At 44.3% G+C, this 127,843-nt stretch overlaps 1 protein-coding gene across 1 annotated transcript; it reads left to right on the plus strand.

Moving 5' to 3' along the window:
* The first annotated feature begins 22,687 nt into the window (after positions 1-22,687).
* shisa4 (shisa family member 4) lies at positions 22,688-98,994 on the plus strand. The gene is made up of 6 exons (XM_060845224.1): positions 22,688-22,768; positions 36,466-36,643; positions 54,997-55,130; positions 63,021-63,128; positions 87,875-87,970; positions 97,192-98,994. The coding sequence occupies exons 1-6, from the start codon at positions 22,696-22,698 to the stop codon at positions 97,215-97,217; spliced, it is 615 nt and encodes a 204-aa protein (XP_060701207.1). The 5' UTR covers positions 22,688-22,695; the 3' UTR covers positions 97,218-98,994.
* Positions 98,995-127,843: the final 28,849 nt, after the last annotated feature.

Raw genomic sequence — 127,843 nt, forward strand, 5'->3', positions numbered from 1 at the left:
ACTGAAGACAAGCGACTGGAGGGGGTGAGGGGAATGTTGAAGGAGAGACTGGAGGGGGAGAGGGGTACAGCAGAAGAGACTGGTGGAGGTATGGGGACAGAGCTCTGAATAGTCAAAGACCTGTGGACAGGGTAGTTTGATTATGTAGAGAGGTGGACGACAAAGGCTGAGGAGGGGACAGATGGAAGAGTGAGGATTATGGGGAAAAAAGGATGCTTTGTATAGTGGTCTGGCTTTTTATGTAACTTTATATGGGAGATCTAAGAGTTCTTCAGTTTATGGTTGGGGATCTGTTGGAATTTTTCATGTATAATGTAATCACTTGTGTATGATGTGAATATCCACCTCCTAGCTACTGACTAACAGGACTGTGTTCAGACAGATGTGATCTCAGTCCATGATAAATTTATTCAACAGGAATTTGCATCTAATGAGACAAAAACACAATGTTTCAGCTGTTGAACTAGTCTCTGCGATCCCTGAAGACTGTTTTCTTCCAATCACTGACTAAATCATGTTGAAATTCACTCCATGCATTTTGACATTTCACCTCTTGAAAATGTTGAAGACATTTTGCACAAATGTGATTAGACTGTCTGTAATTGCTCTCTGGACAACTGAGACATCAGGTTGCCTTTATTTCTCGGAGCTGAAGCTCCCTAATGGCATGTCATTTGGAAAACCTCCCCCACTGATGATGTAGTGATGGAATTGCTTAGAAAATAAGGATTATTCCTTTTAACATGATATTAAACCATTTTAATTTAAAACAAATCAAACATTAATTCTATTCACCCTTTTCTCTTCTATTCAGTTTTGTCACCTGGCTGGTGTTCTTTTATTTGAGATGACCAGAATAACTGCTGTGCAAAGTAGAAAGTGCCACCAGTGCCATTGTAGCCATTTGAGATTTGAAATCGTCTTGCTAGCTGTTGCTGTAATGAGCTCAGGCTGTGATCCCATTCATGGTGATCTGTCATTCTTGTTTGTTTTCTTTCCTTTCCTCGTTTCAATGCAAATAGAAATTACTTTCATTTTCTCTTCAGAACTGATAATCTTACAAACTGAAGTACCACTCGTGTAGATTTCCAATGTCTGCGTTACCCCACGTTCCATAGTTCAGAGATTGGTGAGATGAATGCTGAAGTATTCAGTGTTTAGGGCTACACCAGCAATTCCCAATATTTAACTATGCAATACGTGTTATTGCATAGTCTTATTGCATGTAAGCTATTTCAAATCTCGGGCTGCTCTCTCGTTAGAGAGGCAACTAACTGGTGGTGAGTTTAACCGGAGGTCAAACACTCCTAATGCAAGGAGTGAGATTGAGAAGGCGTGATCTTCACAGTAACCTTAGCCAGTACAGGAATTGAATTTGTGCTATTGGTGTTCCTCTGCATCTCAGCCTTGTCGTCCAGCCAACTGAGCTAACTGACCCCCTGGGAATTTGACTGATTTTCGATGCAGTGTGATGTCAGCGGGGTGGGTTCAAATTCATCACCCCTCTGATGAGAGAGTAATGCTCTGGTCCTTTGGAACATTTTTCTTCAAATACTTGATGAGATGAATCAGATATAAATGGTAAGATGCTATCCCTTCACTGAGCAGATTTATCAGTATACTTTTAGTATTAATATAAAATAATGATCACATTACTCTATCCCTCATCAGTGGGACATCTATCTTGATTTCTAAAGGCTCCCCTGTGAGTTAACCATATTACAGCCTTTTCTTGGTCTGACTGCATTAAAAGAAATGTGAATGATTGCCTGGGTCTGTCTGTTTTTTCCTGTGTCCTTATTTTTGTGAGCCAAGGCAATCAAATGGACAAGATTGACTGAAATTATCACCATGTGACTCGCCGTTTTAAAACCTAAACATGGTAATCATCAAGTCTGACAAATCTGCTCCACTATTCAGTTAATACAGGTCCATGACTGACCTAATCCACCTTCCTGCCATATCCCTGCATCCCTTAATTTCTGTTAGTGTCTAAAATTCCATCAATCTTGTATTAACTCAACAACACAGCATCTGAAGTTTCCAATAATTTGCTCTGAGATGATTTTTTTTGCAGCTGTCTTAAGTGGCTGACCTTTGCCCTAAGACTTGTGACCCTCAGTTCTAACTCTGCAGTCATTTTAAATACTGACAGATTCTACTGTCAATTGCTCCTTTTTTAGAATCATCCTGGAGTACAAAAAGCTGGCTTATTTTTGCAACTTAAATCCTTCTCTCCAGTCCCTCCAAGTAATGTCAGAAGCTTATGAATATCTTTGACATTAAAATTGAAACTCTCCAAACAGCTGTTTCTGCCACATCATTTTCCACTTTCCTACATCTGAAGTGGGTCTGTGCCCTCATCTGAACTCCACCTTTCTCTAGTTTCTCACCTTGCTCTCTTCATACCCTCCCAGAACTCATCTCGTCCATGAGGCCCGGTTCTGTTGTATTGATTCTATTCTCAATAAGCTGCTGATTATTTAACTCTTTCCTCCTTGTACCTGTGTTGGCCTATATTATAGGCTGTTCTCCTTGTTTTATTCACCCCATCAAATCTTCCATTGTCACCTTCCTCAAACAAGTTAATCCCTCACCCCTCTCTCCTTACAAATTAATGTGTCACCTCTAATCTCCCTTTCTTCTCCCAAGTCGTTTAAATGTGTTGTGTTGTAATCTGCCAAATCCATTTCCATCTTCACTTGAACTCCACGTGTGAATCCCTCCGGAGTTTCTGCTACAGCCACAAACTGTGTTGTCCTTCCCTGCTGGTTAGATTAGATTCCCTACACTCTGGAAAAAGGGAATCTAATCTAATCTAAAATGTAGGGGGTGATCGATTCCTAGGGGGACGTAGCACGAACAGCCAAGTTTCTGGTGTTGTGATTGGTGCTAATGCAATGAGGGGTACACCGCGTTCCAAGAGATCAATTGTGTTATGGGATTCTCTAATCCGAGGTACAGACAGATGTTTCTGTGGCCAGCAGCGAAAAATCAGAATGGTGCATTGCTTCCCTGGTGCCAGGATCAAGGATGCCTCGGTGGGACCCAGAGAGATGGTGAGAGATTGATCTTTTTCTATCTGAGACTGGTACAGTTGAGAACAAAGGTGAGTCAAACAGGGCAGGCAGAGACAAGGTAGGACTAATAAATTTAAACTGCATTTATTTCAATGCAAGGGACCTAACAAGGAAGGCAGATGAATTCAGGGCATGGTTAGGAACATGGGACTGGGATATCATAGCAATTACAGAAAAAATGGCTCAGGGATGGGCAGGACTGGCAGCTTAATATTCCAGGATACAAATGCTACAGGAAGGATAGAAAGGGAGGCCAGAGAGGAGGGGGGAGTAGTATTTTTGATAAGGAATAGCATTACAGCTGTGCTGAGGGAGGATATTCCTGGAAATACATCCAGGGAAGTTATTTGGGTAGAACGGAGAAATAAGAAAGGGATGATCACCTTATTGAAATGTATTATAGACCCCCTAATAGTAAAAGGGAAATTGAGAAACAAACTTGTAAGGAGATCTCAGCTATCTGTAAGAATATAAGGGTTTTTATGGGAGGGGATTTTAACTTTCCAAACATCGATTGGGATTTCCATAGTGTTAAGTGTGTACAAGACAATTTTCGATTCAGTATGTGGATGTACCTACTAGAGAGAGTGCAAAACTTGACCTCCTCTTGGGAAATAAGGCAGGGCAGGTGACTGAGGTGTCAATGGGGGAGCACTTTGGGGTCAGCGACCATAATTCTATTACCCTTAAAATAATGATGGAAAAGGATAGACCAGATCTAAAAGTTGAAGTTCTAAATTGGAGAGGCCAATTTTGACGCTATTAGGCAAGAACTTTTAAAAGCTGATTGGGGGCAGATGTTCGCAGGTAAAGGGACGGCTGGAAAATGGGAAGCCTTCAGAAATGAGATAATGAGAATCCAGCCAAAGGAAATTCCTGTCAGGGTGAAAGGGAAGGCTGGTAGGTATAGGGAATGTTGGATGAGTGAAAAATGGAGGGTTTGGTTAAGAAAAAGAAGGAAACGTATAAGGTATAGACAGGATAGATTAAGTGAATCCTTAAAGTATAAAGGCAGTAGGAGTATACTTGAGGGCAAAAAGGGGACATGAGATAGCTTTGGCAAATAGAATTAATGTATTTGTAAAAACTCTTTGGATTCTCCTTAAGGACAAAAGGGTAACTCCAGAGAGAATAGGGCTCCTCAAAGATCAGCAAGGCAGTCTTTGTGTGGGCTGCAGAAAATGGGGGAGATACTAAATGAGTATTTTGCAACAGTATTTACTGTGGAAAGGGATATCGAAGATATAGAATGTAGGGAAATAGGTGGTGACATCTTGAAAAGTGTCCATATTACAGAGAAGGAAGTGCTGGATTTCTTAAAACGCATAAAGATGGATAAATCCTCAGGACCTGATCAGGTGTACCCTAGAACTTTGCAGGAAGCTTGGGAAGTGATTGCTGGGCCTCTTACTGAGACATTTGGATCATCGATAGTCACAGGTGAGGTGCCAGAGACTGGAGGTTGTCTAACGTGGTTCCACTGTTTAAGAACAGTGGTAAGGACAAGCCAGGGAACTATAGACCAATGAGCCTGACGGTGGTGGTGGGCAAATTGTTGGAGGGAATCCTGAGGGACAGAATGTACATGTATTTGGAAAGGCAGGGACTGATTAGGGATTGTCAACATGGCTTTGTGCATGGGAAATCATGTCTCACAAACTTGATTGAGTTTTTTGAACGAGTAACAAAGAGGATTGTTGAGGACAGAGCGGTAGATGTGTTCTATATGGACTTCAGTAAGGCGTTTGACAAGGTTCCCTATGGGAGATTGGTTAGCAAGGTTAGATCTCATAGAATACAGGGAGAACTAGCCATTTGGATACAGAACTGGCTCAAAGGTAGAAGACAGAGGGTGGTGGTGGAGGGTTGTTTATCAGACTGGAGGCCTGTGACCAGTGGAGTGCCACAAGGATCGGTGCTTGGTCCTCTACTTTTCTTCATTTATATAAATGATTTGGATGTGAGCATAAGAAGGTTCAATTAGTAAGTTTGCAGATGACACCAAAATTGGAGATGTAGTGGACAGTGAAGAGGGTTACCTCAGATTACAACAGGATCTTGGTCAGATGGGCTAATGGGCTGGGAAATGGCAGATGGTGTTTAATTCAGACAAATGTGAGGTGCCACATTTTGGGAAAGAAAATCTTAGCAGGACTTATACACTTAATGGTAAGGAGTGTTGCTGAACAAAGAGATTTTGGAGTGCAGATTCATAGCTCCTTGAAAGTAGAGTCTTGGGTAGATAGGATAGTGAAGAAGGTGTTTGGAATGTTTTCCTTTATTGGTTAGAGTATTGAGTACAGGAGTTGGGAGGTCATGTTGCGGCTGTACAGGACATTGGTTAGGCCACTATTGGAATATTGCGTGCAATTCTGGTCTCCTTCCTATCGGAAAGATGTTGTGAAACTTGAAAGGGTTCAGAAAAGATTTACATGGATGTTGCCAGGGTTGGAGGATTTGAGCTACAGGGAGATGCTGAACAGGCCAGGGTATTTTTCTCTGGAGCGTAGGAGGCTGAGGAGTGATCCTATAGAGGTTTACAAAATTGAGGGGCATGGATAGGGTAAATATTTTTTTCCTTGGGGTCAGGGAGTCCAGAGGGCATAGGGGTGGGGTGGGGGGGGGGGGGGTGGAGGGAGAGGAGATATAAAGGAGACCTGCGGGGCAACTTTTTCACATAGAGGGTGGTACGTGTATGGAATAAGCTGCCAGAGGAAGTGGTGGAGGCTGGTACAATTGCAACATTTAAAAGGCATCTGGCTGGGTATATGAATAGGAAGGGTTTGGAGGGATATGGGCTGGGTGCTGGCAGGTGGAACTAGATTGGGTTAGGATATATGGTCAGCATGGATGGGTTGGACCAAAGGGTCTATTTCCATGCTGTACATCTCTAGGACTCTAAGTCCACACTAACCCTCCAGAGAGTGACCCAATCCAGATCCATTTTCCTCTGACTAATGCACCTAACACTATAGGCAAGTTAGCATGACCAATTCACCTAACCTGCACATTTTTGGACTATGTGAGGAAACTGGAGCATCCAGAGGAAAACCATGGGAAGAATGTGCAAACTCCACACAGTCAGTTCCCTGAGGCTGGAATTGAACCTGGGTCCCTGGCACTGAGATGCAGCAAAGCTAACCACTGAGCCACCGTGATGCTGTTGATATTTTGACATTGTCAGACCACACCTTTCTCCTCCAGCACTCTCCACTATCAGTTATCAAGGAAAGATTGCTCTCTCCTGTTCCTGTTTTTGAGGCCACAGCCAGAGTACTGTGTGTAATTTTGATCTCCTTATTTAAGAATGGAGGGCCTCGAGAAGCCATATGTGCATCAAAGGCAGTTCAGGGAATCTGATTCTTAGGACAAAGGGTCTGTCATTTGAAGTTATGTTAAACACTTGGAATGGGCCTGTGTTCATTGAAGTTTAGATAAATGACATTCTTACTAAAATAAGATTTTGAAGGCAAATTTAGAACTAGGGTGGGGAGCAGGATACAGTTTCAGGATGAAAGGTTTTCCATTTTAGTCAGAAATTAGGAATTTCTTCCAGGTGATATTAATTTTTTCGTTTACTGCTGCAGAGCAATAGAGCTGGGCCATTGAATATATTCAAGGCTGAGTTACATTTCTGATTGACAAGGGAGTTATGGGTAGGAATGAATATGAAGATCCCAACGAGGGCAGCCATATTGATTGAAGTGGTATTGCCCTGTGGTGTATACCTATCCCTTTCCAACGCTAAAGTAAACATAACTGAATTGTGATCACTATCACCAAAGTGCTCACCTACCTCCAAATCTAACACCTGGCCAGGTTCTTTGCCCAAATCCAATGTGGCCTCTCCTTTTGTTGACCTGTCTACATACTATCAGAAAACCCTCCTGCACGCATTGGATAAAAACTGACTCTAAAGTACTCAAACTATAGTATTCCCAGTCAATATTTGGAAAGTTTAAGTCCCCCTTAACAACTTCCCTGCCATGTTTGCTCCTATCATCTTTGCTATTCTTTCCTCTATATCACTGGAACTATTTGGAGGCCTATAGAAAACTCCCAACAGAATGACTGCTCCTTTCTTGTTTCTCACCTCAGCCCATACTACCTCAGTAGATGAAAACCTCAAATGTCCTTGATTAACAATGCCACACCTCATTTTCCCATCTTCTCTGTTCTTACTAAAACATCTAAATCCCAGAACCTGCAACAACCATTCCTGCCCCTGTTCTATCCATGTCTCTGAAATGGCCACAACATCGAAGTCCCAGGTACCAACCCATGCTACAAGTTTACTCACCTTATGCTCCTGGCATTGAAGTACACACTTCAAACCGACTTCTTGCTTGCCAGTGCCCTCTTGTGATTTTGAAACCTTATTTCTGACCTCACTACTCTCAACCTCTGTATACTGGAACTATAATTTAGGCTTCCATTCCCTGTTGAATTAGTTTAAACCCTCCCAAAGAGCATTAGCAAATGTCTGCGACCCCACCCCCCTCCTCCCAACCAGGCTATTGGTATCCCTCTGGTTCAAGTGTTTGTTGAGCTCCCACCTACCCCAGAATGATCTCCAATTATCCAGGAATCCAAAACCCTCCATCCTGTGCCATCCCTGTAGCCATGTGTTCAACTCCTCTCCCTTCCTATTCCTCGCCTCGATAGCATGTGGCACCGGCAGCAAAGAGAGATAACAACTCTTCAGGGCGGCACGGTGGCACAGTGGTTAGCACTGCTGCCTCACAGCGCCAGAGACCCGGGTTCAATTCCCGACTCAGGCGACTGACTGTGTGGAGTTTGCACGTTCTCCCCGTGTCTGCGTGGGTTTCCTCCAGGTGCTCCGGTTTCCTCCCACAGTCCAAAGATGTGCAGGTCAGGTGAATTGGCCATGCTAAATTGCCCGCAGTGTTCGGTAAGGGGTAAGTGTAGGGGTATGGGTGGGTTGCGCTTCGGCGGGTCGGTGTGGACTTGTTGGGCCGAAGGGCCTGTTTCCACACTGTAAGTAATCTAATCTAATCTAATCTAACTCTTTGTCCTAACTCCCTATCTTTACAACATGAAGTCTGCCTGCTGGTCTACATTAAAAACCTGTTCAACTACGCTTTAATTTTAAAATTTTCAGCTTCGTTTACAAATCCTTCCAAGCCTTGCCGCCTCCCGATACTGAATTTCCTCCAGTCCCACCCCCACTGAAATATCTGTACTCCTGTAATATTGGTCTCTATTATGTCCCTAATTTAAATCACTCTCATTGGTCTTCAGTTGCCTGGGCCCAAATTCTGGAATACTATCCCTCCACTTCCATTCCTTACTCTCCTCTTAAGACACACCTACTTCTTTAACCAAATTGTGGTCATCTGTAGGTTTTTTCTAACATCAACTCATACGGCTGGGTATCATACATTGCTTAATAATGCTCTTGTGAAATACCTTGAGATATTTAACTAAATTATAAATGCAAGTTATTGATGAAACTGCCTTAGGCTTCACCCTTGTATTGAGTCCATGCTGGCTGTACAGAACCAACCACATCCCAGACGCTTTGCAAAATGCTTTGTCATGAAACCTTCTCTCTTACTGCACACGCTTTATTACAAACCCCCTGAGTTTATATTGTCTCCTGATCACTATGCCAAAACATATCAGCCCACACAGTTCTTTAACTTCTGTCTGTTTATTCTGCTGTTCTGTCCATATCCTGTTCCAATTGATGGTTACCATCCCTATCTCAGCTGCAAATCCAAGTTGTGAACTTGTGATAGGGAGAAATTGAAGTTAATTTGTATTAGTAAAGAAATGGTGTTTGAGAAAAATTGATGGGTTGAAAGACTGATAAATCCCCAGTAAAAAATGAGGTCTGCAGATGCTGGAGATCACAGCTGCAAATGTGTTGCTGGTCAAAGCACAGCAGGTTAGGCAGCATCTCAGGAATAGAGAATTCGACGTTTCAAGCATAAGCCCTTCACCAGGGCCAGATCATCTACACACCAGAATGCTAAAGGAAATCATCGTAGGTCATTTTCTAAGATTCTTTACAGACTGGAAACGGTTCCTGCAGTTTGGAGGGTAGCTAATGTAATGCCACTATTTAAAAAGAGAATTGGAAGGAAGTCAGGGAATTGTGGACTAAAGAGTCTGACATCAGTAGTGGGAAAGATGACAATCAATTTATAGCAGAGCATAGAACAACAACATAGGAATGGGCCCTGCATCCCACAGTGTGCTGAACATAATGCCAAATTAAGATAATCTCTTCTGTTTACCTTTAGTCCGTATCCTTCCATTTCTTGCGTATTAATGTTTTTATCTAAAAATCTCTTAAACACCCCTATTGTGTCTGCCTCCACCTTGTATAAAAAAGGAAAACTTGCCCTTCACATCTCCTTTGAACGTTCCCCTTCTCACCTTAAATGCATGCCCCCTACTTTTAGACATTTCAGCTCTGGGGGAAAAGATTCTGACTGTATGCATCCCTATGTAAGCATCTCATAATTTTATGGAATTCTATCAAGTCTCTCCTTGGCCTTTACTATTAGAGAAAATAACCTGAGTTTTTCTAATCTCTCCTGCAGTTTACACCCTCTAATCCGGACAGCATCCTGGTAAACCTCTTCTGTACCAAAACCTCCATATCCTTCATCTAATTAGATTACTTACAGTGTGGAAACAGGCCCTTCGGCCCAACAAGTCCACACCGACCTGCTGAAGCGCAACCCACCCATACCCCTACATTTACCCCTTACCTAACACTACGGGCAATTTAGCATGAAAATGTGTTGCTGGTTAAAGCACAGCAGGTCAGGCAGCATCCAAGGAACAGGAAATTTGACGTTTCAGGCCAGAGCCCTTCATCAGGAATGAGGAGAGTGTGTCCAGCAGGCTAAGATAAAAGGTAGGGAGGAGGGACTTGGGGGAGGGGCAATGGAAATGCGATAGGTGGAAGGAGGTCAAGGTGAGGGTGATAGGCTGGAGTGGGGTGGGGGCGGAGAGGTCAGGAAGAAGATTGCAGGTTAGGAGGGCGGTGCTGAGTTCGAGGGAACCGACTGAGACAAGATGGGGGGAGGGGAAATGAGGAAACTGGAGAAATCTGAGTTCATCCATTGTGGTTGGAGGGTTCCCAGGCGGAAGTTGAGGCGCTCTTCCTCCAACCATCGTGTTGTTATGTTCTGCTGATGGAGGAGTCCAAGGACCTGAATGTCCTCGGTAGAGTGGGAGGGAGAGTTAGTGTTGAGCCACGGGGTGGTTGGGTTGGTTGGTCCGGGCGTCCCAGAGGTGTTCCCTGAAGCGTTCCGCAAGTAGGCGGCCCGTCTCCCCAATATAGAGGAGGCCACATCGGGTGCAGCGGATGAAATAGATGATGTGTGTGGAGGTGCAGGTGAATTTGTGGTGGATATGGAAGGATCCCTTGGGGCCTTGGAGAGAAGTAAGGGAGGAGGTGTGGGCGCAAGTTTTACATTTCCTGTGGTTGCAGGGGAAGGTGCCAGGAGTAGAAGTTGGGTTGGTGGGGGGTGTGGACCTGACGAGGGAGTCACGAAGGGAGTGGTGCTTTAACCAGCAACACATTTTCAGCTCTGATCTCCAGCATCAGTAGACCTCACTTTTTACTCGGGCAATTTAGCTTGGCCAATTCACCTGACCTGCACATCTTTGTGGGAGGAAACCGGAGCACCCGGAGGAAACCCACGCAGACACGGGGAGAACGTGCAAACTCCACACAGTCTGTCGCCTGAGTCGGGAATTGAACCCGGGTCTCAGGCGCTGTGAGGCAGCAGTGCTGACCACCGTGCCACCCCCAATGTGAAATAGAAAACTGGGACAATCAGGCACAGCATGGATTTACAAAAAGGAAATCATACTCGACAAATCTACTGGAGTTCATCGACAATGTGTTTTGTAGAGTTGATCGGGGAGACAGTGGATGTAGTTTACTAGTGCTACAGTGCCACAAAAGTTTAATGCAAAACCAAAGTACATGGGCTTGGGGATAATATATTGATGTGGATAGAAAACTGGTTAGCAGACAGGAAACAAGGAGTTGGAAAATAGGTCTTTTTCTGAATTAGAGGCATTGATTAGTACTAAGACTCCAGCTTTTCTCAATACATGTTAAATGTTTGAGTCATACAGCATGAAAACAGACCCTTTGGTCCAACTTGTCTGCACTGACTAGACATCCCAATCTGGTCTAATCACATTTGCCAGCATTTGTTACACATCCTTGTAAATCCTTCCTATTCATTCATCCATCCAGATGCCTATTAAATATTGTAATTGTACCAACCTCCAGCACAATCTCTGGCAGTTTATTCTATACACACACCACTCTCTGCATGAAAAAAGTTGCCCCATAGGCGTCTCTTAAATCTTGCCCCGCTCACCTTCAACCTATGCCCTCCAGTTTTGGATTCCCTCACCCTATGAAAAAAACCTTGACTATTCATCCTATCCATACTCCTCATGATTTTATAAACATCTATAAGGTCCTCCTCAGTCTCCAAAGCTTCAGGGGGTAAAGGTCCCAGCCTATCCAGCTTCTCTCTATAACTCAGACCCTCTAGTCCCAGCAACCTCCTTGTAAATCTTTTCTGCACCCCTCAGGTTTAACAATTTCCTTCTTATAGAAGGGTGACCAGAAATGTATGCTGTATTCTAAAAGTGGTCTCACCAATGTCCTGTACGCAACATGATGTTACAGCTGCTCATATGTTGAGACTGATACAGGCAAGCATGCCAAGTCTTTGTTTCATTTTAGTAGATAAAATCTTGTTAAGCTCAGGGGTGGAAGGTTATGTGGGGTGGCCAGGAATGTGGATTCAAGGTGATAATCAGATCAGCCATCATCTCATTGAATGGCGGAGCAGGTGTGAGGGGCTGAATGGCCTATTCCTGTTCCTAATTCATACATTCGTAGATAGATTCACATATAGTGCAACTGTTATAAAAATCCAGGTTATATCTTGATTCTTTGTTTTGCCTCTGTGTAATCTTATAAATAAATTGGGCTAGCTTATGCCCGAAACGTCAATTCTCCTGCTCCTTGGATGCTGCCTGACCTGCTGCGCTTTTCCAGCAACACATTTTTCAGCTCTGATCTCCAGCATCTGCAGGTCCTCACTTTCTCCTAGTTGATTTAGTGTCAAAGTGTAGCACTGGAAAAGCACAGCCGATCATGCAGCATCTGAAGTACAGGAGAGCCACATTAGATTGGGTACTGGGTAATGAGCCCGACCAGGTGTTAGACTTGGAAGTAGGTGAGCACTTTGGTGATAGCGATCACAATTCTGTTATGTTTACTTTAGTGATAGAAAGGGATAAGTGTATGCCACTGGGTAAGAGTTACAGCTGGGGGAAAGGCAATCATGATGTGATTAGGCAAGATTTAGGAAGCATGGGATGGGGAAGGAAACTGCAGGGGATGGGCACCTTAGAAATGTAGAGCTTATTCAAGGAAAAGCTCCTGAGTGTCCTAGATAAGTATGTACCTGTCAGTCGGGGGGAAGCTGCAGAGCGCAGGAGCCGTGGTTTACAAAGGAAGTGGAATCTCTTGTCAAGCGGAAGAAGAAGGCTTATGTTAGGATGAGATGTGAAGGCTCAGTTTGGGCGCTTGAGGGTTACAAGGTAGCCAGGAAAGACCTAAAGAGAGAGCTCAGAAGAGCCAGGAGGAGACATGAGAAGTTGTTGGCAGATAAGATCAGGGTAAACCCTAAGGCTTTCTACAGGTATTTAAGGAATAAAAGAATGATGAGAGTAAGATTAGAGCCAATCAAGGATAGTAGTGGGAAGTTGTGTGTGGAGCCAGAGGAGATAGGGAAGCACTAAATGAATATTTTTTGACAGTATTCACTCTAGAAAACAACAATGTTGTCAAGGAGAATACTGATATACTAGACTAGGTGTGAATGCTTTGCCTGCAACTGTAGTGGATTTGCCAACTTTAAGTACATTTAAGTCATCATTGAGGTTCACAAGGAAGAGGTATTAGAAATCCTGCAGAGTGTGAAAATTGATAAGTCCCCTGGGCCAGATGGGATTTATCCTAGGATCCTCTGGGAAGCCAGGGAGGAGATTGCTCAGCATTGATCTTGAAATCATTGTTTTCTACAGGAATAGTGCCAGAAGACTGGAGGATAGCAAATGTGGTTCCCATGTTCAAGAAGGGGAGTAGAGACAACCCTGGTAATTATAGACCAGTGAGCTTTACTTCAGTTGTTGGTAAAATGTTGGAAAAGGTTATAAGAGATAGGATTTATAATCATCTAGAAAAGAATAATTTGATTAGGGATAGTCAGCACAGTTTTGTGAAGAGTAGGTCATGCCTCACAAACCTTAGTGAGTTCTTTAAGAAGGTGACCAAACAGGTAGATGAGAGTAAACCAGTTGATGTGGTGTATACGGATTTCAGCAAGGCGTTCAGTAAGGTTCCCCACAGTAGGCTATTGTACAGAATGTGGAAGAGTGGGATTTGGGAGATTTGGCAGTTTGGATCAGTAATTGGCTTGCTGAAAGAAGACAGAGGGTGGTGGTTGATGGGAAATGTTCATCCTGGAGTCCAGTTACCAGTGGTGTACCACAAGGGTCGGTGTTGGGACCACTATTGTTCGTCATTTTTATAAACGACCTGGATGAGGGCGTAGAAGGTTGGGTTAATAAATTTGCAGACAGCGCTAAGGTCAGTGGAGTTGTGGATAGTGATGAAGGATGTTGTAGGTTACAGAGAGAGATAGATAAGCTGCAGAGCTGGGCTGAGAGGTGGCAGGTGGAGTTTAATGCGGTCAAGTGTGAGGTGATTCACTTTGGTCAGAGTAACCGGAATGCAAAGTACTGGGCTAATGGTAAGATTCTTGGTAGTGTAGATGAGCAGAGAGATCTCGGTGTCCAGGTACACAGATCCTTGAAAGTTGCCACCCAGGTTGACAGGGTTGATAAGAAGGCATACAGTGTTTTAGCTTTTATTAATAGAGGGATCGAGTTCCAGAACCATGAGGTCATGCTGCAGCTGTACAAAACTCTGGTGTGGCCGCACTTGGAGTATTGTGTACAGTTCTGGTCACCGCATTATAAGAAGGATGTGGAAGCTTTGGAAAGGGTGCAGAGGAGATTTACTAGGATGTTGCCTGGTATGGACGAAAGGTCTTACAAGGAAAGGCTGAGGGACTTGAGGCTGTTTTTGTTAAAGAGAAGAAGGTTGAGAGATGACTTAATAGAGACATATAAGATAATCAGAGGGTTAGATAGGGTGGACAGGGAGAGCCTTTTTCCAAGGGCAGCACGGTGGCACAGTGGTTAGCACCACTGCCTCACAGCGCCAGGGACCTGGGTTCAATTCCCGCCTCAGGTGACTGACTGTATGGAGTTTGCACGTTCTCCCCGTGTCTGCGTGGGTTTCCTCCGGGTGCTCCGGTTTCCTCCCACAGTCCAAAGATGTGTGGGTCAGGTGAATTGGCCATGCTAAATTGCCAGTAGTGTTCGGTAAGGGGTATATGTAGGGGTGTGGGTGGGTTGCGCTTCGGCGGGTCGGTGTGAACTTGTTGGGCCGAAGGGCCCGTTTCCACACTGTAAGTAATCTAATCTAAACTATGGTGACGGTGAGCATGAGGGGGCAGTGCTTTAAATTGAGGGGTGATAGATATAGGACAGATGTCAGAGGTAGTTTCTTTACTCAGAGAATGCTTTGCCTGCAACTGTAGTAGATTTGCCAACTTTAAGTACATTTAAGTCGTCATTGGACAAGCATATGGACGAACATGGAATAGTATAGGTTAGATGGGCTTCAGATTGGTATGACAGGTCGGCACAACATCGAGGGCCGAAGGGCCTGTACTGCGCTGCAATGTTCTATGTCTCGAGTGCAAAACAGAACAGGATGAAGGCCTTATGCCTGAAATGTCGACTCTCCTGCTTTTCGAATGCTGCCTGTTCTGTGCTTTTCCAGGGCCACATTTTTCGACTTTGACTCTCCAGCATCTGCAGCCCTCACTTTCTCTGAGCTGTTTTAGTCTCAAGTACATATGGTGCTGAAGCACCTCAGGAATAGATAAGGATTTACATCAGCGAATCCAGAAGGATCTTGTGGAAAGGGGAAAATACCCTGCACCATACACATCAGGTACAAATGATCAGAGTGTGAGAGATGTGAATCTGGGTATGGAAGTCTGGTTGTTTTACATTGAATAAGAATAAAGGGCGTCAGTGCAAATTGTAGCTCAGTGTAATCAACTTGAGGAAGGAAGTCAGGGTACAGTCAATTCCTGAAATCTAGGGATGATGGAACTCAATTTAATATCTCAATTGTTAATGACACAAAGCTGGGTGGGAGGGCAAGATGTTGCAGTGTGATTTGGACAAGCTGAGTATGGAAATGCATGGCAGATGCAGTACAATATGAAGATAAGAGAATGTGAGGTTATACACTTTGGTAGCAAAAACAGGAAGGCAGATTATATTTACATGATTAAATTGAGAGATAGGAATGTGCAATGATACCTGGGTGTCCTCATGCAATGGGCAGTAAAGAAGGGAAACTGTATGCGCGTTTTGGGAAGATTTGTAGCTCAGGTTGAGGTTCTGGATGTAGGTTTGCTCGCTGAGTTGGAAGGTTCATTTTCAGACTTTTCGTCACCATACTAGGTAACATCTTCAGTGAGCCTCCAGATGAAGCACTGGTAGTGTAACCCACTTTCTATTTATGTGTTTGTGTTTCCTTGGGTTGGTGACATTATTCTATGGTGATGTGATTTCCTGTTTTTCTCAGGGGTTGGTAAATGGGATCCAGGTCAATGTGTTTATTGATAGAGTTCTGGTTGGAATGTCATGCTTCTAGGAATTCTTGTGCGTGTCTCTGTTTGGCTTGTCTTAGGATGGATGTGTTGTCCCAGTCGAAGTGATGTCCTTCCTCATATGTTTATAAAGATACTAGTGAGAGTGGATCATGTCTTTTTGTAGCTAGTTGATGTTCATGTATCCTGGTGGCTAGTTTTGTCTGTATCTTGGCCTTCATACTGAGAGGATTCGAATACAGGAACAAGTATATCTTGCTGCAATTACATAGGACATTGGTGAGGTTACACCTGGAATATTGTGTGCAGTTTCGATCTCCTTATCTGAGGAAGAATGTGCTTGATATAGGGGGATTACTGCAAAGGTTTACCAGATTAATTCCTGGGGTGGTAGGACTGATGTATGAGGAGAGATTGAGTCAGTTAGCATTATATTCATTGGAGATCAGAAAACAAGGAGGGATGTTATAGAAACCAACAAAACTCCAACAGGACTAAACAGGTTATATGTTCCCGGGTGGGTGGGTTGGGGGGGGGGGGGTCATGGTTTAAGGATCAGGTGTAAAACTTTTAAGACTACAATGAGAAATTTCTTCACCCAGAGAGTGGTGAGCCTGTAGAATTCACTCCTACAGAAGGTGGTTAAGGCCAAAACATTGTGTTTTCAAGCAAGAGGTAGATATGGCTCTTGTGGTGAAGGGAATCAGCAGAAATCAGGGTGTGGCATTAGGGTTGAGCTCAATTGTCATGATTATGTGAATGGCAGAGCAAACTTGAGGGGTTGAATGGCCTCTCCTGCCTCTATCTTCAATGTTTTTATGATATAAATATTTTAGAAGCCATTCAGAGAAGGTTGACTTGACTGATCTGGGATGAAGGTATTATCTTATGAGGAATGGTTGGACAGGCAAGGCTTTTATCCATTGGTGTTTGCAAGAATCTTATTGAAGCCTATAAGATTCTGAGTGGTCTTGACAGGGTTACTTTAAAGAGGATGTTATCCCCTTGTGGGAGAGTCTAGAATATAGAGGTACACTTTAAAAATAAATTGTTTCTCATTTAAGTTAGAGATTAGGAGAAATGTTTTCTCTTGAGGGTTGTGATACTTCAGAATGCTGCCTCAAAGAACAGCAGAGATGGTGTCATTGAATATTTTTCAGGCAAAGAGAGATTCTTGACTGACAAGAGGCACAGGTTATTGCGTCAGAACAAATATGAAATTGAGGCCGCAGTCAGATCAGCCATGGTCTTGTTGAATGGCCTAACCCTGTTTCCGAATTGTCTGTAAGTATGGCATTGCGCAAATTTTTAAATTTTACTTTGGTAGACTTGAACATTGGAATACAATTTCAAAACAAGTTTCAGTACTGAACCTTGGGGAACACTATTTCCCATCTGAAAAAAATCATCCTCAACTATGACTTGTTATATTTTACCTTTTGAGCTAATTTTCATATCTAAGCTCATGCTGACCCTCCTACTTCATGAGTCTCAATCTTCCTAATCAGTGCCAAACACTTTCTTAATATCCATATGGACAACATCCACTGCATTCCCTTCATTAACCTTCTCTGTTAGTTCCAAAAAAAATCCAATTAGGCTAGTCTGGAACAAATTTGGAAATCAATGCTGACTCTCCTTGAATAACTTTGCTGATTTTATTTTCGCTTGATATTGTTTCTCAAACTTTACCCACCATTCATGTCAAATGGACCATTCCTGGAATGGATCCCAAGGTCAACGCCATGCACCGTCATATGCATACATTCAACTCTATTCTGCAGCAACATTGACTCTCCCTCTCTCAAACCTGTACTGTTCCCCAGTTTCACTTCACCCCTCGCCTCAACAGAAGACTTTTTCTTTTGGACATAAAAGTGCACAAGCTCCAGCAACATAGGGATTCTCACATCTGTCCTGTGGACTGTCTCTTAGCAACCATCCCTTTCCAGCCCTCAGATGCTATCATGTTTTGTCCCCCTGAGGTCAGTCCCCCAATTACACAGCCCTTACTGTGTTTTCACTCTACCTTGTGACCTTCCCCTCTCTGAGGCTGAACATACTGTCCTCAGCAAAGGACTCAGCTTCATATCCTTATGCCCCCACCTTAATGAATTTTGTACTCGCTATGACATTGAAGTGTTTTTCTGCCCCCTCTGTCTCCATGCTCACCTCTTCTGTCAGGAATCCCTCCACACCCTATTCCACTGATCTCTTTACCTACCTCCTGTATTCACCCTTCACTTGGATCCCTTCCCCGGCATCTTACCTGCACTCGATCTCTTCATTGAAAACTGCCGACATGAAATCGGCTGTCTCAGCTTCTCTGCTTCTCTCACTCACTCTAACTTGACCCCTTCAAAATTTCCTCACTTCGCACTCTCAGGTCCAAGCCTAATTTTGTTATCAAACCCACCGACAAAGGTAGTGCTGTTGTACTCTGGTTTCCTGGTCTTTACCTAGTGGAGGCTCAATGCCAACTCTCAGACATTTCTTGTGACTGCCCTCTGGACCATGATCCCACATCCAAACATCAAGCCATTGTTGCTTGGACTGTCACCAACTTTGGAGATCTTCCCCCACCCCACTCCACCGTCTCAAATCTTATAGTCTCTCAACCACTGCCAGCTCACTTCTACCTCCTTCCCAAAATCCACAAACAAGACTGCCCCAATAGGCCCATCATATCAGCCTGTTCCTGCCCTACTGGACTCATTTTCTCCTACCTAGAATCCACCTCTCCACTTGTCCAGATGCTGCCCTCCTACATCCGTGATTCCTTTGATGTCCTCAACCATATTGACAATTTCCAATTCCATGAACCTAACTACATCCTGTTCACTATGGATAGCCAATCCCTCTATGCTTCAGTTCCTTACGAGGACGGTCTGCAAACTCTCTGCTTCTTCCTTGACCAGAGACCTGTACCTTCCCCATCCAGCACCACTCTCCTCTGCCTGGCTGAACTTGTTCTCTCACTGATCAATTTCTCCTTTAATTCATCTCACTTCTGCCAAGTGGAAGTAGTGGCTGTGGGCACCTGCATTGGTCCCAGTTGTGTCTGCCTTTTTATGGGGTATGTGGAACAATCTTTGCTTAAGTCCCACACTGGCGCCCTCCCACAACTCCCAATCCTTGATCCCCTTCACCGTCAAGACCGACCACCTGAAGGTGCTGGGTATTTGGTATGGGGGGGGGGGGGGGGGGTGGGCTGGACGTGCGCCAAGTCTTGGGAGGAGCATATCAGCAAAGTGAGGCAGAAACTGGGCAGATGGAAGCTACGGTGGCTCTCCATCGCGGGAAAAAACCTGGTCATCAGGTGTGAATCACTGTCATTGCTATTATACGTGGCACAGGTCTGGCCTATTTCCAGAACCTGTGCTGCTGCAGTCACCCGGGCCATCTTCCAATTTATATGGAGATCAAAGATGGACTGTGTCCGAAGGGGCTCGATGTATCAAGATCTGGGCAATGGGGGAGAAAACACACCCAATGCCACCTTCACCCTGATGGCCACCTTTGTGTGTGGCTGCATCAAGCTGTGCGTGGATCCCCGGTACACAAACACAAAGTGTCACTACGTACTGAGGTTCTACCTATCCCCGGTGTTGCAAAGGATGGGCCTGGCCTCGCTGCCGCGGAACGCTCCGAGTAGTTGGACCATTCCGTATCACCTGTCCTTCGTAGAGAAATTTATGAAGAAAACCACCTTTGACCACAAGGCCATCAGGAAGTGGTCAGCGTGTAGTGTCCTCGAAACCCTTCGGGAAAAGGAGAGGGCGGATCCTATCGAGTGGTTCCCTGAGCAGACTGTCAAAGTCATCGCCAGAACTTTCCAACAAACACAAAGACATGGCTTGGCTGGTGGTGAGAAGGGCTCTGCCTGTGAGATCCTTTATGCACGCCCGGACTCTCAGCCGCACCGCACGCTGCCCTCAAAGCAGCTGCGGGGGGGAAGAGACTGTCACACATCTCCTTCTGGAATGTGCCTATGCAGAGGAAGTCTGGAGAGGAATGCAGTGGTGTTTGTCGAGGTTCATCCTGAGCAGCTCCGTGACACGGGACTCCATGCTCTACGGCCTGTTCCCCAGGATACACACCGAGACAAACATTAACTGTGCCTGGAGGATCATCAACTCGGTGAAGGACGCTCTCTGGGCGGTCCGAAACCTGTTGATCTTCCAGCTGAAGGCGTTGACCCCGACTGAGTGTTGCAGACTGGCACATTCCAAGGTCGAGGACTATGTGTTGAGGGACGTGCTGAAGCTTAGGGCAGCTGCCTTCAAGGCGCGGTGGGGAAAGACCACCGTGTAACATCCGCCTGCCAAAGAAGAACAGGGGGCCCACCCAGTCATTTGGGCTGCCCTGACACCTCAGCAGAAGAGCTGGATAGTAAATGTACAAGACTTGTATATAGGAAAATAAATTTCAATGTCTGTATGTAAAGAAATGTAATGTGTGCACAAGAATGGCATGACCTTTTGTATAGAGCTCCAAATAATTTTATGAATAAAGTATATGTTTGAAATTTAAAAAAAACTGTTTCTGGTACGTCGATGACTGCTTCGGTGCCACATCATGCTCCTGCCATGAGCTAGAAAAATCTGTTCATTTGCCTCCAATTTCCACCCCTCTATAACTTTCATACCATCCCTTCCTTCCCTTGACCTCTTGGTCTCCATTTGGGGGAATAAACCGTCCACTACCACCCACTATAAAGCCACTGACCCCTGTACTGACCTTCACTGCAGTTCTTCACACCCATGGCCTGCAAGGAATCCATCCCGTTCTCCTAGTTCCTTTGCCTACATTGCATCTATTTGGATGATCCCACCTTTGAAAACAGCACTGATGACATAGCTTGCTTCTTCCATAACCATGGGTTCCTGCCCACTGTGGTTGACAGGGCTCTCAACTGCATCTGAACCATCACAGTGCTTCTGCCCTTGCCGCTTCCCATCACTCACAACTGTGAGATCGGGTCCCCCATGTCCTCTCTCTTCATCCTACAAGCCTTCGTATTCAAAAGATCATTCTCTGCCATTTCAGATAACTTCAGCAGAATGCCACACTTAACATATCTTCCCTTCACTCCCCTGTCTGTATTTCACAGGGATTGTTCCCTTGTCCATTCATTGATGACCAACACCATGCTCCCTTCTCATGAACTACAGAAGGTGCAATACCTGGCCCTTCACCAACTCCCTGCTCACCATCTATACAGTCTTTCCAGGACCTCCTCCAATCTTGTGTATTGTATTTGCGGCACCTAATGTGGCCTACTCTCGATTGAAGAAACCAAATGCAGACTGGGTGGCTGCTTTGTGGAACACCTCTGGTTTGCGTGCAAGTATGACCCCAATTTTCCCGTAGCCAGTCATTCTAACATGGCATGTCCGGCTGGTATGCCCACCTGGCTGCCCTAGGCATGCTGCAGTACTCCAGTGAATCACAGTACAAACTGGAGGAACATCTTATGTGCAGATTAGGCATATGTCATCATAGCCCGCCCAGCCTCTCCAGTACCCCTGCGCAGTAATTTTCATACTGTCCATTCCTTCAACCAACATCACCCCACAACCTCTTCCCCCCCCCCCCATGTAAAATATTTTGTCAGCAAGAACTCACTTGACATTATAGCCATGATTTGGAGATGCCAGATGCCAAACAACACCAGGTTTGATTGGAAGCACTAGCTTTCGGAGCGATGCTCCTTCATCAGGTGATCACCGAAAGCTAGTGATTCCAATTAAACCTGTTGGACTATAACCTGATGCTGTGAGATTTTCAACTCTTTACATTATAGCCCTTTTTTTTCACCTTCTCTACAATTGGACCTATCATTAATATGGATTATTAACTCATTTACTCTTTTGATCCCAGTTAAAATTTTAAATCATTCCCCCTGTTTAGACAAAAAGAAACAGAAGAACAAATGCCAATCTTATTCCTGGAGTTTCCCAAACGTTTATACACAGCAACTCCCATTTAATTCTTGAAAGCTGTGTGACCCCTCTGAGGGGATGGAGATCTGAGGGAGGACAGATGTTCTGAACTTGAAATATGTTTAACTTTAAAATAATATATATTTGTGGTGCTTGTGTGGGCACTGTACAGGGGCAGATGTTTTATGTCTTTTGTGGCTCAGTGCTGCATAACTTCAAACAGACCGGGTTCACTTTCATATGTTCTCTAGACATGGCCTTCATCTCTCATTTACCTGAAACTTGGATATTTTTATCTTGACATCTGTAGGTGACAATTATCAAGGACAGAGACAAGAGAGAAAACTGATAAAGAGACAGAGAGAGGGACAGAGACAGAGGTTCAGAGGAAGCGGGATAGAGGGAAAGGGAGAGTGATAGAGGGAGCGGGATAAAGGGAAAGGGAGAGGGATAGAGGGAAAGGGAGAGTGACAGAGGGAGAGGGATAGAGGGAAAGGGAAAGGGAGAGGGATAGAGGGAAAGGGAGAGTGACAGAGGGAGAGGGATAGAGGGAAAGGGAGAGGGATAGAGGGAAAAGGAGAGTGACAGAGGGAGAGGGATAGAGGGAAAGGGAGAGGGATAGAGGGAAAGGGAGAGTGACAGAGGGAGAGGGATAGAGGGAAAGGGAAAGGGAGAGGGATAGAGGGAAAGGGAGAGTGACAGAGGGAGAGGGATAGAGGGAAAGGGAGAGGGACAGGGACAGGGATAGAGACTTCTGGAACTGAGGCGAGTTTCAGTGATAGCGCCAAGTGCGTGTGCGCGCGCGCGCGCGCTCACGGGGCGGGATCTCGAGGAAGCCTTGCGCGCGCTCTGGAGTGCAGTGCGCGCTCCTGTGTGCGTGTGTCCGGCTGCTCCATGGCGATGGGCCCGGCTCTGGGTCCGGGCGGAGCGGGGCCGCTTTTGGCGACTCTCCTCATCCTCGGGACCGGTAAGAGAGCGGGGGCCTGGGGAGGGGGTTACACCCGATAATACACCCCCCGAAAATATCCCCACTCCCCCCAAAATATACCCCCCGAAAATATCCCCACTCCCCCCAAAATATCCCAATTCCCCCGAAAATATCCCCACTCCCCCCAAAATATCCCAATTCCCCCGAAAATATCCCCACTCCCCCCAAAATATCCCAATTCCCCCGAAAATATCCCCACTCCCCCCAAAATATCCCAATTCCCCCGAAAATATCCCCACTCCCCCCGAAAATATCCCCACTCCCCCTGAAACCTGAAAATATCCCCACTCACCCTAATACCCGAATATATCCCTCAAATAACCTGAATGCTCTCAAAAATACTCCAAAATCACCCAAAATACCCTATGTACATGAAAGTACCCCAACTGAGCACCACATAATTTGAAAATATACTGAATATACACTTGTTCTAAATACCCTGGAAAACCCCTACATATCCCAAAAAAAACCCAAGAAATGCTCCACTAATCCCTTCCTGTTTGGTTATACTCCAATAACTCCCCTCCAAATTAATTTACTAATAGCCCCCTTAATGTGATAGTAACTCCAAATGTACTCAATTCTGGATTAGAGTAGTGCTGGAAAAGCACAACAGTTCAGGCTGCATCCGAGAAACAGGGAAATTGATGTTCCGGGCAAAAGCCCTTCCTCTATAATGCTGCAACAAACTCATGTTACAATAACCCCCGCAAAATACCTTAATAATGTAAATGCTCAAGTAGCCTCAATTGAAGATACACCAGTAACCCCCTGAAAATACTGCAGTAACCTCCAAAGTATTCCAAAGGTATGCTAAAAACCATCCCTTTGTAAATAATGCAATCTTGAATTGATGTCCAGTAATATCCCCCCCAAAAAACCCAAATTTCCAATCCTCCCCACCCCAACAATAATCTTCCAACAAGCTACTGCAAAAGAAAACCCTGATTCTCTCAAAAAAAACCCCAAAACTATAAAGCCTCCAACTTTGTCCTATTGCCATATGCCAGCTTATACAGAAATAGGAGAATATGTGGCTCAAGACTTGGTGCAGGATGGAGGCTTTTAGATTCCTGGATCATTGGGGCTGGGATTTTGTTGCCATCACGGAGACCTGGTTGAAGAAGGGGGTAGGACTAGTAACTCAGCATTCTGGAGTATAGGATCTTCAGGCGAGAAAGGGGAGGGTGTCAAAGGTTAGTATTTAGGTAGTCAGTTACTGTCGAAAGGAAGGGTGATATCAACAGATGAGCTATTGTGGATAGAATTTAGGACTAAAACAGGGGCAGTTACACTGCTAGGATTGCATTATAAGCCCCAAACAGTCAGTGGATGACAAGGGAACAGATATGTAGGCAATTCACTAAGGTGTGTAAAAATAATAATTGGGTAATTACATTATGGGATTTCAACTTCCCCAACAATAATTGGCCATGATATGGAGGTGCCAGTGTTGGACTAGGATGGACAAAGTCAGAAGTCAAGACGATAACAATCTCAAGCTTTCGGAGCGGTGCCCCTTTGTCTTGTCAGGTGAAGGAGCAGTGCTCCAAAAGGTTGTGATTTCAAATAAACCTGTTGGACTGTAATCTGGTGTTTGTGTGTCTTGTAACATTAATCGGGATATTCATTAGAGTAAAGGGTTTAGAGGGGGAAGATTTCTTGAAATGTATTCAGGAGAGGATTTGGTTGAAATCCCCTAGGATACTTCATGTCTGGATTGAATTCCATCTGCCATTAATCTATTCATCTCACTAATCTGTCAATAGTGATGGAGTTACAGGGGGTCTGACCCAATTTTTAAAAATTGCCTCTTGCCACAGGGAAAGTGCCAGAGATAGACCAGTGAATGATAGAGCAGTGAGTCTGACATCAGTGGTATGAAAACTGTTGGAGAAGATCAGTCTCCATTTAGAGAGGCAAAATTTGACCAGGGATAGTCAGTGTGACTTTGTCAAAGAGAGGTCATGTCTGACAAATCTGGTGGAGTTTTTCAAGGAGCTGACCAAGTGTTTGGATGAGGGTCATGAGCAGTTGATGAATTTTAGCAAGGCCTTTGATAAAGCTCATGGGATCCAGGTTAACTTGGTAAGTTGGATCCAAATTGCCATAGTGACAGAAGACAGAGGGCAGTCGTTGCAGGCTGTTTGTGTGACTGTGTCCAGTGGCACACTATAGGAATCAGAGCTGGTGTCTCTTATTGTTTGTGATTTTCATAAATGATGTAAATGAGAATGTGAGAGAGCTGATAAGTAAGTTTGCAGATGACACAAAGATTACCCAGGTTGTTGACAGTGAGGAGGAACGTGTTAGATTTCGGGGGGATAATGACAGATTAGTGAGATGGATAGATTAATGGCAGATGGAATTTAATACCAACAAGCACTTTGGAAGAAGGAACAAGACAAGGGAGTACTGAATGAATAGCAGGACAGGAAAGTAGGATAGTTAGGGAGACTTATGGAACACATGCCTTTACTAGTCGCAGCATTGATGATAAGAGTAGAGCAGTCATGTTGGAGCTGTATAGAACTGCTAGGGCACAGCTGGAGGACTGTGTGCAGTAGTCGTCACCACACCATAAGGAGGATGTGATACACTGGAGGGGCTGCAGTGTAAATTCACCACCATGTTTCCTGGAATGGAACATTTCACCAATGAAGAGAGACTAGATAAGCTTAGGTTGCTATCTTTGGAACAGAGAATGACAAGTAGGGGGACCTGATAGAGGTATATAAGACTATGAGGGGTGTGCACAGAAAACTGCTTTTCCCCCTCAGTTAAAGAGTCAATAACAAGGAGATATAAATTTAAGCTGAAAGGCAGAAGGTTTAGAGGAGATTTGAGGAAAAACCTCTTCATCCAGAAGGGGGATAGGGGTCTGAAATTAGATTAGATTAGATTACCTACAGTGTGGAAACAGGCCCTTCGGCCCAGCAAGTCCACGCCGACCCGCCGAAGCGCAACCCACCCATACCCCTACACTTACCCCTTCACCTAACACTACGGGCAGTTTAGCTTGGCCAATTCACCTGACCTGCACATCTTTGTGACTGTGGGAGGAAACCGGAGCACCCGGAGGAAACCCACGCAGACACGGGGAGAATGTGCAAACTCCACACAGTTCGTCGCCTGAGGTGGGAATTGAACCCAGGTGGCACAGTGAGGCAGCAGTGCTAACCACTGTGCCACCGTGCCGCCCACTCAATGCACTACCTGGGAGGGTAGTTGAGGTGGGAGACCTCACAACCTTTAAAAAAATGTGGATGAGCACTTGAAATGCCATAACATTCAAGGCTATGGGCCTAGTATGGGAAACTGGGACTAGTGTAAGATTAGTGTATTTTGGGCAGTACAGACTCAATGGGCTGAAGGGCCTTTTCTGTACTCTATAATTCTGGTGCCCCAAAATCCAACACCATGGTTAACTATCCAACGCTATATCTACCAAGAACCTAAAGCCCTGCTCTGTCAACTCAATCTTACTTCCAGAACCTTAAACCGACTTCCTAACTGCGAATTCAACCACACCCAACTGCCCTCAACCTAGAAACGCACTCCCAAATTGACCACCTTGCCCAAATCTAACCCAAAAGCAGATGGAGAATAAAGTAAGGAATATAAGATTGTTAACTTTGGAATAAATAGATAATATCTGATCGAAATGGAGACAGTCTATAGAATATTGTGGTACCTAGTATATGTACCTTGTGTTTCATTGGAAATGATTCACAAAACTGTAGTATGCAGATCCGGGAAGCACTTTGGAGGCAAATAGACTTTATTGAAAGAGCGATGGAGTATAAAAGTATTTCTGTCTTGTTATAGCTTTTCAAGGCGTGGGCAGGACTAGGAGAATAGATATGCATTAAAAGCAGATGGGAAAATGTTCACACAGTTAATTCCTAGAACAAGGGGTGATGTAATCGGGAAAGTTTTAGCAGGTTAGGCCTATACTCATTGGAATTTCGATGCATCAGAAACAGTCTTCTGAAACAGTTGTCTCACAGAAATGCCAGGCAATGCTCATTTCCAATGAGAGAAATTTAGAAGTTGTCCCTTGACAATGGCATCAGCCATTACTGAATTCCCCCACTATTAATGTTGACCAGAAACTAACCGGACTAGCCATATAAATATAGTGGCTACAACAGCAGGTCAGAGGCTAGGAATCCTGCAGAGAGTAACTCAGCAACGTAAATTTCCAAAGCCTGTTCATCATCTGTCAGGCACAAGTCAGGAGTGTGATGAAATACTCCCCATTCGCCTGGATAGGCGCATCTCCAAGAAGCTCAGCACTATCCAGGACAAAGCAGCCCACCTGTTTCATAGCTCTGGAATCCACATTACTGGAGGGATGTGACAGCATTGGAAAGAGTGCAGAGGTTTGCAGCACAGAAAAGGCCCTTTGACCCATTTAGTCTGTGCTAGCCAAAAACAATTTTCTAAGTATTCTAATCACATTTTCCAGCACTAGGCTCATAATGCTGTATGCCTTGGCATTTGAAATGCACATTTAAATTCCACTTAAAGGATATGTGGGTTTCTGCCTCTCCCACCCTTACAGGCAACGAGTTCCAGATTCCCAGACCCATCTGGGTAAAAAGGGTTTTCCTCACATTCCTTCTTCCACTTACCTTTAAATCCAAACACTTTCTATTGATCCCTTCACCAAGGGCAAAGATTTCTTCCCATCTCCCCTATCTGGGCTTGTTATAATTTCATATACCTCAATCATGTCCCTACTCAATCTCTCCTCCACAGAAAACAACCCCCAGTACATCCAATCTCTCTTTATAACTAAAACTCTCCAGTCCAGGCAACATCCACCTCTGATAAAGAGTCATATATACTTGAAAAATTAGCTTGTTCTCTCTCCAGCGATGCTGCCTGACTTGCTGTGATTTCCAACATTTCTTTGTTTTCATTAACATCCTGGTAAATCTTCTCTGTACCTGATCCAGTGTTATCTTATCTGTCCTTTAATGTGGATTCTAGAACTACATGCAATACTTTAGCTGTGGCCAAACCATCAATTTATACAGTTCCAGCATCACCTCCCTGTTCTTAAACTCTATGCCTTGACTAATAAGCGCAAATATCTCATATGCCTTCTTAACCACTTTATCTACCTGTTCTGATAACCCAAGGGTCCAGTGACATGCACACCAAGGTACCTTTGATCCTCGGTGTTCCCCAGAATTCTACCATTCATTGTATATTCTCTTGTCCTGTTGGTCCTGCCCAAGCACTTCACCCAACACATCTGACCAGCGTATCTATATCCTCCTGTAATTTAAAGCTTTCCTTCTCACTGTTCATTACTCCAAAGTCTGGGGAGAAGTGCAGTGCCTTTTATCGAGTTTTGTCCTGAGCAGCTCCGAGGGGCAGGACTCTGCTCTATGGGCTGGCTGTTCCTGGTGACACATACCAAAACAAACATCAAGTGGATTTGAAGGATCCTGAATTCGGTGCAAGATCTGCTGGTTTTTCAGTTCAGAGTTGTGTTTGACCAGGTGCCTTGACAGACACATTCCAAGGTTCAGGACCAGGTGCTGAGGGATGTACTGAAGGTTGGTGCATTCAGCACAAATATGCAGTGGGGAAAGGTCACTGCGTTTCAGCCATAGTACACCCAGGGTCTGGGAATTTTAGAACACCTAGTACCATGTTGCTGACAAAAAATGTACTTTGTGAATTATATGTATGGAACATGGTATTTAGAGGAAAACTTATATCAATTTCACTCTCGGTAATATTAGATTTGATATCTTGCATCCTCGGGCTATATACCTGATATGGGTTGTCCCTTGTAAATATTAAGATTATTGCAGTTGTCTTGATTGGATCATGTTGTATAAAGACAAGTTGAATTTTATTGCAAATTATGTAGTACATCAGATGAAATGTTTTGTAAGGGATTTTTAACAAATTTTATGAATAAAGTGAATGTTTTTAAAAAAACCTGGAGACCTGAAGAACCATTTAATTGCTTGTTTATTTATGTCAGTTATCCTGTTAATTCTCCTTATCATTAGCTTGTTCATTTACATTGTTACAGTCAATCCTGTCTGAATCCTGTTGATCAGTGAATCTATCCAGGGAAAGCTCTTTAACCCATGTAATTATTTCAGTAGATCTTTAATGAAATTACTATAGTCTAGAGGATATTGGCAGGAATAAGCCATTCTGATCATGTGGCTGATTTGTAATTTACATTTCTTGGTCATCCATTTTCTTAGCAAAATAACAAAAAAACCTTTGCTGCAACTAGAAGCTGTTTGTCTCATTCCTCTTTGTGTCACGTGCTAAAGAGCTACCCAGCTTAATTCCACCACTCACTTCTTTGTCTGCAGCCCTGCACACTGCAGCAATTCAAATGTAAATCCGCACATTTTTCTACTGTGATTAGCACTTCTGCCTGTACCACCCTTTCAGACAATGCATTCCAGACTGCTCCCCCGTGTCCAATTAGCTTCTCCTCAGCTCCTCTCCAATCTTGCAACCAGTTAGTTCCAATCTGTGTTCCCTAGTTATTTTACTGCGGGAATTGGGTCCTTCTTATTCATTCTCTGTTTTACTTCAAGCAATTCAGTTACTTTAATTAATGATGACCCTCCTTTAATAAATGAATGTTGCCCATTAGTCTGAGCCTTTCCAAATGATGATACTGTTATACCATGTCTGAGAGCATTTTCGAATAATCTGCACATTATTAGACCAACTGTCCTGTAATTACTCAGGTTGGAGGAAGAGCGCCTCATCTTCTGCCTGGGAACCCTCCAACCACAAGAATGAACTCAGATTTCTCCAGTTTCCTCATTTCCCCTCCCCCTACCTTGTCTCAGTCGATTCCCTCGAACTCAGCACCGCCCTCCTAACCTGCAATCTTCTTCCTGACCTCTCCGCCCCCACCCCACTCGGCCTATCACCCTCACCTTGACCTCCTTCCACCAATCGCTCTTCCAGCGCCCCTCCCCCAAGTCCCTCCTCCCTACCTTTTATCTTAGCCTGCTGGACACACTTTCCTCATTCCTGATGAAGGGCTTTTGCCCGAAACGTCGAATTTCCTGTTCCTTGGATGCTGCCTGACCTGCTGCGCTTTAACCAGCAACACATTTTCAACTCATTACTCAGGCTATGCCTTCTTGTCTTTTTATACTTTGTTAACTGTTCTCCAGTTTTCCAATTGCCAGACCAACCCAGAGACTTTTGGAAAACAATGGTCAGAGCCTCTGCAAATTATTTCCTTACTCCTTGGGCACCATGGTGGCTCAGTGGTTAGCACTGCTGCCTCACAGCACCAGGGACCCAGGTTCAGTTCCCGCCTTGTGATGTTTGCACATTCTCCCCATGTTTGCATGGATTTCCTCCGGGTGCTCCGGTTTCCTCCCACAATCCAAACATGTGCAGGTTAGGTGAATTGGCCATGCTAAATTGCCCATAGTCTTTAGGGATGTGTAGGTTAGGTCCATTAGTCAGGGGTAACTGCAGACTAATATGTCAGGGGAATGGGTTTGGCTGGGTTACTCTTCGGAGGGTGGTGGGGGACTTGGTGGGCTGAAGGGCCTGTTTCCACACTGTAGGGATTCTATGATTGTATGAAGCATCTTGGTATATATTTCTTGTGACATATCGACTTTCAAACGTGTTAGACACCTTAATGCTTCTTGTCTAATTACAGCCACATGCTTGTGCCATCCAAAGGCAGGGTGTGGGTAGGTGTCTCCTACAGTATACATTGTTGAGGTAGTTTGAAATATGGTATTCTTGCATTTGCCCTGACAATTACGAGATGACAAGCGTAAGGAACGATATAAAAAAAACGAAAGAACTGTGGATGCTGGAAATCAGGACCAAAAACCAAAATTGCTGGAAAAGTTCAGGTCTGGCAGGATCTGTGGAGAGAAATCAGAGTTAATGTTTCGGATCTAGTGACCATTCTCCAGGAGGGAAGGAACAATATCTCTTTCTTCAGCATGACTCAAGTTCTGTACGACCAGGTGTCTGTTTGAAAAATTTTAGTGAGGTTGTTATGCAAAATTAGCAATCTTTAGACTGGAGTTGATATGTTAATATGGACTGATCATTGGTTAATGGACAGCACAGAGAGATGGAATAAATCCTAAATAGATAATTTCCATTGTATCAGGTTGTTAGTAATGAACCACAGCAAGGAACAATGCTGAAGCCTCATTTTACAGTCCGTATTAGATGAAACTGAGTGTAATGTATCCAAGTTTACTGATGATAGGAGGTTTGGTCAGGCTGGAAACTGTGGGAGACACAGATGAAGACAGGGTTACATGAATGGCAAAGAACATTGCAAATGGGTGGAGTGTAAAGTTATCTAGCTTTAATGAAAAGATAGAAAAGCACAGCATGTTTAAAATGGTGCAAGGCTAGAAGTGATGGGTGCCTTCTGAAAATCACAGAGTTAATATGCAGCTACTGCAAATAATTCAGAAAGCAGATTAACGTTTACTCCAAAGGGTGGAAAGTTCTGGCTCCGACAGCTTTTCAAGTCATCGTGAAACAATGCTCCATCCCACCACTCCAATCTGAATTATAATACTGTAAAATGTGCTCAGTTTAAAAGGGTCAGTATTTTAAGCAGGTACCAGTGAGATGGCTGGTTGATTATGTTTGAGAATCAGACTATAAATCATTCTCCACTTCCACGTGGGACCCTTCCTGGTCAGTGGCCTCTTGTCAAAGGCTGTTCCCTTTACAGAAGACAGTAGTTTCACATTTCACACTGAAGTACCCGGTAATAACTCTCAGCGTGCTGTCTAAATCCAGACACTGGCTGACTTCTTTCAATGCTTTATCATTCAAAGCAGGCCTTTCCAGTGTCTCAGTTGCTGATGTCAACTGTTTATATTACAGAAAGAAAGCTAATAAAAAATAACTATTTATCTTATATTGCTGGTCAGAGAGATGTCTTACTGAAGCTTTTCAGCTTGCACTCATCAGAGCAAACCTATGAATGACAAATTTCAAACTATCAGAACAAGAACAATCTATACTTCCAAAGAAAAATGTACTCATTTTTTAATTCATTGATGTGGGTGTCACTGGCTGTGGGCTGCATGGACTTTAATTGCCATAATTCCTAGTTGCCCTTGAGAAGGTGGTGGTGAGGTACCTCTCTTGAGCCACTGTAGGTGGACCCACAATGCCAATATGAGAGGGAGTTTCATGATTTGGCCCAGTGACACTGAAGGAACGACAATGTATTCCCAGGTCAGGTTGGTGAATGGTCTATAGACTCAAAGCATTAACAACACAGAAGGTTGCCATTTGCCTATTGTATCCATGCCTGTAAACAAAGATCTGATCACTTGAAACCCGTTTTCTAGCTCTTGATCCATAGTGCTGGAGGCTATGGCAATGCCAGTGAATATCTAAACATTGATTAGACTTACAGTGTGGAAACAGGCCCTTCGGCCCAACAAGTCCACACCGACCCGCCGAAGCGCAACCCACCCATACCCCTACATATTACCCCTTACCTAACACTACGGGCAATTTAGCTTGGCCAATTCACCTGACCCGCACATCTTTGGACTGTGGGAGGAAACCGGAGCACCCAGAGGAAACCCACGCAGACACGGGGAGAACGTGCAAACTCCACACAGTCAGTCGCCTGAGTCGGGAATTGAACCCGGGTCTACAGGCGCTGTGAGGCAGCAGTGCTAACCACTGTGCCACCGTGCCGCCCAAAATGAAGACATTGCTTCAATGTCTTGAGAGTTTTTGTCTTCACCAGCCTTTCAGGCAGTGAATTTGACTGCCACCACCCTCTGAGCGAATATTCTCCTCAACTCCCATCTTGGTCTTCTACTACTTGCCTTACATCTATGCCCCCGATTATTGGCCCCTCTACTAATGGAAAAGGCATGTGCACCATGTTGATGCCCCTCATAATCTTATGCACCTCTATCAGGTCCCTTTTACCCTTTGCTGCTCCAAAAAAAACTAACCCCAACCTATCCAATCCTTATTCATGGCTGATACCCTCCACTCCAGGCAGCATCTTGCTGAATCTCCTCCATAGCTGCAAATGTGTTGCTGGTCAAAGCACAGCAGGTTAGGCAGCATCTCAGGAATAGAGAATTCGACGTTTCGAGCATAAGCCCTTCATCAGGAATTATTCCTGATGAAGGGCTTATGCTCGAAACGTCGAATTCTCTATTCCTGAGATGCTGCCTAACCTGCTGTGCTTTGACCAGCAACACATTTGCAGCTGTGATCTCCAGCATCTGCAGACCTCATTTTTTACTCGAATCTCCTCCATACCCTATCTAGTGCAGTCATACCTTTCCTATGGTGTAGTTACCAGAATTACACTCTGTACTCTGGTTGTGGCCTTGCAAGTATTTTATATAGTTCCAGTATATCATTTTTTATGTTGTAATCTATTCATCATCGAATAAACTATCCCATTTGGCTTTTTAACCAGCTCTGCTACGTTCAGGGATCTGTGGATATAGACACGAAGGTTCCTCTGATCTTCAGTATTTTGCAGGGCCTGACTATTCGTAATTCATATTCATAACACCTTGCCCTGTTAGCCTTCCCTGAGTGCATTACCTCACTTCTCTGGCTTGAGTTCCATTTGCCATTGCTCTGCTTGCGTGACTAGTCTGTCCATATCCTCCTGCTGATTATGACTGTCCTCCTGATTACTTATCAACCTACCATATTTCATGTCACCTATGAACCTCCTGATCGCATCCCTTACATTTAAGTCTAAATCTTTAATGTACCGCACAGACAACAAGGTGCCCCAGGACCAAGCTGCACAGAATACCATTTAGAAACAGATTTCCAATCACAGAACTATCCCTTTACCATTACCTTCTGCTTTCAGCCAATTTCAGATCCAATGTACCATTTTGCCTTGGATCCCATAGACTCTTACTTTCTTGACCAGTCCACCATGAGGTACTTCACAAAACCCCTTGCTAAAGTCCATGCAGACTACGTACTGCCTTCATCAATGCTCTTGGTTATCTCCAAAATAACATCAAATTTGTCAAGCACATGCTTCTTTTAACAAATCCACACATACCATCACTGATTAATCCATGTCTCTTCAAATATATTTTGTCCCTCAGACCTCTTTAACCTCTCCATCACTGAGGTTGGATTGACTGGCTTACAGTTTTTTTGCTCTAACCCTTCCACCCTTTTTAAATAATAAGATAATGTTAGCAGTCATTCAACTGTGGCCAAAGATTCAAACAATCATACAGTACAGAAGAGGCCTTTTGGCCCACTGAATCTGCACTGACAAACATCTCTAATTTCACATTAATCTCACTTCCCAGCACTCGGTCCATAACCTTGACTGCAAGTTTGCATCCATGTACTTTGTAAAGATTATGAGGCTTCCAGCCTCAACTACTCTCCCCAAGGCAGTGCACTCCAGAACACACCACCCTCTGGGTGAAAATGATTTTCCTCAGGTCCCCTCTAAATAGTCTGCCTTTTGATAAGATATAAGCTGCTTATATCTTATCTAAGGTGCTATTTAAAGATCTTTAGTAAATTTCTGCAGTGTTTCTTGTAGCTAGTATACACACTGCTGCTACTGATATGTCAGTGGTGGAGGAAATGGACGTTTGTGGATATGGTGCCAATATAGTGGGTTGCTTTTTTCTTGATAGTTCAAACTTTGTGAGTGTTGTTGGAGCTGCACCCATCGAGACAAGTGGACAGCATTCCATAACACTCCTGATTTGTGCCTTGTAGATGGTGGACAGGCTTTGGGGAGAAAGGACTTGCGTTACTCATTGCAATATTCCTATTCTCTGACATGCTGTTGTATCCATTGTTTTTATATGGCATGCCCAGTATACTGTTTAGTCAATGGTAAGCACCCTCCCCTCCAGTATTTCATAATGGCGGATACAGCGACGATGACACCATTGAATGTCAAGTGATATTGGTTAGATTCTCTTTTGTTGGAGTTGGTCATTGTTTGGCACAAATACTGCTTGCCACTTGTCAGCATAATGGGTATTGTTAAGGCTTTGCTGTATTTGGACATGGACTGCTTCAGTATCTAAGGAGTCACAAATGAATCATAAGTGAAAGTTTAATGATACAAATTAGGAGAAGAGGTATGCTCCACCATTCAATAAGATTATTGCTGATTTGTCAGTGTTCCTAAATCCATGACCCTATCTATCCTGATTACTTTTGATTCCTTGTCTAACTGGAATCTATCTTTCCCACTTCTGAACTCATGATGAAGGGAAGGTCACTGATGAAGCAGCTGAAGATGGGTCTGGGACAATACCCTTAGCACCTGAGAGCTCTCATGGTGCAGTGGCAATGTCCTGATCTCTGGATTAGGTTATAGAGGTTCAAGTTCCACCAGTTCTAGAAGTAATTCAGAACGGGTTGATTAAAAGTAGTTACACTGAGCAGTTAGGGCTCTTGTGGCACAGTGGTAGTGTCTTTGTCTGTGGACCAGGAGACAAGGCTTCAAGTGCTACCTGCTCCAGAGGTGTGTTATAACATCTCTGAACAGATTGATAAGGAAAATATCTACCCTGAGCATCTCCTGTAGAGATGTCCTGGAGTGACCTCCTTGAATCAGTTCTCCCAAGTTTGGCACAGCTCCAGATGTTAGTGGGAAGCAATGTGCAGGGTCAACTGAACTGATAGTGTGTTTGTTGTTTCTAGTATCTTGGTCGATGCTGGGTGTTACATCTGGTTTAACACATATTTGAGTTGTGGAGTAACATGGGCAAAGAATAGTTTATTTAGCCATTTCAGAGAGCAGTCAGGAGTTATCAAGATTGTCATCGGTCTGAAATCATGAAAAGGGAGGTTGGGGAAGGATGACTAATTTCCTGCTATCTCTAAATCATTCTGGCAAACTTTCCAATGAATAAATTAGTAATATAACCATTTTATTACTGTACCTGTTCAAAAAATTATGAAATGTTAATTATTATTCATTATGAAATGTTAACTACAGTTTTCCAATGATGAGCATTGACATAAACATTTTTAAACGGTCAGATTCGAATATGAAGACCGTGCCATTGATGGCTTTTGAATGATGAATAGGTGGATAGTTGATTGGTGGCTAGGTGATGATAGGTGATTAGCTCAGCGCCTGGTTCCTTTTTGTAATCCCTTGCTAGCTTCGATCAGTATGCATCACCACTCTAATGTAAATGGCTGTTATCATTCATCAGTCTGTACATTCTTGAACCTTGATAAACTTCTCGTATTTTGCATTTTACAGCCTTGTTCAGTTCTCTCATTGTGATATTCCTCTTTAATGCCATTGTTAAAGTATTTCCAACATCTGGAATGTCTGAGCACCTATCTGATCTTTACTGCCCGATTAGAAGCGCAGATTGATATTATCCTGTAACTCACTGTTCATTTTGGAGCTCACAAGTTGTACTTTCATTACAATTTGGCTTCAAGAGATCTAGTAAATAATTTCTGAAATTTAAGATGTTTGAAATCATTCTCTTGTTTTCCTTCAATAGGCAATATTCAATTTGAAGTAAAGAAAATGTTTACACGTTTTGTAACCCTCAAGCCTATTCCTAGGATTTGTCTGATATGAAGAATACTGAAAAAAATTGATCCAATTCTTTTTTATATTTCTCTGTCGTCTTGTTCTTTGCTTTCTCATGCAGTGTCTGCAGACAATGACTGTTTGTGGTACACAGATAAACTTGGAAACTGGCACATTGGCTTTGACTGCTCATTCTTTTACTTCTGCTGTGGAAACTGCACTTACCGCTATTGTTGCCTGGATCCAATGCAGCTCATCACTGAGAAACAACAGAAGTATTGTATGTCCATGCACCTCAGGTCAGTCTCTGTGGTCTCAGCATCCCCAGTTATACAAAGTGGCTGCTTAACCTTAAAGTGAGATGTAGGCTAGGATAGATAGCTGAGCGAAAGTATTCTAACTCTTTATACCTGATATTTTGCAAATATTGATTTGTGTATAAAAGAGAAATCAGGTTGGGGAGACTTTGAGTCTCACTGTATTAACCAGTCTGTATGTCTGATATCTGGGTTATTTCTACTACTTAGTTTGAGTCTCCTGCTGACCAGTACCTCGTCCTTTCACTGCTAGCTGTATAGAGTGGACCCTGTATATGGCAGCTCACTGGTCAAGCCAGAAGATATTTCTGTTCCTGGTCTTGTGTCTGGTTTATCCATAGAAAAATGCTGGAAATACTCAGAAGGTCTGGCAGCATCTCTGCAAAGTTAATGTTTCAGATTGATGATCTTTCTATAGAATGCTTTTATCTCTGGATTGTTTATATAAAAAAAATATACATTTTGCTGTCTCTCCTCTCCTTCCAGCAAGACCCGTCTGCCTATGCCACCCTCCTGCCTGTGCAGTTTAGTTGATCCCACCCATGAACTTTACTCTCAGCGATGTAGTAATCACACACACCCCTGCTCCCTATTCCCCAGGGTGCAGAGAGAGGTGGCATTGGCAATGAGATGGGTGTGGAATTTAACCACTAGAATCATAGAATCCTATAGTGTGCAAGCAGGCCATTCAGCCAGTCTAGTCCACACTGTCCCTCTGAAGAGCATCCCACACAGACCCACCTCCCCTTATCCTAAACATATAACCTCCATTCCTCATGGAAAATCTGCCTAATCTTGACATCCCTGGACTCTATGGCAATATCGCATGGTCAATCCACCTAAGCTGCACACCTTTGGACTGTGGGAGGAAACTGGAATGCCCGGAGGAAATCTGTGCAGATGAGGAAGAATCTGCAAACTCACTAACCTACAAGTAAAGAGCTAGTGAGAATATCTCTGCAGTAGACTAGAGAAAGACTTATATTTTTATATCACATTTCAGCACAGACTATTTGAAAACACTTTATTGCAAATGAGCTGCTTTTCAAATCTATTGCATTGTCAGAAATATAGAAGATAATGTGCATTCAGCAAGCTCCAACACACAGCAATGTGACAGTGACAAAGTAATATGTTTTTGTGATGTTGACTGAGGGATAATACACCAGGAATAATTCCTGTGCTCTTAAAAATACTGGCATCGTTTCTTTAACATCCATAAATGGGACTTCAGCCTAATAACTCAACTAAGAGATGGCTTCTCCAACAATGCAGCACTCTGGGTATTGCACTAGCTCTATCAACTTATCTCTAGAGTGTACATTTCACCAGTTTAGCCAAAAAGACTAGTACAACTGGAGTACTTAGTCACCAAAATCAACTAATGTCTTGGTAGAATCTGTGTGACTAGACCTTCAAAAGATTTGGAGGACAGTGGTGATGATCAAATTTCTTATTTTATTTATAAATAAAATACTGCAGATGTTGGAAACCTGAAATTAAAACAGAAAGTGCTGGGGAAACTCAGCTGATATGGCTGCCGTTATAAAGAAAGCAGAATTAATGCTTTGAGACCGATATGTCTCTTCTGAACACGTATGAAGTCAGTGAGTTTTGTGAAGATTTGTCGTGCAGGTTGATGATAAGTCTGTAAGTTAGCTCGCTGAGCTTGAAGGTTTGTTTTCAGACGTTTCGTCACCATACTAGGTAACATCATCTGTGAGAGTCTGTGATAAAGCACTTCACTGGAGACTCAGTGATATTCCCTAGTATGGTGATGAAGCATCTGAAAACAGACCTTCAAGCTCAGCGAGCTAACTTACAGACATATGAGGTCATTTTGGACTTAAAGTGTGAACTCTGTTCCTCTCAATACTGATACTGCCAGACCTGCTGAGTCTCTCCAGCATTTTCTGTTTTTATTTCTTTTGTGAGTTAATTCTTTCCAAGCTGCTGGAGAGAATTGACACATTGTTCTTTGTTGCATCATGTAGTTGACAGGTTATGTATTTCATTACTAAACAGTTGAAAAAACTAAAGCACTTTAACTATATATGCATTCGTCAAGTTGTAGCAAGTTATTGAAGGCCCACTTGTGGAGATATGGATCTGAATCACAAAGCCTTCCAACATCCCAATTCCATCACTTCAGTTTGGACATATATCAGGTCTTCCTTCTCTGCAACTGGGTCAATGTCCTGGAAATGCCTACCTAACATCACAGTGGGAACATTTTCTCCTCAGGGAATAGAGTGTTTCAAGAAGATGTCTCCCCATCACCTTCTTGTAGGAATCAATGACAGGCTATATATACTGGGAATTAATGGGTCAGGATTTTACACAAAAGCGGAAGAAGTGGTTAGCATTGCTGCCTCACAGTGCCAGAGACCCGGGTTCGATTCCACCCTTGGGCAACTGTCTATGTGGAATTTTCATATTCTCCCCGTGTTTGTGTGGGTTTCCTCTGGGTGCTCCAGTTTCCTCCCACGGTCCAAAGATGTGCGGGTTCAGCAGATTGGTCATGCTAAATTGCCGGCAGTTTTCAGGGATGTGCAGGCTCGGTGGGTTAGCCATGGGAGATACAGGATAGGGGTTGGGTCTGGGTGGGATTTTGTTCAGTGTGGATCCACTGGGCCACATGGGGCCTGTTTCCACACTGTGCGGATTCACTGATTCTATATGACTCTGAGGAGTAGCCATTCGCCCCCTTTTAAAACCTGCTGTATCACTTAATAACATCAATGCTGCTGATATATTCCCCTAATCCCACGTGTCTTAATTTTGTGTAGTAACCATTTATGTGGTACTGAATGCTATTTGAAAACCTTCATATGTTGTAACTACTGCTGTCCTTAATCTACCCTGCAGGTAGTGTCCTCAGAACATCATTTGATTTACTTTTTGTAAAAGCATGTTGACTTTGCCTAATCCTTCCTCCTTGTATTACAGTCTTCTATTTCCTGCAATAAAAGCAATCAGGCTATTCCAGAATCTAACAAAGTTTGAATGATCACATACACACTATCTCTCACACTCACTCATTATCTGTTACACATACATACTGCCTGTCACTCACTCCCTGTCTCTCACTCACTCAGTTTCTCTCAGGTTCACTCACTCACTATTACATATTCTCACTGGCTCACACATTCACTGTGTCTCACAATCATTGTCACACATACTGCGTTTCACACTCACTCACTGTCACACATCCTCATTGCCTTTCACACTCACTCACTGACACACATCCTCACTGCCTTTCACACTTACTCACTGTCTGACACACATCCTCACTGCCTTTCACACACTCTCACTCACTACACACACCCTCACTGCCTTTCACACACACACACACACACACTCACTCGCTGCCTTTCACACTCACTCACTGACACACATCCTCACTGCCTTTCACACACTCTCACTCACTACACACACCCTCACTGCCTTTCTCTCTCTCTCTCTCACACACGCACACTCGCTGCCTTTCACACTCACTGACTGACACACATCCTCACTGCCTTTCACATACTCTCACTCACTACGCACACCCTCACTGCCTCTCTCTCTCTCTCACTCACACACACACACACACACACACACACACACACACACTCACTCACTCACTGCCTTTCGCACTCACTCACTGACACACATCCTCACTGCCTTTCACACTCAGTCACTGACTGACCCACATCCTCACTACCTTTCACATACTCTCACTCACTACGCACACCCTCACTGCCCCTCTCTCTCTCTCTCTCACACACACACACACACACACACACACACACACACACACACGCTCACTCACTCACTGCCTTTCGCACTCACTCACTGACACACATCCTCACTGCCTTTCACACTCACTGACTGTCTGACACACATCCTCACTGCCTTTCACACATGCACACACCTCAGTCACTCCCTGATACACATCCTCACTCCCTTTCACACTCACTCATTGACACACATCCTCACTGCCTTTCACACACGCACACACACCTCAGTCACTCGCTGGTACACATTCTCACTCCCTTTTGCACTCACTTCTGGCGCGCACACTGCCTCACAGTAACTCATTCAATGTCTCTCTCTGTCTTACACAAACACACTCACTCTTTCTCACACTGTCTCTCATTGTCATACATATACATCTCTCGTGTTACTGTGTCTTGCATACTCATTTGCTCTTTTTGACTGTCTATCACTGCTTGTCATTCATATGCACTGACACACACACTCTTGACTCACATTTCCTTTCATTCTCTCACTCTCGCACTTTCTTACACATTCACACTCTTTCATATACTTGCACTCTCTCTCACATTTGCTTCTGCTCTTTCTCTCATTCATGCACAGTGGGTAGAAAGCTTTTGAAGCCATGGTAAGCTCACTGGGTAGAGCAGACAGCTTACAAAATTTATTGGTAACCAAGTTGGCAAACCATAACATCATTTCTGGAAATATAAAAAGAGTAATGTTGTGAGAAAGTAGGTGACCAGTTATAAGATTCTGAATCTTCACCAGATTTATTGAAACCAGAACAGAAGTTGCTGGAAAAGCTCACCTGGTCTGGCACATCTGTGGAGAGAAATCAGAGATAACTTTTCAGGTCAAGTGACCCCTCCTCAGAATTGGTTTATTGAAGTCATGTGAACATGCCCCATCCTGAAAGGTCACAATGGAAGGATCCCTGGCCAATGTGTCTCAGATTGCAATCTGTCAAGACATGGATGTAACCAAACAGCTGATATTAAAACATGTAAGTAAAACCTGACAAGCTTTGGTTTATTTTAGACTTCATTTATAAAGCGATATATAAAACAACAAATAGTGTGAAAACATGGTCACAGGAACTGAGACCAAAGCCTTCACAGTATTCTTTTGTTGCTGGTAGTTTGGCAGGCTGGATGTTAGATCATTGACATCCAGGCAAAACCCAGACACATTATACACGAAGCTTCCTGTTTCTATGACACCTCATCTTGTCATGTATAAGTTCGTGGCAGTTCTCCCCCTTAACAAATACGCTTAATCCATCGCTTTATGAGCTCAACCAAGCAACCAGCTTTTCTGGACATGTATTAAACCACCTTACCACCACTAGTAGCTTCCTGGTGATGTTCACATTCTCTACAGTGTAATTGTGTCATGAGTCACGTTTTGCATATATTTAATTTGCTAAGAATTTAATTTTTAATTCAAGGCTTATGCTGCCTCACAGCGCCTGAAGACCCGGGTTCAATTCCCGACTCAGGCGACTGACTGTGTGGAGTTTGCACGTTCTCCCTGTGTCTGCGTGGGTTTCCTCCGGGTGCTCCGGTTTCCTCCCACAGTCCAAAGATGTGCGGGTCAGGTGAATTGGCCATGCTAAATTGCCCGTAGTGTTAGGTAAGTGGTAATGTAGGGGTATGGGTGGGTTTCGCTTCGGCGGGTCGGTGTGGACTTGTTGGGCCGAAGGGCCTGTTTCCACACTGTAAGTCTAAGTCTAAGTCTAATTCCTTTAATACTGTAGCCAAAATATTTGTCTAGTGGACAAATACCTTACAAACAATGTCCCCGATACCATCATTACCATCCCTGGAACTGTTCTGTCCCATAGGCAGGACAAACCCAGCAGAGGGGGAGGCACAGATGTATACAGTCAGGGGCGAGACGCTCTGGGAGTCCTCAACATTGACTCTGGACCCCATGAAGTCTCTTAGCTTCAGGTTAAACAGGAAATCCTGCTGATTATCACAAGCTGTTTTCCCTCAGGTGATGAATCAGTAGTACTCCATATTGAATAACACTAGGAGGAAGCACTGAAGGGGGGAGGGGAAGGTTGGGAATGTACTCTGGATGGAGGATTCCAATCTCCACCAACCAGTAGTGGCTCTGCAGCAACACTACTGATTGAGCTGGTCGGTTCATAAAGGACAGAGCTGCTGGACTGAGTCTACAGCAGGTGATAAGGGAACCAACAAGAGGGAGAAACATACTTGACCTTATCCTTAACAATCTGCAGACTGCAACTGCATCTGTCCATGACAGTATCGGTAAAAGTGTCAACTGGACAGTCCTTGTAAAGATGAAGTTTTGTTTTCACATTAAGAATACCTACCATCATATTATATGACATTATCAGCATGGCAGATGGGACAGACTTTGCACAGATCTAATAACTCACGATTTGACATCCACGAGGTGCTCTGGGCCAACAAGAGCAGCAGAACTGTACTCGAGCACAATCTGCAACCACATGACTTGGCACTCCACCATTACCATCAAACCAGGGAATCGACCCTTTTTCAATGGAGAGTGCAGGAGGGCAAGCCAAGAGCAGCACCAGGTACGTCTGAAAATGAGGTGTCAACCTGATAAAGTTACAAAACAGGACTACTTGTGTGCCAAACCGCATAATCAGTATGTGACAAACAGAGCTAAGCAATCAGATGTAAACTTTGCAGTCCTGCCACATCCAGTCGTGAATAGTGGTGGACAGTGAAATAAATCACTTGAAGAGGAGGCTGCATAAATCTCCCTACTGTCAATGACGGGAGAGCCCAAAACATCAGGGCATAAGATAATGCTAAGGCATTCACAGCAATCTTCATCCAAAAATGACGAATGGATGATCCATCTCATGATTTGGAGACGCCAGTGTTGGACTGGGGTGTACAGAGTTAGGAAGGACAAAATACCAGGTTATAGTCCAATAGGTTTATTTGGAAGCACTAGCTTTCTGAGCGCTGCTTCTTCATCAGATGGTTGTGGTGATTACTCTCACCTGTTCCAGTGCAGTTACATCATTGGATACTACCTGATGATGTGGAAATTTCCCGAAAAGCACGACAGATCCCACCTGGTCAATTACCACCCTCCGTCATCTACACTCGATCTTTTCACTGTGCCTCGGTACACAGGACAATAAATTCAATTCAATTCAATCATCAATAAAGTGATGGAAGGTATCATCAACAGTGTTATCAGATGTTATGGACCAGACCAGACTCCCTCAGTTTATTTTAAGAAGATAGCCTAGATCTTAACTTTTTCTTATTTTAAAGGTAGATGTGAAGTGTCATGTTCCAGATGCGATGAGACCAATCAAACCGCTCATTTTAACTATAATGTTTAAATAAAATCAAGGAAAGAGGAATTTAGGATAACTTAATTATTGGAAAATTTAACTGAATAATAAATATAGTACCTATTACTAATTAACTGTTCCAATATAGTAACATCCCATAAGCACACCTCTTGCCAAAAAGGCAAATTCAGACGTCGAAGCTCGCATGCAGTTCTCCAATCCAGGAGGAAAAAACATCAAGAGAAAATTCAGAGGAAGTAGCAGCTAGTAGACATTCACTGAAGCTTTCAACTCTGTTGAGACCCCAAACACTTCAACTTAAAATTAAATCTAAAACCTAAAGCAAATCTGACGACACCCAGGCCGCTTCCAGTGTTCTAACTGTAAAAAAGAAAATGCTAAGGCCTCACAAGTTGTTTACTTTCTTAGAGACAGTTTGTTATCTCAGCCGTACCTCATTGCAGCCTTAGTTCAAACATGGACAAAATAGCTGAATTCCAGAGGTGAGGTAAGAGTGATGGCCCTTGATATCAAGTTCACCTTCGACTGAGTGTAGCATTAAGAAGCCTGAGCAAAACTGGGATTCAAGGGTGTCAGATGGCAAATTCTCCAATTTTTCCTCCTGGATTGGAGAACTGCACATAGGAAGATAGTTGTGGTTCTTAGAGGTCAGTTGTCTCAGCTTCAGGATATCTCTGCAGGAGTTCCTCAGGGTAGTGTCCTAGGCGTGACCGTTTTCAGCTGCTTCATTATTAACCTTCCCTCCATCATAAGGTCAGAAGAGGGAATGTTCACTGATGATTGCACAATGTTCAGCTCCATTTACAACTCCAAAGCCAGTGAAGCAATCTATGTTGAAATATAACAAAACCTGGACAGTATCAGGGCTTGGGCAGACAAGTGGCAAATAGCATTGATGCCACACAAATGCCAGTCAGTGACCATTTCCAACGAAAGAAGATCTAACCACACTCCATGGCATTCACTGGTGTTACTATCACTCAATTCCTCCACTATTAACATCCTGGCTGTTCGCATAAATACAATGGCTATAAGAGCAGATCAGAGGCAAGAAGTACAGTTTCGAGAAACTCATCTTCTGATTCCCCAAAGCCTGCCCGCCATCTACAAGGCATAAGTCAGGAATGTGATGGAATACTCCCCACTTGTCTAGATGCAGCTCCAATAACATGCAGGAAACCCAACACCATCCAGAACAAAGCAGCCTACTTGATTGGCACTGCATCCACAAGCATTCACTCCCTCCCTCACTCAGTAGGAAGGAGGTGTACTCTAGAGATATAGAGAAATTCACCAAAGATTCTTGCAAAGCATCTTCCAAACCCACGACATCTCCATCCAGAAGAACAAGGGCAGTAAATCCATGGGAACACCACCACCTGCAAGTTTCCTCTAAGCCACGCACCATCTTGACTTGGAAGTATATTGCTGTTCCTTCACTGGTGTTGGATCAAAATCCTGGAACTCTCTCCCCAAGGACATTGTGGGTCTAACCTACAGCCTAGAGAGTGCAGTGGTTCAAGAAGGCAGCTCACCACCACCACCTCAGGGAAAAGTAGAGAGCTGCAATAAATATCGAAGAGCCAACAATGTGTACATCTCTTGAATGAATTAAGAAAAATAATTCTTCAATATGAATAAAAGCAGGAAATCATTGGAGTGGATGCGTATCATGGAAGATGATGGCATGTATAGTAATATCCAGCTTCATCATGGAGATCAATTTTGTTTCAATCATGGCTTTTCCATCTCAAGTTTTGATTCTGGGTAATCCAAGATGGAGGACGGGAGAAAATTGTAGCTGTACAAGCTGCTCTTTGAAGTTTTTTTTCAGTGTTGGATCTGACTTCTTCAAATTCTTGGCACATAAATTGATTTATCAATTTATGAATTGATTTAAGTTTTGGTACTTAGGGGGAGAAAATATCAAAACAATGGTACTTTTTAAATGGGAGGAATTGAGAATGCAGGTATCATGAGGGAGGTGCTAAAAGAAGCAGTGAACCTGCATAACTGACTGCCTTTGCTGTTTAGTTACAAGTATCTCTTCCTTTGAAGAAAAATAAACAGTGCAATTCACTGCTGACCTTGGACGGACCTCTGAGGAACTGCTCACAGTAGAGGAAGAGCTTACTTTTTAAAAACAGGCAACTTTAAAAGGGCAACATTTTCATGCAGAGGGTGGTGCCTGTGTGAAAAGAGCTGTCAGTGGAGGTGGTGGAAGCTGGTACAGTTGCAACATTTAAAAGGTGTCTGGATGGGTACATCAATGAGAAGGATTTAGAGGGATCTTGGTCAAATGCTGGCAAATGGGAGTAGATTAATTGAGGATGTCTACTGATGGACGAATTGGACCAAATGGTCTGTTTCCATGCTGTACAGCTCAAGGAATGATTGGGAGTGATCCACATTTCCCTGATGTGATTACACCTCACTGCAGGGCAGAGGTGAAATTCAGAAGTAGAAATAAAGCAGAGAGACCAGAAATTGCTTCCTGCGTTAATGAGATGGAAGGAAGGAAGGTCTATTCCTGGGAATGCAAAGAAGAGAACAGAATCAGAGGTGACTGAAGAGGAATGTAGTGTTCCTACCTGGATTGAATGCAGGAAGCCAGTTAATGACCTGACAGGGGAAGAGGGGTGAGCACAATTACCGATTCATGTATATCCAGTTGTTTACACCCCACATCATTATTCTACTGGGCACCAAATTCCATCACATCGTTGCTCACCACCATTTTGATTCCAGCAACACCCCTAGTTCTGCTTCAACATGTACTTTCACCACCTCTCTCTTCATTCATTATTATGCATCACAATGCTAATGTAATCTGCAAACAAGTCAATCAGTTCCTTCAATTCTAAACATCATTCACACATACATCCCTATAACATAAGAGGTAGAGTTAGTAAGTTTGCAGATGACGCCAAAATTGGAGATTTAGTGGATAGCGAAGAGGGTTACCTCAGACTACAACAGGATCTGGACCAGATGGGCCAATGGGCTGAGAAGTGGCACTTGGAGTTTAATTCTGATAAATATGAGGTGCTGTATTTTGGGAAAGTAAATCTTAGCAGGACTTATACACTTAATGGTAAGGTCCTAGGGAGTGTTGCTGAACAAAGAGTCCTTGGAGTGCAGGTTAATAGCTTCTTGAAAGTGGAGTCGCAGGTAGGTAGGATAGTGAAGAAGACGTTTGGTATGCTTTCCTTTATCAGTCAGAGTATTGAGTACAGGAGTTGGGAGGTCATGTTGCGGCTGTACAGGACATTGGTTAGGCCACTGTTGGAATATTGCGTGCAATTCTGGTCTCCTTCCTATCGGAAAGATGTTGTGAAATTTGAAAGGGTTCAGAAAAGATTTACAAGAACGTTGCCAGGGTTGGAGGATTTGAGCTATAGGGAGAGGCTGAACAGGCTGGGGCTGTTTTCCCTGGATCGTCGGAGGCTGAGGGGTGACCTTATAAAGGTTTACAAAATTATGAGGGGCATTGATAGGATAAATAGACAAAGTCTTTTCCCTGGGATTGGAGAGTCCAGAACTAGAGGGCATAGGTTTAGGGTGAGAGGAGAAAGATATGAAAGAGACCTAAGGGGCAACTTTTTCACGCAGAGGGTGGTACTTGTATGGAATGACCTGCCAGAGGATGTGGTGGAGGCTGGTACAATTACACATTTAAGAGGCATTTGGATGGGTATTTGAATAGGAAGGGTTTGGAGGGATATGGGCCGGGTGCTGGCAGATGGGACTAGATTGGGTTGGGATATCTGGTCGGCGTGGACAGAAGGGTCTGTTTATGCCTTCCTGATTGTTATCCTCATGAAGACATTCACTTAACATATGCACACGTGGATTGTGGAGATTTGTTAGTCTGTTGTGAACCTGGCAGGAGCAAAGAAGGAAAGCACAAGGCCCTTTTAAAAATGATTCCAGGGAGTTATCTCAGAATCCCTGCAGTATGGAAGCAGACCATTCAGCCCATCGAGTCCACACCAACACTCTGAAAGCATGCCACTCAGGCCCACCCTATTCCTGTAACTCTATTTTCCATTCTTAATAAGCATGTCCCTGGTATTATGGGCAATTTAGCATGGCCATTCCCCCTAACCTGCACATCCTTGGTCTGTGGGAGGAAACCACCTGGAGGAAACCTACAAAGATGTGGATCCCTGACCACTGAACCACCATGCCACCTGAAGTCAGACTAAAAGTCACGACAATTGCTGTACATTGGCATAGACTCTTAAGAAGATATTGAATTTCGCCTGACTAAAAATATATTCCAGAGGAGGAGAAAGATTATAAAAGGGGCAGAAAGCATCCAGAGATAAGTATGGAAGTCAAAGGCAAAAACAGCAAAAAAAAGAGTTTGATCTGACCAGACATAAGTACCCCAAGGGTCACCTGGCCAAATCTCTGATGCCAACAGTCCCTACTTGTATGTAAGCTCTCTCCACCTCAGCTGTGGAACCCAGCAGTACATGAAGACATAATTGGTGGGAGTGGAAGAAGAACATTTATTGAGTGCACTTTGGTGGCTTGGGTGACAAATGTATAACCATCACTGATTTACCCTTTCATTTGCTGAGTTTTTCTGTTTAGGTTCACGTTGTTTGGTGACAGGATCAGATATCATTTCATGGCCACAGACAAAGTTCTATGGATAAACGTCTGTGCTGAGAGCCTGTTGCATCATCTGGAAACAAGAGAAACAAGCCATTTACAGGACTTTGAGTGCTGCTGACACTTTTTTCCCTAACCATCCCTATTCTTTTGTGACCCCCATGTCTAGATGTGGAGCTGTCACTTAGTTATTCAGAAATGTATATGTCCGGGAGGGCCAACACAGACGTGGCAATGTGTTAGAATGGTCATTGAATACGGACCTGCATGTCTGTGTGCTGTTCATTGCAAGGGTCTGTGTGCAATGTCCTTTCATAGAACATAGGACAGTATAGCACAGAACAGGCTTTTCAGCTCACGTTGTGCCGACCACTGATCCTCATGTATGCACCCTCAAATTTCTGTGACCATACGCATGTCCAATAGACTCTTAAATGTCCCCAATGACCTTGTTTCCACAACTGCTGCTGGCAACGCATTCCATGCTCTCACAACTCTCTGTGTAAAGAAGCCGCCTCTGGCATCCCCTCTATACTTTCCTCCAACCAGCTTAAAACTATGACCCCGTTAGTAATTTCTGCCCTGGGAAATGGTTTCTGGCTATCGACTCTATCTATGCCTCTCATTATCTTGTATACCTCAATTAGGTCCACTCTCCTCCTTTTCTCCAATAAAAAAAGTCTGAGCTCAGTTAACCTCTCTTCATAAGATAAGCCCTCCAGTCCAGGCAGCATCCTGGTAAACCTCCTCTGAACCCTCTCCAAAGCATCCACATCTTTCCTATAATAAGGCGACCAGAACTGGACGCAGTATTCCAAGTGAGGTCTAACCAAAGTTTTATAGAGCTGCAACAAGATCTCACGACTCTTAAATTCGATCCCCCTGTTAATGAAAGCCAAAACACCATATGCTTTCTTAACAACCCTGTCCACTTGGGTGGCCATTTTAAGGGATCTATGTACCTGCACACCAAGATCCCTCTGTTCCTCCACACTGCCAAGAATCCTATTCTTAATTCTGTACTCAGCTTTCAAATTCAACCATCAGTGGGCATTATATCCCCCTCCCTCACAGGTTGGTCATTGAGCCTCCCCACTCTGCATGTGCTCACAGTCATTTCTTCCCAATGTACATTTTCAATTTCCAGCACTGTGGAAGGTGAAACTGAGTCCTCTCCCAGCGCTGTGCAAGGTGACAGTGGGTCCTGTCCCAGCGCTGTGGAAGGTGACAGTGGGTCCTCTCCCAGCACTGTGGAAGGTGACAGTGGGTCCTCTCCCAGCGCTGTGGAAGGTGACAGTGGGTCCTCTCCCAGCGCTGTGGAAGGTGACAGTGGGTCCTCTCCCAGCGCTGTGGAAGGTGACAGTGGGTCCTCCCCCAGTGCTGTGGAAGGTGACAGTGGGTCCTCTCCCAGTGCTGTGGAAGGTGCCAGTGAGTCCTCTCACAGCGCTGTGGAAGGAGACAGTGGGTCCTCTCCCAGTGCTCTGAAAGGTGCCAGTGAGTCCTCTCCCAGGTCTGGAGGGTGACAGTGAGTCCTCCCCCAGCTGTGTGCAAGGTGACAGTGGGCCCTCTCCCAGCGCTGTGGAAGGTGACAGTGGGTCCTCTCCCAGCGCTGTGGAAGGTGACAGTGGGTCCTCTCCCAGCGCTGTGGAAGGTGACAGTGAGTCCTCTCCCAGCGCTGTGGAAGGTGACAGTGAGTCCTCTCCCAGCGCTGTGGAAGGTGACAGTGAGTCCTCTCCCAGCGCTGTGGAAGGTGACAGTGGGTCCTCTCCCAGCGCTGTGGAAGGTGACAGTGAGTCCTCTCCCAGTGCTGTGGAAGGTGACAGTGGGTCCTCTCCCAACGCTGTGGAAGGTGACAGTGGGTCCTCTCCCAGCGCTGTGCAAGGTGACAGTGGGTCCTCTCCCAGCGCTGTGCAAGGTGACAGTGGGTCCTCTCCCAGCGCTGTGCAAGGTGACAGTGGGTCCTCTCCCAGCGCTGTGCAAGGTGACAGTGGGTCCTCTCCCAGCGCTGTGGAAGGTGACAGTGGGTCCTCTCCAACCAGTGGCTTACAATCTCAGCTTGAAGGTTTTGGGGGCGCTCGCAGACATCCAGATCTCCTCCTGGTAGCTCCAGCTTTATGCCCATGGGCTTCGTACCTCCTCAGGTCCCCACATGACCTGTCTACATGTACCTGTGTCTCTCCCTCTTCTGCACCTAGCCCCTGGTAAATGAGATGACCTTATCAGCTGTGAGCATACATTATCTGCCTCTTGAAGTGAGGATACTTTTCAGTATGGATGTAGCCTTCTCCCACATGGTCCTCTTCCCAGTTGTGCTTTACTATACCCTCCCTTTGCAGAAACTGTTGGCCTCCATTCACGATTGTTACCTCCTTTCCACTACCCAACCCAAGCCTGTAGCTCTCTGAATCTCAGATGTCCACCCCCTGGATGGAGGACTGCTGAGCAGAAAGGCCAGCTGTCTGGTTTTGTGACTGTTGTAATTGCTATGGGGAACAAGAAAATGGCAGACAAGTTATACAGATATTTTGCAACAGTCCTTTTTGTGGAAAATACTACGCTCATCTCATTTATGATCAAGAGTATGGAGAGGAATTAAGTACCATACCGATCACAAGACTAATAGTATCAGACAAACTAATGGGGCTAAAGGCAGTTAAATCCTCTAGCCCTGATGGCTTGAACCATAGAGATAGTGGATGTATTGTGTGTAAGTTTCCAAAATGATTGGATTCTGGATAAGTACCAGAGGATTGGTAAACTGCTAAGATACCTTTTCAAAAAGAGAGAAAAGCAAAAGGAGGGTAATTACAGGCCAATACACCTAACATCTATTGTTGGAAAAATATTGGAATCAATTAAAGGAAGTAAAAGCAGAACATTTTGAAAACCATAATCTAATCAAGCAAAGTCAGGTGACTTTGAGAAACAGCAATTCTGTCTGACTAATTTATTTCTGTTTTTGAATAAGTCTCAACCAAAATGGATAGAGTGGAACCAGTAGATGTCCTGTATTTGGACTTCCAGAATGAGTTTAACATGGTACCTCACAAAAGTCATCAGCTAACAGCCCATGGTGCTGGAAGTAGATATTGCTGTGTATATGAATTGGCTCATAGGCAGGAAGCAGCAAGTGGCGATAAGGGAGTTTAGTTCAGGATATTTGACCTGAGACCAGTCGGGTTTCGCAGGGATCAGTGCTGTCAAATGTTTACAATATACATTAATGACTGGGAGGAAGAACGTGAATACACTGTAGCCAAATTTACAGATAGCACAAAAGTAGGTGGAAAGGCAGGATGCAAGCTGGATGCAAACAGTTTACAGAAATATTAATACATTAAACCGGCAAAAAATGTAAGCAAATGCTGTATATTAGATTACTTACAGTGTGGAAACAGGCCCTTCGGCCCAACAAGTCCACACCAACCTGCCGAAGCGCAACCCACCCATGCCCCTACATTTACCCCTTTACCTAACACTACGGGCAATTTATCCTGGCCAATTCACCTGACCTGCACATCTTTGGACTGTGGGAGGAAACCGGAGCACCCGGAGGAAACCCACACAGACACGGGAAGAATGTGCAAACTCCACACAGTCAGTCGCCTGAGTCGGGAATTGAACCCGGGTCTCAGGTGCTGTGACCCACTGTGCCACCGTGCCGCCCACAAATGAGAAGTTGTTCATTTTAGAAGGGACAACAAACAGCAGAAAATTATTCAAGTAGAGAATAATTGCAAAAAGCTGCAACACAAAGGAACTTGGGGGTATTTGTGCACTGAAATGCAGAAAGCTAACACACAAGTGCAGCAGGAATGCTGATGAAATATTCATCCTTATTTCAGGGGGTTGGAATACAAGAGTGGGGAAGTCTTACTGCAACTGTACAAGGTTCTAGTGAGACTACATATGGAGTACTGTGAGCACTTTTGGTCCCCTTATCATTTATGTTATTATATTATTATTGAAAGACATTATTTCATTGAATGTGGTTCAGAGAAAATTCCTAAGATGATCCTCAATATGGATGGATTATTTTATGAGCAAAGGTTAAACCGGTTGGGATTGTACTTATTGAAATTTGAAAGAATGAGAGGTGGTCTCAATGAAACAGATAGGATTCTTAAAGGGCTTGATGGGGTAAATGTTGAAAAGATGTTTTCCGTCATGAGAGAGTCGAAGATCAGAGGGCATAGTCTCAGAATAAAGACGCACCCATTTAAGACTGAAATGAATAAAAATTTCTTCAGAGGGTTGAGAGTCTTTGGAGCTCATTGCCACAGACCGTGTATATTTAAGGCTGTGATAGTTTGATTCTTAATCAGTAGGGGAGTCAAAGGTTTGGAGAAATGACAGCAAAGTGCTCATGAGGAATGTTGGATCAGCCATGGTCCCATTGAATGGTGGAGCCTGGCTTGAGGGGACAAATGGTCTACTCCTGTTCCTATTTAGATTAGATGAGATTCCCTACAGTATGGAAGCAGGCCATTCGGCCCAACAAATCCACACTGACGCTCTGAAGAGTAACCCACCCTGACCTATTGCCCTACCCTATATTTACCCCTGACTAAAGCACATAACACTACGGGCAATTTAGCATGGTTAATTCACCTGACCTGCACATCTTTGGATTGTGGGAGGAAACTGGAACACCCAGAGGAAAACCACGCAGACCCAGGTCCCTGGCATTTTGAGCCAACAGTGCTAATCACTGAGCCACCATGCCGCCTCTCTTATGGTTTAGAGGAAGAGAGAGAACTGGAGCTGTGTTATCCAGAGCATCTAGTTTAAAAAATGCAGAGCAAAGTGCTCTGAACATCAGAGATGGTGAAACTTGAACTTACTTTGCTGACAAATACTTTGGATTTACTGACCAACAAGGTTCTATAAAACAGTGGGCCACAGAGATAGTGAATGCACTGATTGTGATTTACAAAAATTCTAGATTCTGGAATGGTCCTAGCAGATTGGAAGTAAGCAAATAAGACACTTATTCAAGAAAGGGGAGAGTGAGAGGTTAACACTCTCGACTGGTTTACCATTCAGGGATATGCTAGAATCTATTATTAAGAAAGTGGTTTCAAGGCATTTAGGAAATCATATGATTAGGGAGCGTCGCCGTGGATTTATGTAAGGAAAATCCATTTTTTTTGCGGATATAACTAATACATGAGATAAATGGGAACCAATGGATGTAATATATTTGGATTTTTAGAAATTATTTGACAAGGTACAGCTCAAAAATAGTTTGCGAAAGATAAGCATTTTTGAAGATGGGGATAATATCTTAAATTAGATACAGGATTGACTAAAGAATAGAAAACAATTGAAATAGTCATGGTTATTTCAGGTTGGCACATTGTTAATATGGGGAACACTAGGATCAGTGCTGGAATCTCAGCAATTTATATTTCATATTAATAACTCTCATGAAGCAATCAAATATAACATACTCAAGTTTGCTTCTGAGTGCTAGGCTGTTATATGAATCTGCAAAGATCTATAGATGGGCATTTGGAAGGCAAATAGAGTGTAATGCTTGGACTGGAAGGATATTTGTTTTGGTAAGATGAATAGAAAAGCAGAATAATTTTAAATTGTGACAAAGTATTATATGTTGGTGTACAGAGGGATTTGCGTGAATTTATACATGAAACACAATATTAGCATAAAGGAACGGCAAGTAATTAGGAAGGCCAGTGGTATATTGGCCTTTATTGTAGGGGGTATGGAGTCCAAAATTGAGGAAATCTTGAAGTTATTGTGATTGCACACTGGACTACTGTGTACGACATTACTCCTTTTACCGAAGAAAAGATACCCAGTGTAAGTCTGTTGGACAGAGATGTTGGGATGTAAAGAGTGTAATAGCATTGTAGCTGGATGGCATTAATAGGAAAACTCTTCTTTTCTATATATCTGATCGCACAATGAAGTTTTAAGACAGATTTACCTCTTTCGGAGCAATGAGATCTCCATGCTATAGGTGAAGTGGAGATATATTGAAATGCGTGTTCACCCAGAGTGGGGTGCAATAAAATTTCACTTGATTGATTTCTGGAATGAAAGAGGGCTGCCATATGAGAAGTGCTCGAGTACAGTAGGCTGATACTTGCTTTGGTTTAGAACAATGGGAGATAAATCATACTGGATTCCAACATCTTTGAATGGTGTAATTTCTAAGAGGCTAGAGAGTCAAGAAGAAAGGTGCTTTATTTCAAGATAAGGGATCAATTAGGACTGAAAAGAGAAATTTCTGCACTCTGGTTTGTGAATCTTTGGAATTTGCTGCTGTGGAGAGTTATGAATACTCGTGGTTGGAAAAAATTAAAGAGTATGCTTTTGGACATTAAAGGACCTCTGGGATTATAGGGTAAGAAAAAGTGATGGTGAGGTGAAAGGACATGTATGATCTCATTGAGCAAGCTCAACAGGTGAATGGCCTATTCATGGTCCTGTCTTTTGTGTTACTTTCTTCTCTTGCGTGGAGAAGAGTATGTTAGGAAAATAACAAAATAACTTGTAAAGTGTAAAACCCCAGCGTAATATGCTCGGTTCTGTGAGTTATACACTGTCAGTGCTTAACAGGAGAATTGCTGCTTTTGTTTTTAATCAGCTCCACCACGATTGCTGGAATTGCCTCTGCTGTCCTCCTGTTCATCGTTATCGTTGGGATTCTGGTTTGTTGTTTCTTGTGTTCCTGCTGTTACCTGTACCGTCGGCGACAACAGATGAGGCTCCCCTTCACAGGTCAGTGAGCCAACCCGGATATAACCTCACAGTTCAATCAATCAGTCAGACAGACACCGAATGAACACAGAAAGGTCTGGTAACCTCTGTGGAGAAAGAAACAGCAGTTCATTGCTTCAATCTTCTGATTATGTAAAGGGGATAGGCTGCCAGGTGAGTGAAAAGATAATTTGCCAGGAGGGTGAAGGGTACAGGTGTCAGATGAGTGAAGTGGTAGGATGCCAGGTGGTTGATGTTGAAAGGCTTCAGGCAAATGGGAATGGGGGGTGGGGTTACACTTGTTGACAGTGGGTGCAGAGTAAGCTGCCAGCTGAATATGGGATAAGGGTACTGGAGCACGGTGGGACCAAGGGGTTGGTTGGAACATTGGACTGTGTGTGAGAGAGTCTGTGAGGACCAGGAGTTTGTGATGGGGAGGGGTGTTAGTCAGGGGAGTTACTGGTGACTCCAGGGGTGGGGAATGTGTCAACTCTTAAGTCACTCAGGAGCTTAAGCAGGTTTTTATCCTCTAACCTGCCTTGGAGACTGGTCAGTGCAAACCTTCTAAACTCTCCAACTAACTGTTCCAGAAGGTTCCATAGTTCAGCTAATCCCAACTGGATATCTCAACTGACTGACAATTTCCATGGAGTCAGCTGCATGAGGAACATCCTTATGATCCTAATGCACAACTCAATCTTCTACTCTGTTGCTAGACCCAACGTACCCTCCCCTTCCACAACAAACCACCCTGATTCCCCATACATGACCCAACTCCACCTACCACAACTCAACCTGAATTCTGCCAACCTCAGACTGCAGCACCCCATTGTCAACCCAACCCGAATCTCTACCCTGCCAACATCCCAACTGGATGCCACTCCCTCCCCACTCACCAGAACACAACCAGATTGCACCCACATAACATAGTGCAACTCAATCTCCCTTCTCCACAACCCAACCCGACCTCCTCCCCTCAAAACGCACCCTGACCTGTCTCATCACAACCTAACCGAACACCCAGCTCACCCTCCTGACAACCCCCATGACATGATTACTCCTCCAACAAACCCCCAAAACTAATTTGGCTACCCCTGATAGTGACTGAACCTATACAGACTTCCAATCCCTGACTGTCTTCTTAGCCTACCCAAAAACACACTTTGACCTAGCTTGACCCCTATCTCTGGCCTGACCTCTCTCCCTGGCTTGATTCCCCTCCCTCGCCTGATTCCTGTCCCCAGCCTTACTCCCTCCCAGCCTCTCCCCTTTCCTTACTCCTCTCCCAAACCTAACCCTTGCCCACAGCCTAGCCCCTCTTCAGCGTGTCTGCGCCCTTTCCTGATGTGATTCTTCCCCCCCTTCCTGAGCTGAATAACCTCACGAGAAAACTTGCCCCCTCCCAAGCTAACTGCCATCTCCCTCCACAAGTTAACTGCTTCCCTCCCCGAGCTAACAAGGCTCTCCTTGAGCTGAATATCTCCCTCCACAAGTTAACTACTTCCCTTCCAAGATCTAACTACTCCTCCTTGAGCTGACCAACTCCCTCCATGTGCTAACTACCCTTGCCCAAACTAACTGCCCCCTCCCTGACTTGACTACCCTCCTGCCTGAGCTAAGTACCGTCTTCCTGAATACTGGGTGGCAGTGTGAACTGTGAGGAGGATGCAGAGATGCTTCAATGTAATTTGGACAAATTGAGTGAATGGGCAAATGCATGACAACTGCAGATAAATGTGAGATTATCCAGCTTGGATGCAAAAAAACGAAGGGAGATTATTTTCTGAATGGTAGTAAGTTGGAAAAGGAGTGATGCAAGATGACTTAGGTGTCCTTGTACACCAGTCACTTAAGTAAGCATACAGGAGCAGCAGGTGATGAAAAAGGCAAACAGTGAGAGGATTCGATTACGGAGCAGGGATATCTGATGACAGTTATACTGGGCCTCGGTAAGTGTACACCTGCAATATTGTGTGCAGTTCTGGTCTGCGTATTTGAAGAAAGATTTTCTCACTGTACAGTCAAGGTTTACCAGATAGATACACGTGATGGCAGGACTTATGGCTGAATCTGTTCAATCTGTTCAAATGCAGCCTGCCTCTTCGTAGGCTGTGTGGAACAGTCCATCTTCCGCAACTACACTGGCACCACCACCCACCTTTTCCTCCGCTACATCGATGACTGTATCGGCGCTGCCTCGTGCTCCCACGAGGAGGTTGAACAGTTCATCCACTTTACCAATACCTTCCACCCTGACCTCAAATTCACCTGGACCGTCTCAGACTCCTCCCTCCCCTTCCTAGACCTTTCCATTTCTATCTCAGGCAACTGAATCAACACGGACATCTACTATAAACCGACTGACTCCCACAGCTACCTAGACGACACCTCCTCCCACCCTGCCCACTGTAAAAATGCCATCCCATATTCCCAATTCCTTCGTCTCTGCCGCATCTGCTCCCAGGAGGACTAGTTCCAATACCGTACAGCTCAGATGGCCTCCTTCTTCAAGGACCGCAGATTCCCCCCCAGACGTGATCGACGATGCCCTCCACCGCATCTCCTCTACTTCCTGCTCCTCTGCCCTTGAGCCCCGCCCCTCCAACTGCCACCAGGACAGAACCCCACTGGTTCTCACCTACCACCCCACCAACCTCCATATACATCGTATCATCCGCCGTCATTTCCGCCACCTCCAAACGGACCCCACCACCAGGGATATATTTCCCTCCCCTCCCCTATCAGCGTTCCGAAAGACCACTCCCTCTGTGACTCCCTCGTCAGGTCCACACCCCCCACCAACCCAACCTCCACTCCCGGCACCTTCCCCTGCAACCACAAGAAATGCAAAACTTGTGCCCACACCTCCTCCCTTACATCTCTCCAAGGTCCCAAGGGATCCTTCCATATCCACCACAAATTCACCTGCACCTCCACACACATCATCTATTGCATCCGCTGCAAGAGATGTGGCCTCCTCTATATTGGGGAGACAGGCTGCCTACTTGCGCAACGTTTCAGAGAACACCTCTGGGACTCCCGGACCAACCAACCCAACCCCCCATGGCTCAACACTTTAACTCTCCCTCCCACTCCACCAAGGACATGCAGGTCCTTGGACTCCTCCATCGCCAGACCATAACAACATGGCGGTTGGAGGAAGAGCGCCTCATCTTCCGCCTGGGAACCCTCCAACCACAAGGGATGAACTCAGATTTCTCCAGTTTCCTCATTTCCCCTCCCCCCACCTTTGTCTCAGTCGAATCCCTCGAACTCAGCACTGCCTTCCTAACCTGCAACCTTCTTCCTGACCTCTCCGCCCCTACCCCACTCTGGCCTATCACCCTCACCTTGACCTCCTTCCACCTATCACATCTCCATTACCCCTCCCCCAAGTCCCTCCTCCCTACCTTTTATCTTAGCCTGCTGGACACACTCTCCTCATTCCTGAAGAAGGGCTTATGCCCAAAACGTCGAATCTCCTGTTCCTTGGATGCTGTCTGACCTGCTGCGCTTTTCCAGCAACACATTTTCAGCTCTGATCTCCAGCATCTGCAGTCCTCACTTTCTCCACTTACATATATACCCATTTACCAATGCAGATAATATCCCCTCAAACATTTAAAGGCTGGATCTTTAAGCTTAACATTCAGCAGCTAGCCATTAACAGGTCTTCCTGACCCTACTCCATTCTGGAAGAGTTCTCATGCTGCATGTTTCTGTCACAGCTGGGATTGGAAGTTACCAGGAAAATGTGCAGCATCATTGGCTCAGGAAACTTCTGACCACAATGTCAATCTGACCATCATTGGCATTACTCAGACAATTTTGGTCAATCACTCGTCATCCTTTCAGATGCTGCCAGACCTGGCAGCTGCATAAGATTTCCCTTGAAGCCATTCAGAGCCAACCTTGTCAGGTCAGTGAGCCAATCAGAACCATTCTTCCCAGATCAATGAGCCAATCAGAATCAAATTCCCAGGTCAGTGAGCAATCAGCGCTGAAAACAATAAACGCTGGAGGTCACAGCAGGTCAGGCAGCATCCATGGAGAGAGAGAGAGTAAGCTAACACCATCCTTCCAGATCAGTGAGCAATCAGAACCATCCTACACAGGTCAGTGAACCAATCAGAACCATCTTTCCCAGGTTTGTGAACCAACCCGAATGTTGAATCTGCTAGTGTATTCAGTCCAGAGATTGGAAGAAAGAGCAAGTTGATGTATGGCTGCAAAGTTAGAACAGGATGGAGGGTTTTAGATTCTGGTAACATTGGGACCAGTTCTTGGGAAGGTGGGTCCTGCCAAGCTTCATGGCCAGGACAGTATTGCAGTGGGAGCTTTGTTAGTGCTGCTTGGAAGGGTGATCAGCAGCTGAGCTCAAATGCAAAAGAGAATCGAAGCTGAAATGTAAGTCAAGAATGAATGAACAAGTGTAGAAGAGAAAGCAAAGATTAAAAAAAGGACAACAAAGGGATTGTTCAGTAATCAATGCAGTGAGTCTCATGAATCTGCCAGTTTGATTCAATAGCACATACTTCATCATGCTGTAGAAAAGGGCTGGGATGGCAGCTCAATGTTCCTGGTTACCTTGTTTTCAGACAAGTTAGAGAGGGGGATGAGAAGGAGGGGGGAGGTTTGCAATATTGGCAAAACCGACAGGTGTAAATTGAGGAAGAATGATAGCTCAAAGGAGCATTAAGTGAGGCCACAAGGGTTTGAACTGAGGATTAGAAAAGGGGCAGTTGCACTGTTGAGCGTTTACTATCAAGTCCCAAACAGTCAAAGGGAGACAAAAGAGCAAATGTGTATACACTTGTTCATTCATTTCTTAACTTACATTTCCAGCTTCTATTCTCTTTTACATTTGAGCTCAGCTTCTATTATTTCTATATTTCACATGTGCTAATATTAACTGAAATAAATTCAGTGTTACAAATACTTGATTTCATAAGTCATATGTTTTAGAGGATAACTTTCAGTTTTCAGAGTAGAATTTAAAGGCAAGATAAGTAGAAAACTCTGGATTTGCTCCATATTTTGAAACTGTCAATTGTTTCCTCAATACAGGTAAGATCCTCTTAGCATCCACTCTGTTAATTGCACTCAAAATCCTATTTGTTTCATTACAATCACCACTTACTCTACCTAACTCCAGTAAGCATTGTCCCAACCTCATCAGCTTTTCCTCATAAGACAAAACCTTCATCCCAGGAATCAGCTGAGTGAACTTTTCTGATCTGCTCCCAAAGCTTGTCTATCCCTTCTTAATAAGTAAGGTGACCAGAACTGTACATAGTACTCTAAGTGCAGTCTCAACAATGCCTTGTACAGTTGTTGCATACAACCTCACCATAAGACCATAAGATTTAGGAAAAGAATTAGATCATTTGGTCCATTGAGTCTGCTCCACTATTTGATCACAGCTGATATGTTTCTTAACACAATTCTCCTGCCTTCTCTCCATAACCCTTGACCCCCTTATTAATTAAGAACCTATCTATCTCTGTCTTAATGCAATCAATAGCTTGGCCTTCACAGCCCTCTGCAGCAATGAGTTCCATAGATTAACCATCCTCTGGCTGAAGAAATTCCTTCTCATCTCAGTTCTAAAGGGTTGTCCCTTCACTCTCAGGCTGTGCCTTTGGGTCCTAGTCTCTCCCTCTAGTGGAAACATCTTCTCCATGTCCACTCTCTCTAGGCCTCTCAGCATTCTGTAGTTTCAGTCAGTCCCACCCTCATCCTTCTAAACTCCATTGACTACAGACCCAGAGCATTATGAACCACACCTCACCTTCCGCATCCTCCATCTCTGGGATCATTCTTGTAAATCTCCTCTTGACCCCTCCAAAACCAGCGCATCTTTTCTTAGATATGTGGCCCAAAACTGCTCGCAAGTTAGGAGCAGGAGTAGGTGATTCGATCCCTTGAGATTGTCCCACTATTCATTACAATCATGACTGATCTGATTGTGGCCTTAACTCCACTTTCCTACCTTCCCTCAGTACTGTTAGATTCCCTGTAATTGAAGAACATATCTACCTCCTACTTAAAAGTATTCAATGATCTCTCTACCGCTGTCTGGAAAAGTGAGTTCCACAGACTTTTCTTCCTCTGAGAAGAAGCTTATCATCTTCATCTTAAATGGGTGACACCATATTTTTAAATTGTGCCCTCTAGTTCTAGCCTCTACAACTAGAGAAATATCCTTTCAGCATCCAGACTATAAAATCCCCCTCACAAACATAAATAAGATCACCTCTTTATGCTTCTAAACTGCAAACGATACAACGCCAGTCTGTTCAAGGCCATTAGATCTGGGGATCTCGTCAGCCTTTAGTCTATTAGTTCTTGTAGTGCCTAGGCTCTAACAATTCTTGGGATGGTTAGTTCTCTACCACAGTGAAGACAGATATAGAATATTTGACTGTGCCATTTTTTTGTTTCCTTTTATCAATTCCAAAGTCCCATCCTCTACTGGACTAATGCTGACTTAAAATTCGTTTTGAATCTTGTACTGTCTGTTTTTGTACCTCTTGGCAGTTTTCTCTCATCATCACATTTCTCCCATTTTACTTATCTTTTAGTCACTCTTTTCTGTTGCTAAAATGTGTCCAATGTTCTGGCCTAATACCACTAACCTTTGTAGCTTTGTACACCTTTTCTTTCAGTTTGATATCACTCTTAGCTTTCTTAGATAGCTACAGATGGGCAATCCTTCTGCTAGATTTTTTTCTTTCTCAGTGGGATACATGTTTGTTGAGAGTAAGGAATTGTGTCCTTAAATGTCTGTCACAGCTTCTCTATCATCCTCCATTTTAACCTATTCTTCAATTCCACTTTAGCCAACTCTATCTTTGCACATTTTTAGTTAACTTTTGTTAAGTTATTGATGCTGTCTCAAACTGGATATAAAACTTCACTATGTTATATTCATTGTTCCCTCGAGGACCCATTATTGCAAGGTCTAGAATTAATTCTGTCCCATTACATATTACATCTTCACTCCCATTTAAGATGAAGATGATAAGTTTTTTAATTGAGGAAGGAAATTCTGCGGAACTCACTTTTCCAGACATTGATAAAGATGGGACATTGAATTCTTTTAAGTTGGAGGTAGATAGATTCTTCATTTACAGTTCATCACTATAAGCTATTAGGTTCCAGAATGGTCTAAGAAATTGTCCTTAACATACACAATGAGTCCATTGTCCAAGTCTTGATTTGTCTAATTGATATGAAGATTAAAGTTACCCACAATTATTGCACTATTTGAAGTGACCATCAGGTTAAACCATCACGAGTCATCTCTGTCTAATGAGAGATGTTGCCCAGGTTGGAGGGTTTGAGCTACAGGCAGAAGTTGAATAGGCTGGGGCTATTTTCTCCAGAGTGTCAGAGGGGGAGGGGTGACATTAATGAGGTTTATAAAATCAAGAGGGGCATGGGTAGGGTGAATAGTCAAGATTTTTTTCCCCAGGATAGGGGAGTCCAAAACTAGAGGGCACAAGTTTAAGGTGAGAGGGCAATGATGTAAAAGGGCCATAAAGGGCAGTGATTTCACCCAGAGGGTGGTGTGTGTATGAAACAAGCTGCCAGAGGGGATGGTGGAGACGGGTACAATTATAACATTCAAAAGGCATCTGTATGGGTATAGGAATAGGAAGGGTTTGGCGGGGTTATGGTCCAAATGCTGACAAATGGGATGGATTAATTTTGAATATCTGCTCAGCATATATAAATTGGACTGAAGGGTCTGTTCTCATGCTGTCACATTGCTGAGATTGTGTGTGTGTGTGTGTGTGTGTGTGTGTGTATATATGAGTGATTGTCAGTTATATGTGAGTAATATGTATGAGAAAATACAATTGTGTGTTGTGTAATTGTCAGTATAATTGTGATTATTTGTTCTAGGTCAAAGGGAGGTGACACACAGTTTCCCAATGCAGCCAGCCAATCCATCCAACATGCCCTCAGGTGCATACCCTCCATATCCAACAGCTCCTACCTACGGTGTTCCAGGTATTTTGTATTCTAATTTTTGTAATATCAGGTTCAACTTTTTTCATTTTGTCAAGAAAAAATATACTGTGGATGCTGGACAAAAGCAAAACAGAGAATGCTGGAGAAACTCAGGAGCATCTGTGGAGAGCAAAACGAAATTAATGTTTCAGATCAATGACTTTTCATCAGAACTGGGAAAACTCAGAGATATCCTAGTGTGAAAACCAGAACAGGTTAAATAAGTGGAAACTAGACAGATGAGAAATGTAAAAGAACTAGGGTTTGAATCTTAAGATGTTCTGGCGAAGTGCGAGATGCATCGAGTTTTTTCGAGGGATTCTCGCTGCAGGCACGATAAAATTTTAGAATCATAGAATCATACACCGTAGAAATAGGCCCTTCAGCCAGCCACCATGGCTGTGCCAATCAACGAGAATCAACCTATACTAACCCACCTTACCTGCACTTCACCCATAGTCAGCAATACCCTGGCATTTTAAGTGCTCATCCAATACTACTTAAATGTTATGGGAATACCTGCCTTAACTACCCTCTCAGGCAGCACATTCCATATTTCCCGCACCCTCTGAGTGAAAACTTTTTATTCTCAGATCTTCTGTAAGCCATTTACTCCCCACCTTAAACTTATGCAATCTGGTCTTCGTCATGTCTGCCATGGGGAAAAGATTCTCACAATCTACTCTGTCTGTTATAATTTTGTATACCTCAGTTAGATCATAGAATCCCTGCAGTATGGAAAGAAGCCATTCAGCCCATTAGGTTAGCAGTGGTCCCACCCAAACCAGTCCTCTACCCTTTCCCTGTAACCCTGTATTTAGCATGGCTAACCCACCTATCTTTTACATCCCTAGTCACTATGGACGATTCAGCACCTAACCTGCACATCTTCAGACTGTGGAAGGAAACTGTAGCACCTGGCAGAAACCATGCAGACACAGGGAGAACATACAAACGTTCCAAATTCTGCTAACCTTTTTAAAGTTGCTACAAACTAAGTGATGGATTCACCATTGTGCTGATTGTGTTTATGGAATCTGAGCATTTCAGCAGTCACAGTTTTGGTGAAAAATGATTCTGTAGGATTCACTCTATTTTTGAAGTTTTAGAACTTGGCTTCTCTGGCTATAATAGTCTCCCCAAAAGGTTAAACATCATTCCCTTCAGAATGCACAGGAACACAGGGACAACTATATCAGCTTCAGTTTTGCTAGCTTTCACAAGATAATGGAATCTCTCTGTGTTGGGGTTCCAGCTCTGTATTTCCAGTAAATAGTCCAACAGTGCCAAAATTTCTCACCATTTCTGTTTTTTATAAAAATGACAAGAACGTGTATAGCACTATGTACAACAAAAATGTTATGTTGGTAAAATATTTCTGGGTCAACATCTCTAGCTGAAGACTTTGTGTAGGGTACTTATTATTCACATGTTTCTTCAGGACAGAGCATGTGGTAAGCTTCTGCACGGGTTAATCTCTTTCCTGGGGTGATTTTTTTTCCCCTCACTATCTGCGTCTGATGTCTTTTGATAGCTTTTCTCCTTTTAATCAAAGTGTCTGTGCAGATTTTCAATGCTAGTTGCCAATATACTCTGTAGTGTAAGTCCTGTATGGCTGCACGTGGATACCAGTATGATCATGAGGAGATGGCAACTATCAGATGCTAATGTTTGTGGACAAGGGATGTGTGTGGTTGATGCCCAAGGATCATGCCCTGAGATGTTGGTTGTTTTGAGCAACTCATGGCGAGCTGAATTCGCCAGGTACCCGTTCTGACTTGCAGCTCAGGAATTCTTGATGTCTGGCTTGTTTGGCATGATAGAAAACTGAATAATAATTGGGTGGATTAAGAGTGGCTCAGTGGTTAGCACTGCTGTCTCATATGCCAGGGGACCCAGGTTTGATTCCAGTCTTGGGTGATTGTCTGTGGGGAGTTTGCACACCCTCCTTGTGTCTGTGGGGTTTTCTCTGAGTGCTCCAATTTCCTCCCACAGTCAAAGGATGTGCAGGTTAGGTGAATTGACCATGCCAAATTCCCCAAAGTATCCAGGGATGTGGTAGGTGAGGTGGATTAGCCATGGGATATGCAAGATTACAGGGATAGGGTGGAGGGTCTGGGTGATTTGTTCTTTAAAGGGTCGGTGTGGACTTGATGGACCAAATGGTCTGCTGCCACACTGTAGGGATTCTATAATTCAATAATTCTACAAATCGCAGCTTTAACAAGGTGTTTAAGATGTTACAGTTCCCCTTAATTGACAATTTTCTGCCTAGAAAGAACCTCACCTCACTGTTTGGTCCAAATATAAAATGTCCGGCGAGTTTCTCCTGCCATTGCAGCTGTGCAGACTCCTCGCACGATTTTGCTACAAATCTCACATAGCCCAAATCCCAAAAAATTCCATCAAAGATGTGTATTTAGAAAAGATGTGAATGCAGAACGGAGAATAGCTGAAAAAGAGAGAAAAATAAAAACTGACAAATAGAGAGAAATCAAATAAGGGTAGGTGTTCTAGTCTGAAAATGTTGAACTCAAATCTGGGAGTTTGAAAAATGTCAAATCAGAACACAAAGTGCAGTTCCTCGAACCTCTCAGAAGTTTCCCTGGAACCTTGCCACAGGGCCCAGGACAGAGACAGAGATCTCAGAATGAGAGCAAGTTGGAGTTTAAAATGAGCAGCAACTTGAAAGTGTAAAATCATACTTGCAGACTGAATAGAGCTGTCTGGAGCCTTAACCACCCTACCCTCTCACATGCCTGGCATCTACCACCCTCAGCCCTCAACTACTAATCTTATACACTTCTCTCCTTGTCAAAAAGGCTTTGGACATCTAAACCCCTGGATATTGCAGTCAGTGTGGTATAAAGGGGCATGGTTTGTCCTCCAGTGTTATTCCTACACTGGATGTGCTGGAAGGCTTCTTGAATAGTACTCGACGTTTGATGAAATCAGATTTGGAATTTCAGGGAATAATAGATAAAAATAAATGCAGCGACAGTCCTGAGTGTGAGCTTGGAAAGTTGGTGAGTGAGGGAATGCAATGCAGTGAGGGAGAAAGTCAATTCTAAGTAACTGGCAGGTTAAACACTAAAAACATTAGCACCACCATGTAGCAGAGTGGTGAGCGAGGCAAAAAATACAGAGATTTTGAAAAGCTTCAGAGGAGAGACAACGTGATGACGGGAGAGAGAGATGGCTGAGATGACAGAGAGCGCAACAAGAAGGGAGTCAGGATGTGAGCTAAAAAGGAGCAGGAGCAGTGTAGTGAGACAGGATGCGAAGAAACCAACAAGACTGGCAGAGGTGAGTGGCAAGTGGAGAGCTAGAGGGAAGGGATAGAGTGGTGAGACAGAATAGAGAGAGAACAACAAGATGGAAGAGAGCAGCAAGTGGAAAGAAGGAGAGAATAGCAAGATGGTAGAAATGGAGAGAGTGGTGAGAGGGTAGAGATCTATGAGAGAGGAAACAGAGTGGCAAGAGGGGTGAGAGAAAAGACTTAAAGTGTAGCAAATGGCTGGGGCAAAGGGATTCTGGACACAAGTGAGTGTGGTGAAGGGTGGGGGGAGTGGTGAGAGGGAAGGTGACGGAAAGGGGACAGAATCATTGACAAACTGGGATAGAGAGAAAGGGGAGGCAGAAAGAATGATGAAAGCAGAAAGAGAGGAGAAAGATGGCAACAGAAAGGGAGAGGACAGTGAGGGGAGGAAATGGAAGAGTGCACTGAGAAGGGAAAGTTCGCTTGTGAGAACATGAGAAAGAGAGGAGTACGGGAGATTTATGAGGTGGATGGAGCTATCCACTTAAAAATTTAGACATTGCAGCAAATGGGTAGATGATTGGTCGCTGAATATTTTGTAATTTTGTCACTTCTGTAATTTATTATTAATTCCGAGGAAGGAATGTGACATCACTCTCTAAAGTTATAAGTTGAGTATTTATTGTAAGGGTTGTGTACAAATAGCTAGATTGAATTACTGCTTCTTAAAGAAGGAGTATGAACAGAAATCTCTTAATTATTAAGTTTATAGCAGATGGAAAGGAACTGATTGATGAGAATGGTTGAGTAATTCCACGTTCCAATCTCCAGTTCTCAGGTTCGGTTAGCTCAGTTGGTTGGATGGTTGGTTTGCAAAGCAGTGTGATGCCAACAACATGGATTCAATTCCCATCATTGGCTGAGGTTATCAGAAAGGACTGTCATTCTGAACCACTCCCTTCACTTGAGGAAAGGTGGGTCTCAGGTTAAATCACCACCAGTTGTCTCTCTCTAATGAGAGAGCAGCCCTATGGGCTGGTAATTCTATGGTGACACACAAAAAAGTAAATAATCCAAAAGGAAGCTTAAGGCCTGGCAGGAAAGCTTGGCTGCATGGAACACCTATAACCACTCGATTGATTTATTTATTGTCATGTGTACCTAGGTACATTGAAAAACTGTGTTTATGAGTAGTGCAGTCAGATCATAAGCAAGGACATACAGATCATAGGGTGAAAAAAGACTAGACAGAAGCACACAAGTTACCTTGCCCAGGGCTTGTGCTAGAAAAGATCAACATTAACAAGGTCAGCATTATTTGAAGTTAGAGAATACATGGTTCTGTTCTCCGAGCTGGGAATTTTTGTTGCAAACGTCCCCTTTCTAGGTGACATCTTCAGTGCTTGGGAGCCTCCTGTGAAGTGCTTCTGTGCTGATTCCTCTGGCATTTATAGTGGTTTGAATCTGCCGCTTCCGGTTGTCAGTTGCTGTCCGCTGCAGTGGCCGGTATGTAGGGTCTAGGTCAATGTGTATGTTGATAGAATTTGTGGATGAGTGCCATGCCTCTAGGAATTCTCTGGCTGTTCTCTGTTTGGCCTGCCCTATAATAGTGGTGTTGTCCCAATCGAATTCATGTTATTTGTCATCTGAGTGTATGGCTACTAGGGATAGCTGGTCGTGTCGTTTCGTGGCTAGTTGGTGTCCATGGATGCGGGTTGTTAGCTGTCTTCCTGTTTGTCCTATGTATTGTTTTGTGCAGTCCTTGCATGGGATTTTGTACACTACGTTGGTTTTGCTCATGCTGGGTATCGGGTCCTTTGTCCTGGTGAGTTGTTGAACACCAACTAGCCACGAAACGACACGACCAGCTATCCCTAGTAGCCATACACACAGATGACAAACAACATGAATTCGATTGGGACAACACCACTATTATAGGGTAGGCCAAACAGAGAACAGCCAGGGAATTCCTAGAGACATGGCACTCATCCACAAATTCTATCAACAGACACATCGACCTAGACCCTATATACCGGCCACTGCAACGGACAGCAACTGACAACCAGAAGCGGCAGATTCAAACCACTATAAATGCCGGAGGAATCAGCTCAGAAGCGGCTTCACAGGAGGCTCCCAAGCACTGAAGATGTCACCTAGAAAGGGGACGAAATGTTTGCAACAAAAACTCCCAGCTCGGCGAACAGAACCACAACAATGAGCACCCGAGCTACAAATCTTCTCACAAACTTTGAAGAGAATACAGTGTGTGTGTGTCCAAACTTGTGCACCTTCTGCCTTATGGAAGAAGTTGTAGCAGAGCACTGCCGGGCTGCAATGGGTCGTTGATAATGTTCACAACCTTAGAAATGGAGTCCCTGTTTGGCAGGTTGGTTTCCATGATGATCTGGGCCGTACACACGACCTTGTGCAGTTTTTTTACCGTCCTGGGCACAGCAATTGCCATACCAGGCTGTTTCCAGACAGTATGCTTTCAATGGTGCAGTTGGAATCGTTGGTGAGGGACCTTGTGGATGATGTTGGCATTGTAAATGGAATCCATGGGTGGAAGGCTGGCTTCCGTGATGGTGTTGGGCTGTGTGGGCCGTTGTGGACAAACCTGAGGGAAAGAAAACAAGTCGACTAACAAAGGTTGATGTACTAAAGAAAACCTAAAAACAGATGGTGGGCAGAAAGAGAGCAGGAAATCCAGTAACTTATCAACAGCCACAATGTGTGTAGATTGTTTAGTGCAGTCGGAGAGTCATAAAGTTGTATAGCAAGAAAACAAGCTCTTTGGTCCAACTCGTCCATGCCGACCAAATATCTTATATCAATCTGGTCCCATTTTCCAGCATTTGGCCAATACCTGTCTAAATCCTTCCTATTCATATACCCGTCCAAATGCTTTTTAAATGTTGTAATTGTATCAGCCTCCACCAGTTCCTCTGGAAGCTCATTTCAAAAGTGTACCACGTTCTGTGTGAAAAAGTTGTTCCGTGAAGTCCCTTTTAAATTCTTCACCTCTCCCCTTAAATTTAAGTCCTCCAGTTTTGGACTCCACTACCCTGGGAAGAAAACCTTGGCTATTCACTGTATCCATGCCCCTCATGATTTTATGGCCACCCCCTCAGCCTCTGACACTCCAGGGAAAGTAGCCCCAGCCTATTCAGCCTCTCCCTATAAGCTCAAGCCCTCCACCCTGGCAACATCCTTGTAAATTTTTTCTGAACCCTTTCAAGTTTCACAACATCTTTCCTATAGTAGGGAGACCAGTATTCCAGTAATTGCCTGTACAGCCGTAACATGACCTCCCAACTCCTATACTCATTGCACTTACCAATAAAGACAAGCATATCAAATGCCTCCTTCACCACCCTGTCTACCTGTGACACCACTTTCAAGGAACTATGAACCTGCACTCCAAGGTCTCTTTCTTTGGGAACACTCCTCAGGGTCTTACCAGTAAGTGTATAAGTACTGCCCTGATTTGCCATACCAAAATGTAGCACTTCACATTTGTCTAGATTAAATTCCAACTGGTACTCGTTGTCCATTGGCCCATCTGATCAAGATCCTATTGTAATCTGAGGGAACCTTTTTCGCTGTCCATTATACCACCAATTTTGGTATCATCTGCAAATTACTTAACATACTTCCTATATTCACATCCAAATGATTTATATCAATGACAAAAAGCAGTAGACCAAGCACCGATCCTGCAGCACACCGCTGGTCACAAGCCTCCAGTCCGAAGAGCAATCCTTCACCACCACTCTCTGTCTCCTACCTTTTAGCCAATTTTGTATCCAAATGGCTAGTTCTCCCTATATTGCTTATGATCTAACCTATTAACCATTCTACCATGTGGAATCTTATCAGATGCCTTACTGAAGTCCATATACACAACGTCCACCACTCTGTCTTCGTCAATCCTGATCATCACTTCTTCTTCAAATAAAACTCAATCAGGTTAGTGAGACATAATTTCCCACAGACAAAGCACTGTTGACTATCCCTAATTCAGACCATCCATGGCCCAAGCATCTCAGGAATTACCTGCCAACAGCTGAGAACCGAGTAGGGCTCATCAAGGACAGAGAGCTGTCAGTGTTAATTGAGCATTGAGAATCTCCTCGAACAAACCTCAGTCCTCAATGTGAGTGTCCTTGACCATATCCTATAGCATGCTTCCTGCCTCCATCTCAGCATAATCCCAGCCCCATCCGCGATTGAAAAGGCCATTCAGCAGCTGAGAATCAACAAAGCCACCAGAACAGGCAGACTAAGCAAAGACACGCCAGAGAATTCCTAGAGGCCTGGCACTCCAACCACAACGCCATAAGCAAACACATAGATCTAGATGCCATCTATCAACCTCTCAGAAAACGAACAGGAAATGACATCAGCACAAACCCCAGGAACCCCCATCCAGGAGAAAGATATAAATGGAAAGCAGGAGACAACAGCTTCGCTTCACTTGGAGGTCGCCACTGATGATGTTACCTAGCCAGGTAATGAAACGTCTGGATATCAAACCTACAGCTCAGCGAGCAAACCTACACCCTAAACCTCAACCTGAGCTGCAAACCTTCACAAACCTTGCAGAACAGACAGACTCCCTGCTGAGTTACTGAAATACAGTAGAACAGCTCTCTTGGCATATGACCTCATCTGGAAGAAGGAGAACAGACCAGCAGTTCTTCAATGTCCTGTTATTGTGACAATCTTCGAGAAAGGAGAGAAGGCTGATTATGGGAACACCCGAGGAGTCTCTCTGCTTTCAACCTCAGGGAAGGTCATTGCAAAAATCTTCCTCAGACGCTGAAGTGCTGCTCCCAGAGTCTCAATGTAGATTCCATCCATCCAGAGACTCAATGGACATGCTCTTCACAGCAAGCCAAGTACTAGAAAAGTGCAGAGAGCAGCAGCAACCTCTACGCATGGCCTTATTCGACTTCATAGATGTCTGTGACCCTATCAGCTGGGGTGGATTATGAAATGTCCTCCTCAGATTTAGCTGGCCACTGAAATTCATTACCAGTCTCTGCTTACTGCTGGACAACGTGTGAGCTGTGATCCAGACCAGTGGACCCACCACTGACCCAACCTGAGTGCATATGGTGTCAAGCGAGTTATGTCGTCACTCCACCATTTTTCTTGATTTTCCTTGCTGCAACCATACACCCAATATCCATGAAATTTCCCACTGGAATGGAGCATATCAACAGAATGACCAAGATCACGCCTAAACTCTGCCTCAAGCTGCAATATGCCGATTGTGCACACTTAACTGTGCACAAACTCAGAACTCTAGCTGCAGTACATCATCAATGCATGCATGGAGGCAAATAAGAGAATGAAGACAAAGCTCATCTTATCAACCTAACAATGCAAGACTAGCATCCCTACAGTCAAGATTCACAAAGAGGTACTGGACAAATGTGGATTAATTCCCACACTTGGGGAACATCCTCTCAATGAGGGTAAATGTCAACAATGAAGTTCAGCATTGACTCCTTTAGTCCTTAGCAAAATAGAGGTCAAACAAACAGCAAAAAGTGTGTGCAAAAATCCAAGCATTCCACCTTCCCACCACTTCAAGCAACCTCTGGCCAGGATGTGTGGATTCAGGACCGGACTGTTTAGTTACAGTAGGATCCCAAACTCCAGAGTGGAGAAAATCATCCTCAACCCAGGGGGACTGCCCAAGAGCCATTGGTGCACACTGCCAACAACTCCATCCATCACTTTGCTGTGATTAGTCTGATGGGGTGATCACATTGGATTTTTCTGCTTTTTGTGAAGATAGAGCGAAGCAGTAGCCACCCCAATCATTACCATAGAATATTATGCTATAGATAGATCTGCTCCAACAGAATCTGGTAAAGTATGTTTTTCCCTTGTTTTCCTCACAACCTCTCACAGACTGAGTCTCGAAGCTACGTTCTTTTGGACTCAGCCAGTTCAGACAGAAGTGGTGCTTTTTGTGATGGAAGTTGAAGCCCCCCCCGCCATGTTCTGTGCTCTTGCTCCTCTTCAGGCATCCTCCAGTGCTTATTAATAAAGGGATGGGATTGGTACATTACTGAGAAAGGATCTTAGATAGGAAGAACTACGTGCAGAGTAGAATCTGGTTGGTGAAGGAAAGAAACAGCAGGGGGCAGCAAACATTGGTAGAAGACATTTTTAGGCCACAAAACTTTACTAGCATTGTAGGACATGCTATAAATATAATTATAGATGCAGGTAGCAGAGTAATGAAGTAAATATGAGTGACTTCAATCTCTATATAGAATTGATAGATCTAATGAACACCACTGCAGTGGAGGATGAATTCCTGGAGTATGTACAAAATGGTTTTCTGGAACAGTTGGTTGTGGAACTTTTTAGATGTAGCATTATATATTTAGAAGGGGTTATTTAATAATTATATTATGTTATGATGCGGAGGTCGAACCCCTCTGCTAATTAAAACTAAACCACCCAGATAAGCTCGCCTCACCTGTAATCTGATTAAAAATGTGAGTGAGTGAAAGAAAACCCTAATTTCCAGCGTTTAAAGAGAGAATAACAACTTATTTTCCTCACTCCTAACAGTGAACAATAAGCAAAAACTGTGAATAATCCTGAGTCCCTTTTTCTTAACTAATCACTATCTAACTCTAACCCTATTAAAATGCTGCTCCAATAACACGATTATTAAACGTTATGGGCGGCACGGTGGCACAGTGGTTAGCACTGCTGCCTCACAGCGCCAGAGACCCGGGTTCATTTCCCGCCCCAGGCAACTGTCTGTGTGGAGTTTGCACATACTCCTCGTGTCTGCGTGGGTTTCCTCTGGGTGCTCCGGTTTCCTCCTACAGTCCAAAAATGTTCAGGTTAGGTGAATTGGCCAAGCTAATTGGCCCGTAATGTTAGATGAAGGGATAAATATAGGGGAATGGGTCTGGGTTGCTCTTCGGCGGGTCGGTGTGGACTAGTGGGCCAAAGGGCCTGTTTCCACACTAAGTAATCTAATCTAAAAATTAACTTAATCTCTCAATCTCCATATCTCTCAGTCTCTTATGCCTTCTTTCTTCTGGTCTTCCAAATCTCCTACTTCCTTCTGATTCTGTTGTCTTCTCCCTGGGTCATCTCCTGTGATTTTCTTCTTTTTTACTGTGAGTGTCTTTGTATAAAATTTCTTGGTGTCTTTAATAGATTATGCCTTATGCGAGATTTCTTTGAGAGTATTGAGACGTTTATTGCTTCAGATGGCAGTTGGCTCTGACTAATTTTCAAACTGCCCTTTTTTATCCTTCCAAGACTCGTACCCTCTCATTGGTCCAATGTTGTCAATACATCAAATTCAAAGTAATTTGGTTTTTGGTATCCTGGGCATAATTTAAATTAATCGGTTAAATTCAAATCCAGTTGCCTTAACATCAAACACAACCCCAAGCTGATTGTTATATATTATCAGTTCCCAGCACACACTGAACCTGTCAGCTAGTCATAGACACATGTGCTGTCACAATCTCTCAGCTCTGAAAAGACACCTCTCTCTTAAAGTGACCCTACACACTTTTGACTTCATAACACCTCCCCTCTTAAGAAAGAAATAAACCATAATAATGAAACCTCCCTCCCCTTTGTGGACCTCTGTCTCTGGCAACTGATTTAACACTGGCATCTACTTTCAGCCCAGCAATTCCCACAGCTACCTTCACTACATTCCCACACCCCCCCCACCCCACACCACGGTAAAAGCACAATCCCTTACTCCCAAGTCCTCCACCTCCGCCATATCTGCTCCCAAGATGAACAATATTACTCCAGGACATTCCAGATGTCTCCTACTTCCAGGACCGGAATTTCCCCTCCCCTGTAATTAACAATGCTCTCTCAATCACAACTCCTCCATTTCCTGCACCTCCAGCCTTGAACCCCAAGCCCCTGCCCGTCGCAACAAGGATAGAATCTCCCTAGTCCTCACATTCCACCACACTAATCTCCCAATCCAGTGTATCTTCCGCTGCCATTTTTGCCACCTACAATCAGACCACACTACCCTTCCCAACCCTATCTGCATTCCGTAGGAACCGTTCCTTCTGTGACTCCCTTGTTAGGTCCATCCTCACCACTCATCCCTCTCCACAGTTGGCCCCTTCTCCTACTGCCATAAGAGGTGCAAAATCTGCCTGTACCACCTCCTCCCCCAACCTCACCTCTGTCCAAGGCCCCAAAGGATCATTCCAGATCCGGCAGAAATTTACTTGCATATTCTCAAACTTTATTAACATGCATCCGTTGCACTCTACATCAGAGAGACTGAGTGAAAACTCACTGAATGATTCAGGGAACATCTCTGGTCCACATGCATCAAACGATCCCACCTTCCTGTAGCCATCCGTTTCAACTCCCCCCGATGACGTCCATTCTGGGCCTCCACCGTCTAAGCAAGACCGCCCACAAACTGGAGGAGGAACACCTCATCTCCCACCTCGGGAGCCTACAACCACACAACCTCAACGTTGAATTCAAAGTTTACAAATCTCCCTTCCCCCCCCCCCCCCCCACCCCAACCCCCACCCCATTCCAGATCCAACCCTTCACTCAGCTCCACCCTCGACCTGACCTACCTATCCCATCTATCCATCTCCCTTCCCACCTATCTGCTCCACATTTTCCACTGACCTATCACAATCATCTCCTACTTTCGCCCATCTATCGACATCCCAGCTACCTTTCCCTAAGCCCTGTGCCCCTCCCCCTATTTATTTCTCAGCCCCCTTCCCCCTCCCCAGTCCTGATGAAGGGTTAAGTCTGAAACGTTGACTCTCTTGCTCGTCAGATGCTGCCTGACCTGCATTGCTTTTTCCAGCACCACACTTTATCAACAGGGACTTAGGAGAGCAAGAATAGGCCATGGAATGACTTTGGCAAGTAGGGTTAAAGAGAGTCCCAAGGCATTCTATGCAGACATTAAAAACAAGAGGATAACTAGGGAGAAGTAGGATCACTCAAAGATAAAGGAGGGAACTTGTGCTTGGAGGCAGGCAATGTGATCAAGATTCTAAATGAGTATATTACATTAATATTCGCCCAGGAGAAGAACATGGTGAATAGTGCGATTAGTGTGGAGCACGATAATATACTAGATCATTTTGACATCAAGAAAGAATCACAGCTACAGAAACGAATGATGTTGAGGAAGGGTTGTCTACTGAGTCAGTATGGGTGGAAGTTAGGAACAGCAAGGGAACAGCCACCACATTGGGACTTTTCTACAGACCACCTAATAGCAGTTGAGAGATTGAAGATCTCAGAGACGGGCAGATTCTGGAAAAATGCAGAAGTAGCAGGGTGTTGTTATGGGTGATTTCAACTTTCCCAATATCAACTGGAATCTCCTAAGTGCAGATGGTTTGGATGGAGCCATTTTTGTCCGATGTGTTCAGGAGGGTTTCCTTACTCAGTATGTAGACAGACAGACAGACGATGGGAGAGGCCATTTTGGATTTGGTGCTCAGCAACGAGCCAGGACAGGGGTCAGATCTCGCAGTGGGAGAGCACTTTGGTATCAGTGATCACAATTGCCTCACATTTAGCATAGCCTTGGAGAATGAAAGGTTGCTAAGGGAAGATCTTTAATTGGGGAAAAGGAAAGATAGGAGTTGGGAAGTACAGACTGGGCACAATTGTTCCACAGAAAGTGCACAGCAGACATGTGGAGACTATTTAAGAAGCAGTTGTTGCAAGTGATGCACAAATTTGTTCCTCAGAGACAGGTAAGAAGGGGTAAGATTAAGGAACCTTGAATGATGAGAACAGAGGAGCTTCTCATCAAAAGGAAGAAGGCAGCTTATGTAAGGTGGAGGAAGCAAGGATCTAGCACAGCTTTAGAGGATTACAGGCTTACTAGAAAGGAGCTCAGCAATGGACTGAGGAGAGCCAGGAGGGAGCACGAGAAAAGTTTAGAAGGAAGGATTGGGGAGAACACAAAGGCGTTTTACTCATACGTGAGGAATAAGAGAATGATCAGGGAGAAGGTAGGGCCGATCAGGGATAGCGGAGGGAACTTGTGCATGGAGTCTGAGCAGATAGGGGAAGCTCTAAATGAGTTTTTTGCTTCGGTTTTCACCAAAGAAAGGGAACTTGTTGTAAATGAAAATTTAGAGGAGCTGGGATACAGTCTTGACCAGATCAAGATTGATGAAGATGATGTGCTAGAAATTTTGGAAAACATTAAGATTGATAGGTCTCCAGGGCCAGACCAGATTTATCCAAGGCTGCTCCGGGAAGCGAGAAAGGAGGTTGCTAAGCCGCTGGCGAAGATATTTGCCTCCTCACTCTCCATGGGAGTCGTACTGGAGGATTGGAAGGAGGTGAATGTTGTTCCACTCTTCAAGAAGAGTAATAGGGAAATCCCTGGCAATTACAGACCAGTCAGTTTCACGTCTGTTGTCAGCAAAGTTTTGGAAAGAATTCTGAGGATAAGATTTATGACTATTTGGCAACGCATAGTGTGATCAAAGGCAGTCAGCATGGCTTTGTGAGGGGCAGGTCATGCCGCACAAATCTTATTGAGTTCTTTGAGGAGGTGTCAAGACAGGTTGACGACAGTTGAGCAGTGGATCTGGTGTATATGGACTTCAGCAAGGCATTTGATAGGGCTCCCCATGGTAGGCTCATTCATAAAGTCAGGAAGTATGGGATACAGGGAGATTTGGCTATCTGGATTCAGAATTGGCTGGCTGACAGAAGGCAGAGAGTGGTTGTAGATGGAAAGTATTCTTCCTGGAAGACAGTGTTGAGTGGGGTCCCGCAGGGCTCTGTTCTTGTGCCTCTGCTCTTTATAGTTTTTATAAGTGATTTGGATGAGGAGGTTGAGGGGTGGGTTAGTAAATTTGCAGATGACAGAAAGGTTGGAGGTGTGGTTGATAGAGGGCTGCTGCAGTGCGACACAGACAGGATGCAGAGCTGGACTGAGAAATGGCAGATGGAGTTCAGCCTGGATAAATGTGAAGTGATGCATTTTGGAAGGTCGAACTCAAATGCTGAATATAGGATTAAAAACAGGATTCTTGGAAGTGTGGAGGAACAGAGGGATCTGGGTGTGCAAGTACATAGATCCCTCAAAGTTGCCACCCAAGTGGATAGGGTTGTTAAGAAAGCATATGGTGTTTTGGCTTTCATTAACAGGGGGATCGAGTTTAAGAGCTGCGAGATTTTGCTGCAGCTCTATACGACCCTGGTGAGACCATACTTGGAATATTGTGTCCAGTTCTGGTTGTCCTACTATAGGAAAGATACAGAGGCTTTGGAGACGGTGCAATGAAGTTTTACACGGATGCTGCCTGGACTGGAGGGCTTGCCTTATGAAGGAAGGTTGAATAAGCTTGGACATTTCTCTCTGGAGAGAAGGAGGAAGAGAGGAGGCCTGATCGAAGTATACAAAATAATGAGAGTAATAGATAGCCAGAGACTTTTCCCCAGGGCAGGATTGACTGGTACGAGAAGTCATAGTTTGAAGATATCAGGAGGGAGGTATAAAGAAGACAGGTTCTTTATGCAGAGAGTTGTGAATGCATGGAATGCATTGCCAGTGGTGGTGGTGGAGGCAGAGTCATTGGGGACATTTAAGCCACTGCTGGACATGCACATGGATAGCAGTGAGTTGAGGGGTGCATAGGTTAAGTTACTATATTTTACGTTGGGATTAAGTCTCAGCCCAATATTGTGGGCCAAAGGGCCTGTTCTGTGCTGTACTTCTCTATGTTCTATTTTCTAAAGAAGTGGTGTCAGGTCTCTTAAAGAGCACTAAGGTATCTACTGCAGGTTATTGAGAGAGAGCAGAGGTGAGTTTGCTGGGGCCTTGACCAAGACCTTTGTATCTTCGTTAGCCACTGGAGAAGTCCCAGAGGACTAGTAAAAATCTAATGTTGTTCCCCTGTTCAAGAAGGGAAGTGGGAATAATCCACAAAACTATAGACCAGTGAGTCTCACATCCGTAGTTGGGAAACTATTGGAGAGATTCTTAGGGATAGATTTTACATGCATTTGGAAAAGCATGGCCTAATTAGGGATAGACAGCGTGGCTTTTTGTGTGGCAGGTCATGTCTTACTAACTTGATTGAATTATTCAAGGAGGTGATGAAGGTGATTGAAGGTCCTTCACAGTAGGCTCATCCAGAAGATTACAATGCATGGGATCCACGGTGACTTGGCTGCTTGGATTCAGAGTTCACTTGCTTCTAGAAGGCAGAGAGTAGTGATGAACGGGTATGTTTTAGTCTGGAGGTCCATGACACAGGAATCCATACTGGGATCTCTGTTGTTTGTGATACATATCAATGACTTAAATGAAAAGGTAGATGGGTGGGTTAGTCAGTTTGCAAACAACGTAAAGATTAATGGAGGTGTGGATAGTGTAGAAGGTTGTCAGATGTTAGTGAGATGTGGATCAGTTGCAGATATAGGTGGAGAAATGTGTTGGAGTTTATTCTGGTGTGAGGTGCTGCACCTTGGGAGATCAAACGTTAAAGTATACAGATAATGGCAGTACCCTGAACAGCATTGATGTACAGAGGAATCTTGGGATTCAAGTCCATAGCTCCCTGAAAGTGGCCAAACAAGTAGATAGGGTGGGAAGGAAGGCCTATAGCATGCTTGCCTATCTGCTGTAGCACATATTTCTTCGACATGAATTGGCTTCAAGGTAATTGAAGGGTTTAGCCCATTATTTGCAGACTGTGAACTTTTCTTACCTGTATTGGCTGTAACGCAAGTTGGGCCTCCTTAGTTAAAAGGTATGGCTATTGTGCGATTTTCTTAAGACGCGAGATTGCACGAGAATGGAACAATCATGTTATATTAGAACTAACTGTATAAGAGTCAGAATGTCATCATGCAGCTTTATAAAGCTTTGATTAGGTTACACTTCGAGTATTGCATTCAGTTCTGGTTGCCACATTACAGGAATGACTCTGTCAGTCTCTTGCTTGACTAGTCTGTGAGATAGCTCTCCCCATTTTAGCATTAGCCCCCAGATGTTAGGAGGAGGGCATTGCAGTGTCGACAAGGCCAGTTTTGTCATTGTCATTTCCAGTGCCGAGGTTGATGCCAGAAAATCTTTTTAAGATTACATTCCCTACGGTATGGAAACAGGCCCTTCAGTCCAACATATCTACACCAATCCTCTGAAGAGTAACCCACCCAGACCCATTCCCCTACATTTACTAAAGCACCGAACACTATGGGCAGTTTAGCATAGCCAATTCACCTGACCTGAACATCTTTTGGATTGTGGGAGGAAACCGGAGCACCGGAGGAAAGCCACGCAGACATGGGGAGAATGTGCAAACTCCACCCAGACAGTCACCCAAGGTGGGAATTGAACCTAAGACCCTGGCAGTGTGAGGCAGCAGTGCTAACCACTGAGCCACCATGCCACCTGAATAGTTTCATCATTCGACTTCTAAATTCCAGATTTTTATTGAATTCAGATTCCATCTTATGCCAAGTTGGAATGTGAACCCAAACATTATCTAAATATCTTGATTACTTATCCAGTGATAATACTATTACCCCATCATTTCCCCCTTCTGCCTTATTAAGAAGATCATAGAAACCCTACGGTGTGGAAGCAGGCCATTCAGCCCATCTTGTCCACAACAACCCTCCAATGAGCATCCCACCCAGACTCACCCCATTTCTGTAATTCTGCATTTCCCATGGCTAATCCACATTTCTTGCACATCCTGGACACTACAGGGCAATTTAGCATGGCCAATCCACCTAACCTGCTCATCTTTGGATTGTGGGATGAAACCGGAGCATCTGTAGGAAACTTGCGCAGACACGGGGAGAACGTGCAAACTCCATACAGACAGATGCCTGAGGCTGGAATCAAACCCCGGTCCCTGGCGCTGCGAGGCAGCAATGCTAACCGCTGAGCCATCGTGCCATTTAAGTAGTCTTTTATGCAGCACTTTATTGAATATGTTTATTGCATGAACTGGTTCTCCTTTATCTATTCTATTTGTTACCTCAAAGAATTCTAGCAGATTTGTCAGGCATGATTATTCCTTAGTGGATAGGGCTTTTTTTTTTAGATATTTTTATTAGAAATTTAACATTTTTACAAGTATACAAAAATAAACAAAACTCTCAAATACAAACATTGATGTACAATTAAATCAAATATACAATAGTCAAAATTTAACAAAGAAAAGAAAAAAAACCAAAATAACATAAAAAAAACAAAACTCAACTTTCTACTAATCTAACCTATAACTAACCAGAGTGTATACTTAAGTCTCTTACATGCTCGGAATGTATTAACATCAAATGTAATAAAACCTGTATTCGTGCGGGATTCCTCTCCCAAGGGGCCCCGGAGCAGCCAGGTTTGTAATCTTCACTAAATAAAGGCCCTTGTTAGGATGGCCGAAATATCTGCATTTATGTAATTCAAAAAGGGCTGCCATATTTTATAAAATAATTCAGTCTTTCAGTGCACCATATTTGTAAGGAAGTAAAGGGGAATACATTCCATCATTAATCTGTGCCAGTTTGAAAGTCCGGGGGGGCCCTCAGCCACCCAGTTCACCAAAATATTTTTCCTTGCACAGAAAGAGAGAATAGAAAATAGTCTCTGCCCGTGCATATCCAGGGAGGAAAAGTTCGAAAAGCCCAAAAGGAGAGATATAGGATCCACTCTAATTTCCGTTCCTAAAATTTCTGTCAGGGTACTTGCTACTTTAGTCCAATATCTACGGATCTTATGACAAGTCCATAGGCAATGTACAAGAGTGCCCACCACTATTTTGCATTTGGGACACATTGGAGATGCTCCTGCCTTAAATTTTGCCAATCGAGCCGGTGCTATATGGGCCCTATGAAGTATCTTCAGCTGGATAGCCTGGGTTCTGTTACAGATAGTAATTCTTCTACCATTTTCCCAAATATCATTCCACGTTTCTATAGAGATTTCTAGTCCCAAATCCTGATCCCATGTTTTAAGCAGATTGTCCATATCTCCCGACACTTCTTCATGTAGTAAATGATAAATAGTACTAACGGAGGATACCCCCACTGGTCGTAGGACATTACATTCTCTATCTGATTTATAAAGACTATCTATTAACGTAGTCTTCTTCTGTATATAACCTCGAATTTGGAAGTATCGAAAGAGGTCTCCATTAGGTAATCCGAATTTCTGACGCAGCTGTTCAAAGAACATCAGGACCCCATCTTTAAATAGGTCCCCTAAACATGAGATACCCCTGGATCTCCAGAGTTTAAAAGTGGCATCTGTAAAACCCGGTTGGAATCCCCATGCCCCTACTATTGGTGCATGGGGGGATGTTTTATGTAAATTACCCTCATTTTGCCGCATTATATTCCAGGCCTTAATTGTATTTAGTATTATGGGGTTTTTACAGTGATCTGTAATGATTTTCCTCTTGTCTGAAAATAAGAGGTTAGTAAGTGGGTATTTTACTTGAGAGGCCTCGATGTCCAGCCAGATTGGGTCTTGTCTGATCCACAATCAATCAGCTATGTAACTTAATAGGGAACGTAATTGATATTTCCTAAAGTCTGGGAAGTCCAGTCCTCCCCTTGCCTGTGGAAGCTGTAGCTTCTTCAGCTTAATAAGGGGCCGTCTATGATTCCAGATAAAGGAACCCAGCCAGCCTATAATTTACGTAGGGCCATCCTTGGCAGCATCACCGGGAGCATTCTCATAGGATATAGGAGACGGGGCAGAACATTCATTTTAATTAGTGCTATTCTACCCAACCGGGAAATTGGAAGGTCTCCCCATTGCTGGAGGTCCTGCCTTATCCTTTCCAGTAATTGCACAAAATTAGCCTTATACAACTGACCAAATACTGGAGTAATAAAAATACCTAAATATAAGAAGCCCTCCAGGGACCAACGAAAGGGAAAAAGGGATCCGTCCACTAAGTGGGGTGTCATAGCCAGGCCACCCATTGGCATAGCCTCCGATTTTGAAAAATTAATTTTATAGCCTGAGAATGCACTAAATGTATTAATAACTTGAATTAGACGAGGTACGGACATCAGAGGATTATTGAGGAATAAAAGAACATCATCTGCATAAAGGGTAATTTTGTGTTTACCTGTACCAATTCTCGGGGCCGTTATATTAGGATCAATCCGTATAGCTTCTGCTAGTGGTTCAATTATTAGTGTAAATAACAATGGCGAGAGAGGACATCCTTGACGGCAGCCCCTACCCACACTGAAGCTATCCGAACCTAATCCATTGGTAACCACAACTGCTTTGGGATCACTATACAATGTTGAGACCCATTTGGTAAACACCTGTCCAATGCCAAACCTTTCCAATGTGTAAAACAAATATGACCATTCAACCCTATCGAATGCCTTTTCTGCATCTAATGAAACTACTACTCCTGGTATCTTTCCCTGATGACAGGCTTGGATCATATTCAAAACCCTTCTAATATTATTGGATGATCTACGGCCCTTAATAAATCCCGTCTGATCCTCCTTTATAATATATGGCAGTACCCTTTCTAGTCTCAGTGCTAACATTTTAGAGAGGATTTTAAAATCTACATTTAGCAAGGATATTGGTCTGTATGACGTACAGTCTTCTGGATCTTTTCCTTTTTTAAGGATAAGAGAGATATTTGCCTCTTTCAGCGAAGCCGGGAGACAGCCCTGAGTATATGCATAGTTATACATGTCCATAAGTGGATCAGTCAATATTTCTGTAAATTCTTTATAGAATTCAGCTTGAAAACCATCTGGGCCTGGTGTCTTTCCGCTCTGGAGTTGCCTAATTGCATCAAGTATTTCTTGGACTGTTAGGAGAGCAGTTAGGGCCGATACCTGTTCCGGAGTTAGGCCCGGAAAGGTCAAATTTTTAAAAAATGACTGCATCCTCCTAGTCCTATCTCCACAATCCTGCGATTTATATAACTCAGAATAAAATTCTCTAAAGATCGCATTAATCTTTTTATGATCATGAGTCAAGGTACCTGTACTTTCCTTGATAGACGTAATAGTCTGAGGGGCCTTCTTTTTCTTTGCAAGAAATGCTAAGTATCTACCCGGTTTGTCGCCATATTCATATAACCTTTGTTTTGCAAATAATATTTCCCTCCTAGCCGTTTGAGTAAGCGTAGTGTTTAGAGCTGTCCGAAGAGCCGTAATCCTTTGCAATTTTATAATAGAAGGTCTATCAGCATATGCTGTTTCAGCTGCTTTTAAGCGAGCTTCGAGCAGGCGCTGTTGCTCTCCCTTCAGTTTTTTCTGGGTCGCTGAGTAGGAGATGATCAAACCTCGTGCATAAGCTTTCATGGTCTCCCACATCATTGATGGGTTGCTAGCCGTACCTGAAATAATTTCTAAAAAAGTTTTAAATTCTTGGGAGAAGTACTTTACAAATTTACTATCTTTTATCAGGAAGGGGTCCATACGCCAATGCCGAGCGGATGTCCCATTGTTCCTTGCCTTAGTTTCCATATATACAGCGGTGTGGTCGGAAATTGCTATAGTACCTATTTTACAGGATAATATGGAATTTTAAAAAATCGATGGGGCAAAAAACATATCAATTCTTGTATGACATTTATGTGGATTAGAGTAGAAAGAAAAATCTCTACCCTGTAGATGAAGACATCTCCATACATCTACCAATCCTAATTCTTTATTCAGATCCGCCAGTTGTCTAGATCTGGGAGATACTCCAGCAGCACTCTTGGGAATCCTATCTATTTCCGGATCCATAATACAATTAAAGTCTCCCCCTATAATTGTATGACGGGCACCGAGAGCCATCAATTTTGAAAAAGCTTCCGTTATAAATTTAGAGGGGTGTGCCGGGGGGCAGTACAAATTTAGAATCCCATATTCCTCTCCATTTACGAGGGCTTTAATCAAAATATATCGTCCAGATTCGTCTTTTATCTGATTTAGAATTTTGAAAGGGAAATTCTTCCGAACAAGAATAACAACTCCCCTGCTTTTTGAGCTAAAAGAAGAGAAAAAGGCCTGATCAAATCCACCCTGCCGTAATTTTAAGTGTTCTTTATCCGACAGGTGTGTCTCCTGTAGGAGAGCTATATCAACTCTTTCTTTCTTAAGATTTGATAATATTTTCTTCCTTTTGACTGGCGAATTACTCCCCTTGACATTCCAGGTGCACCACTTAACCGACTGATCAACCATAATCATCTGGGCAGATCCGAGACCCCTTGGGAGGGGAAACCCTATCTGGAACATCCCGAGCATGGAGCATATAAAATTTACAAAAACAAAGGCTCTCTAATACACTCACAACAATATAATAAAAAACTATTTCTAAATAAAAAAATATAAAACGTACCTAAATGGAGATTTTCTCCCTTGTTCCCAGGGAGCGTCACTTCCTCTCCAAAAGTTCATCTTATCCTCTCCCAACCAATGCCCCACCCTTGACCCAGGTGCTCCTCAATAAAATGAGAATTCAAATATAATACAAAGCTAGAGTTAACAGTGAGCACCCTACCCCCGCCCACACCAACACCTGGATTTATTTGGGAATGTTAGTACCATATATAAATAAATAACTATAAAATTACAATCTCAACAAGTAATAATTAGATATAATAATACAAAATAACAGGGGAAAAACAACCCCGCTCCTAAAGACAGAGGTAAAATAGAATAAGGTAACCACCTCCCCCCACCAACATTAACCAAACGCCCCAACATATATATACATATATACATAAAGTAATAAAATAAAACAACCCCAAGCGGGGGGGGGGGAGAAAATCAAATCCCTCTCCCCGCCCCCCATGATAATATTAAACAATGAGGTTAAACAAAAGAGAGAAAAGAAAAGGGGGGGATATAGACCAAAGTGGGGGGAAAGGCAAACCAACATCCACAATCTCTTACAGTTTATTTAAAAGAGTCCAAGAATTCCTTAGCCTTCTGTGGTGATCCGAAGTTATATATGGATCCTTCGTGGTTAAAGCGTAGCATCGCTGGATAACGTAAGGAGTACTGAGTATTTAAGTCCCTTAAACGCTTCTTCACCTCATCGAATGCCTTCCTCTTTCAGACCAGAGCTGGGGAAAAGTCCTGAAATAGCATGATCTTGGATCCTTTATAGATCATGGCTTGGGGATCTTTTCCAAGATTTCTTGAGGCTTCTAGGAGCATCTGCCTCTCCCTATAGCTCTGCAGCTGGAACAGGACCGGGCGTGGGCGCTGGTTCGAGCCGGGCCCACGTATTGCGACTCGGTAGGCCCATTCCACCCTTACCTGGCCTGATCCAGCATGCAGATTTAAAAGCTGTGGCAGCCACTGCTCCAGGAATGCTGTAAGCTGGCCTTCCTTTTCCCGTTCGGGAAGGCCCAGCAACCGAATATTTTTTCGACGACCTCGATTATCGAGGTCGTCAATATGATTTTCTAAGGTCCGGACTCGCTGCTCGAGAGTCCGGACCTGATCCGCGGCCGATTGGGCTGCAGTTTCGGAGGTCGCGGCCTTTAACTCCGCCCCTCCGACTCGGCGCTCCAGTTCCTGGATGTCTCGGCCGTGCTGCAGAAGCACGGCCGAGAGTGATTCCCAGCGATGTCGGGACTCTTCGATAAAGGCATCGATCTTCGCGTCCAGCTTGGTAATCATCTCCACAAGGCTTGTTACCGTCGGTAATTCCCCCGGGGCAGCTGTGGACGCCTCTGCTGCAGCTGAAGAGGGAGAGGGTGGGGGAGGGGGTCCTGCTTGTTGAGAGCTGCGGGCTCCCTTCCCTTTGGTCATTTTTACTAAATATTAAACTATTTAAATGTAATGCTAAGCAACTATTTAAAGTTAACAGCTATTATGAATGATTTGGTGAGTGTGGTGGGGGTGGGTGACCCACTTTACCCAAGTCTTGGGAAGAGCACTATAGACTCAGACTTGCTGGGTCGCCACCATCTTGGATCCCCCCAGTGGATAGGGCTTTAAACTAAATAGTTGAGTGGAGGGGGAGGTTAGTCAGTTGCATGGAGAATTATGGAAAGACTTAAAGGGTGGGGAGGACGTTCAGCAAGAATTATTATAGTTTTCAAAGCAAGTAGTAGGACAGTTGTGAAGAATGGTCTATGGACCTGAACTCTGATTTCTTTCCACAGATGCTGCCAGACCTGCTGAGCTTTTCCAGCAAGTAATGTGTTTGTTTGTAATGGCACAGAGAGTGTGGAAAGAGTCAGGAATCTAACTTCATGCACAGCAGATAGGAAGGTCATGAGAAGGAGTACAGTCAGCTCAGGACTGAGGACCTAAGTGCACAGTGTTCATAACTAGGTCAATGAGCCCGTGGCGCAGATTGAAGTTGGCAGGTATGTTGTGTGTATCACAGAGATGTGGCTGCAAGATGATGAGGGCTGAGAACTACACATCCAAGGGTATGCATCTTATTGAAAGGACAGGCCAATGAGCAGAAGGGGCAGGGTCGCCTTGTTAGTAAGAAATGAAATTAAATAAACAGCAAGAAGTAATACAGATTCAGAATGTGTAGAAGCTGTGGGTCGAATTCAAGAACACTGATGGGAATTATGTACAGATCTCCTAGCAGTAGTCAGGATGTGGGGAAGAAGAGAAATCAGAAGATAGAAAAGGCATTTAAGAAAGGCACTATGACAATAATTATGGGGTCTTCAATATGCAGGTGGACTGAGAATATCAGGTTGGTTATAGATCTCAAGAAAAGGAATTCACTGAAAGTCTTTGAGATGGTGTTTTGGAGCAGCTTGTGGGAGAGCCCACAAGGAGTATTGTGTACCGTGTCGGTCTCCTTATCTAAGGAAGGATATACCTGGCTTAGAGGAAGTGCACTGGAGGTTCGCCAGACTAATTGGATGGTAGGATTGTTTTATGAGGAGAGACTGGGGAGACTGGGCCTGTTTTTCTCTAAGTGTAAAAGAATGAAAGACGATCTCATTGAAAACTTCGGAAATTCTGGCAGGACTCGACAGGTTATGTACAGGAAGGATGTTTTGCATGACTGGTAGTAGAACCAAAGGACATAGTGTCAGAATAGGGAATAGCCATTTGGGATTGAAAAGAGGAGACATTTCTTCATTCAGATTGTAGGCAGCCTTTGGAATTCTCTACCCTCGAGGGCAGAGAGGACTAAGACATTGAGTTTGTTCAAGACAGAGATTGATCAATTTCTCGATAGTGATAGTATGAAGGGATGTGGATGTGGACAGGGAAAATCAGCCATGACTCAGAATGGCTTGAGGAGCTGAATGGTCCACTGCTGCTATTTTCCTGTTTTGAAAAACGAAGCTATCCCCGGAACCAATATTTGTCCTCAATCAACATTACAAAAATAGATTACTGTTAGAGGGAGTTTACTGTGCACATACTGGCTTTCAGTTATGCTAAAATTGTTAAAGGCAGCATCTAAATATATGTTATTTTCAGTTGTATTAATAAGTGTTTGTTTCTTTCCACGGTGTGAGCACAGTGATGCACAATTACCCGATGCAGCCAGGCTATCCTGCCAACACGCCTGTAGCATCATATCACCCATACCCAGCAGCTCCAGCCTACAATGCTACAGGTAAGTTCAAATTGTTATTACAAGCAAAGTGCTCAGGGTTTATAAAATTAATACAACATAGAACATATAAACATATAGCACAGGCCCTTCAGCCCATGATGTTGTGTCGAGGATTATTCCTAATCTAAAATAAAACAACCTAACCTACGCACCCCTCAATTCACTGCTGTCCATGTGCAAGTCCAGCAGTCACTTAAATGACTCTGCTTCCACCACCACAGCTGGCAACACATTCAATGCATTCACAACTCTGTGTGTTAAGAACCTACCTCTGAAGTCTCCTGTAAAACTTCCTCCTAATATCTTAAAACTATGACCTGTCGAGCCAGTCAATCCTTCCATGGGGAAGGCCTCTGGCTATTGGCTCTATCCACGCCTGTCATTACCTTGTATACCTCGATCAGGTCACCTCTCTTTCTCCTCCTCTCCAGAGAGAAAAGTCCAAGCTTAGTCAACCTCTCTTCATAAGGCAAGCACTGCAGTCCAGGCAGCATCCTGGTAAACCTTCTTTGCATCCTCTCCAAAGCCTCTGTATCTTTCCTATAGAAGAGTGACCAGAACTGAGCACAATATTCCAAGTGAGGTCTCACCTGGGACTTGTAGAGTGGCAGCAAAACCTCGCAGCTCTTAAACCCGATCCACCTGTTAATGAAAGCCAAAACACCATATGCTTTCTTAACAACCCTATCCACTTGGGTGGCAACTTTGAGGGACCTAGGCACTTGAACACCAAGATCCGTCTGTTCCTCCACACTGCCAAGGATCCTGTCTTTAATCCTATATTCAGCATTCAAGTTCAACCTTCCAAAAATGCATAACTTTGCATTTATCCAGGTTGAACTCCATCTGCCATTTCTCAGCCCAGCTCTGCATCCTGTATATGTCGCGCAGCAACCTGCAGTAGCCCTCTATACTATCGACGACACCTCCAACTATCATCAGCAAATTTACTAACCCACCCCTCAACCTCCTCATCCAAGTCATTTATAAAAACTACAAAGGGCAGAGGTCCAATAACAGAGCCCTGTGGGACACTATTCAACGCTGACCTCCAGGCAGAATACTTTCCATCTACAACCACGCTCTGACTTCTGTCAGCCAGCCACTTCTGGATCCAGATAGCCAAATCTCCCTGTATCCCATACTTACTGACTTTATGAATGAGCCTATCACGAGGAATCTTATCGAATGCCTTGCTGACTCCTTATACACCATGTCCACTGCTTGACCTTCATCGACTTGTCTCGTCACCTCCTCAAAAAACTCAAGGTTTGTGAGGCATGACCTGCCCCTCACAAAGCCATGCTGACTGCCTTTAATCACACTATGCTTTGCCAAATAGTCATAAATCCTATCCCTCAGAATTCTTTCCAAAATCTTGCTACTAATAGACATAAGACTGGCTGGTTTGTAATTGCCAAGGATTTCCCTATTACTCCTCTTGAAAAGAGGAACAACATTCGCCTCCTTCCAGTCCTCTGGTACGACTCCGCTCCGCTATCCCTGATCAACCCTACCATCTCCTTGATCATTCTCTTATTCCTCACGTTTGAGTAAAATGCCTTTGGGTTCTCCCTAATCCTTCCTGCCAAGCCTTTTTCTGGCTCTCCTCAGTCCATTTCTGAGCTCCTTTCTATCAACCCTTATCCTCTAAAGCTGTGCTAGATCCTTGCTTTCTTCACCTTACATAAAGCTGCTTTTTTCGTTTTGACGAGAAGCTCCTCTGTTCTCATCATTCAAAGCTCCTTAAACTTCCCCCTTCTTACCTGTCTTTTACAGGAAACAATTTGTGCATTACTCACAACAACTGCTCCTAAAACTGTCTTCACATGTCTGTTGTGCGCTTTCTGTAGAACAGTTGGTCCCAGTCTGTATTTCCCAACTCCTGTCTGATAGCGTCATAATTTCCTTTTTCTTAATTAAATATCTTTGCTTAGTAACTGCTCCTTTTCCTCTCCAAGACTGTGCTAAATGTGAGGCAGTTGTGGTCACTGTCACCAAAGTGTTCTACCTGGAGATCTGACACTTGTCCTGGCTCATTGCCGAGCACCAAATCCAAAATGGCCTCACCCCTTGTCGGTCTGTCTACATACTGAGTAAGGAAACCCTCCTGAATACACCTGACAAAAATGGCTCCATCCAAACCATCTGCACGAAGGAGGTTCCCATCAATATTGGGAAAGTTGAAGTCACCCATAATAAAAATCCTGCTATTTCTGCATTTTTCGAAAATCTGCCGGAAAATGAGTTCTTCAATCTCTCTACTGCTATTAGGTGGTCTGTAGAAAACCCCCAATGCGGTGGCTGTTCCCTTGCTGTTCCTAACTTCCACCCATACTGACTCAGTGGACAAACCTTCCTCACCAAGCTTCTGTTCTGTAGCTGTGATGCATTCTCTGATTAGCAATGCTACACCGCTTCGTCTTTTTCCACCCTCCCAGTTCTTTTTAAACGTTCTAAATCCTAGAACACCTCGCAACCATACCTGCCCCTGTGGAACCCACATCTCCGTTATGACCTCAAGTACTGATCCATGCTCTAAGTTTGTCACTCTTATTTCAGACAATCCTTGCATTAAAGCAGACACACTTTACCCGATCCCTTTGTTTCATCACGTGAGAAACATTCCCGATAGATTCACTACATTCTGTCGCTGCTGCCTCATCTGCAATTGTCTCCCTCTCAGATATGTGGCTCTGATTTCCACCCCCCCAAACTAGTTTAAACCTTCCCGACCCACACAAACAAATCTCCCACCTAGGACATTTGTGCCCCTCCAGTTCAGGTACAACCTGTTCTTCATGTATAGGTCCCACCTTCCCCAGAAGGTATCCCGATGGTCTAGGTATCTGAAGCCCTCCCTCCTGCACCAACCTCTCGGCCACGTGTTAAGCTGCAATCGCCGACTGTTCCTCATCTCACTGTCTTGTGGCACCAGTAGCAAACCTGAGATCACTACTCTACTCGTCCTGCTCTTCAGCTTCCAATCTAACTCTCTGTAGTCACTTTTCAGATCCTCAATCCCTATCCTGGCTATGTCATTGGTGCCAATATGTACCACGATTTCTGGCTGCTTACCCTCTTCCTTCAGAATCCTGTAACCCGATCGGTGACATCCTAGACCCTGGCACCGGGGAGGTAACATATCTTCCGGGAGTCCCGTTCCTGATGAAGGGCTTTTGCCTGAAACGTCGATTTCGCTGCTCGTTGGATGCTGCCTGAACTGCTGTGCTCTTCCAGCACCACTGATCCAGAATCTAGTTTCCAGCATCTGCAGTCATTGTTTTTACCTCTCAAAATCTCCTGTCAATCCATCTAACTGTTGAGTCCTCTACCCCTAGCACCTTTCTATTCTTCCCCCTTCCCCTCTGAGCCTCAGTGCTAGGCTTAGTGCCAGAGACCTGACAACTATGGCTTTCCCCTGGTAGGCTGTCCCCACAAGCAGTATCCAGAATGGTATACTTATTCATCGGGGAATGGCCACAGCGGATCCCTGCCCTATCTGTTCGTTCCCTTTCCTCCCCCAGACAATAACCCGGCTGTCCTTATCCTGTGTCTGAGAAGTGACCACCTCCCTGTACATCCTCTCAATTTCTCCCTCAGATTCCTGGATGATCCGTAGTTCATCCAGCTCCAGTTCCCTAACTCTGTCTTTGAGGAACTGGAGTTGGGTGCACTTCCTGCAGATGTAGTCGGCAGAGACATGTGAAGTGTCTCTCACCTGCCGCATTCTGCAGGAGGAACATGGAACTGCTCTATCAGCCATACCCCGTTAATCTGAAAGCCCATATAGGGCTAAACAAGGAAGAGAAGAAAAGAAAAAAAATGAGAAGAAAAAGGTGAGAAATGATAGAGCCTTGGTTAGTGTTGGAGAACACAGCAACCAAGGGGTTCAGGTACGTCATTCTTTGAAGTTTGCGTCACATACAGACGGGGTGGTTAAAAAGGCTTTTGGCGTGCTTACCTTTATTGCTCAGTCCTTTGAGTATAAGAATTGGCAAGTCATGTTGAGGTTGTAATAGTATTAAGCCTCTTCCAATACCGTGTCCAGTTCTCGTCACCCAGTTATAGGAAGGGTATTATTAAGCTGGAGAGGGTACAGAGAGATTTAGCAGGATGTTACTGGGGATGGAAGGTTGGTGTTGGAAAGAAAGGCTGAATAGGCTGGAACTATTTTTACTGGAGTATAGGAGGTTGAGAGGCAGGCAGATAGAAGTTTATAAATAATGAGAGGGATAGATTGAGTTAATGGTAGTTATTTTTTCCCTGGATTGGGGGATTTCAAGACAAGAGGGAACATTTTAAGGTAAGAGGAGAGAGATTTAAAAGCAATATATGGGGCAATTTTTTTTACACACAGTGGGTAGATTGCGTGTGGAGTGATGAAGGTGGTGGCTGTGGGTACAATTCAAACATTTAAAAGACATTTGGATGAGGACATGAATAGGAAAGGTTTGAAGGGATATGGCCCTGGAACAGGCAGGTGGGACTAGTTTAGTTTGGGATTAAGTTTGGCATGGAGTAGTTGGACTGCGGGGTCTATATGACTCTATGAGACAAAACACACTTGTGAAGTCAGGGAAGGGACAGACATGGATCAGAAGTGTTTGGGACATTGGAACCGGCCTTGGGATTTGAATTTGGAGCATTGGGATTACCATGGGGTGTTGGTTTAGGCATTGAACATAGAACAGTATAGCACACTACAGGCCCTTCAGCCCTCAATGTGCCAGCCTTTTATCCTACTCTAATATCAGACTCACCTACATACCCTTCATTGTACTATCTTCCATGTTCCTATCCAAGTGTCGCTTAAATGTCCCTAATGTATCTGACTCCACCACCACTGCTGGCAGCGCATTGTATGCACCCACCACTCTGTGTAAAGAACCTACCTCTGACATCTCCCCAAAACCTTCCTCCATTTACCTTAAAATTATGCCCCCTCATGATAGACATTTCCGCTATTGGAGAAAGTCTGTGGCTTTCCACTCTATCTATGCCTCTCAACATCTTGTACATCTCTGTCAAGTCACTTCTCATCTGTCTTTGCTCCAATGAGAAAAGCTCTAGCTCCCTCAACCTTTCTTCATAAGACATGCCCTCCAATCCTGGCAGTATCCTGGTAAATCTCCTCTGAACCCTCTAAAGCTTCCACATCTTTACGCGTCCAGAACTGAACATAATATTCCAAGTGTGGTCTAAGCAGACCTCTATAGAGCTGCAGCATAACCTCGCAGTTCTTAAACTCAATCTCCCTACTAATGAAAGCCAACACACCATACGCCTTCTTAACAGTTCTATCAACTTGGGTGGCAACTTTGAGGGAACTATGGATATTGACAACACGATCCCTCTGTTCCTCCACACTGCCAAGAATCCTGTCTTTAACCCTATATTCTGCATTCAAATTAAACCTTCCAAAATGAATCACTTTTCACTTTTCCAGGTTGAACTCCTTCTGCCAGTTATCAGCCCAGTTCTGCATCCCATTGCAACTTACAACAGCTGTCCCACACTATCCACAACTCCTCCAACCTTCATGTCATTGGCAAACTTACTAACCTACCCTTTCACTTCCTCATCCAAGGTAAAAACAATGACTGCAGATGCTGGAAACCAGATTCTGGAGTAGAGTGGTGCTGGAAAAGTACAGCAGTTCAGGCGGCATCTGAGGAGCAGGAAAATTGGTGTTTCGGGCAAAAGCCCTTCATCAGGAATACAGGCAGAGTGCTTTAAGGGTGGAGAGATAAATGAGAGGAGGGTAGGGGTGGGGGGAAAGTAGCATAGAGTACAATAGGTGATTGTAGGTGATAGGTCAGGGAGGTGGGTGGGGGAAGGTAGCAAAGAGTACAGTGGGTGGATGGGGGTGGGATGAAGGTGATAGGTCAGAGAGGAAGGTGGAGTGTATAGGTGGAAAGGAAGATAGGCAGGTAGGATAGGTCATGGGGACAGTGCTGAGCTGGAAGTTTGGAACCGGAGTGAGGTGGAAGGGGAAATGAGGAAACTGGTGAAGTCCACATTGACGCCCTGGGGTTGAAGTGTTCCACGGCGGAAGATGAGGCGTTCTTCCTCCAGGCATCTGGTGGTGAGAGAGCGGCGGTAAAGGAGGCCCAGGACTTCTATGTCCTCGGCAGAGTGGAACAGGGAGTTGAAATGTTGGGCCATAGGGCGGTGTGGTTGATTGGTGTGGGTGTCCCGGAGATGTTCCCTAAAGTGCTCTGCTAGGAGGCGTCCAGTCTTCCCAATGGAGAAGAGACTGCATCAGGAGCAACAGATACAATAAATGATATTGGTGGATGTGCAGGTGAAACTTTGATGGATGGGGAAGGCTCCTTTGGGGCCTTGGATGGAGGGGAGGAAGGTGGTGTGGGTGCAGGTTTTGCAATTCCTGCGGTGGAAGGGGAAGGTGCCAGGATGGGAGGGTGGGTTGTTGGGGGGCGTGGACCTGACCAGGTAGTCATGGAGGGAACGGTCTTTGCGGAAGGCGGAAAGGGGTGGGGAGGGAAATATATCCCTGGTGGTGGGGTCCTTTTGGAGGTGGCAGAAATGTCGGCGGATGATTTGGTTTATGTGAAGGTTGGGAGGGTGGAAGGTGAGCACCAGGGGGTTCTATCCTTGTTATGATTGGAGGGGTGGGGTCTGAGGGCGGAGGTGCGGGATGTGGACGAGATGCGTTGGAGGGCATCTTTAACCACGTGGGAAGGGAATTTGCGGTCTCTAAAGAAGGAGGCCATCTGGTGTGTTCTGTGGTGGAACTGGTCCTCCTGGGAGCAGATACAACAGAGGAATTGGGAATATGGGATGGCATTTTTGCAGGAGGTATGGTGGGGAGAGGTGTAATCCAGGTAGCTGTGGGAGTGTAATAAATGTCAGTGTCAAGTCGGTCATCATTAATGGAGATGGAGAGGTCCAGGAAGGGGAGAGAGGTGTCAGAGATGGTCCAGGTAAATTTAAGGTCAGGGTGGAATGTGTTGGTGAAGTTGATGAATTGTTCAACCTCCTCACGGGAGCACCACTTCCTCATCCAAGTCATTTATAAAAATCACTAAGAGCAGAGGTCCCAGAACAGATCCAAGCGGAACGTCATTGGTCACCAAGCTCCAAGCTGAATACTTTCCATCTACCATCACCCTCTGTCTTTGATGGGCCTGCCAATTTTGTATCAAGACAGTCAAATTTCCCAGTATCCATTGCCTCCTTACTTTCTGCATGAGCCTACCATGGGGAACCTTCTTAAACACCTTGCTAAAATCCATGTACACCACATCCACTTCATCAATGTGTTTTGTCATATCCTCAAAGAATTCAGTAAGGCTTGTGAGGCATGACCTGCCCCTCTCAAGGTCATGCTGACTCTCTCTAATCATACTATGGTTTTCCAAGTAGTCATAAATCATGTCTCTCAGAATCCTCTCCAATAATTTTCCCACCACTAATGTAAGACTGTTCAGTAATTCCTAGGATTATCCCTAATGCCTTTCTTGAACAAAAGAATAACATTTTTTACCCTCTAGTCATCTGGCAGTACTCCAGTGAACAATAAGGTTGCAAAGATCATCATCTCTCTTTCTGTAGTAACCTAGGGTATATCCCGTTTGGCCCGGGGATTTATCTGTCCTTATGTTTTACAAAATTTCCAGCATATCCTCCTTCTGAACATCAATCTGTTCTCGCATATCAGTCTGTTTCACACTGTCCTCAGAACATCAAGGTCCCTCTCAGTAGTGAATACTGAAGGAAAGTAATCATTAAGGACTTCTGCTACCTCCTCAGACTCCAGGCGCAAGTTCTCTCCACTATCCCTGATCAGCCCTACCCTCACTCTGGCCAACCTCTTATTCCTCACGTAAGTGTAGAACACCTTAGGGTTTTCCTTGATCCGACTTGCCAAAGCTCTTCCATGCCCCCTTCTAGCTGTCCTAAGTCCATTTTTCAGTTCCTTTCTGGCTACTTCGTAACCCTCTAAAGCCCTGTCTCATCCTTGCTTCCTCAATGTTAAGTAAACTTCCTCCTTCCTCTTGACGAGATGTTCCACATCCCTTGTCACCCAAGGTTCTTTCAACCTACCATCCCTCCCTTGCCTCAGTGGGAGAAACCTGTCCGTCACTCGCAGCAAGTGCTTCCCGAACAACCACCATATTTCGGTTGTGCGTTTCCCTGAGAACATCTGTTCCCAGTTTAGGCACTCCAGTTCCTGCCTAATGGCATTGTAATTCCCCTCCCTGAATTAAATACTTGCCCGTACCATCTGCTCCTATCCCTCTCCATTAGTATAGTAAAGGTCATGGAGTTGTGATCACTATCACCAAGATGCTCTCCCACCGAGAGATCTGACACCTGGCATGGTTCTTTGCCAAGCACCAAATCCAATATGGCTTCCCCTCTAATTGGCCTATCTATGTATTGTTTCAGGAACCCTTCCTGGACACACCTGACACAAACTGTTCCATCCAAACTATTTGAACTAAGGATGTTCTAGTCAATATTAGGGAAGTTAAAGTCATCCAGGACAACAACCCTGTTACTTGGGCACCTTTCCAAAATCTGACTCCCAATCTGCTCCTCCATGCCTCTGTTGCTACTGTGGGGGCGGCCGGGGGGGGGGGGGGGAGCTGTAGATAACTCCCAATAAAATTACTGCTCCTTTGGGGCATTTAAGGTTTTTAAGAGGGACATTGGGGAATCGGATTGCAATGTTAAAAGTTGTTTTGGGGTACTGTGTGTGGTTTTGGGATCTGTACAGTCAACTCCAATCAGTGTTGGATTTCAGAGCCTTTCATGTTGCAGATTCAGAGTGGTCCGATTAAACGCGTTGATTAGACGGTCCTGATTTTCCAAAGTAAATACATCAGGAAGCTTGTGCATACCCTGTGGGAGTCTCTGTCAAAACTCTTAACATTTTATTGTTGATATGTCAGGATGTTGGTTTTGTTCAGGGATCTAAAGTGCAGTCCTTATATAGTTTAATCATTATAACATAAATGTAACTTATGCATTCCACCAGACAGTTAACAATTCGCTAAGAGTTTGGTTTAGAAATCCCTTTCTTTTTCCCTTGCGTGTTTCTGTAGTTTCTATTTTCGACCATTTCTCTTGAAGGTTAAATTTGTCGGCTGTGATCTCGGTAATGTATGGATCCATAGATTCATCGTTCTTAATGATGCTAATTCGCTACATTGAACGCTAATCTAAACTGTCTGATTTGTTTGCTTTTGTAGCTGCTCCCCCGTACACCTCATCGTAGCTGGAATGAAGAACAGCTGCCAGACTCTGCTCCCATACTCCACAGCTCCAGGCTCTAGTTAACTGGGATACCGCAGTTTTGTCTGATAGGAGCCCATTAGCTGGAAAACATCATTTGCATGACTGCCATATATTTGTTTTTTGAGATTTCTAATTTTGGAATTCAAATTATGCTGAGTGTTATTTTCCACCCTTACTAAGCTGAAAGTTTATCTGTAGTTGTTTATTTATTTATTTATGGCTGTTATTTCACCCTGTGCCATTGACCTCTTTCAGCAGACTCTGAAGTAGTATTCCTGGGCTCTACAATTTCATACAATTTGTTATTCACTGTTAATTTCAGTGTAATAATATCAGTATTATTTGGATGAAGAACGCATTGACATGTTTGATGGAATGCAGCTCTGATGTCAACTATGTTATAAAAGGGTTCATTCAAAGTGTAATTTGGCTGAATGATTGATTACAGGGTGAGGCCCACAGTCTGTGTGTGTGTGTGTGTGTGTGAGAGAGAGCAGTCAGTGGGTGTGGACACAGGAGGAGTGCGTGTCTGTGTGTGGAGGTATGTCTGTGGCAGAGTCAATGTGTGTGTTTATAAGTGTGTCTGTGTGTGTATGTCTCTGTCAGGGTCTGTGCCTTTGTAAGCTTGTCTGAGTTGGGGTCTGTATATGTAAGTGTGTGTGTGTGTGTCTGAGTTGGAGTCTGTGTCTGTGTGTGTAAGTGTGCCTATGTTGGTGTGTGTGTTCCTGTGCCGGTGTCTGTATCATGTTGTGTGTTGAGGGTGTCTCTGTAAGTGTGTCCTAGTCTGTCTTTTTATGTCTGTGTGTTCGTTCCACAATCTACTCCAGTACGTTTTGTTGCTGCAACCCCATGGCAAGGTTTGAAAATGATCCTTCAGCGAGAACTGTGAGAATGGTGTGTGGGCTGACTGTGAGACTGGCCGAGTCGGATGGTAGTAAGGGCACAAGCTAGAGAGGCAGCATAGCTGTTTACACTCAGTGGGAGAATGCTGACTCACAATATACAACTCTCAGCCCCACGGGGGAATCCCAGTTCTCACTTTGTAAAGCTCTGCCCTTCTCCCTGGTTACTGACTGTCATGTGTCTACGTATGTCTGCAAGCTGAGCATCTGCAGTGTAAGAAGGTGTATGTGGAAGATGTGCATGATGATAGTTGGTGTATGTGTGTCAGAGAGAGTCATATCTGACATGTGAGAAACATTGGTTTTGTATGTGTGTTTGAGAATCTGGAGACCTGTGTGAGAGAGTGGGTGAGTCTGGGGGTATGAGAGAGATTGGGGAATGTGTCTATGTGAGACAGTCAGTGTGTGTGTGTCAGAATCTGAATGTGAGAGTCGGGAGTGTGTGGTTGTGTGAGTGTCAGAATCAGGGTATGTATTTGAGTGTCGGTGCGGTGGGTGTGAGAGAGTAGGTGTGTGTATATGTATGAGTGTGAGAAAGCGTGGGTGTACGAAAGAGATTCGAGGGTATCCGTGTGTGAAAGTCAAGTCTGTGTGCAAGTATGAGCAATAGGGCTGTGCATGAGCTGTATGTAGGCCAGACCAGATAAGGATGGCAGTTTCCTTCCCTAAAGAACATTAGTGAATCAACCTGATCATCGTTAGAATCTTAATTCCAGGTTTTATTTTGAAACTCTGAATACACAAACACAAAGAAACAGAAACAGACAGACATGAACATGCTTACTAAATAAAAGCAAGTTACTGCGGATGCTGGAATCTGACACCAAAACAGAGAAACTGTTGGAAAATCTCAGCAAGTCTGGCAGCATCTGTAAGGAAAGAAAAGAGCTGACATTTTGAGTCTAACTGACCCTTTGTCAAAGCTAAAATTTTAGACTCGAAATGTCAGCTCTTTTCTCTCCTTACAGATGCTGCTAGACTTGCTGAGATTTTCCAGCATTTTCTCTTTTATGAAGTACATGCTTACATCTGCCATGGCAGGATTGCAACCATGTGGGTGGCCCGGTGGCTCAGTGGTTAGCACCATTGCCTCAGCACCAGGGACCCGGGTTCGATTCCAGCCTGAGGCGACTATGTGTGGAGTTTGCACATTCTCTCTGTGTCTGCGTGGGTGCTCCGGTTTCCTCCCACAGTACAAAGGTGTACAGGTTAAGTGAATTGGCCATGCTAAATTGCTCAGAGTATTAGGTGCATTAGTCAGAGGGAAGTGGGTCTGGGTGGGTCACTCTTCGGAGGGTTGGTGTGGATTTCTTGGGCCAAATTGCCTGTTTCCAGGGAATCTAATCTAATATCCCCAGAACATTACCTGTGTCTCTTGATTGATTAATAATCTAGAGAGGATATCAGTACGTCATTGCCTCCCCTATGGATGTGTGTACGTGTGTGAGAGAAACTGTGTGAGAGTCACAAGTGTGTGCTTGTATGAGAGAGTCAGGAGTGTGAGAAAATCAGGTGTCTGTGCATTTGTAAGAGAGACTGTGTGTGAGAGAGTTACGAGTTTGTGGATGTATGAGAGTCAGAAATGTGAGAAAATCAGGTGTGTGAGACATAATTGGGGATGGATGTGTGTTGTCTAAGTCACAAGTGTGTGAGAGACAGTCGGGTATGTGTGTGTATGAGTGAGAGCTAGAGGATGTGTGTGTAACAGAATCAGGTGTGTGCATGAGAGAGTTGGGGCTGTGTGTGCGCAAAATAGAGAGAGTCGGGTGTGTGTGTATGTATGTATTGAGAGTTGAAGTGCAAGTTGAGTCAGGGGTGTGTATGTATGAGAGTGGTAGGACCGTGAGATGTTTGAGAGAGTCAGGGATGTGTGTGAGAGTTGGTGTGTGTTAGAGTCAGAGGTGTGAGTGTGTGTGTGTTTGAGAGAGAGAGAGTTGGTGTAGATGTGTTAGTGTGACGGGTGGGGGTGCGTGTGTTATAGTCAGAGAGTTGGGTGTGTGCGTGTATGAGAGTTGGGAGTATATGAGAATCTGAGGAGGTGATGTATGTGCATGTGAGAGAGAGAGACTGTGGATGTGTGCATGCATGCAGGAGAGTCAGGGAAATGTGAGTGTGTGTGTGAGAGAGATTCGTTTTATGCTTATGTGATAGTGGGCATGCGTGCATGTGTGAGAGAATGTATCAGATTTGTATGTGAGAGAGAATTTGGGGATGTGTGTTCATGCGTGAGACTCGGTGTGTGACTGTATGAGAGTCGTGAGTGTGTGTGTCAGAGAGTTGGGAGTGTATGTGTGAGAGGTGGATCTGTGTGCTTGTGTGAGAGTCACAAATGTGTAACGTGTGTGTGTGTGTGTGTGTGTGTGTGTGTGTGTGTGTGAGAGAGAGAGAGAGAGAGAGAGAAGTTCCAGCTGTGCATGGGTGTGGGAGATGGGGAAGTGTGTGCATGTAAAAATGTCAGGGGTGTGCATGTGAATTATATGTGTGCGCTTGTGTGAGAGTTGGTATGTGTGCATATGTAAGTGTGCATGAGAGAGTCAGGGTGTGCATGTATGAGAGTCAATGTATCTGAGAGAGTTGGATTATGTGTACGTGAGAGTCGGTGTGTCATTGTGAAATTTAGGGGTGTGTACATGTAAGAGAGTCAGGGTGTATGTATGTGAGAGTCAGGATGTATGTGAGTTGTATGTATATCTGTGTGAAAGTTGGGGTGTGCGTGGAGTGTGTGTATGTTGTTTCTATTTAAATAATGTTCAACTTGAATCACACTCAATTGAACTTGAACTACTCACTGTGTTAAAAGATTCTTTCTACACTTTAAATCTGTGCTGTTTGGTTCTGAATTCTTTTATAAGTGCAAACAGTTTTTCCCTATCTACTCTGTGCAGATCGCTCGTAATCTGGAATTTGATCTCTGTTTAGCATTCTTCTGTCCAAAGAAAACCATTCCAACTCTCCAATCTTTCCTCACGTCTGAAGGTTCTTATCTCTCTCAAAAACCTCTTCTGCACTCTGTATAATACACTGTACACAATGCTCCATCTGTCCACTGCCTTCTGTAAATTCTGTCTATTCCTCTCTAAGTAAAACTTAGAATACTGTAAACATTTCTAGTCCGCCTGTTCAGGGATTTTAATGACACACATCTGAAGCAGATGGAATGTGCGTCTTTAATAGCTCTCTATCTGTCCTCTCACCACTAATGTCTTATATTTATACACAGGGCTCTCTGCTCCTGCACATCCTTTACACCTGTACCCTTGATTTTGTGCTGGTTTTCCAAGCTCTTTTTACCAAAATGTATCAGTTCACACTTCCCTGCATACAAATTTACATGCCACTTAGCTTCCTACTCCATCAATTTTGTCAATGTCATAGAGTCATAGAAATGTATAGCACAGAAACAGATTCTTCGGTCCAATTCAGTCATGCAGACCAGATACCCTAACCTAATCTAGTCCCATTTGCCATATCCCACTAAACGTTTCCTATTCATATATCCATCTAGATGCTTTTTAAATGTTGTAACTGTACCAGCCTCCACCACTTCCTCTGGCATCTCATGCCACACAAGCACCACTCTCTGCGTGAAAAAATTGCCCCTTAGGTCCCTTTAAATCTTTCCCCTCTCACCCTAATCCTATGCCCTCTGGTTCTGGACTCCCCCAACTCAGAGTAAAGAACTCATCTATTTATCCTAACCATGCCCCTCATGATGTTACAAACCTCTGTAAGTCACCTCTCAGCCCCCAATGCTCCAGGGAAAACAGCCTCAGCCTATTCAGCCTCTCCCTCCAGTTCAAATCCTCCAACCCTGGCAACATCCTTGTAAATTTTTTCTGAACCCTTTCAAATTTCACATCATCCATTCTATAGCAAGGTGACCAGAAATGCACACAATACTCCAAAAGTGGCCTAACCAATGTCCTGTACAGCCGCAACATGACCTCCCAACTCCTATACTCAATGATCTGACCAATAAGGGAAATCATACTAAATGCCTTGTTCACTATCCACCTATGACTCTATTTTCAAGGAGCTATGAACCTGCACTCCAAGCTCTCTTTGTTCAGCAACACTCCCCAGGACCTTACCATTAAGTGTATAAGTCCTGCCCTGATTTGCCTTTTGTAAATGCAGCACATGGCATTTATCTAAATTAAACTAAATTCGGTGCGGCTCAGTGGTTAGCACTGCTGCCTCACAGCACCAGGGTCCCAGGTTCGATTCCAGCCTTGGGTGACTGTGTGGAGTTTGCAAATTCTCCCTGTGTCTGCGTGGGTTTTCTCTGAGTGCTCTGGTTTCCTCCCACAGTCCAGAGGTGTGCAGGTCAGGTGAGTTGCCCATGCTAAATTGCTCATAGTGATAGGCGCATTAGTCAGATGGAAATGAGACTGGGTGGGTTACTCTTCGGAGGGTTGGTATGGGCTTGTTGGGCCGAAGGGCCTGTTTCCACACTGTAGGGGATCTAATCTAAACTCCATCTGCCACTCATCAGCCCTATTCAAGATCTTATTGTACTCTGAGTAACCTTCTTTGCTGTCCACTAAATCTGCAATTTTGGTGTCATTTGCAAACGTACCAACTGTATCTCCTGTATTCACATGAAATCATTTATGTAAATGATAAAAAGTAGTGGCTCCAGCGATCCTTGTGGCATTCCACTGGTCACAGACCTCCAGTCTGAAAAACAACCCCCCAACACCACCCTTTGTCTTCTACCTACAAGCCAGTTCTGTATCCAAATGGCTATTTCTTCCTGTATTCCATGTGATTTAACCTTCCTAACCAGCCTATCACGAAGAACCTTGACAAACGCCTTATGTCCATATAGATCGCATCCACTGTTCTGCTTGCATTAATCCTCTTCATTACTTCTTCAAAAAACTCAATCAATTCAGAACGGCATGATTTCCCATCTACAAAGCCATGTTGACTATCCCTAATCAGTCCTTGCCTATATAAATACATGTAAATCCTGTCCCTTAGGATTCCCTCCAACAACTTGCCCACCACTGACGTCAGGCTCACTGGTCTATAGTTTCCCGACTTTTCCTTACCATCTTTCTTAAATAGTGGCACCACATTAGATAACCTCCTGTCTTTCGGCACCTCACCTGTGACTATCAATGATTCAAATATCTTAGCCAGGGGTCAGCTTCCCACAGAGTTCTAGGGTACACCTGATCAGGTCCTGGGGATTTATCCACCTTCTTTGTATTCTAAGACATCCAGCACTTCCACCTCTATGATATGAACATTTTTCAAGATGTTACCATCTATTTCCCCACATTCTATGTCTTCCATGTCCTTTTCCACAGTAAATACTGATGCAAAATACTCGTTTAGTATCTCCCCCATCTCCTGTGGCTCCACACAAAGGCCGCCTTGTTGATATTCTCTCCCTGGTTGCCCTTTTGTCCTTCACGAATTTATAAAAGCCCTTTGGATTCTCCTTAACCCTGTTTGCCAAAGCTATCTCAAGTCCCCTTTTTGCCCTCCTGATTTCCCTCTTAAGTATATTCCTATTCCTTTATACTCTTCTAAGGAGTCTTTCGATCCCTCCAGTCTATACCTGACACATGTTCCTTGTTTTTGACCAAACCCTCAATTTCTCTAGTCATCCAGCATTCCCTATACCTACTAGCCTTGCCTTTCACCCTAACAGGAATATACTGTTTCTGGACTCTTGTTATCTTATTTTTTAAGGCTTCCTATTTTCCAGCCGTTCCTTTACCTGTGCACATCCACATCCAATCAACTTTTGGAAGTTCTTGCCTAATACCGTCAAAATTGACCTTCCTCCAATTTAGTACTTCAACTTTTAGATCTGGTCTATCATTTTCCATCACTATTTTAAATCTAATAGAATTACTATTTTAAATCTAATAGAATTATGGTCACTGGCCCCAAAGAGCATCCCCACTGACACCTCAGTCACCTGCCCTGCCTGATTTCCCAAGAGTAGGTCAAGTTTTGCACCTTCTCTAGTAGGTACATCCACATACTGAATCAGAAAATATTCTTGTACACACTTAACAAATTCCTCTCCATCTAAATCTTTAACACTATGGCAGTCCCAGTCGATGATTGGAAAGTGAAAATCCTGTACCATAACCACCCTATTATTCTTACAGATAACCGAAATCTCCTTCAAAATTTGTTTCTCGATTTCCCGCTGACTGGGGAGTAGGGAGGGGGTCTATAATGCGATCCCAATAAGGTGATCATCCCTTTCTCATTTCTCACTTCCAGCCAAATACCTTTCCTGGACGTATTCTCGGAAATATCCTCCCTAAGTATCCTCCCGAAGTCGTAATGCTATCCGTTATCAAAAACCCCATTGCCCCCCCCCCCCCTTCTTGCACTCCCCTTTTTGTCCTTCCCATGACATTTATATCCTGAAACATTAAGCTGCCACTCCTGTCCATTCCCAAGCCACATTTCTGTAATTGCTATGTTATCTCATTCCCTTGTTCCTAACCATGCCCTGAGTTCATTTGTCTTCCATGTTAGACCTCTTGCATTGAAATAAATGCAGTTTAATTTACCTCGTTCTCTGCTTTGTTCCTGTCTCCCCTGACTTGTTGACTTGCTCTTTTTCCCAACTGTACCAGCCTCAGACTGATCTCTTTCCTCGCTATCTCCCTGGTTCCCACCCACCCCCACCTTACTAGTTGAAATCCTTCCAAGCAATTATAGCAAATCTCCCTGTTAGTCCCCTTCCAATTCAGATGCAATCCATCCTTCTTGTACAGGTCACTTCAACCCCAGAAGAGATTCCAATGATCCAACAATGTGAACCCTTCTCCCCTCCACGAGTTCCTTAGCTATGCATTCCTCAATTATCCTATTCCTACCCTCACAAGCTTGTAGCAGTGGGAGTAATCCAGAAATTACTACCCTCGATTTCCTCCTTTTTAAATTCCTTCCTAACTTTCTGTATTTCCCTTCAGAATCTCATTCTTTTTCCTTCCTATATCGTTAGTTCCAATATGTACAACAAGGTCCTGCTGGTCCTACTCCCCTTTGAGAACATTCTGTACTCTCTCCGAGATTCCCTTGATCCTGGCATCAAGGAGGCAACACGCCATTCTGATTTCTCTCTGTTAGCTGCAGAAACATCTTATCTTGCCTTTGATGAGGGAGTCCCCTATCACAATCAATCACTTGGAACCTGATGTACCTCTCGTTACATTAGAGCCAGTCTTGATACCAGAAACTTGGCTGTTTGTGCTACATTCCCCTGAGAGTCCATTACCTTGTATATTTTCCAAAACGGCATACTTGTTTAAGATGAGGATAGCCAGAGGAGACTCCTGCACTACCTGCCTTCCTCTCCTACCTTTCTTGGCAGTAACCCATCTACCTACTTGACTGTATCAGCGGTTTTTCTCCCTTCCTGTAACTGCCATCCATCACTCCCCCAGCTCCTGCAATTTCCTCATTGCCTCCAACTGACCCATGCGATCTGATAAGATTCGCAACCAAACGCACTTACTGCTGACATAATCCTGTTGGAGTTCTAAACTGCCCTCAGAGTTTACAGTTCTTCCAAGTTTCATATCATCTGCAAATTTTGAAAATTGCCTCATCCATATCAAGATCTAGACTTTTATAACAGGAAAAGCAAAATTTCCAATACTGACCCCTAGGTAACTCCATCGAGAACCTTCCTCCAACCTGAAAAATTACAATTATTCACTTTTGTTTTCCCTTAGTCAATCTTGTGCTCACTCTGCTACTATCCCATTTATTCTATGACATAGAACTCTCCTTCATGGGTCTGTGGTGTAGTACTGTACCAAATGCACTCCTTGTAAATTACATCAATAGTCTTCCCTCAGGAACCCTTTCTGTAACTCTTCAAAAAAACTCCAGTAAATCAGATTCAATTTTCTCTTAACAAATTCATGCTATTCTGAATTATCCCATACATTTCCATGTGACTTCATTAATGATTGGTTTAGATGTTTGCCCACCACTGAAGTTAAACTGACTGGTCTATAACGGTGGGGCTGATCTTTATAACTTCTTTTGAACAAGGGCATAATGTTTATAATTCTCCGGTTCTCTGGTACCACCCCAGAATCTAGATTAGACTGAGAGATTATTGCCAGGAAGTCTGCAATTTCCACTTCTACTTTCTTCAGTATTCCTGCATGCCTCTCATTCAGATTGATACCTTAACAACTGCGAAGCACCGACAGGTTATCCAAGAGTTTCTCTATCAATATTTAAACCCGTCACGTGACTGAGTTTCATCCTTTGACACCATGGTTTGGTAGCATCAGGTAAAGACTGAAGGAAAGTATTTGTATATCACCTCAGCCATCCATCATGTGTAAAAGTGTAAATCCCCTCTTTGGTCTCTAATGGCCCTTGTTCGTCCTCATATCATTCTGAAGTGTCTGTAGAAGAATTTGGGATTTCTTTTATAATCCCTCTTTATTGCTTAAATTTGCTTTCTAATCTCCCTTCTGAATGTGGGTGTATGAGAAATGGATGTGCGTAGGAAACAGGTTTGTGTGTGTTTTAAAGTATGTGTGGAAGAGGGTTTCCAGTCTGTGGGTGCATACGTGTGTGTGTGAGAGAGTGAGATAGGTGCTATTGTTTGAAAGAGACACAGGGTCGGTGTTTGAGTATAGGTGATATGTTTGTGTTAGGATGGGTGTGTGAGAGAGAGAGAGCGCGAGCGACAGACAGGGTGTTAGTGTGTGAGAGATAAAGGTGTGTTACACAGAAGGATGTGATGTGACCTGGGCTTGAAGTTAATCCTGTTCACTGTGAAGTCTCTTAGTGGCGATATATTGAGTTATGAGAAGCGAATTTACAGAATGGAGTGTATATCTATTGTGTAGGCTGCCCTGGAAACAGAATGATCTGACTCACTTTGTGCTTTGTTTCGACTGATTGCATTGTCCACAGACATTAAAAGGAAACCATTGAACCTTAACAAAGAGCTTGAATGTCAAGAGGAATTTTGCGGATGACTTATTTTTGAAAATTAACTTCACATAACAAATTTGGAACCTGACCTGTGATAGATATGTGTGATATTTTGTATATTTTTCCTGCTCTTCAGAAGAAATATTAAGTAATTCTCTTAGCACTTGGAAAGTTTCGAAACAAAACATTGATGTGATTTCTTATTGGTTCCTGAGAACTCTGTTATTTGGTCTTCTCCTACTGTAAACACAGAAACTGAGACAGGATATAGGCTCAGCCTCTTAAATGGGACTTTTTAATTCAGTCTCTGTGTGTGGGTGTCAGTAACAAGGCTGACATTTACTGCCCACCTCAAGCTTCGAGAAGGTGCTGACGAGCTGACTTTTTGGATCAGTGCAATCCATGCTTGCCCAGTTGCTTCAAATAAAAGTTAAGATTCAACTGTGTTGATCTCAGCTTATGATAATATAGACGCACATCTCCTTCCCCAAAGGGACATTAATAGCAACTATGGCTTGTGTTTGGACAGTGCCTGTAAACTGTTGCCCAGGAAGGTTGTGGGACTGAGGGAAATTGCATAGAAGTTATTTTTAAAAAAGATGAAAATTTTCAGAATTGAGCAGTTGCTTGAATGGCAGGCACTATAGGTCAGTGAGTACAGACAGCTAGGTGAATGGGTCTGATGTCCATAAGAGTGAAGTACCACAGGTTTACAGAGGATAGAATGAAGGCAGGAGGACAGTCGAGCAGTCCAGAGGTAACAAAGTCATGGATAAGATATTTGGTGGTGGATAAACCGAAATGGAGTGGAATTGGATGATATTACGAAAGTGGATAGGTGGTCTTTGTGAATTTATGGATATTTGATTGGCAGCTTACCTTAGGGTCAAATAAGGCATCAAAACTTTAGATAGCTTGGATCAGTCTTGGACAAACAGGGATGGAATCGGTAGGTAAGGAAGAGAGTTTGGATTGAGAACTTAAAAACAATGGTTGTAGTCGTTACAAATTTTGTTTGCAGGATATGTTTGCTCTTCAAGACTGGATATCCAATTTATAGTTTAGCAACAGTAGAGGAGTGGAGAGATGGTGCTGAGGTACTGTAGGATACTGTCAACATAGCTGTGAAAACTCAAAACATGCCTCATGATGATGCTGCTAAGACAGGGTGCTGATGAGAAATGGAAGCTAGGGCCATTATACAGGATTAATGGTAGATCCTGGAGGGACAGGGCAGGAACAGGATAAGAGCAAGAAGACAATCAAGCAAGAGCAATCATACACAGAGCAGCAGTGGAGGGGAACAGGAAATACCACACAGAAAATGCTCCATACAGAAAAAGGAACCAGAAATAGCAAGTTGTTTAATGTTCTAGAGAACGAGTCCAGGTGTTTCTTAAGGTAAACTTGCAGGTTGGGTTGGTAGTTAGGAAGGCAAATACAATGTTGTCATTCATCTCAAAGGACCACATTTAGAGGATATTGAGCAATTTTGGGGCCCATATCTCAGGAAGCATGTAGAACATAGAACACAGAGAAGTACAAGCACAGCACAGGCCCTTCGGCCCACGATGTTGTGCCGAGGATTATTCCTAACCTAAAATAAATTAACCTAACCTATGCACCCCTCAACTCACTGCTGTCCATGTGCAAGTCCAGCAGTCACTTAAATGACTCTGCTTCCACCACCACAGCTGGCAACGTATTCCATGCATTCACAATTCTATGCGTTAAGAACCTACCTCTGACGTTCCCTCTATACCTTTCTCCTAATATCTTAAAACTATGACCCCTCGTACCAGTCAATCCTGCCCTGGGGAAAAGTCTCTGGCTATTGACTCTATCCATGCCTCTCATTATCTTGTATACCTCGATCAGGTCACCTCTCTTCCTCGTTCTCTCCGGAGAGAAAAGTCTGAGTTTAGTCAACCTAGCTTCGTAAGGGCAAGCCCTCCAGTCCAGGCAGCATCCTGGTAAACCTTCTTTGCACTCTCTCCAAAGCCTCTGTATAGTAGGGCGACTGGAACTGGACACAATATTCTAAGTGTGGTCTCACCACGGTCTTGTAGAGCTGTAGCAAAACCTCGCGGCTCTTAAACTCGATCCCCCTGTTAATGAAAGCCAAAGCATCACATGCTTTCTTAACAACCCTATCACTTGAACACCCAGATCCATCTGTTCCTCCACACTGCCAAGAATCCTGTCTTTAATCCTATATTCAGCATTCAGGTTTGAACTTCCAAAATGCATCACTTCGCATTTATCCAGGTTGAACTCCATCTGCCATATCTCAGCCCAGGTCTGCATCCTCTATGTCGCACTGCAGCCTGCAGTAGCCCTCGATACTATCAAAGGCACCTCCACCCTTTGTGTCATCAGCAAATGTACTAACCTACCCCTCAACCTCCTCATCCAAATCACTATAAAAACTACAAAGAACAGATGCCCAAGAACAGAGCCCTATGGGACACCACTCATCACTGACATCCAGGCATCCAACTATAACCACTCTGTCTTCTGTCAGCCAACCAATTTTGAATCCAGACAGCCAAATCTCCCTGTATCCCATATCTCCTGTCTTTATGAATGAATATACCATGGGGAACCTTATCAAATGCCTTTCTGAAGTCGATATGTACCACATCCACTGCTCGACCTTTGTCAACCTGTCATGTCACCTCCTCAAAGAACTCAATAAGATTTGTGAGGCATGACCTGCCCCTCACAAATCCATGCTGACTGCGTTTAATCACACTATGCTTTTCCAAATAGTCATAAATCCTATACCTCAGAATTCTTTCCAAAATGTTACTGACCACAGATAGAAGACTGACTCGTCTGTAATTGCTAGGGATTTCCCTATTACCCTTCTTGAAAAGACGAACAACATTCGCCTCCCTTCAGTCCTCCAGTACAACTCCCACGGAGAGTGAGGAAGCAAAGATCTTTGCCAGACAGTACTTCCCAACTTCTGTCTGATAGCGTCATAATTTCCTTTTCCCCAGTTAAATATCCACCCTTGCTAACTGCTCCTTTCCCGCTCCAAGGATATGGTAAATGTGAGGCAGTTGTAGTCATTGTCACCAAAGTGCTCTCCCACTACGGGATCTGACACCTGTCCTGGCTCATTGCCGAGCACCAAATCCAAAATGGCCTCTTTCCTCATCGGCCTGTCTACATGCTGAGTAAGGAAATCCTCCTGAACCCACCTGACAAAAATGACTCCATCCAAACCATCTGCACTTAGGAGGTTCCAGTTGATATTAGGAAAGTTGAAGTCACCCATAACAACAACTTCTGCAATTTTCCAGAATCTGCCCGCCTCTGAGATCTTCAATCTCTCTACTGCTATTAGGTGGGTCTATAGAAAGCTCCCAATGAGGTGGCTGCTCCCTTGCTGTTCCTAACTTCCACCCATACTGACTCAGTAGACAACCCTTCCTCAACAACCTTCGTTTCTGTAGTTGTGATGCACTCTCTGATTAGCAATGCTACACCCCCTCCTCTTTTTCCACCCTCCCTGTTCTTCTTAAACATTCTAAACCCTGGAACATCTAACAACCATTCGTGCCCCCCTGAAACCCACGTCTCCGTTATGGCCACAACATCATAGTCCCAAGTACTGGTTCATGCTCTCAGTTCGTCACTCATATTTCGGAAACTCCTTGCATTAAAGTAGACACACCTTAACTGATCCCTTTGTTTCATCGCGTGAGAAACCTTCCTGGTAGATTTAATACATCCTGTCACTGTCCCACCTACAACTACCCTCCTCTCAGATATGTAGCTCTGATTCCCACTCCCCTGCCAAACTAATTTAAACCCACCCGAACCACACAAACAAATCTCCCACCCAGGACATTTGTGCCCCTCCAGTTGAGGTACAACCCGTCCTTCATGTACAGGTCCCATCTTCCCCAGAAGGTATCCCAATGGTCTAAGTATCTGAAGCCCTCCCTCCTGCACCAGCCTCACAGCCACGTGTTAAGCTGCAATCGCTGACTGTTCCTCATCTCACTATCTCGTGGCACCGATAGCAAACCTGAGCTCACTACTCTACTCGTCCTGCTCTTCAGCTTCCAACCTATCTCTCTGCAGTCACTTTTCAGACCCTCAGTCCCTCTCCTGGCTATGTCATTGGTGCCAATATGTACCATGATTTCTGGCTGCTCATCCTCCCCCTTCAGAATCCTGTAAACCCGATCGGCGACATCCCGGACCCTGGTACAGGGGAGGTAACATATCTTCCGGGAGTCCCGTTCCTCACCACAAAATCTCCTGTCAATCTGTCTAACTATTGAGTCCCCTACCACTAGCACTTTTCTATTCTCCTCCTTTCCCTTCTGAACCTCAGTGCCAGAGACCTAACAACTATGGCTTTCCCTGGTAGGCCACCCACAGTATCCAAAACGGTATACTTATTGATCGGGGAACAGCCAGAGGGGATCCCTGCCCTATCTCTTGGTTCCCTTTCCTCCCCCTGACTGTAACCTAGCTGTCCTCATCCTGTGTCTGAGGAGTGACCACCTCCCTGTTCAGCCTCTCAATTTCTCTCTCAGCCTCCTAGATGATCTGCAGTTCATCCATCTCCAGCTCCAGTTCCCTAACTCAGTTTTCAAGGAGCTGGAGTTGGATGCACTTCCTGCAGATGTGGATGTGTCTCTCACCTGCCGCATTCTGCAGGAGGAGCATGGAACTGCCCTATCAGCCATACCCCGCTAATCTGAAAGCCCATACAGGACTAAACAAGGAAGAGAAGAAAAAGAAATGAGAAAACCTGAAAACCTACCGAGACTACAGACTCTTAGTAAGGTTAGAGGAGGGGTGGGAGGGAGGTCCTACGGTGTAGGGTGTCTGGTTTAGATCTCACCCACTTAAAACCTTCATGGCAGCCCTTGCTTCTCTCTGCCCTCTCTTCTCGCCGCTCTGTTCAAAATGGAGGTCCGATGTCCTGGCCCTGGAGCGCGTCCAGAGGAGGTTCACAAGACTGATCCCAGGAATTAAAATGTGAGGTATTTTTGAGGACTCCAGGATCACACTCAGAGTTTAGAAGGATGAGTGGAAATATGATTGAAACTTGCAGAATACTGAATGGCCTGGATAGATTGGATGTTGGGGAGATGTTTCCGTTGGCAAGAGGGATGAGGGCCCAAGGACACAGCCTTAGAGTAAAGGGAAGTCCCTTTAGAATGGAAATAAGGAGAAACTTCTTCACCCAGAGAGGAGTGAATCTATGGAATTCATTGCCACAGAAGGCTGTTGAGGCCAGGTCATTAAGTATATTTAAAACAGAGATAGCTTGGTTCTTGGTTGCCAAGGGGATCAAAGATTACAAGGAGAAAGTGGGAAAATGTAGTTGAAAAACCTATCAGCCATGATCGAATGGCAGAGCAGACTCAATGGGCTGAATGGCCTAATTTCTGCTCCTACATCTTATGGTCCTTTAGGGAAGGAAATCTGCTGTCTTTACTTGGTGTGCTCCATATATAACTGCAGGCCCATTGCAATGTGGATCACTCTTAACTGACCTCTGAAACAAATGGGAAAAGTCTACTTGACTTTATTGTATACATCACAGGTACATCTATCCATGACGGTATGGGACTCATCATTGTGACGTAATTGTGGAAATTGAGTCCCATCTTCACATTGAAGTTACACTCCATTACATTGTGTCGAATAGCTCAAAGCTAAGCATTCATGAGGTGCTGTGGTCTATCAGCAATTTCATGGCCTGTATAGCTCCCACTTTACCATGACCATAAAGCTGGGAGATAAGCCCTGGCTCAGTGGAGAGTGCAGGAGGGCGTGTCACACTACCAAGTGTACCGAAAACTGAGGTGCCAACCTGATGAAGTAGCATCACAAGACTATTTACCTGACAATGGAAACAGCAAAGTGATAGAACTAAGTAACCCAATAGACCAGATCAAAGCTCTGCAGTCCCGCCACATCTAGTCATAAATGGTGGTGGACAATTAAACAACAACCCATCCTCAACAATGGAAGAGCCCAGCGTTTCAGTGCAGGAGATAAAGCTGAAACGTTAGTCTGAAGTGCTAAGTGAATGAGCAGCCTTTGTCTCCCCAGCATCACGATGCCAGTCTTTCACTAATTTGATTTGTGCCATGTGATCTCAAGAAATGACTGGAGACACTGAACATTGCAAAAGGTTAGAAGCCTGACAACATTCTGGCAATAGTACTGAAAATGTGTGCTCCAGAACCAACAGTGCTCTTGGTTCTGGGATCATTGATGAAACCCCTTCTATGGTGGGTTGTATCCTTCAGTAATTTCTCTGCAGATTTTTTCCTTTACATCCTTACCATTAGTTGGTGGTCCTGATGAAGGGCTTATGCCCGAAACGTTGACTCTCCTGCTCCTCAGATACTGCATGTCCTGCTGTGCTTTTCCAGCACCACACTTTTTGACACCAATTCCAGCAACCACACTCTTCTTATTCATGAGCTGTAGCCAAATTGATTTTGTTTTTGAATGTTCTGAAACATACTGCAAAGCTCTCCTTAACCAAAATCTCTCTCTGTTTTCCACGGCGTGTGGGTCCTGGAGGAATATTTCATGGCGCAGGGCTGTCATCGTCCAGCAGCTTTATTTACTTAAAAACTGACTTCTAGTCTCCCTCCTCAGCACAGTGTATAAAACCTTCACCAGGGCATTGCATTCTCGCTTGGGATCCAAGCTAGATCACATGATCCACCTTGATCAGTCTGTATATCGTCCCAGGCTGGAGGATCCATGACAATATCCATCTGGTCTGGAACCTGATCCACTTTTCCCAGTGGACTGATCTGTTGAGCACCTTAGAATCATAGAATAGAATCCCTACAGCACAGAAAGAGGCCATTCAGCCTAATGAATCTGCACTGATCCTCTGAACAACATCCTTTCCAAACCCAGTCTCTTTTCCAATCTCCATAACCATCATGTCATTCCAATCCTCCCCCCCATCCTCCAAACCAAAGGGATAGCCATGGGCACCTGTATGGGCCTCAGCTATGTCTGTCTCTATATTGGGTACATGGAACAATCCATCTTTAGCATCTCCCCCACCTTTCCCCCGCTACATTGATGACTGTATCGGCGCCACCTCGTGCTCTCACAAGGAGATTGAGCAGCTCACCAACTTCACTGACACCTTTCACCCTGACCTCAAATTCACCTGGACCATCCTAGACACCTCCTTCCCCTTCCTGGACCTCTCCATCTCCATCTTCTGTGACTAACTAACCACGGACATCTACTGCAGACCCACGGACATCTACCACAGACCCACGGACTCCCTGGACTACACCTCCTCCTACCCTGCTTCCTGTAACAATGCCACCCCTAATTCCCAATTCCTCCACCTCTGCCGCACTTGTTCCTAAGATGACCAATTCCACCATTGAAAATTCCAGATGGTCTCCTTCAAAGACCATAATTGCCCAGTCCCACGTGGTTGATGATGCCCTCCAGCACATTTCCTCCACTTCCTGCACCTCCGCCCTTGAACCCCACCCCTCCCAACGCACCAAGGATAGACGCCCCCGGTCCTACCTTCCACCCCACCAACCTCCTGCCACATTGTATCATCCTCAGCCATTTCTGCCACCTACAAACAGCCCTGTTGCTGAACAATTCAATTCCCCCTCCCACTCAACTAAGGACATGCAGGTCCTAGGCTTCATCCATCACCAAACCCTAACTACCCGACGCCTGGAGGAAGAATGCCTCATCTTCCTGGGACCCTCCAACAACACGAGTTTAATGTGGATTTCACCAGTTTCCTCATTTCCCCCCCCCACCTATCCCAGTCACATACCTCTAACTCAGCACTGCCCTCTTGACCTGTCCATCACCTTTCCTACCTATCTGCTCCACCCTCCTGTCCAACCTATCACCTTCTCTCCCATCTTCATCTACCTATCACATTCTCAGCTACCTTTCCCCCAGCCCCACCCCTCTCTCTCATTTATCTCTCAGCCCCCAGCCCACAAGCCTCATTGCTGATGAAGGGCTTATGCCCGAAATGTCAATCCTGCTCCTCGGATGCTGCCTGACCTGCTGTGCTTTTCCAGCACCACACTCACGAGGTTGGACTATAAAGTCAGTTTCCATGCTTTACATCTGTATGACTCTGACACATCTTGTAGATGGTACACACTGCTGCTACTGAGTGCCAATCAAATGGGCTGTTTTGTCCTGGATGACGTCAAGCTTCTTGAGTGTTGTTGGAGCTGCACTCATCCAGGCAAGTGAGGAGTATTCCATCACATTCCTGAATTGTGCCTTGCAGATGGTGGATGGGCTTTGGGGAGTCAAGAGGTGAGTTACTCACCGCAGTATTCTGAGCTTCTGATCTGGTCTTGTAGCCACTGTGTTCATGTAGAACATAGAACATAGGAAAGTACAGCACAGAACAGGTCCTTTGGTCCACCATGTTGTGCCCAGGTTTAATCCTAATGTAAAATATAATAACCTACGCACCCCTCAACTCACTGCTATTCATATGCATGTCCAGCAGTCGCTTAAATGTCCCCAGTGACTTCGCTTCCACCACCACCGCTGGCAACGCATTTCACGCATAAAGAACCTACCTCTGACGTCTCCTTTATATCTTCCTCCTAATATCTTCAAACTATGACTCCTCGTACCAGTCAATCCTGCCCTGGGGAAAGGTCTCTGGCTATTGACTCTATCTATTCCATTCATTATCTTGTATACCTCGATCAGGTCTCCTCTCTTCCTCTATCTCTCCAGAGAGAAAAGTCTGAGCTTATTCAACCTTTCTTCATAAGGCAAACCCTCCAGTCCAGGCAGCATCCTGGTAAACCTTCTTTGCACCATCTCCAAAGCCTCTGTATTTTTCCTATAGTAGGGCAACCAGAACTGGACACAATATTCCAAGTGTGGTCTCACCAGGGACTTGTAGAGCTGTAGCAAAACCTCGCAGCTCTTAAACTCAATCCCCCTGTTAATGAAAGCCAAAACACCATATGCTTTCTTAACAACCCTGTCCACTTGGGTGGCAACTTTGAGGGATCTATGTACTTGCACACCCAGATCCCTCTGTTCCTCCACACTGCCAAGAATCCTGTCTATAATCCTATATTCAGCATTCAAGTTTGACTTTCCAAAATGCATCACTTCACATTTATTCAGGTTGAACTCCATCTGCCATTTCTCAGCCCAGCTCTGCGTCCTGTCTATGTCGTGCTGCAGCCTGCAGTAGCCCTTTATCAACGACACCTCCAACCTTTGTGTCATCGGCAAATTTACTACCCCACCCCTCAACCTTCTCATCCAAGTCATTTATAAAAACTACAAAGAGCAGAGGTCCAAGAACGGAGCCCTGCAGGACCCCACTCACCACTGACCTCCAGGCAGAATACTTTCCATCTACAACCACTCTCTGCCTTCTGTCAGCCAGCCAATTCTGAATCCAGATAGCCAAATCTCCCTGTATCCCATACTTCCTGACTCTATGAATGAGTCTACCATGGGGAGCCTTATCAAGTACCTTGCTGAAGTCCATATATACCACATCCACTGCTCGACTGTCGTCGATCTGTCTTGACACTTTCTCAACGAACTCAATAAGTTTAGTGAGGCATGACCTGCCCCTCACAAAGCCATGCTGACTGCCTTCGATCACACTATGCGTTGCCAAATAGTCATAAATCCTATCCCTCAGAATTCTTTCCAAAACTTTGCTGACCACAGACATAAGATTGTGGTGAGTCCAGTTGAATGTTTGCTCAATGACAACTCCCAGGATGTCGATAGTGGAGTATTCAGTGATGATAACACCATTGAATGCCAAAGGGCGGTGGTTAAATTGTCTCTTATTGGTGATGGTCACAGCCTGGCATTTGTGTGGTATGAATATTACTTGCTGTTTGTCAGCCCAAGCCTGGATATTGTCCAAATCTTGATGCATTTGAACTCGGGCTGCTTTAGTATCTGAAGAGTTGCAAATTATGTTGAACATTGTGCAATCATCAACAAACATCCCACTTCTGACCTTATGATGGAGGGAAGATCATTGATGAAGCAGGTGAAGATGGTTAGGCCGAGGACACTATCCTGAGGAACTCTCGCAGAGGTGTTCTGGAGATGAAATGACTGGCTCTAACAACCATGACCATCTTCGTATGTGTCAGGTAAGACTTCACCCAGCAGAGATTTGCCCCTCGGTATCCATTGATTCCAGTTTTGTAGGGGTCCTTGATGCCACACTCAAGTTGAATGCAGCCTTGATGGCAAAGACTGTCACTCTCAACTTACCTCTGGAACTCAACTCTTGTCCAGGTTTGAACCAAGGCTATAATGAGCTCAGGAGCTGAGTGGCCCTGGTGGAACCCAAACTCAGCATCACTGGGCAGGGTATTGGTGTTATTCCTCTAAGGAACTCTAATACATTTGTTGAATCTGATTTCCCTTGATACTGACAATTCTGGATTACCTTGATGTTTTTCTAAGTGCGTGGTTATAATCTCTTTAATTATCATTTCTAAGGACTTCTAACAACTGACCCAAGATAATTGGCCTTTAGATTCCTATATATAGGGGAAATAATATTTGCTACCTTCCAGTCTGATCGAATAGAGGGAAAACTTAACACCAATTACGTCAACTCTATCTGTTTAGTTAACACCAGTTGTCTTGCATTACCTGAGTTCCTTGCAGGGTGTTTTGCTGCTGCTGATGGGATGGTTTAAACTAACTCAGCAGGTGTGTAGGAAACAGGAGAGAATATTAGACTAATACAAGGGGACACAAAGTATGGAATCAGTGTAAGGGAAATAGTACTGAAGTTCTAAGTTAAGTTGTTAAGATTGGGGAGTCACAGACACAGATTTTGTGGTGATGACAGAAACTTGGCTCAAGCATGGGCATGTCTAGGTATTGGGTAATCCTGGTCATAAGGCATAAAGAAAAGACATCTCAGAACACCCTGAAGAACCCCATAGTCAGTACACCCAGCCCTCAGGACTTATACCTTGAGAGCCGGGTGAGGGCACCAATCAACTCATCTAAAGTGATGGGAGCATCGAGCATTCTGGCATTCCCCAGGCCAACCTGCGATAGGTCCTCCCCACAAACCTCTGTGAGCATCCTCACTGGATGGAGCTGGAGAGAATAGAGCTGTGTAATAGGCTGAGGCCTGGGCCCTGAAGCTGTCCAGACCCGAGGTAAGGGACCCATCATCAGCCAGCAGTACAAGGAGCTGCTGATGGGCCCTGCCTTTTCTCCAGTGAGTAAATTTCTTCTGCACTCTTTCCAGTTTAATAACATCCTTCCTCAAACAAGGTAACCAAATCTGAACACAATACTCCAAGGGTGGCCTCAACAACATCCTTTATTACTGCAACATAACTTCCCACTTTTTGATGAAGGGCTTTTGCCTGAAATGTCGATTTTCCTGCTCCTTGGATGCTGCCTGGCCTGCTGTGCTTTTTCAGCACTACTCTCATCTAGACTTCCCACTTTCTCTACTCAATGCCCTGACTGATGAAAGCCAGTGTACCAAAAACATTCTTCACTGTTCTGTCTACCTGTGACTCCACTTTAAGAGAACCGTGAATCTGAACTCCAAGGTCCCTCTGCTCCACTACATTCCTTAAGGCCCTACCATTCACCATGAAATTCCTACCTTGATTTCCAATAGGAAAGAGACCGGAATTGTACGCAATATTCCAACAGTGGTCTAACCAATGTCCTATAGAGCCACAACATGACCTCCCAACTCCTGTACTCAATACTCTGACCAATAAAGGAAAGCATACCAAACACCTTCTTCACTATTCTATCTACCTGAAACTCCACTTTCAAGGAACAACGAACCTGCACTCCAAGGTCTCTTTGTTCAGCAACACTCCCTAGTTCCTTACCATTAAGTGTGTAAGTCCTGCTAAGATTTGCTTTCCCAAAATGCATTTATCCTCACATTTATCTGAATTAAACTCCATCTGCCACTTCTCAGCCCATTGGTGCATCTGATCAAGATCTCATTGTAATCTTCAATGTCCACTACATCTCCAATTTTGGAGTCATCTGCAAACTTACAAACTATATCTTTTATGCTCACATCCAAATCATTTATGTAAATGATGAAAATTAGTGGAACCAGCACCGATCCTTGTGGCATTCCACTGGTCACAGGCCTCCAGTCTGAAAAATCCTCCACCACCACCCTCTATCTTTGAGCCAGCTCTTATCCAAATGGCTAGTTCGCCCTGTATTCCATGAGATCTAACCTTGTTAATCAGTCTCCCATGGGGTATCTTGTCGAACGCCTTACTGAAGTCCATATAGATTACGTCTACCATTCTGCCCTCATCAATCCTCTTCGTTATTTCTTCAAAAACCTCAATCAAGTTGTGGCACATGATTTCCCACACACAAAGCCATGTTGACTATCCCTTTCCAAATACATATACATCCTGCCCCTCAGGAATTTCTCCAACAAGTTGCCCACCACCGAGGTCAGGCTCACTGGTCTATAGTTCCCTGGCTTGTCCTTACCATCCTCCTTAAACAGTGGCACCACGTTAGCCAACCTCCGGTCTTCTGGCACCTCACCTGTGACTAGGATCGGAGGCTGAGGGGTGACTTTATAGAGGTTTATAAAATCATGAGGAGCATGGATAAGATAAATAGAGAAAGTCTCTTCCCTGGGGTGGGAGAGTCCAGAACTAGAGGGCATAGGTTTAGGGTGAGAGGGGAAAGATGTAAAAGAGACCTAAGGGGCAACTGCTTCATGCAGAGGGTGGTGAGTATATGGAATGAGCTGCCAGAGGAAGTGGTGGAGGCTGGTACAATTGCAACATTTAAAAGGCATCTGGATGGGTATATGAATAGGAAGGGTTTGGAGGGATATGGGCCGGGTGCTGGCAGGTGGGACTAGATAGGGTTGGGATATCTGGTTAGCATGGGCAAGTTGGACTGAAGTGTCTGTTTCTGTGCTGTACATCTCTATGAGTCTATAATTTGACTTTCCAAAATGCAACACCTGACACATCTATATTAAATGGCATTTGCCATCTCTTGGCCCACTTCTCCAGCTGATCAAGATCCTGCTATAATTTCTGGTAACCTCCCTCACTGTCCACGATACAACCTATTTTAGTGTCATCTGCAAACTTACTAATCAGGTCGTGTACATTCTCATCCAAATCATTGATATAGATAACAAACAGCAATGGTCCCAGCACTGATCCCTAACGCACTCCACTTATCACAGGCCTGCAGTCCTCCCATTCCTTTTCTACCTTGAAGAAATTTATCTTCATCTTTCTTGAAAGTCTTCAGTGCTTTGACCACGACAATTTCTTGTGGCACAGAGTTCCACAAGCTCACCACTCTCTGGGTGAAGACATTTCTCCTCTCCTCTCCCAAAAAGGCCTCCTACTTAGCCTTAGACCGTGACCTGTGATATAGGATTTTACGTTACATTTGAAAGTGAGTGGATGATTCTGAAGTAAGGAATTAAATAAGGGAATTCTGAAGGTGTAAGGTGGATTTGGAGAATATATAAAAGCCTGTTCATAGGCAATGGACAGTCTTTAAAGAACTATCACAGCACTTAAAGCAACTTATGTATTCCTTCAAAGTGCAAAACATTAATTAAGGTCAATCAATCCTGGCTGACAAAGGGAATTCCGGATTGTATAAAATTCAATGAAGAAGCTGAGAAAATCACACATTTTTAGCAGTAAATCTGAAGATCTTTGTGAACGTGTGCACTAGTCTGGTCAGAGTGAAGTAAACAGTGTCCACTCACCTTGCCTCCATTGATGAAAGACAGTAATGGGGATTTACCGTCGATGGGGATTTTAACTGCACCCTCAAGGAGCAGGATCTCGTTGGTACCCAGACCGCTCTAGCATCATGAAGGAGGTTGAGAGACATGGTGAAGTCCTTCAACCTGGTGGACAGCTGGTGAAATCTTCATTGTGACTCCATTGTCTCAAGCATTCTGAGGCCTGAAGGTGGAGCATTGAGGATCGACCGCCTGTATGTTTCACAGGAGTACCTCTCCTGTGTTCCAACAGCTTTCATGAGGCAGGTATAGTACACAGATCACTACCTGGTGTGCAAAGCTCACCCTGTTCCATGCCTGTCTCTGGTCCAGGTACTGACACCTTAATAACCCACTGCTGGAGGATGAGTGATTCTGGGATTTATTCCATAGGTTCTAGGCCGGTGGAGTAGGAAGCAGGGGGCTTCCCCTCCTTGAGGCTATGGTGAGACGTGAACAAGAGTCATATCTGCTTCTGTCAGGCATATATGAGGGGGGTTGGCAAGGAGAGGCAGAAATCCAGGATTGAGGAGTTGGAGAAGGAGGTGCTCAACCTGGATCACATTTCTGTGTGGAGTTTGCACATTCTCCTCGTGTCTGTGTGGGTTTCCTCCGGGTGCTCTGGTTTCCTCCCACAGTCCAAAAATGTGCAGGTTAGGTGAATTGGCTGTGCTAAATTGCCCATAGTGTTAGGTGAAGGGGTAAATGTAGGGGAATGGGTCAGGGTGGGTTGCTCTTCGGAGGGTCGGTGTGGACTTGTTGGGCCGAAGGGCCTGTTTTCATACTGTAAGTAATCTAATCTAATTTTTGATCTAAAAGAGCATGTCCTCCAGTTGGCTCCTCACATACTGTTTTAAAGCCGTCCCTAACACCTTTGAGAAACTCATCCTTGCACAGCTTTAGAGCTCAGTTGCTTTACCCAATTTATATGTAGATTGAAGTTACCCAATAATACGGTTTGCTTATGCTTTGTGTTTCTTTCATCTCTTGATTAATACCCTCCACAACTATTTTGTGGTCTATAAATAATTCCAACCAATATCTCCTGGCCTTTGTTCTTTCTTAGCTCCACTCAAACAGACCACCTGTTGTTCTTCTGATCCAAGATCCTTTCTTATTAATATACTGATCCATTCCTTGCTATCAACACAGCTCAATATCCTTTTCCTTCTTGTCTGTCCTTCCTACACATCCAATATCCTGAATATTTAGTTCCTCGTCACCCCAGTCAGGAGATCCCAGCACAGTTAGTCAAGGGCAGCCTCCGATATCAGTCCAGGGGTTTGGGCGTGGTCGAGTGGCTGATTTGGGGCAGTCAGGGATATATGGTCTGTGCCTCTTTTGTACAGAGAGTGGGACACAGTCAGCTTTGTGAGTCCGCTGCAACCACTTTGTAGATCATGGGAACAGAGTTGGGAGCCTTCCAAGTATCACTCGGGAGTCAGTCTCTTGTCGTTCAGGGCTGTCTGGCTAAGTCATTCACGGATATAAGTCATGGTCAGTCCTGGGGATCTGTCCACCCTGTACATCAAGGGACGGAGGTGGGAGGCTACTGTTATGGGAGGGAGGCTGGGAAATCCAATCATGGGAATTGGAGGAAGAAGGCTGGGATGTCAGGGGATCGCAATACTAAAGGGAAGACATTAGATTATGATTTTCCCATTTGTTCTGCTATTACTTTCTGAATAATTGATTCCAACATTTTGCCCACAATACATCTTTGGCTAATTGGGCTGTTGTTTTCCCCTTTTTGCTTTCCTTTTTGAATAGGAGTGTCACTTTAGCAATTTTCTAACCCTCCAGTACTTTGCCAGAATCTAAGGATTTTAGGAAATTACAGCAAATACCTCGACTATCTGTGTAGCTACCTCGACTATCCTGTGTTAGGATCCTTGGATGCTCGCCATCAGGGCCAGGGGTCTTTTGCCCTATTAATAATCTAATAGTACTTCTTTAGTGATGGTGCTGGTACATAATTCCTCCCCCATAGTCTTCAATATTAATGCAATGCTTGAAGTCTCTTCCTCTGTAAAGACTGACGGAAAATAGCTGTCTAACTCCTCAGTCATTTCCTTGCTGCCCATAACCATCTCTCCAGATTCATTTTCTCAGGGGCCTATGTTTGCTTTGACATTTTTTCCTTCCTTTTTATATGTTTGAAGAAACTTTTATTGTCAGTTTTTTATATTCCTTGCTAGTTTGCCCTTGTACTTTATTTTATCTGGTTCTGTTGTCTTTTTCGTTCTCCTTTGCTGGATTCTGAATTTATCCTAGTGTTTGGGGTTATCACTGCATCCTTACATACTTTTCCTTTAACCTAATATTTTCCTTAACTTCCTTGGTTAGCCATGGCTGGTTTTTCCCTCTCTTGGTCGCTTCCCTCCTGACTGGGATGTATTTTTGCTTACAATCATAAATTACCTTTTTAAACATCTGCTGCTGTTTGCTCATCTATCTGCCAAGTTCGCTTTAGCTAATTCCCTTTATTTAAATCATATACAACCTAAGTTTCTCACTTTCAAACTGAATGCTACATTCTATCATGTTATGACCACTACTTCCTTGGGGATCTTTACTCTGAACCCATTCACTAAACCTGCCTCATGACACATTATCAGATTAAAGATAAGCTGCTCCTTGCTTGGTACCATGATAAATTCCCAAAGGAAACTATACCTAATGCATGCAATGAATTTGTTGTTGGAGCTACCTTTTCGAATTTGATTAACCTAATTAACATAAAGATTACAGTCTCCCATAATATTACTCGATACTTTTTACATGCTTCTGTTTTCTGTTGATTTATACCATTTCCAACCTTGTGGCCACTGTTTGGGGCCTGGTTTCTGGTCGAAAGACAGGTATATTAGGGAATCTAGAGCCAGAGAGATCTCCTGGACTCGATCTAATTGCCTAGATGGTTCAAAGAGGAAGTTCCAAGACTTTTTTTATCACAGACTGGGCTAGATTAATATTATGTTGTGATATGCAAGGGGCATGCAACATGCCACCTGTATGTCATTGTTCAAATGTTCCAACTGAAACTCTGTACAAAGCAAGAATTATGCATGACACCGTACTCTCTCTATACGCATGTGCTACACCAGATGGGAGGCTGTGTGGATTTTAAATAACTATAGTGTAAAGATGTATAAAATTAATACAAACTATACATGAACTGTACAGTCAGTGAATGATATAGAAGTGACTTTAGTGCACTATGCCTATGCCAGTTCTTCCACGCAGTTAGTCAGTAAGTCTCACTCGGATTTTATTTCTACACCTCTGGAATGTTCTGTCTTCAATAATGTATCCAGTTTAGTTTTGAGATTGAATATGTTCCCAGTAATGATGTAACCAGTGTCTGTGCCCTGCTTACAATCCTCCTCCTCATTTTAGAACGGTTTTACGTCATCTGTCAACTTCTGAAACAATGTCCTGTATGAGCCAAATCCATTACTAATAAATATCAAAGACAGCACTGGTATTAACAGCCCTGGGAAATACCACTGCCCCTTCAATCCAGTCTCAAAAGTAACCAGAGCATCCCATTTGGGCCATTGAGTCAAATTGACCCTCCAAAGGGAATCCCACCCTATCCTGTAACCCTACGTTTACCATGGCTAATCCACCTAACCTCCTGTATGTTTGGAATATTCATTTCTTATAATGCCATTGGAGCCCGTGTGGCTGCCTTAACTAACTCTCTTATTATATTCTTATAAAAGAACAAAGAAAATTATACATCCCACACCTCGGCCCTCAAACCCCATCCCTCCAATCCCCACCCCTCTCCACTTTCCGCAAAGACCATTCCCTCCATGACTATCTGGTCAGGTCCACGCTACCCCTCCCCCCGCCCCCCCCCCCCCAACAACCCACCCTCCCCTCCTGTCACTTTCCCCACCACTGCAGGAATTGCAAAACCTGCGTCCACACCTTCTCCCTCACCACCATCCAAGGCCCCAAAGGAGCCTTCCACTTCATCAAAGTTTTACCTTCACGTCATTTATTGTATCCGTTGCTCCCGATGCGGTCTCCTCTACATTGGGAAGACTGGATGCCTCCTAGCAGAGCGCTTTAGGGAACATTTCTGGGACACCCGCACCAATCAACCACACCGCCCGGTGGCCCAACATTTCAACTCCCCTCCCACTCTGCCGAGGACATGCATGTCCTAGGCCTCCTCCACCGCCGTTCCCTCACCACCCAATGTCTGGAGGAAGAACGCCTCATCTTCTGCCTCGGAACACTTCAACCCCATGGCATCAATGTGGATTTCACCAATTTCCCCTTCCTCCACCTCACGACAGCTCCAACCTTCCAGTTCAGCAGTGTCCTCACGACCAGTCCTACCTGCCTACCTTCCTTTCCACCTATCCGCTCTACCCTCCCCATTGACCTAACACGTCCATTCCCACCCCCATCCACCCATTGTACTTTTTGCTACCTCCCCCCACCCTCCCCCTCTAACCTATCACCTCCATCCCCACCCCCATTCACCTTCTTTGCTACCATCTCCCCAGCCCCACCTCTCACCCACTTATTTCTCCATCCTGGAGGCTCCTTGCCTCCATTCCTGATGAAGGGCTTTTATCCGAAACATCGATTTTCCTGCTCCTCAGCACAACTGATCAAGGCAAGTGTCCCATTTGCCTTCTTAATCACCTTATTAATCAATCCTACTACCTGAAGGGGTTTGTGGACAAGCACCCAAGGTCCCTCTGTTCCTTTGAGCTTCCTAGTGTCCTGCCATTCAAAGAATACTTCCTTGATTTATTACTTCTTCCACGGTGCATCACCTCACATTTAGCAGGTGCCCATCTAACCAATCCCTGTAACCTAACATCTTCCTCCTCTTTTTAACCACCAGGCCAATCTTTGAATATCTAATTAAGGTCTATAGGAAGCTAAAGGGGACTTATGTAGTAGATGTAGAGAGGATGTTTCCTCCTGTGGGAATGAGAAGTCATGGTTTTCGGATAAAGGGTGGCAGATTTAAAATAGAGTTGAGGAGAAAGAGGTCTCAAAGAGTCATGAATCTATGTAATTCACTACCCCTGAATGGTGACTGTTGGGAAATTGAGTAAGTTTAAGGAAGAGATGGACAGAGTTTTAATGAATAATGGGTTGAAGGGTTATGAATATCAGGTAGGAAAGTAGAGTTGAGGCTGAGATGAGATCAGCCATGATCATATTAAATGGTGGAGCAGGCTTGAGGGGCTGAATGGCCTACTTCTGCTCTTCAAACATATATTCTCTGTCTTGACATTGTTATCATCTCACAGCCTCACACTGCTCGTGCTACACAGTTTAATATGGCAACCCATCTTACCACACCCTGGCTGTGTAGAATAAGAAAATATTGGCCTTAAGTCCCTGCCATACTCCCGTAACAGAATTGCACGGGAGAGTTTCAATCCATATTGTGATGCACATGAAATGGTTTAGGACATTTTGAGGGTGAGGCTGATGTCAGGGTAGCCTTTAATTCTGCGTAGGCCTGATCCTGAAGTGATCCCTAATTTACCATAGAGGCTATGAGCAGGGGTTGGCTCCGAGAACCTGCTCCACCATTCAATGTGATCACAGCTGGTTCTTTATCTAAAGGTTATATTCCTGCTTTCTCCCCATACTCCTTTAAGACTTTAAAATCTAAGCATTTATCTATCCCTTTCTGAATATCTTCAGTGACTCTGCCTCCACAGCCTTCTGTAGTACACAATTCCACAATTCACATGAGTGAAGAAATGTTTGTCCACTAAATCACCTCAAAGCCTCTTTGTAACCTCCTCAGAACTCCCAATCCCACCCACTTTTATGTCATCAGCAAACTTGGAGTAATTCCTTTCGGCAAGGAGAAAGTGAGGTCTGCAGATGCTGGAGATCAGAGCTGAAAATGTGTTGCTGGAAAAGTGCAGCAGGTCAGGCAGAATCCAAGGAACAGGAAATTCGACATTTCAGGCATATGAAGGGTTTATGCCCAAAACGTCGAATTTCCTGTTCCTTGGATGCTGCCTGACCTGCTGCGCTTTTCCAGCAACACATTTTCAGCTAATTACTTTTGGCACCATCCTCTGGGCTGCTTATGTATATTGTGGGCCCTGGCACTGATCCTTGCTCTGCCTGACTAGTTACTGCTTGCAAATTGTAAAAAAAGACGTATTTGTTCCCATTCTCTGTTTCCTGTCTATCAACCAATTCTCAATCCATGCTAATGCAATAGCTCGGAGAAAGTGAGGACTGCAGACGCTGGAGATCATAGTCGAGATTGTGGTTCTGGAAAAGCACAGGTGGTCCAGCAGCATCCGAGGAGCAGGACAATCCTGATGAAGGGCTTCTGCCCGAAATGACGATTCTCCTGATCCTCTGATCCTGCTTGACCAGCTGTGCTTTTCCAGCACTACACTCTTGACTAATAGACAATAGACAATAGACAATAGGTGCAGGAGTAGGCCATTCAGCCCTTCGAGCCTGCACTGCCATTCAATATGATCATGGTTGATCATTCCTAATCAGTATCCTCTTCCTGCCTTATCTCCGTAACCCTTGGTTCCACTATCTTTGAGAGCTCTATCCAACTCTTTCTTAAATGAATCCAGAGACTGGTCCTCCACTGCCCTCTGGGGCAGAGCATTCCACACAGCCACCACTCTCTGGGTGAAGAAGTTTATATATTACCTCCTGTCACATGTTTTAATTTTGCTCACTAACCCGTTATAAAGTCATCTGAAAGTCCACACACAACACATCCAATAGGACTGCGTTAGTTGAGGATTCTAACTCCCCCAATATTAACAGGGGTAGTCACATGAGAAAGGTTTGTAGGGATCAGAATTTTAAAAATGCATCCAGGAGAGATTTTTAAGCCAGTACGGAGAAGATTTTACAAATCCTGGACTTAATTTTAGGTAATGAAGCCAGGCAAATGGTTGAAGTACCAATGAGGGAGCA

This window comes from Hemiscyllium ocellatum, chromosome 26 (assembly GCF_020745735.1).
Source record: "Hemiscyllium ocellatum isolate sHemOce1 chromosome 26, sHemOce1.pat.X.cur, whole genome shotgun sequence".
Classification (NCBI taxonomy): Eukaryota; Metazoa; Chordata; class Chondrichthyes; order Orectolobiformes; family Hemiscylliidae; genus Hemiscyllium; species Hemiscyllium ocellatum.

Bases quoted from the DNA above. Each gene is read 5' to 3' on its own strand.
- shisa4 (XM_060845224.1), top strand. From the start codon at position 22,696: ATGGCGATGGGCCCGGCTCTGGGTCCGGGCGGAGCGGGGCCGCTTTTG. The intron at 36,644-54,996 runs GTCAGTCTCTGT...GTTTTTAATCAG, and splicing joins TGTATGTCCATGCACCTCAG to CTCCACCACGATTGCTGGAA. The intron at 87,971-97,191 runs GTAAGTTCAAAT...TTGCTTTTGTAG, and splicing joins TCCAGCCTACAATGCTACAG to CTGCTCCCCCGTACACCTCA.